The sequence below is a fragment of the Hakea prostrata genome, chromosome 7 (genome assembly GCF_041222555.1).
Source record: "Hakea prostrata isolate BN-2017 chromosome 7, UWA_Hpros_2, whole genome shotgun sequence".
In the NCBI taxonomy this organism is placed as follows: Eukaryota; Viridiplantae; Streptophyta; class Magnoliopsida; order Proteales; family Proteaceae; genus Hakea; species Hakea prostrata.
In genome coordinates, this window is record NC_142606.1 from 35304930 (window position 1) to 35449108 (window position 144179).

Genomic DNA, 144179 nt, shown 5'->3' on the forward strand with positions numbered 1-144179 from the left:
ATCAGAATTCGAATCAAAAGATGAACGAAGAAAAGATCATGATTTAGATCATGATTCCTTCAAAAGCTTGCAATGATCATGATTAAGATCATTGCATTAGCCATTAATCCTTAGGAAATCATGAGAGACGAGTAGAGGGATGCTTGCAACAAAGAATGCAGCATCTTCTCTCCTGTCTCAGCCCAAAAAAAAGGAAAGAAAATCAGAGATGGAGAAGAAGAAGAGAGTGTAGACATACCTTTGATGCAAGAGGAAGAAGATTACTTGAGTTATTCCAAGAAATCAACCAAGGATGCAAGGAAATTGATTGGAATGGAGCTCTGACTCGTTCTAGAGGTTTAGGAGGCAGAAAATACGAAGTAGACTCTAGATTAGGCTTAAATAGAGCAAGAAAAGACCTAAATCCACAAAACAGATCTCATTGGTCGATTGATTGGTCTACTGGCCCTAATCTACCAATCAGTCAACCAATGGAGACAGCAAGGTACAAAATGCACTGTTTTGGTCATAACTTCTTCGTTTGAAGTCCGATTGATCCGAAATTCGAAAGGGAACTTCACACAAACATACTAAGACTATCTAGCATGAATTTGACATCATCCATGGTCCAAAAATCAGTAATTTATAAATTGGGAACATGAGTTTCTAAATTGGAAACAACATGGTTCTCATAGCAACTCACCATGGATTCAAGGGAAGAATTAGAAAGAACAAGGCTTCACTCTAATGGAATATTAAGAACATATTAGAGGCAAGAATAACTAAATAGAAAATCAAAAGAATACTAATCCTAGAATGAGAGTAATCAAAAATAGAAACTTACTAGAATGCTTAAATGGTCAACATAGAAGGCTAAAATGGCTAGAAAGAAAAGGGAATTGATTCAAATAGATGAAATATATTAGAATAGCAGTAAAGGCTAAGATCAAACATGTTAAACATTAATTAAAAGAGAAGCTACAGTAGAATGGTCATGCTGTCCAAAATTCAATCAAATCAGTGAATAATTGAGGAGATTCACCATGTGGTTTCAAGGAATGCATAGAGTGATTGGGGGTTCACTCTGAGACATAAGGAGATTAGAAAATAGGTAGTTACAATAGTGTAACACCTTCTCCACAATCAAAACATCAAGATAGAACAGTAAGAAGAAGAAAAAAGAGAAGAAGGAGATAGAACACTGAAATCAATGTCCAACTTCAAGGTGTAACATTAAACTAACCTTTCTTTACCCAAAACAAATAGGGTGTCCTAGCTAGGTTTGGGTTGGATTTCACAATATCAAGAACCTAGAATGAAATGACATACTGGTATTTTCCAATACACATATGCATTAGCATCCGAATTCAAAATCCTCATATTCCTATGAAAAAATGAAATGAGAATGCAACTTATACTCAATCCCAATCATGGCAACGTGGGGCAAGTGAGTATGCCTACCCAACCTTCTAATCAGCTAAATCCAAATAAAGATTAAGCTAACCCACACCATTCAGCAATCATCTAGACTCAATTAACTTTCCAATTAACTAGAATCACAACATTCATTCATGGAAGACCAATCAATAAATGGAATTAATCAATAACTAACATGCTAAATTCATTGACAATAGATTGTACTGCAGTAGAACTAAAGAACACTGAATAATTACAACTCAAAATAGAAGTTCAGGTACTCTTATCATCCCAACACAGTAAGAACTTAGCCCATAGCAGAAATCAAAAGCACATAAATATATATAGTCATCAACATTATTTATCTAGAGTATAAGAAGATAGAATTATAAAATTGAATAGAAAACTAGGATATGCAATGCTTCCACACGAACTCCAGCCTTCCTCTCCAGCAGGTCTCTTTCTCCAGCAGCTCTATATCTTTCCCACGAGTTCAGCTTTTTCGGTTCTCTTTCTCTTTTGTTCTCCTCTATTCTATTCTCTACGTTCTTCTCTTGCTGTTCTATTCTTCTTTTTTCCCCAATTTTCCCCCAAAGTGATAGGTTAAAAGTGGCTTGTAGGATTAAAATATTTTCTTTTGATATCAACGGCTGACATCTTTCATGGAATGACAAGAAGAAAGTCCATTTAGTTAGCCATTTTCAATCATTTCACTTTATGATGCTACGTGTGTCAAATCTAGGAATATTTTGCTCGTGATGCTGCAACATCGTTACAGCAAAGTGAGAAGACATGTTCTTCTTCTATGTTCCATATTATGTCTTCATCCTTTATGGTTCTTCACCTAAAATGCCAAGAGAAAGAGGGCTAATCAAATTCATCCATTAATTGAAGAGAAATTCATGCAAGAATGACATAAAGGACCTTTACAAGATTTAAAATGTTAAGACTCACTAAAACAACATCTAATGATAACTAACACTAAAACAAAGATAAAATACTCTTAAATCAAGCTATCTCAAGTATAAAATTACCAAACTTAGAGTTATCACCTGTTCATCAAGATTCTTGATCTCTATGGTAGCCTTATTGAATCTCTGCAAATAATCCCGAATAGACTTGTTCTTTGCTTGTTTAACAGTGAATAATGTATCTTCGGTCTTCTCGGTCTAGATCCCACTATGGAACCGACTGATAAACTTTCGGACTAGTTCATCAAAATCAGCAATTCTTCCCGAATGCAAGTTTGAGAACCACTTCTGAGTTGCTCCCATGAGTGAAGACCCAAACAGTCGACATAGGATTTCATCATAGCTTCCAACAACAGCCATTGTCTGTTGGTAGTAATTCATATGGGCAATTGGATCTCTAGATCCATCAAATGGTGAGAAGGATGGGAGCCTGAAGTTATGGGCGAATTCGTTCTTGGCAATTGCCTCCATGAACGAGGTTTTTTCTAACGATTGAATAAATATAATTGGTCCTTTTGCCCCTCGTGAGTTGTCCTAGTTTTTTGTTGATGTCAGCCAATTCTCCACCGATTTGCACTGCCCGAGTGCTTGTCGTTCTAACGCTATCCCTGCCCAATCGTTGGGATGTCGCCATGTGAGTTCGTACTCCACGTTCGAGCCTGGTGAGAGTTCCAATTCAACTCCCTTGTGCTCAATGCCGAACATCCTGATCATCTCTCCTGGGCAACTCTCATGTCCTCCTTATTCTCGATTGCTCTTCCCGGACTTCTTGTGGACCTTGGTTCCTTTCTTGCTGGAAGTTCTAGCCCTTGATCTGTTGTCTGTTTCTTCGAGGAGAATGCCCTTTGACTAGAGAATTTATTCTCTCAACCCTTTGTGCTTGTCCTCGAGCTTCTTCCCAATTGTGAAGATAGGGGTGTCTTGGGGCTCCTAGGCATTTGGCCACCGTTTGAAGCATTTACTGCATCTCTAAAAATTGGATTTGCATTTGATTCATCTGTTTCTAAATGACCGAAACCATTTGAACTTCATCATTCAGGTCATTTAGATGAACTCCTTTGGCTATTTCTTATTCTTCATTGATTTCCCCTTCACAAACATGATTTCTCTCATGAGGGTTTTCTCCTAGAAGAGGTTGGCGATTTTGATTATGATGCCTCTGAATCATAGCTGGTGTCTACCATAGGTTTTTGAAGTGTTTCCCACAAACGGCACCAAATGATGCGTCCATAAACCATTGATCATTCGAATTCTTCAACGTTGGCTTGCAAAATAGAGTTAGACGTGGGTCGACCGCATGGTCGGGAAGCCACCTCTGAAGGTTAAGTTAGAAAGTAGAACTCCACAATGCTCTAGCTGATTGCAGAGCTTGATTAAATATGTTAATGGAGGGAAACGATTCAAATATCTTCATTGTGCTTGATCCCTCAGTTTATATAGATTTTACTTGGCATTCTCAACCGTCAGATATGTTTATGCTCTCTTCTAGTAACAATTCAATCATAGGGTTTTTATCCTTCTTTCGGAGTTAGTTGTAGTTACCTTTCGTGGTCCGATCGTGTATCCCGTATTCCATGGGATCATGTCTCTTGTAACTGTTAAGGTTTCTTCACCCTTACGTTAGCCAATTTCGACTAGGATTGAAACCTGACTAGAGTTACAAACCCAACTGTGATTGAGCCCGGTTCGGTAGTGTTATCCCTCATCACAGTTAAGCTGTGGCCTATAGAATCATTGCCCATTTTGAGTTTTTCATCTAACAATTTACTGCAAACTTGGAGAAAAATATCCTTTATCTATGATTAGGAGTTTATTGCTGTTCTATCTCTAATGCTTGTGACTAACTACTCAAACCGTTGGGTATCGTTTTAGTACCTTTTATTTTTTTTGCTCATAAAAAAATATTGGTATTATCTTTCAATTTACCAAAGATGTGTATGGATTCTACAAAAAAAAAATTAAAAAAAAATAATCTTTGCACACTTTTTTTATTTTATTTTTGATAAACCAAGATTAAAATGCATTAATATCCTTTAGAACACTTACAAATATTATCTATTGTTCTATTACAGTCATCCATTAGATTAGATGCTATTTCAACCGTTTTTTCAAGCCATAATTTAAGCATTGGGGATGGGATGTTATCATACTTCATTGTTTGTGTTGTCTTAGCGACATTAAGTAACATAGATATTTCACCCAGAGGCCATGTCCCTTTTGCTTTCTTTGGTAAGAGATTTGGTAACCCCTAATAGTTTGTCCAGATTTCCCTTATCTCCACCCTGTAGAAGCTACATGGTCGACTCCTGTTTGTATCCCAAAAAGTGTTGCTTCCAAAATTTCCTTCAATTTTCTTTTTCCAAAATTGATTAAGTGTAGATGTCCATCTATGTGCATCCCATGCTCCATCCTGTGTCCCTACCCGTTGGTTAAGGAAGTCTGCACATGTCAAAAACATTGTTGTCAGTATGTGGAATATTGCTACAACAATTTTCTTTGCACACTGCTGCTTGGGGGAGTGGTGGTGCTCAAGATTCAATGGTCCGGATTTGATTTTCCGCTCAAAATGCATGTGGGCCGTCAGCCGCTTAGAGCAGCGCCGCTCCGTAGCAAGGTCCCCTTTTAGGTAAAAATGACGTGTATGGGTTAATAGAGTTACTAAAAGAAAAAAACAAAACAGGAAAAAGGAAAACGCAAAAAGAGTGAATATTGGAACTTTTCTTAGCGGTTAGGCCCTAGCCCGTTCATCGACCATCGAGCGAACGCCCCGACCTTCTTCTGGTTCGTCTTCTCCAAGTGCGGCGGTAGAACCCCTAGCTACCAGTCCATAATTGCCGGCGGCCACTTTCGTGTGCTTCCGTCGGTGCAACTGCGGGTCCTTGCGATTCCACCTCACTGACATTGGTCGCAGTTCGAGTACGGTAAGCATTCAAACTCGAACTCGATTTCGTTTCTTTCCCATCCCCGGAATCCATTTTCAGAGCCTCATTGAAGCTTTCCCAGTTAAGCGCCGGCCATTTCTTCGGATTGAGCCACTCCAGGGCTCTCCTACTTGGTTTTGGGAGTGCCACTGCCAAACGTTGGTCGTCCTCGAATTGGTGTTTCCAACCGAACAGCATGACCTCATTAGCCATCCCCGTGCTTCTCCCCCTCCGGAAAACAGAGATAGTCTGGTGACCATCTCACGAGACCTTGGACCCTAACTAGTGATAATAACCCTAAGCTAGCCCTTCCCAAATGGCAAAACTTACCAGCTCCGGCAGCAACCTGTTGTTCAATCTGTACACCACGGCGCATCTCATTTTCTCCTCAATTCATTCACTGTCATTCACTTCACACACGCACACATAGCAATTGGAAGCATAAACTAGAAATATAACCGGAAGTTCTCTGACTAATTCATCATTAGATTGGCACAACTGATACAAGAACCTCTAACACAGCCCTAGCTAGCCTCTCCAGACTGCTCCTACCGAGGGTCTTGCCCTCACCAACGAGCTCTGCTCACCCATTCCTTTACAAAATTCATGTGAGCCAAATTTTATGGTTTAGTTGTTTGAATCTTCCCCTTTAATCAAGCTCACTCTAGGATCCTCTTCCCTGAGATTCAGCAGTCTTCTACGGCTGAAAGTAACTTCGGTGATGGGTATTGGATGGGTTTAGGGCTTGTAAGGACTAGGTTTGGTTTATAGAGGATTCGGCCTGGCTTATGATCTTTAGGGTTTTATGTTTAAAGCCTGAAACCTTGCTGTAATTGTTCGGTCTCGGATCTGAAATTGTAGCAAGGGTTTAGGTAAGTTAGGTTTCAAGGAATCCAGGGTTAACAGGAAGAATTGTAGGGTTCAGCTAGTCTCGCATTAATTCTGTAGTTAATATTTTGTAATTTCAGAATTATTTCCTAAGGGTTAGGGTTTAGAAAGCAGGTTTTCTAATTGGATTAGGATCATAGAGCTATTGGCTAGGGTTAGTATTTGGAGGGGAGATAGAGAAGGTATAGGAGAAGGTAATCCTATAAGGGTTTAGAGTTTGGTTAAAGGATTAGGGAGTTATAGGTGTTTTAGTGAAACTAGGGTTTAGGGTTCGTAGAGGTAGAAGATGAATTGCAGAAATTTTCCAATGAAGGAAGGTTCAATGATGAAACTAAAGTAGGAATAGGGTTTAGGGGAAGGTGCGATACAGGGGGGGGTTGAATGGGGTAGGGGATCTAGGGTCTCAAAGGGGAGGGGGTAGCTGCTATGGTAGGGAAGGAAGGGGGATGGTAGAGGACTGTGGGCTTAGGAAGGTAGGAAGGGGATAGGGGAGGGGCTTATTTGAACTTACTCGAATGGGGGAACTTGAAGCTGCTCCAATGCTTGAGTTTAGTTGCTGCCGCAGTCTTGAAGGAGGGCGAATTGGAGAAGAACATGCAGAATTTTGTCACACACACAGCTGTTGGATTCCTCTTAGGAACCCACAACTCCACTCTTCCTTTAATCTCAGATTTCAGTCAATAATTCAAGTCTGATATGTTACAACCTAGAGAGGCTTATTTATAGCCTACACGAAGGAAAACATAATAGGACTCAACTTTGGAAAAGAATACAAACTAGGAATCTAACTGGCAAACCAATTCTAATTAGACTCTTACTACTTTAACTCACACAAGGACCCTTCTCATCTTACTCTAGAGAGTTCCAAATTTGAATTCTTAGAGTAGATGTTCGTTCCTTGCTAGGAGGACTAGAATAACCCTAATGGACTCCTCCACATATTAGGAATCCTGCTCTAGTATGGACTTCTCAATAACTTGCAAAATAATGACTCAATTTAAAAAATAGAAGTAGTTTTAGGTTGGCCCCACTAACATGCTGGATTCAATGGCACCCTAACTTGGACTCCTTAAAATTTGGCTAAAATGACCAAAACACCTCTAGTGTGATCTAGGGCCTTGCAGTTTGGAGAAGTAACCCCACGCCCTGTGCTGCCCTTGGATGTGGTTTACATCTATTCTCCTTTCCTATCTCCCTGTTCACACTTATATAGCCCCAGAATTGCCCCAGTATCTCCAAAATATCCAAGCTAACTACTTTCCAATATGCCTATGTGTGAGTGGCTGCTCTCCAATAGGACATTGCCACTTGTCCTTGTCCTTGTCCTCCATGTGGTTATTTTGATTACCTTACGGCTCCCCTACCCTACACCTTCAACTGTAGGGTATTAACATTATCTGTTTTTAATTTTTTTTTCAGGTATTAAAAGGAAAATTTTATGACACCTGTGATTATCCTCTCAACACCTTAAGATTTCCATGCTTGGTGACAATAGTTACTCTATGTTATTGTTCCTGTAGTGATTTTTTGTCATTATTTTGCAGCTTCAGTTTAGTATTGGTGAAATTTTTGGCACACCGCTAAGGAAATCTTGTGGTGTCTTCTGGCATCCTTGAATTCTTGAAACAACAATCAATATACGATGGCATGTGACTTCGCATGGGGCAAAAAACGTGGGCGTGGAGGGAAGAAGAAAGAAGTGCAGTTTTATGAGTCATTTACATATGACGGTGTATATTACTCCCTCTACGACTGTGTTTATTTATGGCCAGATGAGGAGCCTGAACCATACATTGGTAAACTCATCAAAATCTGGGAGCAACCAAAAAACGGGAAAAATAAGCAGCCAAAAACAGAGAAGAAAGTAAAGATATTATGGTTTTTCCGGCCCATAGAGATCAATAACTTTCTTAGAAATGTGTTGCCACTTCAGAAAGAAATATTTTTGGCATCTGGTGAAGGTCAAGGACTCGCCAATGTTAATGATCTGGTAAGTTGGAAGCTGTTTTGAGCTAACCCCCTTCTAACGCCATAATCATTTTGCTCTTTTCTTTTTATGTTTTTTTAATAATATAAATAAGAAGGTTGTAATGTGAGAACAGATCTAGTGTTGCCTTACAGAGTATGTTCGCATAATGTTTGTATTCTTGGTCATTAAAAACCTTGCAACACTTTTTGTTGAGGTTAATGCATATAAAGTGGTCTTTACAAAAAATTTATTTGAAAGGAGCATGTACATGTTCATTGGTACACAGAGGAGGATCTTTAATCCTCTGTATAATTTTTTGGTTGTTGCCAAAGAATTTGGCTTTGACTTTGACTAAAGTTGAATAGTTTGATTAAAATGCTACTTGTTTCACCTGGCCATTAGGTGGTTAAAATTTTCCCGACACTTTGGAGGATCTCTAACTTATAATTTCTAAATATATTGAGAACCTTTATGTTGAGAGACACACACCCTAAATAGTTGCCTGGTTTCCTCTACATCACATCTTGCTGAGTACTGTCGGAAATATATCCCATCCTAAGTATACTTAAGTATTACAATACACAAGATTCAATTGAAGACAACTAAAAATATGGATTAATAATGAAGAAAGACCATCAGATTTTAAAAAAAAAAATGTTAAAATGTTGTAGATACAAGTGCACCACAGCCAATTATTGCTTCACCTCTAGACTTGCTGGAGGCCTTAAAAATTGCTTTAATGCTGCAAATCCACGTCCTAGATGTGTCGTGGTCCACAAGAATCCCCCCCTTTCAAAAAAATGGTAATTACATGTGTTTTTTTTTTTTTTTGGGGGGGGGGGGGGTTTGGGCAATTAATTGATATTTTGGAGTTTTTTACTCTCTGTAAATTTTAATAAAAGGAACCACGTGAAACTGAACTAAAACATTTCAAGCCAAAATGCTGAAATTTGAGGCAACTCCCTGTATTTTATTGAGTCACACCCAGTATTGTTTTGACCTTTGATAAAACCAAAGTTTTTTCTGAAACTTAGTTGTTTTGACTGAGATTTCAAATTATGTTGGTGCCTTATTGTGATGTAGTTATCTCTAGTGCTAACTTTCAACGTTTGCTACATTTGTTGTCTCTTTTATTAACCAAGAAACTCTATATTTTGCTCCCATACATGTGTGTGACACCCAAGATTAGTTTTTACTTTTAAGTCCTTATATTTGTTTGCACTTATTATGGATGATTTAATTAGAGACATTCAAGATGAGGTTCCTTGATGTATATTTTTTGTTGATAAATGTTGTTTTGATAGATGTGACAAATGTAGGGATTAATACTTCAACATCAAAGTAGAAGCATTTGGAATTGAAGGTTGTGAACTAAATAGAATGAAGAAGGAGTATCTTTTGTGTTACTTCTAAGTTCAACACCAAATTAGAGCTATTTGCAATTAAGGTTGTGAACTAAATAGAATGAAGAAAGAAAATCTGTTGTATAACTTTTGTTATACGAGGACATATAATTAGGTGGTAAGATTTGATGGGAGGGAGATAAAGTGACTACTTTATGTATCTCACCTCAATCATAAATGAAGAAGGTGATATAGAAAGCTCCTCCAAGAAAGTCATCTAAGATGGTTCGGCCATCTGCATTGGAGGCCTTTGAATGCTCTTGCATGGCGGAGTGATGTAATCCAGATTGAAGGAACTAAAAATGCTAGGGGCAAAAACCTAAATAAACCTCAGGAGAGGTGATGAGAAAAGACATGTATGGTTTAGAGTATGACTTTGAACATAGCTGATTGGAAGGTGAGGATTCATGTAGCCAGCCCCATTTAGTTGGAAAATCTTTGAGTTGTTGTTGGACGCAATTGTACTCAAATTGATTTTGTACACCACTTATTGGCACTTGAAAGAGTTTTTAAATTTTCGTAAGTTTTGGTTGATTTTGTGCCATATATGGAGAATTACGAGGTCCAAAGTAAAAAATGCTTTATAGAGGATGAAAGTATGTTAGGCATAAGGTGCAAATGAAATCCTATAGAAGTATGGAAGAGCTTTTCAACCCAAAGATAGCTTGGCTAACCAAGGTTTTTTAATTAGATTATGAACACATGGAAAATGCTGGGTGAATGGAGAGGCATCATGGTACCAATTTACAAAAATAGAGGGAATATTCAAAGTTGCAATAATTATAGAGGTATAAAATTGATGAATCATACTATTAAATAACTGGTGAGGGTAATTCAAACCCATTTGAGGCAAGAAACCACTATCACAAAGAACCATTTTGGTTTATATTAGGAATATCTACTTGAGGACATTGAGATGGATGAGTGGCAAAACTAGGAAGGAAAAAATATTAATCATCATATTAGAGCTGGTGTAGTAGTAGCTTTCATCAACGATGATCTTCAAGAAAGTCTTTTGAGGTGGCACAACCATTTTCAATGGAGGCCTTTAAATGCCCTTCTATGGAGGAGTGATTTAATCTAGATTGAAGGCTCTAAAGGATGTAGATCTGTGATAACCTTGGGAGAAATGGGGATAAAAGGTATGCATGGCTTAGGCCTTGTATTCAGTATGGCCTCTCATCTAATTGGAAGGCAAGTATCCATGTAGCCGACCTCATTTAGTTAGGATAAGACTTATATTGCTTTTGTTGTTGTTGCTGCATCTGGTTTGTGCTTTTTGGGTTATTGGTGGGAATTGAGGCACTCAAGAGAGCACTTGTCTTGTTGTTCTCGAGCAATACCTTCAATGAAGAAGCAACGGTAGGAGATATGGATCATTTTTCCCCTCTAGTCTACTCCACTTGGGAGAAAGTTGTTTCCTCCATTTAGCCCTGCTCTAGATTCTTCTTTGGGTTTGTTCGGGATTGGTTGTGGACCTTGGGATCTTTCTCAGGCTCATTGGTTTGCAAACTTGTTGGTAAGTTGGTGTTTGGAGTTGCTATCTCTCATTGATGGTGGAAACATAACCTTAGGAGATGGACCTCCAACTCTATGTCTTTGGACTTAAGTTGGAAAGCCTTCTGCTTTGATGTCTCCTCCGATTAGCTGCCTCCCTGTCCTCCGCCTAGGAACAATCTTATTGTTGTTACCTGGGGTCTAGGCTACTATGTGCAGTCCATAGTTGTCACGGCGACGAGGCGATGCGAGGTGGTTTTAGCTAGTTGGGGCAATGAGTCAACGAGGTGCCCTCCGAGGCGCTTTTGAGGTGGTCGAGGTGTTTTAAGTGAAATTTTTACTTTTTAGTGTACATCTCATACACTAATTCATTATAAACATATCTTATATATAATAAAAAAACTAATATTAGCCATTTAGCTTACCTCAAGTCATTCCACATACTACAAACCACACATAGTAGGTCCTAAATAAATTTCAAATATTATACTATCATTAACAAGAATCAAGATACGATAAAATGTAACTAAATAGTAAACACATAGATGCATGAGCAAAACAAATAAACACTAGACAACATACCTTCATTAAATGTCACCAACACTAGCACCACCTTCAACTCCACGGCTCCACCTCCACTAGCACCTACAACTCCACCTCTTCTACATTGTTGAGCTGTAGCCAAATATCCTCACAAGTAAAAGAAGAAAATGAAACAAAGCATATCATATCTAAATAGAAAGTTTTAAATATTTAAGCAAACAATCCCACTTATATCTAAAATCTAAAGTCCAAATCCCAAATATACCAACACACCCATATCTAAAATTCCTAATAAAAATCCACAATCCATATCCAAAATTCCCAATAGAAAAGTATAAGTCAGCTAGTCATAATCATCATCAAGCAAATTGGTAGCAAGTGGGAGATCTTCTCGAACTTGTTGCTCCAAAGAGGTAGACCTCAAACCAAAATCATTTGCAATGTTCTCATCATCATACAAATCTTCCTCTTCTTCCATGTTTCCATCGAGACTCAGAGTCATGTTCCTCAACCACCCTCTCCAAAGACCTGCGACGTGAGTAACATATATTAACTCCACCAGATGTTGATCCACTTGGTTGACATCTCCTCGGTCTATTTTGGGCCTCAAGTGATGAAGATGCCCTTATAGCTCTATCAACAGTGCTCCAAGTAAGATCACCCTCAGGATGGACTAAATCATCAGGCTGATTAACCATCCACTCACTGCTCCAATCAAGCTCATCAAGGAGTAGTGGATCATAATTTCTACTCTTTAATCGCCTTTCATCGAACCTTTCTTGAAGACGGCGATTGTACTGAACAAAAGCTAGATCATTCAACTTTTCATGTTCTAGCCTATTCCTCTTCTTGGTGTGAATTTGAATTCATAAGCAATTGAGAAGAATCCCAAGTCATTCTTCTAAATTTAAATTTAAAAGTGTTTTAAATACTTGAATCACTTAATACATACAAACTCAAATGTGCTCCAATTCCGTTCACAACTAGAGGAAGAACAACAAAGGCCTAGTATCCTCCGTGCATCTTTGTAAGCTCAAAAACAATTCCTCCATGTGTATCCCACCATGTAATTATAGTATTAAAAAAAAAGATTAACATAATAGGTAGAGTTACAAACCAAATAAGTATAACTAAAAATAAAATATACAAGTAAAAACTTACGAGGACTCATAGTTGTACCTCTAGCTTCCTTGTAGTCACTTACCCAAGACAATATCTTATCTTGTTGATGTGCATCAGGCACTAGTCTTCCAACAACTTCATTGAAAGAAGTTTGGAGAGAAGTGATCAACTCATAATCATCTACATCATCTAAGTTGTAGAATGATAGAACCTCGCTGTAACTTCATTAATCCATACCAAAAACTGAACCAAATACTCTTCAGTTGCTGAATGCAACTGTTGGATAGTTGATACACCGCGTGTTCCTTTGTATTCGTTGAATACTGGATACAGTTGTCTCTTCTCTCTTCGATATGATCGGTAAGATTCAACTCTCCGTACTCCCCGCGGCTCCCGGGCTTCCTTTCCCCGCCTCGTGTTCTTCTCCTTCCTCCCCTTCTTCCTCCTTGTTCCTCTCCTTCTCCCTTTGTTCTCACTCTTCTGCCTTCCCTCTCCCCGCCCGTGGCTTGTCTCTTCGCCGCGGTATGATTGTTATCCATGTGTCGGCTGTCCTTCTTGTTTTTGTCTTCTTCGCCACCGGGTGATAGTATTCTCTTCCCTTTATTTTTCGCTTGTACACCTTAGTTATGAGGGGTCTATCATAGAACTTCCCAGGATTCAAAAAAAAGCTTGCACCATATAGAGGTCTCTCCATCTGACACTCTCATCGCCTATCAATGATTTGTATGACTTCCAGGTCGTTCTTTGCCCCAAAATTGTCCTTATTCTCTCGCCTCGCGGCTCGCCTCGCCGGGTTTCATTAGCACCACAATCCTCATACATCATAGAGGTTGTGATGCTCTATCATCCTCCACCCTCCAATGCTGGGTTGTTTCGCTCTTTCTCCGCTCTGGACAAATTGGAATTTGTCCACTCCTTAGAAATGAATAAGTGCCTTAAATCATCCTCGTGTTTCAATAAGCTTTGCAATGTCAAGAATGAAGTGGCAAACCTAGTCACTGCAGCCCTCACAAGATCCCTGCCATTTGTCTTCTGACTCAAGGCCTCCAACAATCTTGTGTGCCTATAAATGAAAGTGGTAATTCTCTTCCCCTGAGTTATCACTTTCTTTTATTGTTCTCAAATTCCCAATGTCCTCTAGCATCAAATCAAGACAGTGGGCTGCACATGGAGTCCAATATAATCTAGTCCTCTTCTCCATTAATAATGCCCCTGCTACTTTGTAATTTGAGGCATTATCAATCACCACTTGAATTACATGCTCTTCCCTAATTTCTTCAACTTTGCTATCCAATAATTGAAAGAGCATGTTTGCATCTTGCACCTGGCTAGATGCATCCACAGAACCAAGGAAGAACGTTCCCTTTGGACAATTGACAAGAAAATTGATGAGATGCCTACCCTTTTTGTCAGTCCACCCATCAGACATGAGTGTGCATTCATACTTCCTCCAATATTTTTCATAATTCTTCCTCATCTCCATTGTTCTTTCTTTTGCACTCTTCAACAAAGGCACCCTGACTTCATGGTAACTTGGGGGCTTATACCTAGAACCATATTGTGCAATAGACTCGACCATCACCTCAAAGCTTTTAGCTTTAACTGCATTGAATGGAATGCCACATTGATACATCCAATCAGCAATGTGGTTATCCACTCGCCTCTTTTCTTCAGGAGATCTCATTCTATTCAAAATGGTTGTTTGAGTAGCACCCTTAGCCCTCCTTTCTTCAACAAGTTCTTCAGGAGTGCGTCTAACATGCATATCCATGGGACCCCTTACTGGTGCCTTATTAAGGGCACTTATCAATCTCTTCGATGCAGTCCCAGAGCTTGGTATCTTGGAGCACACCTCAACTTCAGACCCTACACTAGGTAATGTATCTCCTCCACTAATGGGCCTAGAGGTAGGAATAGGATGTTCTTCTCCAATTTGAATGTCATCATACTCCTCATTATCCAAATCAGTAACAACAGCCCTCTTTTTATTTTTCACCAACACTGCATTCATCTCTTGGGCAATTGCTGCAATGGTCTTGGTGCATTTCACAACATCCCCATATCCACCCACTAGATGTTGCTTCAATCTTTTAATTCCTCCTTTAAAGTTTTTGTTGCACAAACTGCATTTGACTGTATTCCTATTAGCAACATCTGGCCAATACCCATATTTCCACCCTGGGTCATTTGACTTGGCCTTTCTCTTTGGGTCTTTTAAGGGATCCTAGGCTTCACCCCCACTAGGAATAGGATGACTAGAAGCAGCCGCCTGATTCTCACTTGAGGGCCTTGAGGTCATTTTAAATAACTAGTAAATATCTACAATAAAAACATGAAACATAGTTACATACACATATAATTAGCCAAAATTAAAAACAATAATAAAGTTGATAATGATACCGTATAATTTGAATTTTGCACCATGCCACACGGTCCACACCACAATAAAAATCCTATGCATTCATCTAATCATCTCACTTCATCATAAATTGATAATCAAGCTTCTAAATTAGACTATCAGAGAGAATGAATCGAAAAATTACACTGAAGCTAATAAACAACAATAATCAGTAGGCTAATCACAATTATGGTTGAATGCCATTTTATGAGAATACAATCACTGCTGAAACCTCACCTAGTGGTCCATCACATGATTCACATCAACTGATCTTGAAAAATATATTTAAAAAATTGCAAAGGGACCATTTAAATCTAAGAGAAACCTACAAAAACCTCCCTGAAGCTTATGCAAGGTAAGAATTCATCAGCTGTACCAAGTTGCTGAACTATTAGAAAAAACCAAACAACAAAAGAAAAACAGAGACACATATACACCGGATAAGAAAAAAATCATTACAATGATACAATCAGGTAGATGAAACTGAGATGGAACAAATTCAACGAAGAAGAATCGTTACAAATAAAGAAAAGAAATGCAGATACACCAGATGGTAGCTCTGAACTATGCAATCAGGTGCAATTTGCAAGTCATAGACTCACAGAGATGGTGAACAAAGCTATGGACGACATATAACTACATAACTATATAACATAGCTACAATGCAGGAAAGAAAAAAAAGCATTCCGGCGACTTACCGTCGCCTAAGATGGTGACCAGAGTGACCGGAAGCTATTGCAACTTGGTCGCTGACTCGCTGCAAGCCTGCAAGGCTGCAACCGCAACAGTTGCAACAGTTGCAAAAATGGATTTAGGAAAAAAAATTAATGATCAATTGCAGAAGGAAAAAAAAAGAGCATTCCGGTGACTTATCGTTGCCTGAGATGGTGACTAGAGTGACCGGAAGCTGCTGCAACTTGGTCACTGACTCACTACAAGCTTGCAATCGCAACAATGGATTGCACGGTGAACAAAATGAATTTGGGAAAAAAAATAATGAGCAGTTGCAGAAGAAAGAAGAAGAAAGAGAGTCGCACGATGGCACGTTGCTGCTCTGGAGGTTGCTGCTGCCGGAGGTTGGCCGCTGCAAGCCTGCAACTGAGATACAATGGAGTTTTGGTTGATGAAAAACAAAAATTAGAGTCCAGAATCTCCAGATGGCTGTCGACAGTGACGTTGGCTGTCGCCGGTGATGACGCTGGCTGCCGGTGTCACTGGTGTCGCCGGTGTCACTAGTGGTTGGTGGTCGGAGTCGGAGACGAAGAGAGAGAGGGAGAGAAGAGAGCAGAGAGGTTAGGGGTTAGGGGTTAGGGCTCGATTCGATCGAGTATGCTCGAATGCTCGAATGCTCGAATGGGATTTCAATCTCGTTTTTTCATTTTTTTTTAATTAATTTAATGATACAGATGATAATATGTAACACCTATACAACAATTCACCCTTTAGATTCTTTCCGATTGGAATCTACTTTTCAAATTATTTTTTACCTTTGATTTGGAATAAAATAGATTACAATTTTTAAAACCCAATAAGTCGGTCGCCTAGTGTAATATTGCGTCCGAGTCGTTTGAGATGACGACTCGGAGACACCTCAGAGCCAAGTCGAATGCCTTATTGACTTTGCCTGAGGTGAGTGTTGCCACAGGCCCTTCATTTCCGCAAGGACGTCAAGGCATCGCCTTGACAACTATGGTCAGTCACTTCCTCCCTAATTGTGTCCAAGTCATATTTTCATAGAAGAGGTGCATAATTTTGCAAGAAAATCACCCCCAGAACTGGAAATCAGAGAATAGAAATTTTTAAAAGGGAACATTCCAGCTGGTTGATGTGGTTGTAATTTGTGGCTCTTCAGTCTTCATGTCAACTGTTTTCAAGAAATAAATTTGGTCAATGGCCCTCTACTGGTCACTCAAACCTTATCTCAAAATCATGTAAATAACTTGTGAAGAAAAGACTTTTTCACCAGGTTCCTCCACATCTGGGGTTCCCCTGAGGATTTTTGCATGAAGTTCAAAATAATCTTGGGATGCTCTCTTGTGTCTATGGTTCTGCCTGTGTTAAATGATTCCCTTTCACTTAGACCTTTACTTGTCAAAGTACTAGCCTAAGACTTACTTTTTAAACAAACTTGATAAATTTTCTACCGAGGGTTTGAAAATAAAAGTGAAAAATATTGGGCACGTCCTAGTAAGAAAATTTTGTAAGGATTAGTCATCCATCTCCAGGACAAAAATGATGCAATCGTTTTAGCAAGAATTCAGATTAAGAAATGCTTCTTGAATTACAATTTGTCTGAATAAATATGACCAAATGATTGCTACCTTTATCTTCCCATTTGGAACTATGCAGGTTAATTATGCTGCTGGCTGTATTTTAAGGACATGTAACATTGTCAGTTGACATCAACTGCTTGGGCATAGGGGCAGGGGCAGGGGCAGGAGGCAGGAGGCAGGAGGCATTGGGAGGGCAAGGTGGAGCTGGGAGGGAGTGGTGGTGGTGTATGTATTGGGAAGGAAGAAGATGGGTGAAGGGGGTATTCCTTCACCCACCTCTAATGTAAGGCTAAGATCAAGGATGACTTAACCCCAATTAAACTCATAAATCAGAGTATTAGAAAACAAAATAGAAACAGAAACGGGAATGGAAAGTGGGGATAGATGGATTTAGCTCTCGATGGTAGGCTTTTTGAGCCCTAGGCTTTTGGCTCTCAACGCAAGGTCCTCACCCCTTTCTTATCACAAACCAGAGCAAGAAAAATAAACTTATAGCGAAGCTTAAACTTAGGATGACTTAACCCCAATTAAACTCATAAATCAGAGTATTAGAAATAACAAAATAGAAACAGAAAACAAGAGAATGGAAAGTGGGGATAGATGGATTTAGCTCTCGATGGTAGGCTTTTTGAGCCCTAGGCTTTTAGCTCTCAACAGCAAGGTCCTCACCCTTTCTTATCACAAAACCAAGAGACAAGAAAAATAAACTCATAGCGAAGCTTAAACTTAGAAATTCTTTAAAGTCTGTGGGCTGATTACATATTTATAGAGTGCTATTACTTGCTCTCTAAGTTACATAAAATATAGAAACTATTGGCTGAGAATATTTTGATCTAGCTAATATTCTCAGCAACATAAATTGAAGCTTACTATAATTTAATATCAGAATCTAGGTTTGATAAATCATCCACATGCATGGATGTTAAAATACAAACTAACTCTTAGGCACTTTGGAACAACTAAAATAGAAAGTAAATAACATCTAATATAGTCTTCCATCTTCCACAGCTGTAGATGCAAGTGGGTCCCGTCAAATCTTCCATAACATTCTCATTAAGATCCAAACAAGGCTGTGACACTGTTCACGTGAACAATGTTTTGGCCTTTCTTGGATATTTACTAGACTGATTTGGGCCCAATTGTTCCAATTTAAACCGGTTTGATTCACCCTAGGTTCTACATCAACCTTTATAAGCTTAGTGTTGGAGGCATGGTGGGAGATCTCGCGAGATATCTCGTTTTTTCACCTTGGCAAGACGAGATGGAGGTCGAGAGCAGAGAGTTTGGATATCTCGCCATATCTCGCTATATCTTGCCATATCTCACTATATCTTGCCATATCTCACCATATCTCGCCCTGAATCTCTTTGGAACTCTCAATTTTTGCCTTTTTTGTGGATTTTGGCTGAATTTTCACTTGCAACTACTCTTAGCACATCTACAACAAGGAAGATCAATCATTCTCTACTTGTCTTATGAATTTATGATTTAATGACTTATATAGAACTTCTAATGGTTTGATAATTATTTTATTCTTGAAAATTGAGATTGTGATACTCATATGGATGGAATTTTGATAACATTTAAGTTAGTTGATGCATTTGATATACTTGCTTTTCATTTATATGCCTTAAAGGTTCTATATTACATGTTGTATAACATTGCATTCCCTAATCCTACTACATTTCAGTTTCACAATATGAATAGACTTAGAAATCATAAATAGGGTTGTTTTCGACAAATCCAAGGCCACCAACGTGTTCAAAAGGCCTTAAATAAGCTAAATACCAAGTTTCAACCCAATTGGGACCCTAAAACCCACCGAGATGGGCCACCGAGTTGACGCCAAAAAATTGTATATCTCGACCGAGATGATCGAGATCTCTCTTTTTCAAGGTGGCGAGATCTCTCTCGAGAGTGAGATCTTCTACCATGGTTGGAGGCATGTTGGTGGTTAAAAGAGGAAAGATTTGTCCATCGGGATGACTTAACATCGTAACTAACAAATTGGGCAATTGCAATGATTTCTAAGTAGCAGGGCAGGTAATATCGTCTTCTTGTTAAGAAGGGAGGTGTTTGTGATCACTCAATGTGAGACAAAAGGATACTGTCATTTTCCCTATCTTTCCTAATTGAATTTCTATTCAGAGTGCATGAGTTTCATGCTTATTGCCACCATATGAAACATGGGAATGGGAATAATTTTGCATGGAAGTAAACTTTATAGATTTATGCACTTGATTTAAGTGACTAAAGATGTTTGCTCAGGCTATTGAAGGAAAAGTTCAAAGGGGTAATATCTTTGTGAGGGTTTGTGTTGCCATTGGGAAAGTATATGAAGATTCATCTTATGGTTTTTTTTTTTTTTTTGGGGGGGGGGGTGGTTTAACTGATTTATTAAATATATTTACATTTTCAATGAGCTTGTATGATGGAATTCTAACTAGTTACGAGAAAAGCAGGGAAGAAGGAAGTTATTTTTTAACTATAGCAGGTTCTATGCATAAGAATTGAGAGAAGATCTCTTTTTGATGTACTGCAGCCTTGATAAGGGCAATCCTGGCAAGGTAGCATGCAACAATGATTCTGTAAAGCTGATTATTTTTGAACAGCACTGTAGGCCTCATTTGAGGGGTTGGAGGGCCTCTACTTAAGATGTGGCTTGGAGTTAGGACTGATATGGGTAGGAGGAGGACTGATTTAAATTTCAGCCTCAAAAGAAGACTCCTAATGAATAGGGATTAGCTGAGGGAATTAGGGGTCTGAGGTCAATGGCCTACTAGGGTTTGTATGGGCTTTAAACTTGAAGGGAATGGAGGCAAGATGTAGGGGCTGAGTTTCCCTGCAGGTGTTCTATACCTATCAGATGTAGGCCATGAAATTAGGTATCTGGCTTTGGTAAGGTCTAATGGCTTTTTTTAACTTTTATATTTTTTATTCTTCTTTGTTGGGGGTGGGGTGGTGAGGGACGTTGGAATGACATAATACTTCAAGCAAAAATAAAACTGACCAAGGGAATGGATGTCAATGACTTTCAGCTACTTTATTGAGGGGAAACTAAGGTTTCAAAGCATGACAGGTTGGGGAATGAATTGCAGGTTAATGGTGGATTTGGTTTTGATTTTAGAAGTAGTAAAGATTGAAGGGAGGGAAGAAGAAATGCCCTAGATCTAGAAGGTTGCCTGCCTAGGTGAGTCCTCCAAACACCTACTTGGCCAATTAGTTGATTCACAGCCCAGCAGTGTGGATAATGGAGTCCAACACCAAGTTGTGATCTTCTCAAGAGAATGTATCACAACTGCTAGCTACTTAACTACTCTTAATATAGACTTTATGATGTAACCCCAAGTCAGGGGCCAGTCTTCAGGATCCTCTTCTAGAGAAGCAGCAGTAATTTAGGGTTCTAAGCCTGCTGTTTAGGGCAAATTGCATGTGGCCAGCAGCTATATGCCCAAATAACCTTGCGGCTAAGGGAGCTTCGACTTCTAAACCGTTGGCTCTAGGGTTATTTTTTTTTTTGGGGGGGGGGGGGGGGTGGGTCTACGGCTAAGTGAGGAATGATTGGGGGAGGTGGTTAGGGTTCGTCCAGGCTGGGAAAATGAGGGAGAGTGAAGGAATTAAATCTGTTTTAACAGATCTGTATATTCAGAATAATCCTTAGGCTAGGGTTTAGGATATTTAAAGTTTATGAGTTTTAGGGTTTCTAGGGTAGGTTAGGGTTAGGGTCCAGTGTAGGTATGGGTGTTAGGATGTTGAATCGAAAAGGGGGTTGGATTTGGATAATTGGTTGAAGAGTTGTAGGGGTTTGAGTTTTATGGGTTTGTAGGTTGAAGATGAAGATGAAGTGCAAGGTTTTGAATTTTAATGATGGAATCTGGCTGAGGTTAAGGTTGAGGGTTAGAAAAAAGGGAGGGGAGATGTGTGATTCAAAGGGAGTGAAAATAGGGTGGATGGGATAGGGGAAATTAAGGTTTTGAGGTGGGGATGGGGCTGCTGTTGCCGCAAGGAAGAGAGGGGGAGGGGTGTTTGCGCAATGGCTGAGGGAGGTGGAAAGGGGTACGGAAGGGGATGGGGGTGTACTTGGGAGAATGGTTACTTGAAAAACTGCAGGAAATTTGAAGTGAGAGGGAAATCTGCAAATTTGCAGAAAACTAAAAACATCAATGCTGTGGAAGCACACCAATGCTGTGGGCTTCCTCCTAGGTGCTGACAACTCCGAAGTCTTCCTGCAATTCTCTGTTTATTCAATATTCATAATCTGATCTGTAACATGTGTAAAGGGCTATATTAATAGCCATTTTCAATGAAGGAATTATAATAGGACTCCAAAAAATAAAAAAGACTACTTGGAGAAGGACTCAATCAAGGAATTCTATTTGGACCGGAATTCCTTTTCATACTAGGACTCAATTCACAAAAAACTAGAAAAAGGAATTCTTTTAGGAACTCCTTAACAAATAGAACTTGCAAAATAAAGCTTCTTACACTAAGAAGGATTCCAACTGCAACTCCTAATTGGACAAGGACTCTTATCATAACCTGCTAATCGAAAGACTCAATCTCAAAACAAAAAGTAGATCTGGATTCCTCAGGAGATTCTGGATTTTATTAGGACTGTGGGGACTCAAAAGGGGCTGGTAAAATATTCCTTTTGCCCCTTATTGAGTTTGGCTCCCTTTGGGGCCGCAGGAAGGGGCTTATTTTGGGCTTCTTTTTGCATTCCCTTGGGGCCCTTCTTGCTACATCACTTTAACTTAAAACCACTAGTCTCAATTTCTCATGCATGGACTATGGAGGCTGTGATATATTTACACTTTTAAAATAAAATGACTCTAATACCCTAACTGTTATTGAACCTAAAATAAAACAAATTCATCCAATGGGCTTGGTCCAACCACATTAAAACAGAAGGCCTAAAATAAGACCATGTATGGGGATTTTTGTACTCAATCTATGTAGTTCTCTTTTGGGTCCATGAAGATGGCCGATTACTAGGTAAACCCAGCCAATGAATGCCCAATCCATCATAATGGCATTTTTGAATTTTATAGAAGTTCTAGAAAAGCAAATGCATTTTGTTTCTTTTCTGGCTCAAAATTAGGAATTATAGTTACCAAATGCCTTAATATATCTACAACAATAACAAGAAGCCTTACCCTAACTAAATGGGGTTGGTTACATCTTTCCTTGCCTTCCATTCAACTGTATTTGTAACCATACTAGATACAAGGCCTAAGCCATGCATATCCTTTCTCATCACTTCTCATAAGGTTATCTTACACCTGCCCCTAGCTCTTCTAGTTCATTTAATCTGAATTATATCACTTCTCAATTCATGGGCTTTTAAAGGTCTCTGTTGAACATGGCTGTGCTTGTCCCAATCAACAAAAAAATGTTGAGGGAATAGATTCTTCTCCTAGAAACAAAATGTTATCATGTAGGGCCAGGGCCATAGTTGCTTAGGGAGCTCAAACTTGTCTTTCTCGAATGTTTTTTAATAAGCTGTTTAACCTGTAAGGAAGATAAAAATGAAAATTTCAACAATACCTTGCATAAAATGAATAGAGCATCTTTTTCTAGTATCATTAGTTAAAATGTTGCCCCTTTTAAAAGGGTGAATATACTCTCAAAATTGCAGTTACAAGGGGAAATTCTTTGTAGGGAAAAAAAAAATAAAGAACCTTGAACAACTATATCCCACTCAAAACAAATAAACCCCTCAATGGCCCGGTTTCTATATGAGGTTTTTGAATCTCCGGTTGATTGTTTCTTTTCCCCAAAAAAGAATGAAAGGAAATGAAATTTCCTTTGTTAATTGTTGGGTGTCCAGTCATTTTCCTTAGTTGCTTGTGCTTTTAGTTGTCCTCTTCTATTTGTTTTGTTCATTATATTTTTAAATTCAATGTTTGAAATAACATTTTCAGCTGCCTAGAAGCTGGGAAGATGTCGTTGCAACTTGCAAGTTATTACTTTGATCTTTTATCCTACATTCGAACCATATGCGTCAGTTTCACTGCTGAAGTTCCTAGACTTCCTGTAACATATGGTGCTTCTACTAATAGTTTGATCTCTCTACATCACCTCAGGAAGCAATTGGAGGCAAATGCAATGTTGTTTGCATTTCTAAGGACCCACGGAACCCGCAGCCTTCAGAAGAAGAGCTGCATATAGCTGACTTTGTTTTCTATCGTACATTTGATGTTGGAAAACGCACAATATTAGACAAGATAGATGATAAAATTGCTGGAATAGAAGGTATGTGCGCTCTCTTTCTATAACCACCTTGTCAAATTGGTTTTTTGACTTCGTAATAAGGCCTAGGACAAGTTTGTTGTTGTTTGACACGACAAACATTTATTTTTCACACATGGGCATGTTGGTAAATATATTTAGCAATTATGTTATTGTTGTTGGTAAGCAGTAATACCTTTTCATTTTTTTTTGGGGGGAGTGTCTTCCTTGGCAGGAAATTTCAAAGAGGTGCTCAAATTTGCAATAGTTCATTCACATGGCATTTCCAATGGAGCTGAAATTTTATGGGCATATAGATCCCAAGGCTACCCGCTTGTCAAGTTTTTCTTTTTCAGAGTTGGCTAATTGGAAAACTGAAGCTTTAAAAATCCAAGACGTAGAGTATTGATAAAGCCCTGGGATCACAGTATTAGGCTACATTGAGGAGAGAGAGAGAGAGAGAGAAAGAATTAGGGTTGATTAGGGGTTATAAATAGAGGTAAGATGTTAAGAGGAGGAGGGGATTATTTAAGTGAGTATTTGGGCAGCCGTAGGCTGAGGGGCAGCTAGGTGCTGTGGGGGTGACTGGCACCAGTGTAACCAGTTTATCATTGTTCTTCAGTATTCTATCAATTAAATAATATTAGTTTTGCATCCGATTCGTGGGTTCTTATCAAATTGGTATCAGAGCAGTGATGATCTCTGGGAAATAGATGTACACCGGATTGCCCATGTTTTCCGGCGAAGGCAATGTGAAAGAATGGCTTTTTGAAGTGTTGTTATTCTGCTGGGAATACCAAATTGAGGAGGAGAGAAAGTTGAGTGTGGCTCTCCAACACCTAAACGGGAACGCCTTAGATTGGGTGTACCAAAAGAATTGGTTTGAATTCAATTGGTCTTGCATCAAAGAAGCTCTGAAAGTGGATTTCGGTGAAGGCAAGAAGATTGGAAGGGTTATTGAACTTATGAAATCAAAAGAGATTCACGCGCACGTAGATTTAACGATGCTTGCTGCTGGACCTTTGGAGTCCAATGAGAAAATTGAAGTCATAGCATCTGGCTACAGTCACTATGGCATGGTGGATAGTAGCAGGTCTTCTCGTAGTGTTCTGGGCAAGTTGTATTTTTGCAGCATAGTTCCGATGGGGTTGTTTGCAGGAGAAGAAAAAGAAGATGAAGGCCTCACGGACGGAGAGATGTGGAAGGCACATCGGCCTGATGTGATGGATGACGGGGAAGCGAGAGCTCCAGTGAAGCCTCCTTGGATTACGCTGGAGGAAGCGGTAGCAGTCGTGGATTGGTTTCAGTTCCGACAATGGCGGAAACCTTACAGTACAATAGTAATTCAGTTTCCCATTGAGATAGCTCTCCAAGATTTGGTTACCAAATTAGATTTGATGGTGAAATCATTTGCTGAATTTTTTGGATTGTTTACAATTCTGAAGAGGAAGGAGATATTACACTCGGCAACAGCAAATAAGGAAATTGGGGAATTGATTGGATTGTTTACAATTCTGAAGAGGAAGGAGATATTACAATTGACAACAGAAAATAAGGAAATTGGGGAATTGATCGCTGGAAATCTCATTGAGGAAGAGCTGAAATCAATTTTTCCAGATTCAGCAGCGACAATCTGGGCGATGGTTAGGGTAAGGATCGTAGGTGAGGTAAAGAGGAAGAAAGGGTTTGAACCAGTGGTTCAATTGTATTAGACCCTGGGCCGTTTGGGCTATTTATTTCTGTGTAATAAGCCCATGGAATGGGCCTTGAGAACCCACATAGACCTGACTACTCAAAGGCCCAAATCCATAGGCTGTGGACCAAAGGTTAAAAAAGAAGTACTAGGGCCTATTAGGCTGGGCCGAACTGAGCAACGTGCCCAAGATTTAAAGTCAGAAGTGTGGGCCTCAAGGAGCCAAATTAATTCAAAAGCCCAGTGGCCCACTCACTTATTTTATGGACTTAAGGGTCAAGATGCTAGACAACAGCCCATCAGGTGTTATATTTTCAGGCCCAGTCCAGTGGTTGCTTTAATGCCCAAGCAAATAAGGGTCCAAAAACCTAATGGCCCAGTTGCCAAACATCATAAACAGGGGTATTTTAGGAACTACAGTGTTCAACCTTCTTCTTCTTTAAAACCTGCACCTGATTCAGCGATCCAACACCGCCAACGGTTGCTCACAGTCAAGAGGAAGGTTGCGGTGGCTCGTGCGGCAGCGAGGCCACCTTCTAGGGATCGACGGCGACCCTGAGGAGTGTGTTGGCGCTTTCTATTTCGCGAAGGACTCCATTTTTGGTTGGCCATGTGTGTCGGAGACGAACTGTATTCCTTCTACAGCAGGCGTTGTGCTTTGTATGGGTCCATATGTTATTGCTGTTTAGCTGATTTCGGTTCCAATAGATATTCTTGGTGTACTCTTTAACTCAGTTGCAGTTTCCAAGGTTTTTCTTCATTTGGGTTGTTTGGAGTTATGTGGTTATTGCATCTATTCGATTCCACGGAGGTGTGTTGTGCAGAATGTCGAACTAGCATGGTTGCGTGGCAAACATGTAAAGACCAAGTTTATAATTTTCCATCACCTTGAGGACAAGGTGATTTTCGAGGGGCCAGTAATGATAGAGCCCTGGGATCACAGTATTAGGCTACATTGAGGAGAGAGAGAGAATTAGGGTTGATTAGGGGTTATAAATAAGGGTAAGATGTTAGGAGGAGGATGGGATTATTTATGTGAGTATTTGGGCAGCCGTAGGCTGAGGGGCAGCTAGGTGCTGTGGGGGTGACTGGCACCAGTGTAACCAGTTTATCATTGTTCTTCAGTATTCTATCAATTAAATAATATTAGTTTTGCATCCGATTCGTGGGTTCTTATCAAGTATGCTTGCTAGTGCTTGGATAGCCAAAAACCTCTATGGAAGTTGCCATTACAAGTACCTTAGTTTTCATAGATCCTCGTTGTCATTGCTTGTCACAACTATATCATCAACATAGACAATTAGAATGGTAACCTGGGGACTTCTCCTTCAAGTTACATAGTGCGAAATTTCAGCGAAACATGTCGTTTCACCACCCAGTGGAACTACCGAAATGACGAAATTTTGTTGAAATTTCAAAAAGTTATGGTGGAATTTCACCCCCCGAGTTTGGGGTGATATTTTTGGGGTCATTTGGGCTAGTTTTTGGAGTTTGAGACCAATTAACACACTAGGAGTGTTATTGTTGCCTAAAACCTAAACTAAAGTGGTGTTCTTCATCGGTACATGCTTGACTGTGTGCAGGTGAAATTGGAGTTTGGGACATCAATTTAAGCTAGCGTAAATATGCAAGTGATGCAACAAAATAGAGATCTTCATTAAATTGCAAGAGAAAAAAAGTACAATTGAAAACAAAAAGTTTTGGTGGAATTTCACCCCCCCAGTTTGGGTGATATTTGGGGTCATTTGGGCTAGTTTTTGGAGTTTGAGACCAATTAACACACTGGGAGTGTTATTGTTGCCTAAAACCTAAACTAAAGTGGTGTTCTTCATCGGCACATGCCTGACTGTGTGCAGGTGAAATTGGAGTTTGGGACATCAATTTAAGCTAGTGTAAATATGCAAATGATGCAACAAAATAGAGATCTTCATTAAATTGCAAGAGAAAAAAAGTACAATTGAAATTCATCTTAGTAATAAGTACATAGCAATCCCATCATCTCAATACTATGTACTATGCCTCGGTGGATTTGTCCCCATTTTTTTGTCCATTGTAGTATATATATCATGTTCTCCCCCAACATAAATACATATTGATCCCATAACATCCCTTGTTGATGGTTGTCAAGATAATCGCAAACTATAGCTTTGTATGCTGTGTCATTCATATGCTCGAGAACCAGTTTTAGGGAAATGAGAATAGGCCTGACGACATTTACCAGGTCAATCTCCTTCATCGATCCCTCGTCTTTTTCCGTCTCTCATTGGCCCTGCCTCTTTTTGGTTTGTCTTTTTCGTTCCTTATCTCTGTTTCTCTCGTGTACTCCCTTCCGTTTGTCTTCGCTGTGTTTTCTTTTCGTTCTTCCTTCGTCTTTCTTTCGCCTGGTCTCCCCTCTCCCCCCTCTGCTTCTCCTTTTTCCGCCCTGTTTTGGCTCCCCTCTGTGGCCTCTCCCTCTTTCCCTCGGTGGGTTGTTCTCGCGGTGGTGGTGGGCCTGTGGGTGGTGTGTGTCCTCTGCCCCCGGCTCTCGCGGGGGTGTCCTTCCTCCGTCCTGGGCCCTGCTCCTCCGCTCCTCCTGGCTCCGGTGCGCCCCCGCGGGGGCCCTTGGTCCTCCTGCCTCCTTCTTGTGCTCTCTCCCGCTTGGGCTCGCCTTGCCTCCGTCCTGGTGGGGTCTCGCTCTCTCTCTCGTCTCTGTCCCCCGCTCTCGCTCGGTGCGTCCCTTGTCTGTCCTCGTGCTCTGCCCGTCTCCCTTCCTCTTGTGGCTTTTTGCCTCGTGGCTCCGTGTTCTTGTGTCGCGTGGGTCCTCTCTCCGTCTGGTGGTGTCCTCCCCCGCTCTGTCCCGTGGTGGTGGTCTCTCCCGGTCCTCCCGTCCGTCCCCCCCTCCTCTCCCCTCTCTCCCTCCGTTCTCCCCGCGCGCGGCGGTCCCTCTTCTCGTGTGGCCGCTCCTCCTGGTGGTGCCGGTTGCGCCGGCCTCCTCCGGGCCGTCCCCCCTCGCCCCTCTCCTCCCGCTGGGCCTCCTCCTCTCCCCGCTCCCTTCCCTCCTCCCGTTTCTCTCTCCTCTCTTGTCGCCCTCGTTTGGTGCTCTCTCTTTCTCCCCTCTCTGTCCTCTCCCCCTTTTGTGTGGTGCCGTCCTCCCTTCCCCCTCGTTGCGCCTCTTGGTGGGTGGTGCTCCTTTCGCCCCCGCCTGTTTGGGGGCCTTTGCTTCTCCTCTCGTTGTGTGTCCGTCCTTGCTCCCCTCCCGCCTGCTCCGTCTTTTTCTTTCTTTGTGTTTTTTGTTCTGTTGTCTTCCCCGCGTTTCGTCCCGTCGGCCCCCCGCTCCTGTGGCTCCCTCCTTTTCTTTTGGTCTGTTCTGGTTGCTTCTATCCTCTTGTGTTCTGTTCTTTCTCCTTCTCCCTCTTGGTGTTGCTTGTTTGGTTCCTTCTTCTCCCTCGGTTGGCCTCCTCTCTTCCTCTCCCGTTGTCCTTGTTGGTCTTGGGTTTTGTTTGTGGTTGTCTGGGTCTTTGCTTTGTGTGCCCCTTGTTTTGTCTGCTTCCTCCCCCTTTGCGGTGTTGCCTACTCCCTCTCGTTGTGTTTGGGCTTTCTGTTGCCGTGGTGGCCGGCCTTGTGCTTCTCCTTCTCCGCGCTTGTGTGCTGGTGGTTTTCTTTCTGTCTCCTCCTCCTTCCCCCTCGTCTTCCCCTTCCTCTTGTGCCGCTCTCTCGGTGTCTTGGCTCTCCTTCCTCCCCGTGGCCTCCCGTTCACCTCCGTGCTCTCCGGCCCTTCCTCTCTCGCTCGCGGCTATCCTTGTGCCTGGTTTGCCGCCTCACTCTCCCCCGCCTTGTCCCTCTCTCCTTTGCTGGTGTGGTTTTTGGGTGCTCTGTCGCTTGGTCCTCGTTTCTTCCGCTTGCCTTTCCTCTCCTTCCTTGTCTGGGGGCCCGGGTCCGCCTTTCTGTCCTCCTCGGCTTGCCTCTCGTTTGTGTCTGTTTGTGTTGTTTTGTTTTACTGTTTACTTATGTTTGCTTTGTCCGGTTCTCTTGCTCTTCCCCTTCTTGTGTTGGAGCCTTTCCCTTTGCTCTTTTCCCTCCCCTCCTTCCCCTTGCTTCTTTGTTGTTTTTGCATCCTTCTTCTCACCGGTCTCTCTGCTTGGCCGTCCTCCCTCTTTACTGTTGTGTGGCTGTCTGTGGGCCCTTGGTGTCTCCTCTCCTACTTCTTTGGCTTTCTTGTACTATACTCTTTTTAACTTCTTTTGTTTTTTTTCGTTTGTGGGTCTTTTTGCACTCTTCATGTCTCCTCTGTACTTATTTTGGAGCTCTACTGTTTGGCTGCTCTGGGGTTGGTTCTCACCTTGCGTTTGGATGCACTGGGGAGCTCGTGTTTGGGTGGTCTGTTGGTGGGTGGGTTGTGCAGGTCCTTGCCGTCTTCCCGCGTTGGCTCGCCTCCGCGTCTGCGCGTGGTCGTTTGGGTTTTTTCCTGTGGGTGTCGTTCGCCCGTTGGTTCGGGCCGTTTCCTCGCCGTTTGTCTCCTGGTCTTTTCGTGCCTCTACTTATTTCGTTTCGGTTGGTTTTTGGCTTCCGTCTTTCCCTTTCGTCTTTTGTTCCATGGAATAGGCATACAGAATAGGCTCATTTGGGTGTGGTTGTGCTGGTGGATATGGTGGTGGCAGACCTCCGAAGATAGACTCCACAATTGACTCTAGCTATCGGTAAACCCATAATCGTTGTAACCCCACCAGAAGGGATACTTCTACAATAATGTCCATGACCCGGAGGGACACCATAAAGACCATAACCGTAAGCCCCATGAGTAGATGTGAAGCCTTTGGACTCATGCAAGCTCATGGATCCCATTGTGGTTGTTAAGAAAGAGCCATACGATTTGTACGATGAGGTGTCATCCTAATGGGAGCTATGTTTATGACCATATTTGTGCTGCTTCTCCTTCCCCTTCGGCTGGTAGGTCATAGGATGACCACGTTGTCCTTGTGCTCCATAGTCCTTATCCTGTGTGGCATGCTTGGAGCAATTCTCGCCACTGTATCTTAGGGGACAACTGTATCTTTGGTAATGGATCCGGTAAATGCTCTTGAAGTTCTCCTCCACCACCATGACTATCGTCGTCATCGTCACCATCATCATCCCCATCATGTGTTTGAGTCTGATTGGGAGCGAGGGTGTCATTTGGATCCTGTAGATTGAGCGTCGAAGGTACAAACTCATTGTCGTACTCTTGTGTGCTAGGGGCCATCATCCAATCCTTATCCATAATGCTGGCTGCTTCCTGTGCACGTGTTTGCCCATCTAAAGATGCCATGAATTATTGGCATCAATCCCCACAGCTCGAGCAATCCTTGGGTCAGCCCTCTCTCCAGGTTGGTTGAACACCGGCTCACCCCTGTCCATTGACCGATCAGCGAGGGGATCCTCACAATCTGACTCCACCTGAAAGATGTTGGCAAGGTCGATGATGTTCTGTTGTCCCTTCCCCTCAACCTTTTCCCTGGCATGCTTCAACTTCAACCACATGTTATGGTGGTAGGAGACTAGATCATTTATGCGCTGGCTACCCAATTTGTTCATCCTTTTGGAGTGGAACAGTCTGAATGTACTCCAGTTCCTTTTGCACCCATAGGTGAAGCATGTTTAGGAGAGGATCCTAGTCGCCAGTCTCTTGAGGTTTCCTGTAATGGACCATACAAAACCAACCACCTGGCTGCATTATGACAAAAACATTAAATTAATATTTTAACATAAAATAATCGACTTATGTGTAAAATGTAATAATAATAATAATGCATCTATCCTGAATCAGCGTCATCCTGTCCCCCTCAAAGAAGCATTTGAATTAAAGGACTCAAATGCATCCTTGGACAGTTTTATCGACAATCATTTGTAATGATGTTCTTTTAAAAAAATCAAATAGCAAGTCCTAAGTCCGAAATCCCTACTCTCTCACGTTGTTGTAAAAGAATGATTGGAGCACTGGGTTCGGCTCAACTTTGCAATCACCCATGACGGCCTCATGTAGGTTTGTGTCTAACCCCAAAGGTTCGGTGTACTGGTATTTGGGATTGATAATAGGCTGCACAATTCACAAAATCACAATTAGATTTAAGATCGAATGAATTCCCATCAAGGCAACAAGGCAACAAGGCAACAACCCACGATATTTTACTTATCAGCTTTATGCAGCGGATGCATAAGCTATTGGGTCCATTGTTTATCAACGATGTTTGGGAAACCTTGGCAGCCTTTAGGGTTTGCTTTTTGTATGGCAGTCTTCATATGCCGAATGGCTGCATACAAGTAGGGCATAGTGGGCCCCCTCAAGAAGGAGTCCACCATACGTAAGACTTTTATGATGGGCTCTATGGTTTGCAAGACAATTCCTCTCTAGAAATAATTAGTTGGGATGGTGTGCTGTGCATCATGCTTTGGGTCCTGAATTATGACAAACACATTAAATTAGTACTTAATAGATAGTGTAATAATTCGTGAAGTGAAATAATTGTATAAGATTTACTTATCTAAGCTGGATCCAGCCCAATCAAACCAAGCCTGGGATGCTACATCCATCTCAGGTCTGTTTTCTTCACTTGTATATTGTTGAGGTTTGTTGTGAATTTTGTTGCACTGGGTTGCACTAAGTCACCAACACATGATTGCCTCATGTCGAGAGTATAGACATGATTGTAACTGAAATTTGTCACATGTCTAGCCTTCTCCACTACGCCCTCGACAATTTTGATCTTCTTAATATCCTTCAACATGAGGTTGGTAAAGTGGGCCGCAAAGGGTGTCCATGAATGATGATACTCATGTAACCTCATCATCATCTCACCTGCCTTTTTGAAGTTGGAACCATTATCAGTGATGATCTGCACATTTTTGGCCCCCACCTCCACCATGTTTTATAGGAGACCAAAAATATTTCTGTGGTCTTTCACATTGCTAGTAGTATAAATAGATCTCAAGAATATAGTCCTCTTATCACAATACACTATGAAGTTGATGGCGAGTGTTTCCGTTAGACCGGTCCTTCCATCTGACATCATGATCCATACGTATCCGATAAACGTCTCATATTCTAGATGTATTTCTCCAACTCCTTCTGTGTAAAGAAGGTGGTACCTCTTTAGGGGTGGGGCCAACTCATCTAGGACTTGCCTTTGCAATAGTGTCTACATATTCTTGTAGTACGGTCCCTGTGCTGCGTTTATCGGAATGGTGTGGAAGAGCATCCACTTTGCAACTACTTGTTTAACCTTGCCCTTCACGTTCTTCCATGCATTTGAGATCTTGGGCTGCTTCGCTTCCCTCCTCCTGAAAACATTGGGATCTTGCCCTAGGATTAGGTCCTAATAGCGTGGATAATTAGCTGCTGATGGAGGAGAGGTCCTTTGACTCCGTGATTGTCTAAAGATGCCAAACATACCACCACTCTCCTTTAACCCATATGTTCCAGCCCTGAAGCCTTAAGGGAGTAGCTCTTGTAGCTCTAGCTCTGGCCCTCTCTTACTCCTATCGGTGTGATGCCCTGTTCTCTGCCATCGCACGCCTCATCTCCCTCTCCTCTCATGCCTACATCAATGGGGTCAACATCCTCCTGCCATCGCACACCTCATCTCCTCTCCTCTCATTCCTACATCAACGGGGTCAACGTTGTCCTCAAAATTAGAATCAACTCTGTATGTTGTAGGTCCACGCATTGTGTCATCAAGTGCTCTGTCCACACTCTTCTTCTCAACTTTCTTCTTCCCCTTCTTTCCCTAATTCCCCAATTGCCTTCAATACCTCCCCAGTAACCTCTGTGGATGTGCCCACATCTTTCGAACTCCCAGTGATGTGTGCCTTAAATCTGCTGATGCCACCTGACCCTAATTGTTTACCATATATATTAAACTGTCTTGTTTTTGCTTTTGTCAGTTGCCACACAATATTGCCATACAGGGTCAACCTTTCCTCCTATTGCTCTTTATGCTTGTCCTTGCTGTCCACCTTGTGAATCACCTCGCCTCTTACTCCCATTGGCAGGCATGACCATTGTTGCGTATAAAATGATTGCATATCTCACTGTACAACACCAAAATAATTTTCTACAGACAAAGAAACAATCATGTACATAGCTAGTATTTTTCCACTTGCCCATGTATTTTTTTTTTAAAATAAAATGATTAAAAATTTTTTTTGGCAAAAAAATAAGCTGTCCGCACCAAAACCGGCAATGAAATCACATGGACAACACTTCATTAACACATAGAGAGCTATTCCATAATTTTCATAACCTTTTTCCTTATTTTTCCATAATTATTTATATTTTTTATAAACATTTTAATAATTTATGAAAAATATAATAATTACTTATTGGGTGGAAATTTTTTTTGACTCTGTGAAATCGTAGATTGACCCATGAAGTTCAACATATATGAAATCCATACCAGTACAAGGCATATACCATGTATATCTGTTGCATTTTTGGTGTAGGAAAATAGATTTTTTGACGCCCAAGAATAAATAAATAAATTACTTTGTGAATGTTGTTTTTTGACTCCGTGAGTTCATGGATCGTCCTAGGGTGTTCAACATGTGCTAAATCCATACCAATCCAACAACATCATATCATGCATTTTGTGAAAATGAAGCTCGGAGAATTGTGGTTAACATCTGAGATGAAAATCTCCAAGATTTGAGCAAGTCGCCACTTGATCGACATGATGCACGCTTTTGTTGGCAAGAATCATGCATTGGAGATCCACGCAAAAAGAGCAAGAGTCAAACACTAGAAGAGAGAGAATATCTGGTAAACAAGGTAGAAATTTTGCTTGGATGAGGCGAAATGTTGACCTTGATTGCCTCTATTAATCGATTTCTTGGGGATATATTGCCAAGAAATTGATGCATTCGACTGTTGGGCAAAATATTTATATCATTAAGAACTTGACACATTTGACCATTGGATGGATTATTGCAATATTTTGGCAATTTTTTATACTTCCCGTTTTCATTTTGGATTTTATATCACCACTAACCAAAACACCTAGATGTCGCCAAGTTTCGCCGAAATTTCAGCGATTTTTCGTACTATGCTAATGAAGAGGGTGTGATCAATATTACTCTGCTTATGTCTTACTGATACCATCGACTTAGGGAATCAATCTACAAAGTCACGCCTGAGGTGATTGCTTTAGCCCTGATAGCCCGCCTACGAGGAGGAATTTCCATAGAGAGCTCTTCTTCTAGTTCTCCATGTAGATAGACATTGTCACATCTAACTATTCCCAAGTTAACAGCACATGCAAGTAATACTTTGATGGTGTTCAGTTTTGCAACATGTTTTGAAGTCTTTTGATGGTCAATTGCAGAAGTTGGGTGAATTCTTTGGCAACCCGTCTGTCTTTGTATGAGTCTGTAGATCTATCGCTATTTTGCTTGACAACAAACAGTAAGGAAAACTACAATTAAAAAAGTTTCTGAAGTGTCACTAATTGTTTTTTCCAGGTTGATACTGAGAGGGAGAGGGTGAATCAGGGTCACAATTTCTTCTATTCACAATTGTTTCCTTGCTCCCATAGATGGACCCCAATATGATGGGCACTCAACTACTTAGAGCTATCTCACACACAATGTTGTAGATTTTCAGTTCAAGTACACTGTTATATGGTACTTCTGTATTGCCGCTCAGTATTCCCTAAGGTTGTCTAGGCGGCAAGGCGACCAAAGTGGTTGGGGCTTTGTCTAGGCGAATAGGCGACAAAGTGGCGCCTAGGCGGCAATAAGGCGACCAAAGTAGTTGGGTTAAATTTTTCAATACGACTACTTTTAAGTTGATAAATTTCTATTATAAACTAAACAAACATTTAAGAATCATCTTAAAAAAAAAAAAGCATTCAAGAATCATATTATGAAAGATTATTCAGAAAAGAACACAAGCATAGGTTCATCTCGTCAAGCATTATACCATATGACTATAAACTATATCAAATTATATGTATGAAAATGAAAGTAGTAATTTTACATGTTTACATACCTCTATGATAATGTGATGCCAAATAAGTGCCTTATCCATTTAATGATTCATTGATTCCCGATTCCGAAATGACTAACTATTAAGTTTGTATATGCTTTGTAGAATAAAATTTGATTTTAAAAAAATCAGGAAAAAATATTATTTATTATGTACTAAATGTAAAAAAGGTGACCGTTTTGGAGTCTAGCGGCAATAAGGTGTAGAAGGCGACAAAGTGGTAGCAATTAGGTGAAAATGTGACAAAAAAACTGCATGTTAACAAAGCGGTTCAAAATAAGGCGGTTGAATAACTGCCTTACCACCTAGGCAGATGCTTTGACATCCATGGTATTCCCTTGCTTGGAATTGTATATGCCAGTTGCTTTTCAATATTTCATGATGCCTCATAAAGTCACATATAGCAATAGACATACACAGAGTCATACACACCCTAGCTAGACTAAATGGCTCTAGCAAGTGTGTACACCCATCCTGGAGACCACACACTTCAAATACAAAAGAGAGCAAACATTCAGAACACACAAGATATATGTGGTTCGGCAAGTTGCCTACATCCATACTCCATAGGGTATTGGTCACTCAAACCCTAGCATCTACTAATTGCTAGTTTCCACCCTTGGCAATACAAAGGCAAGTTCTTTACCCGTTTTCCTAAAATGTGTCTAGGAGGCCGCACCCATAGCACAAGATATTCCACAACCATGACTCATGACATCCAACCTGCTTCCGCCCCTGACAATAAAGGCGAGGGTGTTACCCACAATGGTTTCCTAGCACCTGCTAGTAACCAAATATACAAACTGGGCTTATGGCCTACAATGAAAGCACATCTAGCATAGGTTTATGGCAGTAATTCAACCTATCTAGCATACAAAGTGAATGCACATAATCATAATGACAAGCCAAAAGATAAGTAAAGCTCAAAACATGCATTGCCTCCGACAATTGGCATTCCGGAGACAGAATGACATTTTCTCTCTATTCTGTCTCCTTGTTAACACTTTGAGTGCACACAACACAAAGCACAACACACACACTCTCTCTCTCTCTCTTTTTGTTGGCAGATTTGCTTCCTCTTCTTCCTTGTTTAAAATTCTCTTTTTTCTTCCTTATTCTACGTGTTCCTTTTTTCTTCACCGAACCTTACTCAATGTGCATCACACAAACATTCAATGGAGCACACCCATCAATAGAGCACTTCAAGATGTATTCAAACACTCAAGAAGATGGATGGTGATGCCCTCAATACATTTCACGAGGGATTTTGAGGCTTTAACTCTTCATCAAATCAAATCAGGCCTTGAGGCTTATTCTCCACTAGTTTTTACTTGTCTCCACAAGCCTTTTACCCTGAAAACCCTATTCTTTTCGCTTAAGAACATGTTTTACAAGAGATAGGAGGTGAGTGTACATAAATCGTCTGATGAGGTTTTTTGGATGACTTCCAAATGGAACTTAACTATTGAAACCATTGGATTATCTCTTTAAAGTGGTGGGGAAATTTTGACCGTCAGATCTTCTAAGTCGTGTAAGAATGGAGTGCACTCCACATGATTATTTCAAATGGAATCTTCCCCGGTCATACTTTAAATCCATGGCACACCAAATCATTTTCCTCTTATACATCACAAAGCACCATATAACCATGTATTCGACCAACCAGAGGCCTCATGATAGAATTTCTCCACATCTAACACTTAAAACTTGAAGTCGATAATCTTAGCCTTTGAATCAGGATCTTTTAATTGGCTTTTTCATAACCCTTTGATTTGCATCATTCAAGTTTGGATTGACTAAAATACCTTTTAGAATTGCATACCACTCCATGAAACTTGATTCTTCTTTAAAAAGGACCCCTAAATTTTAAATTATATTTTAACCCCTATGCTAACCCATCCGGTGCATTTCTTTTATCTTCGTTCCTTTGTCCTTTCCCTGCTATAACTCCTTCTTTGTGTCATTCGTGTGTTGTTTTTGCTTCTTTTTGAGCTCGTTGACCTTGTTGTTTCCCCAAATCTCGTTCCTTCTCTTTTCCCCCCTTCCTTCCTTCCCCCTCTTGCTTCTCTGGCCTCACCTTGTTTCTTCCCTCCATCTTACCCCAAATCTTCTGCTATTCTTTCGCGCTCCTGCTACTATCTCTTGCTCTACATCCTGCATCACTCTTCTAGTCCTTGTTTATTAACATCATCATTATCATACCGATACCTTTGTGGGTTGTGTTTCATTACCCACTCTTCGTGCTTGCATTCTTCTTGTGCTTAGCCTGTTTGTTGTCACTTTGTGCTGGGACATTACCTTCCCTAGCGTGCCTACTCTTGATTGTTTTCCATACCATTTTAACCTGTGTCTCATTGGTGCCACCTCCGCCTCTTGTCCTGTTTCCTGTGGAGTCTCTTTTTTGGGCGAGCGAGTGATCGGTGTTGGGTTCTCGCTTGAGATCTTGCCATTCTCGCCATATCTCCCATTCTCGACTCTCTTTTTGCCCCTTTTTTGTGGATTCAGCTGGATTTTCACTTGCAACTACTCTTGGATCTACACATCGGAGTTGATCATTCCCTCTTGTCTTATGCTTATGTTTATGACTTATATGCTTCTATGATTTTATAATTTTATTATTCTATTCTTGAATTGAGATTGTGTACTCATTGGATGGTTTTTTCTTGTTATTTGATGCATTTGTCACTTGTTTTTCATTTATATATTGCCTTGGTTCTATATTACATATTATATAACCTTGTATTCCTTAATCCTATTATTTGTTTACACTTGGGTAGTTAATCATACTTGGTTGTTTTTGCATCCGGCCACATGTGTTCGGCCTTTAGGCTAAATATCAGCTTCAGCCCAATTGGCCCTCCCCCCGGTGGCCATCGAGTTGACTCCTTTGATATCTTGCGAGATCTCCCGTTGGTTGAGTCTCGGTTTTTGGTGGCGGTCTGCTCGGGCGAGTCTTCTACCATGTACATTGTGTTGTGCTCTCGGTACATTGTGTTGACACTGACCCATCACCTGCACTATGTGCCCTCGCCCTGCGGTTTGGGGGGGGTCTGCTTGCGGGCTACCCAAATCTGTGGGTTGGTCTCCCGAGAATATTTTTCTGAGGATAACTTCTGGTATGGGAGACAGATTCAGGATTTTGTTTGGTTTCATATTGTGTTGTAGGGGGGCAGTAGTTTGGTCTATTGAGTTTGTTATTTTATCATCAAAATGAGGTCGGCTGCATGCATAGCCTGTTATTATGGGGCCCAATTTGTTTGGGCCTTGTTTAATTGATGTGCCTCTATGGCCTAGCACAAATTAGCAATTACTGGGCTCACTTAACCCACATTCTAGGGAGATTCTGGTCTTCAACTAGTATCTTATCTCTAGAAAAGCTCCTAGAAATGTCTAGATTCACTAGGATGTTCCTAACCATTAGATTATAAACACTTGTACATAATCATAACCATTCATTGTATCCTACCTCACCTATATATAGGGAAAGGAATCATTTGTGCAAGTCATCAAACAAATGATCAATACAAGTTCTCTCAAGGTTCTTTTTGAAGCTCTAAGCTCTCTTCTACTCTCTCTAGTTGGGTTTTTGGCTGACTTAGTGCAAGTAAGTGCTAAGTGCCGGCGCGGTTGGCTTAGTCAAGAACTAAGCTGTGACATGCTGCTGGGTTTTAGGGTTTTTTAAATCAGAATATTTTTGCAGCTTACCTGATTTGCATTAGGGGTTCTAATCTTCAAGTAAAGAGCTGGGAAGTTCCAATTTTCTGTAGAAGTCTGATGCCACGTGGGGGGGTTACCATAACCAATTGCTGGTTGGTGGAAAGTGTGTGAGGAGAAGTTCCGGATATTTTGTGAGTCATTTTGGGCAGCCTTTGGCTGAGTGCAGCGTATGCTGTAGGGGTGACTGGCACTATTGTAACTAGGTTTATCTCTTTATTTCTTACCAAAGTGTTCATTCATTATAATTCCAGTAATTTGGTCGTAGTTCAGATAGGAGGTTCCTAGCAAAGACGGAAAAAATCGAAGGAATAAACACTGCAGTTTGAAGGAGTAAGCTGCGAAAGTTGAGGGGCTTGAGGAGAGTACTGGATCTCACATAGGGGTTTGCTAAGAGTGGTTTTAATCATCGAGCCTAAGCTCTGTCACCATGTTGTGAGATTGAGAGTTTCTTACTCAAAAGAATTGTGCTTTGTTTTTTTAGATAAATGAGATTTGTGCTTTATTCAGTGCCTCCACTAGGGTACTTATAGTATACAGTCAAAGGGTAACCTACTGATGTGAAAACAGGGACCTCCCTATTCGAAACCCTAAGTGGGTTCCCTAGGATGGGTCCAAGAAGCCTCCATAGGCTGTCTGAATCCTACAAGAGGTATGTTTTGGGCACTTTAGCCCTTAATTTACTCCTTTTTAATTTAGGATTTAATTCAGAACTTTGTTAAGTTAGTTTGAGTTTGTTTAGGACTTGTTTTGAGTCTTCTATTGTGAGTTGAAGTTGTATTTTGAAGTAGTCCATTTTGATGTTAAGTTGTTTACTTGAGTCCTAAGTTATCTAATTAAGCATGTGCTATTAATAATAACTTAAAGTGTGCGATCCCAATCCAAGGGCTGAGATCTGGTAGTAATTTGATTCCCTTTTAAGTTTAGATAAGAGTCTAGTTTGAGTTGTAATTGGATCTTATTAGTTAAGGAGATCCTAATAAGAGTCAGAGTCTATTTTCAGGCTATAAATAGCCTATTTTTGTAATTTTTTTTCTTCCATATTTGATGAATTAAGAATTTGAGTAAATTGCTTGAGTGTGCTAGGGTTTCTGAGAGAGGAACCTGTGGATGTCTCCGAAGCTTTCTAATTCAACTCTAGCTTTCAAGCATTTCATCTCCAAGTTCTGAAGCATCAAACAGCAAGTACAATGGCCATCTTCAAGTCTCCAAGCCAGTCCAAGTAAGTCACAGCTCCACCCCACCCATGCAAGCCTCCCCTCTAGTCCCCTACCTCACGCACTCTTCCCAGTCCCTTCCGCCTCTTGTCTGACCTAGAAATCATCCCTAATCCCTTTACATCTAGTCCCTGCCCCTTCCCCTTCAGGTCCCTGCAACCTCAGCCCCTTTCCCAAACCCTGGAGACCCTCCCCTTCCTTCTTGTTGCCCCAGGCTTCCCAGTCCAACCATGGTAGGATTCCCCCTTTCCTTGCTCAGTTTTACATCGTTCAACCGCTATTAGAATTGCAATATCCTATAGAACCAAGTCCTAACCCTATTTCCCCAAAGCAGCCCTAAATTCTGTTTTCAAAATTTCAGCAGTTCATCTTCTTCAAGTAGAATTTGCAGAGTTTTTAGAAAACCCTAAACCTTCATATCTCAGCCTTACCTTCTCTGAAACAGTTCTAAACTGCAGAATAGTGCATCACTAGCATCTGACTGTAGGAGAGCCTACCCCAGACCCAATCCAAACCCTAGCCGAAACCCAGTTGTTGTAGGACTTGGAATTTCAAATCTGAATTTCAACTTTCATTAAAGTTCCGAGCTGATATTCATATTCAGTAAACTCGGACTGTTGAAGAAACCCTAGAAAACCCTCTAAACCTTTGCTGGAAACTCCTGGGCAGCCATATTCTAGGGAAGTTTTCCCCTAGGCCCCAACTCTAGATCCGTGGTTTACATCCCTACTTTGAGTTGAAAAAGGATTACAAACTTGAGAATTAATAGAAAAGTAGTCTACCAAAAACTAGGGAATTTAAATTACGAAATCTGCTAACAAAGAATTCAGTTTTGATAGGAGAGGTGTACTAATCTACTACCTTTCAAGGTCAGTCGTCGTTTCCTTTTGTATGCCCTAAAGATTTCCGTGAGCCTCCTTACAAGGTAAATAACTTCTGTCCTTAATCTCCCTAGCGTAAAACCAAGTTGATTTATTGGTTTATTTGCTTCTCTTCTTAGGTGTGCTTTCATGATTTCTTCTCCGAGATTCTTGTTAATCAATAATAAGTTTAGGACTTGGAATTTAAAATGCCCTAAAGATTCTTTTATGTCTCTATAGTTATTGCAATTCTGGATATCGTCTTTATTCTTAGTAATCAAAATAGTAATTCCCCTTCAATCATTTGGTGTTCTCTTTTACCCAAAATCTTGTTTAAACAACTTTGTTTGCCAAGATAGCCCTGTGCTCTTTAGCTCTTCTCACTTCCTTGCGTCTCATCTGTCCCGTTTGCCTACCTTCATCCTTCGTGAGCATTTTCTTTCAAATCACTATCTCTTAGTGTCCTTGTGATGTATCTGGTTTGGCCCCCAAAATGGGTCCAAGCCCAACGTGAGCGGGAGGCCGATGCTTCCGGGGTAGATGGTCATTCGTTTTTGAGGGTCTAGGTTGTGCGGTGTTTCCTTTAGGTCCTACTTTAAGGATAACTTAATTGGCGTTATTTCCTTTGGGTCGTTTGTCTATTATGTAATTGTATTGGTACGTGTAATCTCGTCCAAGGGCTGGTTGCGTGTTTGTTCCTTTGTCATGTCTATTTGTTGTGTGGGGCCCTAGTGTCAACCCGGGAGTCCGGTCTTTTGTTTGGCTATTAGCCTTTCTGTGGTTTTTCTTGGAGTGTTGTGAGATTTTGGGTACAACTGTTGTCGTGGGGATCCTGGGGGGCCTGCGGCTGTTTGTGTTTGTTTCTTCCTTCGTTTTCATTTTTTGTTCCGTATTCCCTGGTTCCTGCGTCCAACCTAGTGAGTACAGCCCCTTTCCCAAACCCTGGAAGCCATCCCCCTTCTCCTATTTCTTCCCATGTTTTCAGCTCCCGCCCAAAATAGGATTCCCTCATTTCAGCCCCCTTCCCCTCTTGTTAAGACCTAGAGTTGCTCCTAATCCCGTTGCAAGTCATTCCCCACCCCTTTAGTTTCAGCGCTCTTTCCAAGCCTCCCCCTAGCCCTTTTTGTTTTCCCCATCATCTTCTTCTAACAGTGACATCAGGTTCTATTCCTTCTAGGAGATCATCATTCCCCAGCCCCTTAAGACTTCCAAACCTTTTTCTAGAATCACACCAAGCGTAGGATTACATTCCCCAAGCCCTCAGCTCCTTTAAACCATTAAACTATTCTGAAATTTTTCTGCAACTCATCTTCTTCATAGAAAAGTTGAATTTCCAAATTTTTCTAAAACTTACCTATTTCTGTTCCAACTTCCCGGACTTATCTTAACCCTTAATAAACCCTTATTAGTGTCCTTAAACTTCCAAATCAGCAACCCTTGACCAACTACTAGCCCTAGCCAAAACCCCAAACCTTCCAATTAGCTGCTGCAACTTGTATACAAGGTCCTGAACGTGAAACCTAATTCTGGGATTACATCACTGTGCTGTTTGTTCTTCTTCACTTCCACATCTATCCTATCAGTTGGGGTGGTTTCATTTGGTAGGTAGTAGAAATAGTCTCCTTATTTCTCCAAAATCTCCTTACCCAAATTAGAATTTTACCATTCTCTATCTTGATGCATCTAACATGGCCCACATCTCTGTTCTCCCTTTCTCTTGTCTTTGCTATATTGCATTTTCCCCTTCTTTTGTGTTATGATTTTCACAAGGGTCATCATATTTCTTTGCTCTTGCCGTCCCCGCTCTCCGTTGATCATTTTCTTTTTTTGGCTGCACAATATCTCCACTTATCCTCTACCTCATTAGTTATTCACCAGGTCTTAAAACAATCTTTTTCTCTGTCTTAATGGTTGCTTGGACCTCATTGCTCCCCCATCCAGTCTTAAAACAATCTGTTTTTCTTTGTCTTAATGGTTGCTTGGACCTCATTGTTCCACCATCCAGTCTTATAGGGGGTGATGTAAACCCAATTTTTAGGGGTAGGGTTCCTTGGATGGTTTCCTTAAAATTAAGGGATATCCTATGGGTTTCCTGGAATCTTCCAGCAAATAAATTGGAAATATATTATGGGATGCCTATGGGTATCCAATAAAGTTGCTGGAATATATTAGGAGTGATATGGGTTGATAGGAAAAGAAGTGGGTTGCCAAGGATCAGTCGAAATTGACAAGGTAAACTCAATTCAGTCAAACCTAAGTAGCTGGGACATTTTTTGGGAAAAGGGAAAATTTGGGTTTTGGTCAAATCCTTACGGACACTTTGGGATGTCTAGGATTACCCAAGGGTTGATAGGACATAGAGGGAATTGATCTGGGGAAGGTTTTGGGTAAATATGGGCTTGTTCTCTGAAGGTAAGTTAGGGTTTTGACAAACCCTAATGGGGGGAACTCTGGAGGGAAAACAATACAACTTGTTGGATGGGATGAAGATGCTGCTGATCTTTCAAGAAGACTTAATTCTTGACTCAACCATGCCCCCCTTAACAAGGCCATGATTCTTAACTCAATCAATTCTTTTCAATTAATCGAACTTAAAGAATTCAATGAAAGCTTAGGCTTATTTATAGCCTACTATAGACTCCAATGTAAATGGGATTCCTTTATAGTTTAGGATCTCCCTTACAATTAATCTCAGCCATCCAAATAAATACTTTAATTTAAACTAAAACACTGATGGAATCTCCTTGAAAATAGATACCTCCTAGGACACTAAGACTCCAACAAAAGGAAAGGAACTCTTCTTGTATTAAAAGACTACAAGAATCTAGAAAGACTCTTAAGGACTCAAGAACTCATCTTTAATTCAAACGAGACTTCTAAACCGAACAATACTCTTGCAAAATTAAGAAATAAAATTCTGAAAATTAATTCCAGCAAAATTTAGGGCTAGAATTGTCCAAAATACCCTTTTTAGGGTTCGGCCAGCCCTAGATGTGCCACCTAGGAGTGGCCTTGGGGCACTATAGGGTTTCAGCTGGGGAGGTGATCACATCAGGGGTAAGACTCGTACTTTTTGAAATCCTTAGGATTTCTTTAGCGACCTTCTCAGTGCATGTTGTCATCTTAGTCCACATGTTTACATTTTCCTTGAAGTTCAACATTCCTTGTAGAATCATTTTGTTGGTAAAAGATTGTTGGAAAACTTCTTGTAATAACCCCCATCTTATCTCAGGGCTAAGCTAGTCCTCCTTATGTTTCCTCTTACCGAGGTACATATCAAAGACTGGCATGCTAGATTGAGCAGTTCAGCTCTCTCTGGTATTACCTTACATCCTCATGTAAAAGCAGGCCTTCCAATTAGGAAGACGTTTATGTGGCTTGCATGCTGCCACTCTTTTAAGTAACTAGATGTTCAATCGTCTTTTTAAAAAGTACTGTCAGTGTACAGGTCAACTACTATCGTCATTTTCAACACTGAGGGTCTGCACTCCCTTATTCCTCTGCTCTGCATCCTCCCCGAACCTTCCTTGAATCCTGTATTTTCTGTACCCACATGTCTGTTAAGAACACCACCTATAATAATCCTCTCTCCTTGACCAAAACCTTGTGCTACACCCTCCATGTGTTCCCAGAATTGCAGTAATCGTTTCACACGGAAAGTTGAGTGTGCTTGTCTGGGGAACATCTCTTGACCTTCTCATCTAGGTATCCTTGAGCCCAGTAATTGTTTCACACGGAAATTTGAGTGTGCTTGTCTGGGGAACATCTCTTGACCTTCTCATCTAGGTATCCTTGAGCCCTCTTGGATTTCAAAATTAGTTCTTGTTGATAGTGGAAAATCTCATGTTTCATTGGTCGATTTCATTAATTTTGAGTCCAGTTCTGATAATTATTCTGGCCGTTAGTAGATTTGAAATTTTGAGTAGTTGATTGGTCATCGGTGAAAGGAGATCCATATCATTGATCCATTCAGTTGGGATAAGGTGAAGTTCAGTTTTTTTTTTTTGGGAACTTTTTTGATTTTTGTTATCTCTTCTGCTAATTTCTGCCTGAATCATTGAAAATACATTTGATTGTGGTATTGGTGAAAGGTAGAGGGGAAAAAAGAAAGTTGGATTAGGATTACCTTATTTCTGTTTGACAGGAATTTCTTCATCTAATGCTGTTCAAACTGTGCAGTAACTACAAAAAGAGTATATCTTATATATGTTTCTATGTTTCATGAATGCATTGCTCTGTTTCTAACAGTTTCGATGGTTGATGTAACTTAATTTGTCGCAGCTATGTTTATTTTCAACCAAAAAGTGTTGGAAGAGACAAACAGGATCCCTGAACCTCAATCAGTTGTCAAAGAAGAAAACATGAGAGATGAAGCCCAGAAGATGGAGACAAACAGGATCCCTGAACCTCAATCAGTTGTCAAAGAAGAAAACATGAGAGATGAAGCACCACAATCATCTTCTGGGCCAAACTTATTGTATGATAGACCTGCTAAAAAAGCAAAATTAGAAGGTGGCATGAGGGTCACCATGACAAATGGCAGGGATTCTGAAGATAAAAGAAAGTCTAAACTTGTTGAGGATTCACTTGAACACAAAAAGGTCGTTATTAAGAAGAGAAAACCTGATGAAAAGGAAACCAGGGTTTCCAATGGGACCCTTTTTAAGGCAGCCACTACTCATGCTCGAGAGGACACAAAAGCTGGTGGCCAAGAAGTGGAATCAATCAGAAAGCCAGATGCTGTAAGTTTAACCAGATCGGTTAGTGTTTTATTGTAGTGGGAGGTTCAGCAATTCAATTCTCATTTTTAACAGCCTAGCATGTTTATCAGTTGATCTTTAGGAATTATTTTAATGGTCTGAATGTTTTCTTTCGTTTGTGACTAATGGAAAGTTTTCATTATTATTTGACTGACATGCTTTATAGTTTTACTTTCTCGGGGCAAAATGCATTTCATTGAGTAGTTTCTGACTTACCTAATGTACAATTATCTTCACCATCGTTTCTTATGGGAACTTGAGTTTCATTTCTGACAGCAACTTATTATAAAATTATGTGATAATGGATTTTAAATTGTTGAAAGATCTTTTGTTTCATGAATGGGGAACCTGATTCTTGTTTTTGATGATTATAATCTCTGCATGGAACTTAATGTTGAACAAATCTGCTAATTGCTCCCCGTGCAGACATGCCTAGGAGATGTCAATTATTGCTGTAGCCAAGGTTTAAAGTATTGGTCCGTATCGTATCGTATCGGTGTTGCAAGACTGCGATACGATACAGGCCGATACGTATCTAAACTTTTGTTTTTCCAAATCGTCTCTCACGTTTCTCAATGTATTGGCTGATACGTGCTGATACAATGCGATACACACTGATACATAGTGATACACACCAATACATAGCGATACGATCCACAATGGTACATACCGATAAATATATACCCATCGATATATTGCCGATACACAATACTTTAAACCTTGGCTGTAGCTTCTTACTACAAAATAACAGTCAACTTCTATTTCCTTTATGCTCTCATAAAACATACGGTTTGATGCTATATGAATTACCAATTGGTTGTTAGACATTAGCAACCTAGGAAATTCACAACAAAACCAAGCTCTTTAAATAGTTGTTTAATACATAGTAGTTAACAAGTAACTTGTGCCATTATGTGATGCTCTGATTCTGCACTTGACCTAGTAACCACAGTTTGCTTCTTGCTTTTCCATCACACCTGATTTCCTCCATTACAAAGTACAATAACCCGTGATAGACCCCAAGTTTTCAAGGGGTTGCCTAGGCGTCCTGACCTTTTTTGGGTCAAGACTTCCTGGTGTCGCCTTGGAATTTGTTGCCTTCTATTGCCTTGAGAACTATGGTGAACCTTCTATCAACTGGAGAACATGCCCAATCGACATTTGAGAATCCTTCCACCTGCCTAGGACCATGATCTATGTATAGACATATAGTACCCAACATCTAGGATCACCTTTGAGATACCTCATGTTCCTCATAATTCATAACAACATCCCAGTGGGCTGTCCTAGGAGCAGACATGAACTGACCTATGACACTGACAAAAAGGCAAAGTCAGGCCTCATTACCGTCAACAATTACTGACCAACATCTAGGATCACCTTTGAGACAATTCAATTACTGACCAATCTTCAATACTGTTCAAGGTCATCAGTAATTTCCCCATCATCTGGTGTATGTTTCAAGTTTTGGTCCATGGGACTCCTTGGAGGTTTAGATCCGAACATCCCTGTTTTGGACAAGAGATCAATAACTTACTTTCTTTGTGATCGGAAAATTCTCTCCTTGGATTATGCTACTAGAATGTCCAACAATATTTGAGTTGACCCAAATCTTTGATCAGAAATTGTTGTTGTAGGTGAGTCGTTTACTTCTATATACCTGGTGAGTCATCTCCAATAATAATAATACATTAACATAAATTATAGGAAATAGCTGTCCATAATTGGAATGACGGGAAAACACAGAGTGATCACTTCCACTCCTAGTGAGACCAAAATCAGTTACTACATAAGTGAAGTGAACATACTATGCTGTAGATGGTTGTTTCAGCCCCTGTAAAGATTTCTTGAGTTTACATGCCAAAACCACTCTCCCCCTGAGTAACAAACCCAGAGGTTGTTCCATATAGACTTCCTCCTGGTGATCATTATGAAGGAAAGCATTCTTCACATCAAGTTGATGTAATGGTCAATGAATGGTAGCGGCCAGTGACACTAATATTTGAACCGAAGCGAGTTCAGCCGTCGAGGAGAAGCTTTCTAAATAATCTACACTGCAAACCTAAGTGTACACCTTTGCCATGAGCCAGGCTTTTTGACAAGCAAGGCTACGATCAGGATTGACTTTGATGGCAAATACCCAACGCCATCCAATAACGGTCTTCCTTGCTGGTAAAGGGACCAGATCTGAAGTTTGGTCAAGAGCTAGTGGCTTGTCATCCAAAACAGCAGACCACCTGGGACTGAATAAGGCCTCTGAAACTTACATGGTAAGGGGATAGAATAAGACAAAAAATAGAAGATCGGATTTTGAACACAACCTCAAGTACCCTTGCAAAGTATAATGGGGACATTAAGATTTGAAGAAGCGATAGCTGTTTTGCTTTAGAGCTGCTTTTGTTGGCTGAACTGCCACATCTGCTTAAGGGTTGGTGTGGCGTCTAGCTCGGAAATGTAGCCATTATTCCCTGCTTGAGAGGGTTAGGTTTCCCAGGCTGCTTTCAGTCAAACAACATATCCGATAACGATCGGATCTTCTGATGAAGGAGAAGCTGGCGGAGAGACCGGGGGTGGGAGATGTTAGTTGTCTTCGGATGCCTCCGATAAATGATGTTGACCTCAGATTGAGTGCGTGGAGGCGGCAAAGGAACCTGTGATACAGAAGGAGAAGAGATGCAAACACAAAAATCATCGTCAAGGTCAGATAGCTAGGGGGCTTGTAGAAAAAGGTGTATTTTCAAAAAATAGAAACGTGCACAGTGACAAAATATTTTCGTGACTCAAATGAATAACATTGGGGAGGGGGTTACTGAATATTCAACAAAAACACATTTAAGAAACCTAGGATTTAATTTCAATGATCTAAGAAGATGAGAGGAACATGAAGTAGGGAATACGGCCTTTCAAGGTAGAGGAAGGCATTCAGTTGATCAGGTAACATGTAGTTCATACTATGTCACTTCAAAAGGGTTTGGGTATTCACGTTTCAAATAACAAAGGGCCAGTAGCCTCTATTAAATGAAAATTCTTCCTTTTTGCCACACCATCTTGTTGAGGAGTGTCGGCATAAGAGAACTAGTGAAGAATCCATTAGAGGTCATAAAGACCTGAAAAGTGCAGAAAAATATTCTTTCACATTATTGCTGCAAAGAATTTTAACCATAATCCCTTGGGTATGTATCTTAGCAACAAATCCACAAACATATCAAATAACTCGGGAACAAGATTTCATTAAGTAAATCTAGGTAACTCTTGACTAATCATCTATAAAGGTAACAAATATGTAAAAGCTAAAGTGGATAAGGCAGGACATCGTCCCCAAACATTAGAATGGACTAGTGGAAAAGGGCTGGTGGGGGGGGGGGGGAGCTCCCACATTGGGGCTTCCCAAACTGAGAGGACTCACAAGGTAAATTTGAAAGAGAATGAAAACAAGCATTTAACAATTTTAAATTATCTACTGTGGGATGACCCAAACAACAATAAATTTGGTGATGATTGGAGATGCTCAAACAAGCCACAGAGGTGGAGTCTTCAAACAGATACAATCCCCTAGATTCATGGCTGCTGCAAATTGTTTGCTTTGTCGGAAGATCCTGGAATAGGCTATAGCCAGGGAAAAAGGTGAGAAAACACTGGTAAGTAGTCAATTTGTGGACAGTTCAAATTAAACAAGAAATCAGGTGAATATAAGACAGAGGATAATGACAAAGACTGGGTAAGACTAACGGTTCTTGTGCCCTTAATATTGGTTTGGGACACATTAGCTAGGGGACAGTAGATAAGGATGGTTGAACAAAGGAAAGGTTCATGAACTACCTGTCATATGGTCAGACACTACTGAATCAATGATTCAAGGGTGGAGTGTGGATGAAAGAGATGCCATGGCATTAGAATATCTGTGGGTGGCTGCGACTGAGCTGCCTGAAATTGTGTAAATCACAGATAGTCTGTGTCTAACATCTTCATTGTCTTCAACTTGGACTGGATGGGGGGTGGCAGGGCAGGCTCCAATGAAGTAGTGTTAGCAATGTGTCTATGATGGTTTCCTATGTTGCTTCCAACAGAAACGCTGGATATGTCCAAGTTTTCCATAGTGATGGCTTGTTTTGGTTTGCGTTAAACTATCAGAAGGAGCTTGAGAACCAACATCTTTACCAGGGATATTTCCACAATTTTTTCTTGTTCCTAGCCCTCCTGAGGGACCACGAGTAGGTTTAAAAGTTGCAAGTGCAGATTTATCCTCTGGTGCACTATCATGAGTATTCTCCTTTGCTACCCGGATAACCTGTGAGAAGGTGTGCTGCTAAAGAGAAATTTGATCTCCTCCAAGAATCTATGCCCGGATTGAGTCAAATTCCTTTCCTAGACCTTCCAAGAAGCCATTGAATTTACATCAGAAAAGGTGGATAATATATGGAGTACAATGTTACAATTATTCATACATCTTTCTGAAATCAGTGAAATACTGGGTTGGCCTATCGACCCTATGGAACTCTTGTGGGCACTCATATATCCTGGACAAATATTTAAATATACACAAATTTTTTATTGTTCTCAAGTGAGTTACAAGGTCCACAATATTATCACCCATGGAGTTAAACATCCATCCTATGATACGAGCATCAGTAATTTCATAATTTGCATCAACTTTAGTGGCAGGCACAGTCAAGTGGGCTCGATGCCTATGTCAAGTGAGAACAATGGTCTTCCATTGGTGAAAGTTAGAGGCTCCTCTTAACTTCTTCTTAGTCAAGCAGTATGAGAATGAGAATGATACCTCAGTCATGGTAGCCTTAGGTTCTGAGGATTCTCCCACAGTGTCAACAGTTTATACAGCTTCGACTCTTCATAAAGTGAAGAGATAAACAAGGATGGACAGCAACAAAGGGGAATGCAAACAGAGATGATAGCAGATAAACCAGCTACCTGGAACATAATAATATTCCCAATACCAGAACTGTGGAAACTAGAGAACAAACTTAATTCTTGAAACTGCAGAAAAACAGAGTTAAAAACACCCAAGAGTAGAGCTAGAACTGATCCAGAAAAAATTCTCGCATGACCAGAAAAAACACCTAGAGCGTCCACAACCAGAAAGCGGAACTTATAGAGCACCCAAGACCAGAAAACAGTAACTTTGAGCACCCAAGACCAGAAAAATGGAACTTATAGAGTATGCAAAACCAGAAACAGTTTTTATGTAGCAAAATTTGTCCAGAACCGAACACCCAAACAGAAACTTTCCAACAAAGCAGAACCTGAACCCCAGAATTTATTTTCCTTTTTTTTTTTTTTTTTTTTTTTTTTTTTTTTTAGAAAGAAAGCCTAACTATAAACAAGTACCTTCCGGTCTTTCCGAGAACAATTTGAACAGGAGTAGAACTATTAAATAGTCTATCCTCCTAAATCCATGATTTGAGATCTCAATCTCGACAAGGATCTTAGTCCCCCAGAAAACCAAGATCTTGCAGGTGAGATATGGTAAATTTTGCCAGCTTATCTCGACCCAGCTTGGTAACCTGCGTCGGTGGGTATTACGGCTCAGTTTGGGCTGGAGTTTGGTATTTAGCCTATTTTAAGCCTTCTAGACACAATGGGAGTCTTAAATTTTTGAGAAAATAAGTGTACATATGAGTTCTAACTCGACCCTAACTTTGAGACTGATATGTTGAAGGAGTAAAGATGCATACTTGTAAAACATGAAATAGACAACCATTACTTGATATAAATGAATACATAAAGGTGTAAAGTCAAATAATACATCTTAGTCATTCACAGCTTCACATGACAATGTCGGTGTAATTATAAGTAGCATTAGAGAGTATAGCAACAACAACAACAAGAAGAAGCCTTGTCCCAACTAAGTGGGGAAGTCAGCTCTAATTGAGGTTGTACTAGATACAAGGCCCAACCTATGCATATCCTTTCTCACCATATCTCTTAAGGTTACGTTCTTCTGCCCCTAGTTGTTCTAATTCTTTCAATCTGGATTTAAGTTTTTTCTCTGTATAGGGGCATTTAAGGCCTCCTTGAATGTGGCTGTGCCACCTCAATCAACTTTATTGTAGCTTATCGTTTTATAGGTGCTACTCCCTTGCTAGCTGTACTATGATCATTCTTGCTTTATCGTTCCTAGTTTTGCCACACATCCATCATAGCATTCTCATTCTACTCTTAGTTTACCTATATGATGACTGTTAATAGCCTGATACTCTGCATCTTACATCATAGCTGGTCGTAGTACAATTCTATAGAATTTTCTTCGAGCTTAAAAGGAATACGTCAATCACGCAAGATCCCGGATGTACTTCTTCACTTAATATTGTTTTCACATTTTAAGCAAACTCATTTTATCCTGTGAATGAATTTATATACTAAATTATATACTATCTGGTAGATGCTTTCCATATTTTTCTTTTGGGTATGCATCTAATTTCCTGATCTGTTTATATTCTGTGTTATGTTAACAGGACAGAAGCAAATGGTTCAAGGGAATTGTAAGTAATAATTCATTTATACATAGTATCTATGTTCCTCTTTTCATTTGTGTACACTTCTTTGTAGGTGCAGTGAACCTCGTTACTTTAGATTGATTATTGTTTATAGATGTTATCTGCTAAATGTCAGCCGTATCGTAACGTATTCTATTTAACATGGATAAGTCTTTGTTGAGTTGTATATGTTATCTCCTACAATGTTTTCAGCTGGTCATTCTCTCTGGTTTGGAGTTTTTGGTTTCTTTTCTGTTTTCTGATATGATTGATTAAAAGTTTCTATACCCAAAGCATATGTAACCTTATGACTTTGTGTTGGTAGTTTTCTCATGGATTATAGTTACTGTAGTTGAAAGTTTCTGTAATTTTCCCGACTATTATTGATGACCTGATTTAGTTAATTGAACTATGATGGGTTTGCTAAAAAATTGACAAGTTATAAGAATTTATATTAGCTTGGGCTGGAAGAGAAAATACTAGGATAGCATTTGTCTCTGCCCTTAAAACTAGTTTTCATTTCAAATTGGACGATTTGGAAGATTCTTTTAGACCATTGGTAGAGCTATGACTTCATAGACACTCAACCAAGAGATCTCTAAAATGTGTGTAATTGAGGGATCTTATTTTGGGAAATTTATCAGAGGGACCAATGGTTGGATGTTGGACAGAGCCTAGTAGCTGAATCTAAAGAATTGAGGAGGGAGTTGATTTTGCAGAAACTGGTTGTCTCTTTTCTATTCTTCTTCTTTTTTTTTTTTTTTATTTAAAAAAAAAAGGGTGGTTGGGTTTTCTTGAGGATCAAAATACTTTTGGTTGGTTCCCTCAATCAGGATCAGTTAGTCCTCCAAACTGGGGCATATGGAGGCCCTTGTTGCAAGTGGTCATTCCACCTCATACAACTCTCTTGATGTATTAGGGTCATCGGCAACCCAGATCCAATATGATTATTCCCTGCTTTATGCTTTTGTAGTTTTCCATCCGTGACCGAGGTATCTTCTTGTTCTTAAATGGTGGTTAAGTGATTTTTGTTGCTATGTTTCATTGTGATTGGTTTTCTACTTGTCTTTTCCAGATGGATAATTAATATGCAGTACTAGATTCTTTACTTATCTCTTTCTTCTCTTAAATTCTCTGTTATTCTGTCATTAGTTCTTTAATTTGTATTTTCATACCCTATTTGCTATTCATTGTTCCTGTTAGTGGCATGAACATATCATCTTTCCCTGTTTTGGTATGCTCTGACCTCCTTCAATTCTGATCTTTCTTAAATTTAAGTCACATTATATTCCAGCTAATGCAGTTTCCATTTTCTGTTAGTTATAGACTGATTGATGTAAACCTGGGTTTAGGGTTTGTTAACCCGGACCCTCTTTGATAAGAACCAGCACTCACTAGGGTTTATGGAGGCTTCGGCTAAGGGTTTTAAGGGTTATAAGGCTGCTGGGATTGTGATTTCAGGTCTTAAATTAAATAGGAATTCAACTTTGATTTGGAAATTCCAGTCCTCGGCCAACTGGGACTCAGTTAGGGTTAGGGTTTTGGGAATGGATTTTGGTTAGGGTTTAGGATGGGGCTAGGACTGCTGTTCAAACCTGCTGTGATTGAGTTACAGATCTGAAGCAAAGTGATGTTTGAGGTTCAGGTTCAAATTTGGAACCCTAATGTGACTGGGATTAGGTTAGGGCTTCAGGAGTTTTGGCCAGTGGCTTTTGGGCTGTGACTTAGTGTTTAATGAAGCTTCTAAAAATTCTGCAGTTCAAAGGAAGAAGAAGAATTGCAGGTTTTTGTTAAACTTTAGAAGTAAGGCTGAATCAGCGGAAATATGATTAGGAGTAGGTTCTATATGCTTAGGCAATCCTAATGAGGGTATAATGGGTGGTTTTGGGGCTGGGGTTGAGGGATTCCTAGTGGGGTTAGGACCGAAACTTGGGAAGAAGAAAAAGGGGGGAAAAGAACTGCTGTGGTTAGGGTTTGGGTTGGGGATGGCTCCAACTATAGGAGATGGTATGTGGTGTCTTAACTTACTTGAATTGAGGTAAGCTTGCTGGATTTCTGCAGATGAGCTTGAAAATGATGATGAATGAATCTCAAAACTGGAAACAAGAGCACTCTATTCCAGCCGCAGGGTTCCAAGGGGAATCCCATGACTTTCCCCAAGCCAAATTCTCAAACTCAAATCAATTGATTAATCCAGACCAAGGTAAAAAATTCGATCGAAATGAACATTTCGACCTTGAAAGGTCAAATTTACAACGATACTTTTTCCGATTCTTGAAAACTCAATTTTGAGCCTCAAATGCACTCAAATTGATTTGGATTTTTGCATACTAGCTATTTCAAGCATAATAAACACTATAATAACTACTGTTTACTAAAAACTCTGAAATGTACATCCAACATTCCAAGTATTGGTTGATGGAGGCTGTTTGTTATTCTTCGTTAGTTACGTTATTAACTTGCTTAAGTCTATTCTATTCAAGCCTCGGTCTCCCTCTTCCGTCTGCACCCCTCAATGACAATATAACTCCCTGATGTTTGCCCCGCCCCTATAGTTTTGGACATAGTCACGCCCTCTGTTGTGGCCTCATCCCTGCATGTTCCTAACGGTGGGGTTGTGAATCTCCAGGCTGGTGGTGGTGGGCCTTGTGGTTGTGGATGTGTGGTCTGCTCCTGCCACCCCCCGGCTCTCGGGGGGTGGATCTGGTCTGGTGCTTCGATTCGCTGGGAGGCCCATGCTCCATGGCCGCTCCTCCATGGTCCCGTGGGGGCCGACCCGTCTTGCGGGGGCACCATTGGTCCATAACCATGGACCATAACCATGTCGCTCGTGCCAATCTCTCCCGCGTTCTTGGGCTCTGCGGCCTTGCCATCCGGATCCTCCGGGGTGGAGGAGTCTCTGCATCATCATGCTCATCGATCTCATGATCCACCGCTCTCGGCATCGGATGGACGGTGGCCCTTGATGGCGTGTCCTCTGTGCTCGCCTCTGTCTCCCCTTCCCCTTCCTCGAATATGTGAGAACATTTTTGCCTCGAGATGGCTCTTGTCCTCTTGTGTCGGTGGTCCGCTCTCTCCCGTGATCTCGGTGGTCGTCCTCCCCCTGCTCTCCGTCGGGGTGGTGGTGGTCTCTCCTAGGATCCTGAATCCCGTCACGGGTCCCACACCCTCCTCTCCCTCATCATCCCTCCCGTTCATCCCCCTCGTCGTCTCGCCGGGGCTAGTCACCTCTTCTCGGTGTCGGCCGATCAATCCTCCTGGGTGGATGCCTGGGTGTGCGGCGGCTCTCTGTGCCTCCCCTCCGGCTGAGTCCCCCACATCCCCCATCTCCTTCTTTGCTATTGGGAAGACCTCCATCCTCATCCGATCCGTCTCCACTATCCCCGTCCGTCTCTGGTTATCATCATCATCCATCTCAAATATGTCGGCCACTCGATATTGGTGCTCTCTCTGTCCATCCCCGTCTAATATAATCCTCTCTCGGCTCTTTATGTGTGGTGCAGTCCTCTGGCTTCACCCCTCGGTTGGCCTCTTGGTGATGAGGCTGGGTGCTCCATTTCGCTCACCCGGTGGCGGACATGTTTGGGAGGCACTTTGCTTGCATCCTCTCGTTGTGTGATCCGTCCTTGCAACCACCACTCCTGCAACAAACATAGACTCCAAGTCATTTTAATACTTAATAACTAAATTAAAGATACAATATATAATTAAATGTATAATGTATATGAATAAATGATGACTTACCAGCGTTTCCGTCCCGTACCCCCCGCGCTCCCGTAAATTTACCTTTTCTAATATATAAGGACATAACTAGTTAGTCTTAGTAGTTCTAGTTACTACTTACTAGGTTAATGACTTAGTATAAAACTACGAATTGTGAATATCAAATGATTCTAATCACTATCTCACCTCCATAAGGATGACTGCTTGTTTAGCTGTATCCGGTTCGAACTTCTCCACTACAGTTTGGACAACATCCATCAAATCTTGCCTCATCCCAAGATTGTCCTTGTAATGGTACTTGGGATTTAAATAGTATGCTGTGTAAGAAAAAGTATGTCATAAAAGGGAATACTTAATGCTTAAGCCTTAATAGTGTGATAACATAATGAAAATTAAATTAAATACTAGACTTAAGTACTTAACAACTCACCAGCCTTATGCAGTGGATGCTGCAACATAGAATCCCATCTAATGTTGATGATTTGAAGGACTTTCTTGTTGCCGCGTGGGTGGACCTGAGCAACTTTCTGCTTCATCCTATCTACTGCAGCAAATATGTGTGCTAGAGTAGGTTTTCTTTGCTGATCTACCATCCTCAACACATTCACCACAGACTCAAGCATCTTCACTACTATCATCACATTGTGCCAGAAACTCTCATCAAGGATAGTCAATTGAGCTCTCCTTCCTCCCACTGATGAAGAACCCTCCCAGTTAAATCACTCCTCGATGCAAACATACTCCTAAGGCCGTCTTCCTACTCTCAAAGCTCTCGTGCTATCCAATTAGTAGCAAATCTGGTTATGCTTGGCCTCACTAACTCACCCTGACACTTGTCCCTCATCATCCTTAATGCATAGGTGTGGTTATATATGAAGGTGCTAACATGTCGAGCTTGGTCCACCGTATTCTTCACAAGCTTGACCTTTCCAATCTCCTTCAACATTAAGTCAATGCAGTGAGTAGCACAAGGAGTCCAAAAGAGCCTATATCTGTCCATCCATCAAGGCATTAAGCCATCAATACAAAGTTATAAAGTGTACATGTATATGTGTAATGTAAATATATGTATTTACAAATGAAAATTAATACTATATGTTTAGACTTTAGATACCGGAGTTCTCTTGCATCTTCAACCCCTTTCTTGTAGTTGGAGCCATTATCGATCACAATTTGAACTACATTTTCCCTCCAACCTCCTTCACCACTTGCTTCAGAATTTGTAAATGTATTTTGCATCCTTCTTCTCACCGAATGCATCTCTCGACTTGAGGAACACTGTCCTCCCATCACAATTCAACATGAAATTGATGATGGACTGTCTAGTGGGACCAATCCAACCATCAGCCATCAGAGTCACTCCATAATGATTCCACGTGGGCTTTAATCCCTTAATGTATTCATTTATGTCCTCTTTATGCTTAGGCAAATACACATTATATATCTCATATGGAGTGGGGCCCCGTACACCACTCCCACCCGCCTATCTTCTCAATCATATCTCCGTAGTAGGGCCCCGAGCTGTATGTGCTGGAACACTATGGTAATGCGCCCATTTGGAGAAAGCCATCCCCACTTTCTCCTTCACACTCCCCCATAAGTGCTTCAACTTTCTCTGTTTATGCTCAGGCCTCGCAAATAGGGCCGGATCATTGCGAAGAATCTCAAGATCCGGATCGGTAGGATGTGCTGAGGAAGCTCGACTCCTTGTAGGGGCCCGTGGGATAAGAGCCTCTGCTCGACACTCGAGACCTCCTCATGGGACTTGGGAGCCACCTATGCCTCCCATACCTCCGGCTCTTTAGAGGACCCACAACCCGCACCCCTCGTTGTCTCCCGATGTCATCAATCCTCTGTTGCTCCCTACTCATCATCATCGCCCTCTTCGTGATCGGCCTCGGATCAGGGTCACTGTCTCCTGGCTCATCCCTACCATAACCCTCAGGATCTGGAAGGTCATCTAAGCAGGCATCCTCGAACTCATCCCTCTATGTTCTCTTCTCTTTCCTCTTTTGCTTTCCACCACTAATATATGAGGCCATTGCCTTCTTGACCTCTACAGGCACCTTTGGGCACCCTGTTACATCCCCGTTGCCACCGCTAGATGCACCTTCAATCTAGTGGCCCCACCTCCTCCTATTTGTTTCTTGCGGTAATTACACTCACTCTTCTTCTTATCCTGTCGTGGCCTCCCATGATCCCAAGCTATGTCTGACATCTTTAAAATAGAGTGCCTGTCAGTGGCCTCCCATGATCCCAAGCTATGTCTGACATCTTTAAAATAGAGTGCCTGTCAGTGGCCTCCCATGCTTATATATGTATAACTATATAAGTATTTTTTAATATATAAATAATTATAAAATATATAAAATACACACTAACTATCTTAAAAATATCCACAACATGCTCAAAAAATTGCATACATGCTTCCACTAATACTCTCCTATTTTTAAATTTAAAACAGAAATTAATTATTTTTTAATATTTAAATATTTTTTAATTATTTAAATATATATTAAATACAGTAAAATTACATAATTAACAGAAAAAAAAATTAATTCAACACCATCACAGCAATATGGTGTCTCAACTCTCACATACATCCATTTGAAGCTTATACATGTACTATACATAAACATTTTTAACAATATACATAATTTAGTAAATAATTTTTAATAACAGAAAAATAAAAAATAGTAGGAAGAATCAAAAATAATTTTGACACTACAAATTCATAGATCATCACTCTAAAGTAAACATATATAAATTTGGAAGCAATCTAACATTATTTAAGGCTCAAATGAAACAAAAATAAAAAAATGAGGAAGTTGGTTACTCACCTTGCAAGATTTGAGAAAATGCACAAATGGAGGAGCAAATCAAGTGTTTGAAGGAAATGGAATACTAGAAATTAGGTGTAGAATGGGATGAAAGCAAGAGAAATGAGCAAAAATTGCAAAATCTCAATCTCCGGCAATATCGCCAAACATCTGCGGTGGTCAAATGAGCTCGATTTTGGGTATTTTAAAGCCTACGCGTGTCGTTTCGCCCGTTGGTTCGGGCCTTTGACTCAATTTCGCGTCCGTGGTACTTTTCGTGCCTCTACTCAATTTCGTTTGGTTGGATTTTGCGCTTTCGTCGAATTTCCCATTTCGTCTTTTCTTCCATGATTCAGACTGAAAATAAGTTACACTAGAAAGGCTATTTATAGTCCGAAATAAAGGACTTAGACTCAAATAAGGAAACTTGGCTGCTAAGCAACCCAAACTTACTAGGCTAACAAAAGCAACCCAAACTTACTAGACTAACACGTAAAAATTAGGACACCTTATTAGGAAATAACTCTTTTCTAATTTAACAACTCAAAGAGACTTAATAAAAGGAAACAACACTTGCTTAATCACTTAGTCTCCAATTTGGAAAATAAAACCAAAATTAAAAATCAGAAATTATTCTGAACTAACCCTACTAAATAGACTCGATTCTAGGGGAGAAAATGACCATTTTGCTCCTTGGTTAGATTCAGCCTCCCCTTGGGCTCTATTTTGGATGGGCTTGGGCCCCTTCTAGGCTCTTTTGGGTCTGCATGGGGCTGGATACATCACAGATCGCCCATGATTTGCGTCGATTTGATTAGGGAACCTGATCTTTCCTTTATTGTGTAAAATATCTATCTCATTTTCTCCTTGACAAAAATGATTCATCCATTCATGTTTAGGTTGTGAAGAAGAGTTATGTGATCGTGAATTTTATTCAAAGAGAAGAGGATGAGATTTAAAATTCAGTTTATGCTCTATGTTGAGAATGTTATGTTCTTCTTTTTCTATTTCAGCCATGGGAGGAACAAATGCAGACGGCTCATGAGCAAGGGTCTCTTGTCCTACTTGCAAATCTGTATCCAGGATACTCTTCAACTGATATAGAGGTATTAGATATCCCTGGGTTACTACTTAATATTGGTGGTGTAGAAAGACCCCCCCCCCCCCTTTTTTTTTCTTTCTTTCTTTTTTCTCTCTTTCCCTTTCTTCCTTTTTTTTTTTTTTTTCTTTGTTTTTGTTTTTGGATTATGTGGAAGTTATACTATTGTCTACATTATGTTTTTCTCTCCAGTTTTTTCTTTTTATTCTTTTGATTCACTTGTCATGTTTTATTTTTTGTTATTTTGTTACTTTATGCATTTTACATATGTTGTTATTGGGATGTCATATTACTTCTGAAAGAACTCTTGAACAGCATAATTAAACTATTTATCAGTCCATCAGTAAGGATCTAGTAACTGTTAATGGATCCTTACCCTTCAGTCAGTTTTATCAATGTTATATGTGATTTAAGGCCTAAACTATGACTGTCAACCTGGACGGGGGTGAATAGGTTGAGAGTAGTGACTTCAGGCTTATCTTTGCAGTTGATTATCAATTTAAAAATAGAAGCAAACAAATAATGCATAGACAAAGACACCGAGATTTTATAGTGGTTCAGTTCCAACAGATCTACATCCACTCCCTTCTAGATTTCTAAAGGATTTCAGTAGTATGCCCCCTTTTGGTACAGTGGGTGGGTCTCACAACACCTCTTACAATTCTCTTTGTCTGGGCAAGAGTACCTTTGCAAAGTCCTTGATTCGGGGCAAGAGTGCCCAATAACAAATAATGAAATTAAATAAATAAAAATTTCAAACACTTACAAATCCTTAGGGGTGGCACTCCCCTTTAAATGAAATGAAAGCAAGAACAACCTCAAGCTTCTCCAAGCTCTACTTAATACCTTCAAGAAGAGGAAACGGATCTCTAAAGGGCTTTGGATGTAAGGGAGGCTGGATGGCTAGAGTAATGGCACAATTTTGAGGGTTTTTTACACCTTGGATTTTGTGCCTAGTGCCATAATGACCCCTATTTACAGACAAAAGGCTTAGTTTAAATGGGTCCCTACGGATTGAAAATGGTCGTATTTTTGAATTCATGGTTGATCCTGAGTGTATCCCGGTTGATCGGCTCATTTTGGCCATTGGAATCTAGCCATTGTAAGTACAGCTGGCTTTACAGTCGACTGGAACTGTTGACCTAGTCAGGTCTGTTGGTCAACCAGAGGGCTTTGATGTGGCTCTTTGGAATGGTGTCTGTCTATTAGGCTTATTTAGTTTTTACTGACACTTAGACCGTGGGCTTTCTTACGACATCTTGAAAATGTTTTTGAAGTTCCATTTATACCCCTAAGGATCGACTCAATAGCCCCTTTATCATATGATTATTTTCTTAAAACTCTTAACTTGAAAGATCAATGCAATTACATGTGCCACTTTGCTAAACCATATGCATGGTTTTCAAGTGTGGTCTTTTCTTCATTCTTGAGTCTTTGACTTGTACTTGCGCATTGGGATGTCCATTTGTTGGTCTTCCATGCCGTGAGTCCTTAAAATTAGTCTCTTTATGTCAGTTGGACTGCTTCTGTGCGATCTACGCTCTCAGGTTGGGTGTTTTGCTTTATATAGTGATTTGTCTGTCGCATGGTGGGAGATCGCGGACCGGAGAACCTTTCACCGGCGGCGAGATGGAGGCAGACCGGGGGACCGCCCGCCCCGCCCCGCCCGTCTCGCCCCCTTTTGGTTTGGCTGTTCCCCCTCTCCTCTCACGGGATCTCTTCTCCTGTCTTGTTTGTTTGCTTAGACTTCTGGTTGTTTTTTTTCTGATTGGTTGGTCCTTGGTGTTTGTAACTTTGTTGTCCGCTTTCTTCTGCTTTGGCTTTCGTGTTCTTGCTTCCCTTCCTCTTTTTCGGTTCCCTTGGGTGTTTTTCTCTGGGTTGTTCTCCGCCCCCGGCGGCCTTGCCTTCCCCTTGGGCCCCCCCGGTGGGCCCCGTGGGCCTTGTTCTCCCGTCTCCCGGTGTCGGCTCCTTTCGGTGGCGGTTCTCCGGTGTCTTCCTGCGCCTACAAGTAGAATGATAGCTCTCAATTATATGCGTTTGTGATATCAAATCATTATGATGGTAGTTGGGTCATTAACCTAACAGTCCACACATGATTCAATAGATACAAAAGCATTGATTTTAAAGTTTGTCTGCTATATTTAATATATTAAAACCACAAATATGTAAGAATTGAATATATACAGTCCTAACTTCTAACCAATGCTCAAAATCTCGGCTGATCTCATTGTCTTGACAAGGTTGAGACAACCAAGATAGTGAGATTTCACCGAGATCTTGGCAAAACATGGTACAGTGACTTACAGTAAATTCTTGATGTATAATTAGCACTGGCGTGTCATGGTGTTGACACCATGTTGCATCAAGTCACATAAATGGCATTTGAACTCTGTATCCTAAGTTGGTTCTGGAGGTAGCTGGATTTGAGAATTCTCTTGAAAACCTGAATGAGGCCATGCTGACTTGTTTCACAACTTCAAACAGCATGGCTTCATGATGCAGGATCACTTGATTGGTTGGACCAGCATGCTAGACTTTGAAAGCTCAAAACCCAACAAGAATGGTCCATTCTTGGTCCAACAAGGGTTTGAATTAGTTCATTCAGTATTTTATTTTTGGGTTGCCTTCATAGGAATAAGTTGGAGGTAGACTTTGAGCAGCTTTGTTTTTGAAAATAGAGGTTTGAGTGTTTTATTTCAAGAATTGGACTGTGTGTTGTGTACCCCTTTCCTGCAATTTCCCCTTCTTCCTGTTATTCTAATTCTCCCTCTGTGACAGTCCACCATAGAAGACCCCTTTTCAAGTCTGCTCTACTTTAATAAGGCAGCCATTGGTCGATCCATATTCTTCTTTAGTTTTTCTGTTTCTTTGCTTTTGATTTACCTGAACTCAGAGTTGGCTATGGTTGATTTTTTCAAATGTCGTGAATTGACCAATCGCAGCTTTTGTGGATAGCTTTTGATCCAGAACCTAACTTCATACTGATATATGACACTTCAGGAAATAATTTTGCAAGGTTTTGGGGAAAAGTGCTCGGCAAAGATGCTACAGCGCACAGCAACGTCAAGCCCCCATTCTGGTATGGCTTCAATAGGAGATTATCTCTTTAGTCTGTCATTAATTTACTGGTGGTCCCGTTTGTTCCTTGAAAAATCAATGGTAAATTTGGTCGCTCTTTTATAATCTGGTCTTACTTGTCAAGGTGAATTCCCCTACTCAAGTTCTTACAGTAGCTTCTGAAAGTATGATGAACTTGTGTTCCTAGGTCAAGCTTTAGTTATTTTCAAAACAAGGGAAGCTGCAGAGAAGGCTATGCGAAAATTAGATGAAGGATGTCTGTTGCTACCAAATGGGAGGTACACCTATGATTTAATTATTACATATTTGACTAAGTGTAACTGTTGATTAAGTAACTTGGTAGACTTCTCTATTCATGGATTACTTTGAATTTGTGTAATATATGTTTTGTTTGTCCCTCTTTTAAGTTTATAAATCATTTGGCTATGGCTTAGTTTCAGCAACGAAGTTATTCTAGTAAAATATGGTTGAGGTGTAGAACCCTTCAATGCATAGAGTCAGGTAACATGTGAGATGGTTGATTCATACTGATAATGGATGACTCCTCATCTGCACATGCACACCCAGACTTTATTTTTGTTACATGGCTGACACAGGAGGAAAACGGAAGTAGAGGATATTTAAGGTAAATATAAAAAGCAGTGAAGGTGAGGAAACTTCTTAACTATAGGAAGGAGAAGACGCAAATTGTGCCTGATTACTGTAGGAGTAAGGAAACATCAAATAGACAAGACTAAACATAAGAAGCTGTCTGAGAGGAGTCAACTACATCTATACATAGGTACCTTGTTTAGTTTTGGATTCCAGCTTTTTGCAAGTTCTCTGTGACGTGAACACAAAGACCCCTGGCCGAAACCCTAAGTGGGGCACCCAGGATGGATCCAAGAAGCCTCCATAGGCTGGCCGAAACCTGTTTGAGGGGTATTTTTGGCAATTTAGCCCTTAATTTACATCTGAATTTAATTTAGGATTTATTTCAGAATTTCGTTGAGTCAGTCTGGGTCTGATTAGGATTTGCTTTGAGTATTTTTTGTTGAGTTAAAGGTGTTGTTCGAAGAGTCCTTAATTAGTTGAGATAAGATAAGATTCCTTATCTATTAAGAGTCTTGGATGAGTCCAGTTCTGTATGTAATGGGGCCCTATTAGTAAGGAGACCCCAGTTTGAGTCGGTCTCTTAATTTTCAGGCTATTAATAACCTTTTCATGCAAGTTATTTTCTGATTTTATGAATTAAGAATTTGTTTGAGAAATTGCCTGAGTGAGCGGCAGGGTTCCTTTGAGAGGGACCCTACGGTTGTTCATTGAGAGTTCTTAATTGATTCCAGCATTCAAGCAAGCCTGCATTTAAGTTCTGAAGCTTCAATCATTTAGTCCATTCCCCCCCCCCCCCTCCCCCCCCCCCCCCCCCCCCCCCCCCCCCCCCCCCCCCCCCCCCCCCCCCCCCCCCCCCCCCCCCCCCCCCCCCCCCCCCCCCCCCCCCCCCCCCCCCCCCCCCCCCCCCCCCCCCCCCCCCCCCCCCCCCCCCCCCCCCCCCCCCCCCCCCCCCCCCCCCCCCCCCCCCCCCCCAACCTAAGTCTTCCCCCTTCTATCCTGTTTCTGCGATTGCAGCAGCACCCTCCCTTGGTTAAACCACCTTCCCAGCCCCTCTTGATCCCTCTTCCCCTTTCCTATGATCGCACCAAATCCTAGAATACAATTGTTTGTGAAATTAAAAGTAACCGCAAGTGCATAGTATCATGTAGCTAACGGGTCGATCTCAGGGAGATATGCCACTTAGAATTCAACTTCTTAATAGTAATGCGAGAGTGGAATGATTCAATTTTTGTTAACTTATTAACTAAAACTAAACGATCCTAATCCATACATCTAATGCAATCGAATTGAAACGAAAAATAAAGTAAACACAATCAATGCATAAATAAAAGACAGGAAAAAAATACGAACAATAAAAATAAAAGGAAAAGGGAAGTGATCCGAGTGTCAGCTCTGGATTGAGGGAAGGGGAGTATAATAATAATGACTTTGACCGTGGACCCTTTGCCGTAGCTTACAGTCCATCAATCGGGGGAACGGATATTAAAGAAAAAAACAGTGCAGAAAGTAAATAACAAAGCAATAAACAAAGCAATAAAAGAAAAATGAAGCCTTAACCAAAGAGAGGCACAACTGTAGGCATCTTTGATCAAGGATCCAAGGGAAGGGAGAACAATAAATAAATGCTGAAAGTAAATTGCAGAAAGTAAATAACAGAAAGTAAATTGCAGAAAATAAAATGGAAACCTTAACCAAAGAGAGGCACGACTGTAGGCATCTCTGATCAAGGATCCAGGGGAAGAGAGAACAATAAATAAATGCTGAAAGTAAATCCTAAATTAAGAATATGGAGGGGTAGATAGAAGCGGGAACGGAGGGAGGAGAGAAGATTAATAAAGAAGGTTACTTACTTGCGAATTGAACAAACGATTCGAATCTCAACCAACCCTAACAACCAGATGTAGATCTAGAATGATCTAAATCTGCAATTGCTAGACCCAGAGAAAAACGAATCTAAAAACTTGAAACTTGAACTTGAATTGCATTACATAAAAAAAAATTAAACCTAAACATTCAATCTAGAAATTAAAATCTCACAAATGCAAGCAAAGAAAACTAAAGAAAGCCTAAATAAACCAAAGAGAAAAGAAAATGTGCTTCTCCTAAGCTCTAGAACACGTTCTCCCTTGATGGAGTATGCTCTCCTTTTATAGAGTTTACATGAGATATGAGGCATGGCTGAATTTGAATAAAACTCAAAGTTCTTATCTAACTCAACCAATTAGGGTTTTTGGCGTACCAATCGGACAGACTTGGAGATATCAAATCTATAATTCCACCATTGGATTTTAGGGTTAAGAAGTCGTAAAGCTCTCCTCCAAAAACCAGTTCGATCGGACACCGGATGACCGTTCGATGAAGGGCTTGATCAAAACTGGACAGAGACATTCAAAAACGGGATTTTTCCTCTTTTTCTTTCTGAATATAATTCTTTTTCCTCTTTTTCTATCTTTGATCAAGTCCCAAATAGGAAATAAGATATTGAGGTGTGCAAGGACTCTTTTTCTCCATTAGGACTCTCTCAATAATATCTCTGTAGATTTGATTAATAATTTCTAATCTCAGCCATAGATCAAAATTTGCTTCTTTATCTCTAAAATACTTTGGAGTTGGCCCATAATCACATCTCTGGCCCATCATGCTCCAGGTCAGGCCCATTTTCGCATTTGAGAATTTAAACGGACCTCTTGACGTGTAAAATCGCATGTTTAATACCCAAAACTCCAAATATTCGCTCAAGTCCTGAAAATTCATAAAATCTGCAAAAACAACATAAAAACCAAGGTAGCTCCACTCAAAGTGTATAAAATACATGATTTATGCCCTAAGATTTCACATATAAATGTGTTCATCAACAATCCTAAGTTGTTTGCCCCCATTCAACCTATTTTTCCTTAACCTGAATTTCTGCAATGGAATTTTGCAGAATTTTTTTAGAACTCCTGAAAGCCCTAATTTTGAGTTTGAATTCAAGATTCAAATCTGGATTTCAATCTTCAAAGAATTCAGATATGATTTTCATATTCAGCAGGCTTGGATTGTAGGAGAAACCCTAAAATCCCTTCAACCCTTTGCTGGAATTACCTGGGCAGCCACATTCTAGGGAAATTACAGCTTTGCCCTTAAACCTAGATCTGTGATATCATCACTCTGGGATATATTTTGTGTCATTTATTCTGAGCTCTTTTTGGTACACATGACAAGTGCTTCCCTAATAATTTTAAACATTGAAGTCCTGTGGCTGCTGTCTTGTTAACTTAGTGCCAGGATTTTATACACAGTTGTGAAGCTGTCATCTAGGTACCGTTAGTTGCCAAGTGGAATTGTGAGGCTCAATTGCCCAAGGCAACCGGTGAACACACTTTTTAGCACCCAGACCTATGACTAAGAGAACCCAGTCTTGTGTTACAGACAGCATATCGGAACACATATTCCTGGAATGTATAATACAGCACTTTCCTTGACTCCACCTTTACATCACCGAGGCACTTAAGACTCCCCATTACGGTGTCAGTTGAAGCCTAAATATTTGGTGAAAATTCAAGCTATTTTTATGAATTTTGGTTCATTTTGACAAATTCAGTAGTCATTGTGAACCATCTTATGGTGGCTGATCATTACCTGGGATGGGCAGCTTTGGTTGCTTCTGTAACTAGGATGTTAGAATGGTATTTTGTGTTCTAGTCCATTATCACACTTTGCATCTGTTGTCATCTGCTTTATTTATTTGTTATGACATTAAGTCCCTGATGATTGGAACCTTCCATGGATAGAACTCGATGCCTTCCTTTGGAAAGTCAACATCTGAAGCCACCTGTTAGTCTTTCATACCTTCTGGTGCTTACATTTACTTATACAGTTCAAGTTCCCAATCAGGCGATCTACAATTTTTTTTTTTGGTCTTTGCTTGTCAGATTAGAAGCTCCAATGGGAAAAGAATATCTGTAGACTTCTCAGATAAGAAATTGAATACAGTATTCTCAGCCCTAATGGGATATTTCTAGTTTTACAGTTGAAGGAAAACCAAATCAGAAAAGGAAAGGAAAACTGGAAAAGCAAACTAGAATAGGAAATAGAAAAGGACGAAGTCCCAGTAGGAGGAGGAAAGCGGGGGAGTCTTTCTCAGGATTAGCGTTAGTGCTAGATAGTGACAATAATTAGAAGGGAATTCTCCCTTCAATTCTGCCTTGTCAGCAGTCCCCTTCAAGTTCATGCATAGATATCATGTATGCCCTACTTGGTTAGAGTAGGATGAAACAATCATCTAGGCAATTGTTTAGTGAATATATCAGCTAGGTGGTCTCCAGACTTCTCGAAGGTATACTTATTACTCCTCTTCCTATCTTTCATTGATGAAGTGCCTGTCGATCTCCACATATTTTGTGCGACAATGTTGTCCTAGGTTGTGAGCAGTTCTTATAGCTGCTTTGATATCACAATAGAACATCATAAGAAGAAAAACTGGACTACCAAGGTCTTCAAGTAGACCACATGGCCATAACCAGTCACAAATCCCTTGAGCTATAATCCGAAACTCTGCTTTGGTCTTGGATCTTCCAACAACATTGTGTTTTTGCTATGCCAAGTGACTGAATACCCACCAACAAAAATACAATATCCTGAGGTAGACTTTCAAACATGTGATCCTCCACATTCTACATCATTGTAGGCCTCACATGAGAATGATCATGTGGAGACAAAAGTAATCCCTTACTTGGGGCATTTCTGTAATACCTGGGGCTTACTTCATGTAATGGGGAATGCAAAGAATAGCAGCCATGTGAATAGTGTATGGATCGTGCATAGACTGAATGAGCGAGAGAGACACTAATTTCCCCACAAGTCTCTAATAAGAGCTTTCATCAACAGTTCCCGTCTCCTGATAGTCTGATACAGTCTCAGACTGTTCCAGTTGGTTCTGATCCAACCCCAAAAAGTACCAGTTCAATGGGGGGTTTGGTGCAACAAGAGTTCAACTTAATTAAGTATTCTATTGCAGTTTCAATCTTAGTCCCTTCCTTGTTTCTGTATTCCTATGTAAGAGTGACTTAGACTTGGTTAGGATTTTGTTTTGGGTTTTGATTTCAATTATAATTTGCATTTTATTTTCCTTTAACTAGCTTGTATTAGGATACAATTTTCAGATTGAATTGATTGAAAAATATTTGATATTTAAACATCTCCTTCCCCCTATTCACTTCCCCTCCCTTTTCCTCTAAATTTTCCGCCATTACAGCCTGTCATTGCAGCTCTATTTCTAGGCCTGCGTAACTTCCTCCTTGGAGTCGAGACATACTGTCTCTGAAACAGAAATATACCTTTTGCAGATTGTGCAACTTCAATCCCAGAAAGTACTGTGCTTTCAAATCCACAACCCAGGAACTTCTTTAGTTTTATTATCTCATCACCGTCATTGCCTGTAACAATTATTTCATCAACATAGACAATTAAGATGGTTATTTGGCCCGTGTCCTTTGATGAAGAGTATATGATCAGCAGTGCCATGTTTGTTTCCCATTGATACCATCGTTTTCTAGAATCTCCTAGACCACACATGAGGATACTGCTTCACCCCTTGTAATGCATGTTTAAGTTTGCACATCTTCCCTTGAGTTTTGTTGTCAGAAAAACTTGGGGGAATTTCCATTAGGACTTCTTCCAATTCCCCATGTGAAAAAGCATTTTTTTACATGTATAGTTGTTGTAGGTCCCATCCTAGGTTCATAGCATATGAGAGTAAAACTCGGATTTTGTTTAATTTGGCCAGAGGAGCAAACTTTTCCTGATAATCAACTCCAACGTTGAGTGAATTCTTTGGCCGCTAGTTGGGTTTTGTACCTGTTTATAGATCCACTCATATTCTGTTTCACCACAAATACCCACTTGCAACCAACATGTCTCTTGCCTGGTGAAAGAACAAGAAGCTGCCTATTTTCCATTTTTATCTAATGATTTCATCTATTCAAACATCCGTTCCTTCAACTTGGGTTCTGCATAAGCTTCCTGCCACTTCTATGGGATAGATATAGAAGAAACCAGAGACACAAAACTACATGGGATTTAGGGTATGTGCATCCTAACACTAACACCCTTCTGGAGGGCTATAGGTAGTTCAAGGGAAGGATTCTTACCAGATAGAGAGGCAAGTGGAGACATGGTCTAGTTTTGAAGAGGATTCTTGTAGTGGTAAGGTTGCTGTTGTAGTAGTGATCTCCTGTAGCAAATTCCGAGGTATATGAACATACGGCTTTAAGGGACCTTTCATATGAGTTGCTATTTGTATCTCGGTTAGTGGACTCTCCCTCTCACTTGGATGTTCCAGACCTATCTCTATCAGTAGATCCGCCTCCTCACTTGTAGTCATTGGAACAATGTTGAAGTCAGAAAAAACATCTTCACTTCCAAAGCAAGGTTTGAAATCTCTGTTTTGAGGTCGCTGTTGGCTAGCCTCGAAACGAATATGGTGTTGAAATTTTGGCCATCTTGGCCAAAACCAGGTATTTTCTGCAGTAAATTTCAACTAGTTTCAATGCTATTAGCCTAAGTTCTGGTTGGTCTGGTCAATCTACCTACCCTCTTTTGGGTTGGTTTTGATTTTTGAGAGTGAGTCTTCTTTGTAAAAGACTACCCTTCCATCCTGTGTAAAAAACCCTCTCTCTCTCTCCCCTTTTGAATCCCCCATGATAATGTTTGTCATCCAAGAAGAAAAGCACCTGCAATTTAAAAACCCACTAGCCTTCTTTCTGATTTCCTTGGGAGAAGTGCCTATGAGTGAAGATTCACCCAGAAAAATATGTCGAAAGTAGGTCGAGAATAATCAAGGCTTGTAAACCAGTGTCAAACCATTGAACCTTGGGGGTGAACTAAGGAAAGACCCCTAAATCTCCATGCCGATTGCTTTGTGTAGATGCCATGGGTGGGAACCGGTGTCGAAACCATTGAGGTTTTGGCAGTTCTCGTCGAAATAAAGGAATAAACCCTAAAGGTTGTCTTGTTTTGACTAACTCAGGTCAATACCAAGATATGGTATTAACATTTCGGTCAGCATTTTTCATCCCGTTTCTCCCAAAAGTGCTCTCCCTTGGGAGGTGACAATTTGAAGTATGGTAGGGCATGAAAAATGACATCCATTGTAACTAGTATTCCTGCGATGGTGGAGATAGCAGCTGTATTCTTTCCATGTAGGGGAATATAGCCCAAAATAGACACTGATGAATCCGTGGATCCAGCTTGCATGAGTGTGATGATTTTGAAATTGAAAACACAACAAAGTGCCTTTTTTTTTTTTTGGTTTTTTTTTTTTGGAGGGGGGGCGCAAAAAGGTGTTCTTACCCTAAACAACAGCCCTTGGTGCTTTAAAGTTGAGTATGCAAGAAGGCATATGATTGATTAGATATGTGATGGTGAGAACATCATCCAATATTGTGATGGAACATGCCGGGCAAACGTGAGCCACTCGCAACTTCCAGTAGATCACGATTCTTCCACTCAGCCTCTCTATTTTGTGGAAGGGTATCCTCAAAACTACTTGGATTAAAGATGTCATTGTCTGCCAAGTATGCTTGAAAAGGTGCTCCATATACTGTATCATTGTCAATTCGTAAGGCTTTGTATTTGCCATCAGATTGGGTTTGTGTGGAATAACTGGGAGTATTGGAGGACTTTATTCTTGTGGCACATTACCCATGGAACACGGTTATGAAGGATGCAAAAGTTACTAACCGCTAATGACCAGAACTAGGGGTATAGTTGGTGGTACTCCATATATCATAATGAACTAGAAGGGAAAATTAGTCTTTTTTATGGGAAGGAAAATAACTCGAACAAGTTTGTTCTGCAAAAATATAGGCTTCATATAACAACTCATCTCTATTACATTTCTGAAATGAGCATGGTTATCAAAGCGGCTGCCTAGGCGGCAAAGCGGTTTTTGAACCGCTTAAATTGTGACTGCTTAATTAATGGGCTGATTTCTTGCTGCTTTTTTGCTTAGGCACTACCACTTTGCTGCCTTTTGCGCCATATTGCCGTCTAGATGCTAAAGCAGCCGTTTTTTTACATTTTGTAATTTGTGCATATTATTTTTTCTTTTTTTTAATCATAATTTATTCTACAATGCCGTATATAAATTTAAATATGTGAGCCATTTCGGAATCGAGGCTCAATTTGCAAATGAACTACGAGGCCCAAAGTGCCTGTCGGCAATAGAATGTGAAGCATGAGCCATATTCAACATTGATAATCAATGAATCATTAAATAAACAATGACTTGGAAATCGGAATAATGAGATCTATTAATTTATCATGTCAGCACTGTTTGGTTAAAAAAAGGGAAAAATGGATACATCAATTCTGATTCCAATTCGAATATTATTCATGTATATTTAACAAAAAAGTCACATTAAAAATAATTTGAAAATAATTTGACTAAACTATATATGAATAATATTGTTATTCATAATTGTGATTCTTGAATTTTATTTTATTTTATTTTTATGAATGTGATTGTTGAATGTTTGTTTAGTACTTTAGTTTATTATAAAAAAGTATTTGTATTAAAAAGTAGTTTGAAAGTAGTTATATTAAAAATATTGACTAAACCGCTTTGGTCGCTTTATTGCCGTCCAAGTGCCGCTTAGTCTCCTAATCGCCAAGACGGAGCCCCAATCGGTTTGGTTGCTTTATTGCCGCCTAAGTGCCGCTTAATCGCCAAGATGGAGCCCCAATCGCTTTTTGGTCGCTTTGCCGCTTTAATAACCATGGAAATGAGTGCGAAAATAGAGAAGCTAATGTCTAGATAGGAAGGTGACCAAGGCATTGATGGAGAAGCTGAATATCAGAGGTAGCTCTAGATGATTTTTTTTTTTTTTTTTGGGTGGGGCCAAAAGTAGCTGGATGAATTTGAGGAGCTAGAGTAGGTAATGACTTTGATGCAGGTGAGGACAGCATGTTGTCATGATCCAATCCTCCTCTCTGTCACTAGTCCTATGTAGCACATTTGGAGGAAATAAAAGGTAACTTTGGAGTTCAGATCTCTAGTGAGGCTACTAGTGGAATTAGGTTAGTAGAAAAAGAGGGAGCATGCAAAACTGAAGAATAATGCAAGGGCTTAAAAGCAGAAATGGACCGTTTTCTAGAAATGGAAGAGGATCATTTGGCTACACCAACTTTATGTTTCACAGAAAGGGGTATATTCATGAAACTGATTAGAGGAACCTATAATGTGATCTGTAGCCCAAGTCTGTAGTCCATGAATTGGGTATAGCATAGCAACATAAGCTTGGGGCAGACAACATTAATGAGCTTGATGATGATTAGAAGTAGCAGATTAGATGCAGATTGGTTGGAAGTAATATGCTGGTGTAGTTTCAGCTTGATTGGCGTGAGTTTTTCCTCCTTTCCACAACTAGCTTTCCTTTTGGCCTAAAAGTCTGCAGGCTATCCCTGTAATTTTTGACATGTAGCTTGGTTATGCAAAGGCTTTCTTTTTCTGATCCATCAGGCACAGAAGATGCAAGCATAACTGTATGGCGGCACTCCTCAGTATGGACCAAGGCATATGATTCCTCAGGTGCTGGAATAGGGTGTCAGCTGGGAACTTGAACTCTAATAAGATCATATTCAATATTAAGGCAAGCCAAGAAGTCATATACAAATTTCATCTTTGTGCTTCTAATAGACTGCAATATCAACAGCGGTTGGTTGAAAAGTATTTTGGTGAATAATTTTCTGCCATAGTGCACCGAGTGTGTTATAGTATTGGCAGATTGATAAACATTTTTCATTTAGTTTCATCAACCTGTTTGCGGAGTTAATCAATCTGGGGTCTATTTCCAACTTTCTGTAAGTTTGTTTAGCAGCAGTCCAGAAACTGGCAGCAGTGTCTAATAAACAAAAGTCTGATGTAATTCAGGTTTCTTAGAACAAATAAAAAAGGCTATCACTAGAGGGTCGTGTGCAAGCCATTGATCCAGTAGTGGACCAGGTGCAGTTGGGTTTGTTGTTTTGCTTGTAATGTAATAAAAATCCATGGTGAATTATGGTAATGTAGGCTGATCTTGACCACATTAGATAAGATTGTTCCACCCAAGATTGTAGGAGGAGCAAGGGGCTGGTATTTGTTCTTATTAGATCTGTCAGTCATCACAGAGGTAGCGTCTAATGCATAGTTGTCAAGGTGACAAGGTGAGGTGAGGCGATAAAGGGCAATGAAAAGCAAGGCAACATCAGGTTGCCTTGATCCATAAAAGGGCCAGGACACCTAGGTGACGCCTTGACAAAAGGGTTTTGATGACTGTCTCATAAGGTGTCTTTGCCATAAAAGAAATCTGATTAAATAAAATCTCAAAGAAGGAAAGAAAATAAATAAATAAATAAATAAGCATTTATCTGTGACAAAAGGAAAAATTCAGATCTGCCGGTATGTGGCTCCCAAAGTTGAGGTCTATTCTTTGAGGTATTGGTCAATCCTTCTATTAAGTGGAGATCGCAAAGAACTTGGCAGCATCTGAAAGAGTTCTGCAATAATACATGAATGAGGTGAAGAAGAGCAGCATCCATTCTTTAGAATAGATCACCTCATGGAGCTGCCCTCAAGTCTGAGAAGGATCCAAGAAGAAAGGAGGTGAAATTCTCCAGCAAGGGTGGAGAGAAGCTTGCAATGGAGACTTGAATATTCTCTGGATCAGATACGAGATGGCTCTGATGCCAAGTAGACTTCCCAGAACAGAAAATTGAGAACACTATTCTCAGCCCCAGTGGGTATTTATAGTTTTACAATTGAAGAAAAACCAAATTAGAGAAGGAAAGGAAAACAAATTAGAATAGGAAATAGAAAAGGAAAAAAGTCCTAGTAGGAGGGAAGACGGGAAGGATTCCCTCTTGGGATTAGTGCTAGTGCTAGCTAGTGTCAATCCCGTGAAGGGAATTCTCCCTTCCGAATCTGCCCTTGTCAATAATATCATTTCAGTACATGGTTGGCAAGGCGGCAGGCGATCGAAGTGGTTGGGGCTCCGCCCAAGCGATTAGACAACAAAGCAGCGCCTAGACAACAATAAGGTGACCAAAGCGGTTAGATCAAATTCTTTCGATAGAACTACTTTTAAACTGATAAATTTCTATTATAAACTAAACAAACATTTAAGAATCACATTCGTCCAAAAAGACGAGCATTCAATATAATTATGAAATATTATCCAAAAAAAGAACACAGTATCAAATTATAAGTAAGAAAATGAAAGTAGTAATTTTACATTTTTACTTACCTTTATGATAATGTGATGCCAAATAAGTGCCTTGTCCATCTAATGATTTGTTGGTTTCCGATTCCAAAATGAAAATTCGTATTTGGCTTTGAAGAATAAAATTTGATTAAAAAAAAACTAAATATATATTATTATAGAGAAAATGTTGAAAAGTGACCACTTTGGTGTTTAGGCGGCATAAGGTGCACAAGGCAACAAAGCGGTGGCAAATAAGACGGTTGAAAAACCACCTTACTGCCTAGGCCAACGCTTTGAAAACCATGTTTCAGTTAGTCAATTTTCTTCAGTTCAAAACAGTGATATAATATGGTTCCAATTGAGCTCCAGTGATACATTATAGTTCTAGTCAAGCTTTTGGTATTGTCTACATTATGGAAACTGGGAAAAAAATACTGTTTCAGCGTAAATTTCTTTTGCTTTGGTCCAAATTGACTAACCAGAACTTACGGGCAAAAAAATCACTATTTTTCTGAAATTTTGATCATTTTAGTAAAATTTCATCATTTTTATGTCAGAACAATAATTGAAACCCATGTTTTCAAGCTATGGTATTGATAACTATTGTAGAGGGTGGATGGTGGACCTCTACAAAACAGTAATGTTGCTTCCTTGTGACTAAGTGATCGCATGTTCGAGTTGGAACGGTTGTTGTGAGGGGGGGGGGGGGTAAGGTTGCATAAGTTATAACCCTTCGCCATTCAGTGGTGGGGCCTTACACATGCCCATGGTAGAAGATCTCGCTCTCGAGAGAGATCTCGCCACCTTGAAAAAGAGAGATCTCGATCATCTCGGTGAGATTTCGGTCGAGATATACAATTTTTTGGCGTCAATTCGGTGGCCCATCTCGGTGGGTTTTAGGGTCCCAATTGGGTTGAAACTTGGTATTTAACTTATTTAAGGCCTTTTGAACACGTTGGTGGTCTTGGATTTGTCAGAAACAACCCTATGTATGATTTCTAAGTCTATTCATAGTATGAAACCGAAATGTAGTAGGATTAGGGAATGCAATGTTATACAAAATGTAATATAGAACCTTTAAAGCATATAAATGAAAAGCAAGTATATCAAATTCATCAATTAACTTAAATGTTATCAAAATTTCATCCATATGAGTATCACAATCTCAATTTTCAAGAATAAAATATTTATTTAACCATTAGAAGTTCTATATAAGTCATTAAATCATAAATTCATAAGACAAGTAGAGAATGATTGATCTTCCTTGTTGTAGATGTGCTAAGAGTAGTTGCAAGTGAAAAATTCAGCTAAAATCCACAAAAAAAAAAGGCAAAAATTGAGAGTTCCAGCTGAGATTTAGGGCGAGATATGGCGAGATCTCGAGCGAGATATCCCAACTCTCTGCTCTCGACCTCCATCTCATCTTGCCAAGGTGAAAAAACGAGATATCTCGCGAGATCTCGGCGAGATCTCCCACCATGCACATGCCCCTTTTTTGATTAAAAAAATCATTGTGTAATGGTCAATTTTTCATTGATCTTGGTATGAATTTCTTCGTATTATTCCTTTCTGTTTTATATTGTATCTTACTTCATATTATTCCATTCTGTTTTATATTTTGTATCTTTCTTCATATTATTCCTTTCTGTTTTATATTGTATCTTTCTTTTTTGGGTAGAAGTTCTATATTGTATTTAATTTAAGAAAAGTTTCATATTGGGATTGTGTGGCATCTATTAATATATTCATCATAGTCATCATGATCACATTGTCTACTTCGAGCCTTTCTCAACCAATAGGGTTTCAGCTGTTATTAGGTTCTGTTATGCCACTAAGCAGGTTTTCTTCCATCATGTAGAGAGTTGGGAGTGTCAACCAACATTCATTGCATGCCTCAGGATTTACAGTGCAATGGCACTGAAGCCCTTATTTTTCATCACTGGCCTGCCCTTACCATGTTTTTAGCAATTACATCTGCCCCTAATTTGTTTTGTATAATTTTAGTTTTGAGTTGCATATTTTGTTTTTGTCCTGGCTCAACAGCATTGGGTTTGCTGTATGAATGTATTTGCACCCAGTTCCTTAATACTGCTATTGCATGGTTGGTCTTGCTGCTCCTTTAAAGATTCTATTTTTAATTGTGTCCTGCCTCTGATGCTTGCCATGTGACCCTACCCTCCCTGTGTTCATGAAACTTCTTGGAGGTGTAGAGGCTAATATCTTTATTAATTTCATTGGGCTAACTACATGCGATAATATTTGCCTAGTTGAAGGCTGTTATCCAAAGTGCGATTTGTGTTCCCATGGTCCAAATGTCATGTATTGGACAGTCAAATACATGGAAATATCTAGATATTTTATGGATTATGGTTACTTAAATTTATGCTTGAATCACATCTCTGCATGTGTTTACTCCCACTAGTTATTTATCATTATGATTATGGTGCTTATCTTACATACAGAAGCAAAACTCTATACACATCAACCTCTAATATTGAATTTATTGTTATTCATGTATATTCTTGTTATCTTTCTCCTTGTCTTCTCTAATAATTTTTGGCGATTTTATTTTCTAGGCCTCTAGTTGCCATTAAAGCAAGTCCTCTTATGCCGAAGGAACCATCTAAATTTTATGGTCATATCATTATTGAAAAACTAAGACACCAAATGCAGAGGGAGGAAATGGTGTGTTTGTGCTACTTTCATATCAGCTCATTTTATCAGAGTATTAGATGTCTTCTTGTGTTTAACCATTCCTGTTTTACCAGAAACGAGCAGTATCCACGTCACACTATTCTCAGCCTAACACCATTGAATATGATATGGCTATGGAATGGAGACTCCTACAAGCAAGATCTGAAATCTGGTGGAAGGGTTTGTACAAGGTCCTTAAGATATAATCACTACTAATGTTTTGGATTCATGTCAATTTTTTGCATTGCTGATTTGCTTCAGCACCTTATTTCTTCTTCTTCTTCGTTTATTTATTTATTTATTTTTTTTTTCTGGGTTGTTGAATGGTTATTCTTTGATAGCGGCATGGGGATGAATTGAAGAAACTTCGGGTCCAATCCAAGTCAAAGTGAAAGACTGCAGTCGGAAATTTTTTGGTTATCTTCAACCCAACTTACAGCTTCCCCAATATGGAGGGTCCACTGCAAGCTTCAAGCAAAGGTACTGTTTCTGATGAGGGGTGACCACACCAGATTTTTGTGGACCATATAAGGTCTCTATGGCAGATTTTTGTGCTCTGAAACTGCAACATGTTTGCTGCCAGTGGGGAATTTTACACTCCAAGCATTCTTCAAGCAAAGATATGGAAAAAAAAATGAAGGCCACACCGTCTTTTATCAAGAGATAAGTGGATGGAGTGTACTTATTTTGTCTTTTCTCCTCTCGTAAGGATGCTCTGTATGGGAAGCAAACTTGGCCTGTATATTCAATACTATCAACATGTGCAGCTTGCCATTTCAAGTGGCTTATGTTTACTATTATCTTGTCAATAGTTGGATACAGATTGCTATGTTGTGGCTACTCCTTCAACGGTATATTAATGAAAGAAAAATTGTTACTGATCTAATGGGTTTATGAGGATACGGTTGTTGAGTTACAGACGAAATTTTCCAGTGTATTTCTGGGACACAAAGAAATACTTTTGTCAACAAAATTTGTTTTTGCCATTTACCTGTTGTTGGAGGGGTAAATTTGTAACATGAAACGTAAGAACAACTTTCTAAATTTTATTCTCAATTGATTTTTGGTTTTCTATCAAGAAAAATCAAACATAAAACCCCATACCTCCCGACCTTAAGTATTTGAGTACCCTAAAAGAATATGAATGGCTTACCTAATAGGAGAAAAAGAGCTTGATAAAGATGGTTCTATTTTCGTATTAGACTTCTTCAATTATAGGTTGCCAATGCATGGTCTACTCCAGAGAAATAGCTGATGTTTTTGCAACGTCTATGAAAAACCTTTATTGCTCGGTTGGTTCTCTTGATCTACTCTTTTTCGAAAGCATCTTCCCACCCTTGCCACCCTCCTCTTGCACTCCTGGTTTGTCTGGTCCCCCCTCTTTATTAGAAATCAGAATTGTGCTGTTCTTCATGGACCCCAACAAAGCCATGGGCATTGATAGTTTTCAGTGTTCTTTTATACCAAACAAATTGGAACCTTATCAATGGTGAACTCTTAAAATTTTGTGACAAACTTCTTCACTTTCCTCTATCTTTTGGTGTAAAAATCACATGTTGCTCTGTTTCATCCCCAAGAAAGATTAATCTCGGGTTGTATCTGATTTTTGCCCCCATCAACCTTTGTAATGTTAGTTATAAGATTTTGGCCAAAATCCCGGCCGATCTTCCTAAACCCCTGTTAATTTGCCTAATCTTCATCCTGTCAAGGAGCATTTGTATCCAATAGGTAAATTACGGATAATATAATGATGGCTCAAGAAATTTTTCATTTCATGAGCAAGACAAAGGGAAAGATTGGATATGTTGCTCTAAAGCTTGATATGTCAAAGGCTTATGACAGTGTTGAATGGGGAATTATCATCAAGCTTTTCAAACTTTGGGGCTTTGATGCACATTAGTGTAACATGATTCATGTTATCATTTCTTCTGCATCCTTTTCGATAAAGCTTGAAGTCCCTATCTGTGGTTTTATAGCTCAAGAGGACTGAGACAAGGATGTTCACTCAACACTTATCTTTTCCTCTTGCTTATGGAAGTATTATAATACAGAAGATTGAATCTATTCCAAGATATTAAAATAGCTAGACAAGCCTCGAAAATATCCCATCTTTTCTTTGCTAATGATACTTTCCTTTTTTGCTGAGCTGGAAAAAAAGATGTGCTGGCAATAAAAGTGGATCAAGGGAACAAGAATGCTATCCTGTCCATTCTAGGTATAGCGGAAATGAATAAAAGTGCAACCTGCCTTGGAACCAGCTTATTTCCATGGAAGAAATAAAACAAAAAAAATGTAGTTTAATCCTTACTAAAAAATGACCAAAAGATTGGCTTCATGGAAAGCAACATCCTTGTCTTATACAGGAAGAACAATGTTGATGAAAGCCATAGTCCAACCGAAGTCTCTGTATCATATGTAATGTTTACGATTCCCAAAAACTTTTCTGCAGGAAATTGGATTCCACTTGTCAACGTTTTTGGATTGGTAAACCCACAAAAGCTAATCCGGTCACCCTCATTTCATGGGACAAGTGCTGCAAACCAAGAAGGGTTAGGCTTCAAAAGAATGGAGCATATAAACTGTGCTTTATTACTAAAACAAGGCTAAAGAATGGTTAACAACCCCGACATATGTATGGGTGCAGCTTTTAAAAGCAAGATACTTTCCTAAATCCACACTTTTCAACCCTAAAGTAAAGGAGAAGTGTGGATCCTAGACTTGGAACAGTATATGTAGTATACTTCCTACACTTCAAACTATGATCATAAGAAAAATCGAAAATGGCAGAACCACATCTTTTTGGTTTGACCTTGGGTTAGAACTATTGCGGATCATTCAATGGGGGAACATAATCCTCAACTTGTTCCTACTAACACAACAGTGGAAGAGGTTATCAATTCCGTAAGATCACAAAACATGGACTATCTTCTCAACTCTAATACTTTTGATCCTATTCTTGAATCTAGTTTTCTCAATTCAATCACAAGAATTGTTCAACTTTCTCCAGCCCTAGATGCTTGGCTATCTTTAATATCAACTAATGGTGACTTTTGTTAAAAGAGTAGGAAAAGCCTTGGCAAAATTAAAGAACAACACCATGCAAAATATTTACTTAAGATGGGGGAAATTCTTTTGAAAATTACCACTTCATCCTAAGTTTAAAGATTTCTTTTGTCATCTATTGAATGCAGGGGCTTATTGTTAAGACAATTCTTTCAAAATGGGTGGCAATCGATCCAATATGTGAACTTTGTGATGCTTCTAATGAATCAGAATGGCATCTCTTCTTTTCTTATGAATGGACAAAGAGGATCTAGGCGGCCGGACCGTTAGGACTTCGGACGGAGTTCAATAACTATAATTCCATCCAACTTTGCAATTGCTTTCTTTAAAACTCAAACTTGAATACACAATCCAAGAAATGGTTTCTTTCTGTTTTCATTATAACTTATTATTTCCTATGGCTTGAAAGAAATTTCCAAGGTTTGTAACAATAAGGAACCTAACCCTACAAGAGTACTTCATATAATGTGAACAAGTGGATAACTGACTTACATCTATACCATAAGTTTACTACACATAGCACAAACCCTGAATCAAATCATATAAATGGCACTAATCAATGCATATGTCATGATGTAAAATCCTTTTGCTCACCAACTTATTTGTGTGCTGAACTATTTAATGTAACTTCTAAACAAAATAACGTGGAAGGTGACCCTTTTGGAATAGGAAAATACTTTTTGTTTGTAAGCGCAGGGAAAACTGAGGCGGGACCAATGAAGGAAGTAATTGTGAGAGGCATCGTAAAAGGATTGAGCAAGGCAAACTTCCTGGGCATAAATATCAAAAAGATCTGGTGTTACAAAGAAGAATTCCAAGCCATGTTCAAAAACAACAATGGCATATGGCCCTTGAATTTGATCCCCCAATGATCGAACTTTTTGAAAGTACAAAGAACATCTTAATATGTGATATCCGATCCCACCCCATAGAAAAGTGGTTGTTAGAACTAAGTCCATCCCATTTTGAAGAGAGTGATACAGATCTCTCAAACCTAAAATGTAACTGAACAATCCCCCGTTGAATGCATATTTTTCTTTTATTTAAAAATAAATAAATAAAAGCATGGTCTACTCTGATCCTGATATTGTCACCTTTTTCTAGTTTGTTAAACCATTTGAAGGGGAATCCATTAAAGCCCAAATCAATGACTTGATCATGTCTATGAGGAAGGGCTATCTTATCTTGAGGGGTAGAATAAGACCCTTCCATTGAGGTGAGAATAGGTCTCTCCGATGGACAACCACTGGTCTTGCCAATTACCACCTTCATAATTGAGCTCTATTATTCCAGGCAGGATCTCCATATCCCATTGAAAGGTAAAAAAAATCTATTTGAAAGTACCTAAGCCTTTTGTCAATTATGCTGTCACATGTTATTAATATTGGGAGCTGGAAATGGGATCACCAGAACATTGGTAAACCACCTCGAGTGCCACTGGGGATTTATATGGAAAGAAACAGACGCACAGTTTGTGGCCAAATTTCTCCATTCTTCCTCTACAGTTTTGAGTGCTCACTCTTGACCAGCTTCAACAGTGCTCTGAATGTCAAGGGCCGGCAAATACCTTGTACATTCCAACTGACCAACCTAAGTGCTACCTGTGGAACATGCTCTCCTTCGTTACCACGGTAGCTTCCATTAAAAAAATGTCGAGGGGTCACAATCCAATGGGGAGGAGGGAAGAGGGAAGGGGGGGCAGGGTGTGTGTTGTCCAATGATATGTCTCTTCCATTTAGGTGGTTTAGATGGTAGGATTCGGGGTAGAAAGGTATTGATATGGAACTTCAAAATCTCATCCTCACCTTGTTTTAGTAACAGACTCTGGTGATGTTAACTTAAAAAGTTCAACCCAGTACCACAACTCCCCAACCTCTCCATTAAAGAATTTACCCAACCTATTGACTTGCAGCAGCTGATAAAAATTTCCCAAGTCATCCTACATATGCAGCTAAGGATTTCAAATTGGTACGCGGAAATGATCGTCACCATCTCCACCCCTTTCTATTTTTTTACCATAGAACAAGCAACACTGCCACGAGACCATACCTGACTCCAACCCAGCATTGACTGACTGACTGAAGGGGGTGAATGAGGGGGGGCTACCAATCCCACTGGTATCAGCTCCAGTGTTGAAATCATTCAAACAGAAATCTAAACATTAAACTCCAGAAGATCCAACTGTGGTTTGCTTTTGGTTTTCTGTAGTATTCCAACTTCTCTTCCCATTAGCAAACAGCATAGTAAGCAGTTAGGAGACAAGAAGATAAAAAAGCCACTCCGTACACCATAATACACAGATATTTTGGATGCGAATCAATGTTGAAAAATCATTTCCAAATTCCCAGTCAGGAATGCAGGTACAAATCCAAGTCTACGAACTTATTAAGAGGCTTTATTAAAAGCTGTACTCAGAACAAACCACATACGGCAACATGGAAGGCACAAGCTACAAATTTCACCATCTTGCCAAGCATTCATCTGCAGCAGAGCACTTCAAATTCAGCACCCTAAAACAAATATAGCAAAATTTAGAAGTGATTTAAAGAGAAGAGAAACAAAATTATTAAAGAATTTGTCCTCCTTTTTTCTTTGGGGTGGGGGTGGGGATGCAGGGGGATTCAACTGGACGCACGCTGGCAGAAATCAGCATATCTTCAGAAGAGGCAACCAATCTAAATTCCATACCACTCAAACAAGAAAGCTGATAACAGTGAGTTCATGCAATAACCACAATATTCAAACTAGAGAACTTAAAATAATATAAAAAAAATGTAAGAAAGGAAAATTATTACACAATTATGCGTAGACTTTGTGAAATTCACAATTTGCATGAGCAAGTCAAGGATAGACATTGGTGGATCCATGTTGTATAGTACACCTCGCCCCCCCTCATCAAATAGCAGTCAAGGATGAGTACATATTAAGAGTCAACAATGTCCAAAGTTGCATCAAATTACAAAACGGCATCTCCTTTATTTTTCTATTACTGAGACACTTTTCATTTTCTGCTAGTGACTTTGGCAGACTTTTCAAGTATGAACATACTTATTCTTTAAAATTTGATCAACAAGATAGGTAAGGGTCTTCTGTAAGTTAGAAGCACAAAATATGAAATTTGAAAAACTTCAAACTCTGGAATAAGTACTTCGTGCGCCAAATCAACAGATATCATCCATATAACTTCTTTTCTTGTATTTACTTATTTTTTTCCCCGCAAATAAAAAATCCACACGAAGAGTATGAGAATGCATTCAAAGTAAGTTATCTCTGGAAAAGCTTATCTAGCTTTGCTCTTAGCTTTGTACATCAGTAACTCTCAGATAGGGTTCTCCACCCATATAAATGAAAGTTTTGAGCTTATCAGGTAAAAGTAATCATTCTCTTGTGTCTTCTATTGCAGGACCTGAGAAAAGATAACACAACTGTATGCTTGACACTGTAAACATGCTTAATGTTTTTAATTTCTCCATAAATGTCTATACAGTAAAATAACTCATTTTGTACAATTCCACTGCATAAACACCCCCCACCCCTTTCCATGGGTTTGTTTGCCAGGAAAGAAACAGTTTTGAAACTAAAGGGGGAAAAGTTTTATCATGATCACTCACCAAGTGATGTTTCACTTTATCTTCTTTAGACACAAACTTACCATTATTGATACAAATAATATTTGTTGTCACCACTACTTTTGTCTTATCATGTTTTTCTTTTCTTGCCTTCAAAACCAAGGTTTAAGGAAAAGAGGGGGTTTAAGGAAAAGAGGGAGAAAAACACAAGTACAGCTGTACGTGGAGGTGTTCCAACCTCTGGACACTGGATACGGGTTGAAATTCAAAAAGAGGCATGCCACTACTTCAGAGTTTCTCAAGGGGAGAGCCATCATGCCCACTCATGTGTCCATGAGAGGATGAAATTACAGGGAACAGCTTAGAACAGAAACATTCTGAGGACTTACGGGAAAAATCAATTTGTTTTAATGGACACTCACATTCTGGTGGAGAAGCAAACTCAACCTAACATCATAATGATGGGAATAATGTTGCAGAACCATAAAACACATGTCACATGCTACCAACTCATCAATTGCTACAAGTGGCATGGGCTCCACAGGATCTGTTCTTCTTATACAAGCCACCAAAGGGGTCTATCAAGAAGAGAAAGAGCTTCAAAATCTAGTAATTTTCATCATGAGTTTTTGTGAGATAGGCCTGTCACGTATCATATGTGAATATACTAAAAGAAATAGAGAGGGTTACTGATAATGCCAGTGATAGAAGGAATTTGCACACTGCACCAATGAAGGTCTGCCGAATGTCATCATCTAAATAGGGTATGCTTGAGGACAACATGCCCAGGATAGGAGAGAAAATACCAGTGGGGGGCCCAAGATCATTACTTGAGAGGGCACACCCTGCGGTTTATGCTTCTTTTTCCTTCAATAGAAAATATGCACTTCTCCAAGTGAAACCGAACTGGTTTAAAACCCTATAGAGTCCAAGATTTAGACACCAGAACATACAATTAAATTTAGATTCAGCTACATAGAAGTCAAAAGTCTAAGGTACATACAGACAAAATAGAAACCAAGGGCTGTTTTTGTATGATCCATGTTCCAATTTCTTGGGGGTCATAAATTAAAATTGAGGGGACCGGTTCAATCTCACTTGTTCGAAAGTTAAATCAATTGAAACTTAGATTGTGAAATAGCTGAAGACTTGATTCAATTTTAAAATTGAAAATTGCTTCCTAAAAATTCCCACTATTCTAATTACCACGTGGTGAATAATCGCTGAAAACATGGGTATACCCATCATTTTACCTTAGTAGTAATAATTATTAAAAAAAAATAATAAAAAAAAAAAAAAAAAAAAAAGACAGAAGAAGAGAAAAAATATGCAAGGATCACGGGTAAGGCTACCATTTAAGACTGTATTTCCTTTTTTTTTTCTTTTTTCTTTCTTCTGTGATCCTTGCTGTCTTTTTTTCTGGTTACCGCCAGAACATAAACCACTGTTGTTTCCAGTACGCCACCTAACTTTCTTCGTTTTTCTTTTTCTTTTTCTCCTTTTTGGATTTTTCAATTTACAAACACAAACCCACTATTCTTCATTAATTATTTTTTTATGCCCATTGAGATTTGTATTCAGGTTTTCTTTCTTTGAACGGATATACCTGTCCCCCTTTCACCCTTTCTTTAGTTCCAATAAAATCCTCAGCTTTTTATTTTAATCAAAAATGGAATCTAAGATTGGACAAGAGGAGGAAGAAGATGGGTGAAGCCTGTACCTCTCTTTACTCATGTCTATGTTTATGTTCACAACGATTCAAATTACCAAATGCATTTCTAGTTCTTGAGACATTTCAGATTAATGCAACCTAAACCATTTTAATTTCTTGACCACAAATCTATTTGTACACTATTTCTTGAATCAATCCAAAATTGAAACACAAATCATAGCAAATCAGCCCCAAGTACAGCTTAAACATGGAAATTTGGAATCAGAATAAATCAGCCTTAAACATAGCAGAAACAAGGTTTCTCTAAATGCATTAAATATTGGCACACCTGAGAAGTAAATTCACACCTTGTGCTTTTTTCAATCAATGAGAATGAGAACTGGAGGAGCTCTGGGAATTGTGGGGAGTGTACATCTTGTTGTAGGCAGCTTCACCAATGACATAAATGCTAAAGGCAACAATGGCAATGCCAAGTCCAGGGGTAGCATGCCTGAACTGGTTGGTCAACATTGGATGCTTTCTCCACTCATCCCTTCTCCTGAAAAACTCTCCAGTTGGTCCCAATGGCTTTGCCATCCTTCTTTTTCTTTTCTTTTTTAGTTTCCTCTTTGGACACTTGTCACCTGCAGTGAGCTGCAAATTTGGAGTTAGACATCCCTGGGTTTATTTTACAAGTAAATTCTCAGGTCAAAAACTGTCAATGACACATGAAGAACCACTTCCATGACAAATGGAGTTACAGCAGAGATCTCGTTTAAACCAAGCAGACTGCCCCAGTAATGTGCAAAGCATTTATTCTGCAGGCTGTCATCTTAATGGTAGTTGAAAAAAGTGTATATCTATATAAATATGAGGCTATCCCAGGTAAAACACAGCAACAACCTGTAGTGTGTTTAAATTTCCTGGAAGAATGTTTTTGATTCTTCACCCTTTGACATGGTTTGGAGCTTCTACAATAGTTACAATAAGTAGCAGGATGAGACCCAGAGGATATAACAGACATGCATTAAGTAGAAAACATCTAAATGAGGCTTCCACTTCATCATCAAAGAAATAATGTTTCAATTCTAGGATGGGGGTCTAACCCAACAGGGTACTTAACAAAAGTGCCATTAAAAACTACGGTCTGTGCACAACTAAATGTGATAAATGGTCCGTCACAACTAAATCTGATAAATTTATGTCTACAATTATCCTGGATTGCATCCTGCAATGCCTCTTGCAAAACAGTAAAATTGATGCAGGTCACCAAACCTACCCCAAGAAGACTCCCAAATTACTCTGTTAATCATCTAAGGATCTTGGTTTATTGGTCCTCATCCCATTGAGCCTACATAAAAAATTGTGTCCAAAAGCAAAACAAAGAGAGGCAGAATAGAGTAGAGATGCAAGAGCAATTTCTTGACCAGTCCAAACCTGTTGGAGGGGGGCTAGGGCCTCGATTGGGATGAGCACCAATCGATTTTTGGGTTTAGTAGGATGTTTTAGTTTATTTATTTCTTCAGTTTTTTATTAGAAAAACTTATCGTGTAGTTTTCAAATTTTGGTTTTATTAGGTCATGTAGTGAATAATTTATTTAGGATTCTCCAAGCCCCATTTAGAGTTAAGTTTAATTTCAGTTTTACATTAGTATTCAGTTGCTTCAGTCTTAGAGTTAAACAATTATTTCTTTCTAAATACCAGTGTAATCAAACAATACCAAGACCTGGAATGAATTTTAATTTTTGAGTTGTGCCGGCAGCCGGATTACGAATCAGGTCATGTAACGGTCTACTCTCTTGCATATATGATATATGCACCATTATTTTTCTCTTCTTCAAATCCTGATTTTCCTCTCCTCTCTGTGACCCCACTCTTCTTCTTCTTCTTCTTCTTTATTTCATTGTTCTTTTCTTCAAACCCTGTACAGTTAACATTATTGGGCTGATAAGAATCAATAAATCTCCTTCACAGAAAAGTCTTTCAGCTTCTAACTCTGAGGTCTGAAACTGACATTGGTGTGACCCAGAATACTGTCCCAAAGTACTTCCTCTATTGTGATTCAGGCAAACTAAAGTCTGCAACAAGGCTGGCTTCATACCCATTGCCTTTCAGACTCAGTTAATCACTTGTAAAATATCACTGGGCTTTTTAAGTGATGTAGGTTCGCAACGCATAGGACTATTTTCCATTGAAATCAACCTAGGGTTGATAGGTATAGGTGTTGCGCCATTGCCTCACAGGTTCAAATGGTCATTGGCCTCTTCTATGAGCCTTAAGGTTGAATACCTAGGCTAAGTACAAAAATAGCTTATTAATTGGTTCAATTTTATCTTGGAGGTTCCACGACCACATAAAAGTCACATGTTTGATTAGAATATGTCATTCCAATTTAAATCCCCCCACCCTGCCCTGCCCGCCACTATGCTTTTGTGGAGGCACTGGGTTTGTTCTTTTATGTCTACAATTTAAGGGTAGATAAGTCTATTTCACATCTTCATAAGCTATTAGGCTCCATTTTCCTTTTTGAGTTAGAATTAGTCCATCCCAAATGTGTGTAAGACTCTAGTTTGTAAGGCCCATTAGCCCTATTTATATCCCACTTGATGGGAGGAGTAGAACACAAATTAATGCAATTTATGACTTGCAACCTTCTGCTGTTTCCTCTCTTTAGAGATGAGATCTGGTGCTTCAAGTCCAGGTTGAGGCTCGTGGTTTTTGAAGTCCAAGACCTGGGTTTCCTTGGTGCTACATCCTAGGTGGTATTACACATTTGGTGTTAAGTCTGAACTAACTGATCCATAAGAATCCATAATCTTCCTCATTTAAGATCCATAATCCTCATCAAGCTACTGATCAAGGATTCACCTGAAACTCCTGACCAGAAACGTAAATTCCCCTAGAATTTCCCCAACACCCTAAGCCTAGTCTTCTCTTCTGTCACCATTTGATCCACTACATCCCCAGCCCCTTTCATCCATTAGAAGAGAGTTCCCCAAACCCAGCAATTGCAGACCTAATTCCAGCAAATCTAAGCATCAACTTCAGTCACAAATATAGCCCTAAAATCCAAACCCCCCCCCCTTCCACCAAAAAAAAAAAAAGAAAAGAAAAGAAGAAAAAAAGAAAGAAAGAAAGAAACAACGGAAAAAAGTATGCCACCCTCAATCTGCTTTGCTGCCTGGTTACTCAACCAAACCCTGGAAAAACCCTAAACTCCATTAGAACACTAAAATCCTGCAACTTCTATTTTTCTTTCATTTTGTCAACTAGAATATAACCTCTTTTGGTGGACAGCTGCATCACCTCACCCCCTAGACTTGATCCAAAGCCCTAGCAAAATTTCCCCCCCAAACCCACCGGACAGCCCTCAAGTCCTATATTCTCTCAACATTTATAGAATTAGGATTTTGAATCCCACCATCAGAATTCCCTAAAATTGGGATCGAACCATCCTCCTAACCTGCACATCACCACTACAAATGAATGTAGCCACACTAGAGGTGTAAGCCAATAACATGATCTTTTTGATTGCAACAACTCAAATGGGATATAAACAAGGGATCTTTAGAGTCAGGGATCTTTTATTTATTTAGTTTTATCAACATCTGCTTTGGGTTACCTACGTAGGAATAAGTTAGAGTTGCAGTTTATTTTCAGTTGGATATCTGTTATTTTTCTTTAAATACATGCTTGTAACCCTGCAATTGACAAAATGAATTGAGGCAGAAGTTTCGAGTGGTGCATTTTGAGAACTCTGATTGTACAATCTCTTCCCCCTATCCCTATGATTTTCCCTTTCCCCCCAAAGGATCCTTTCCTTCCCCCACTCAGTTTTCTACTTCCCTATCCTTCTCTTCCTCTCATTCTCTACAGGTTTTCCAAATCACTACCCTTCTCTTTTCTTTCCTGCTGAAGAGGGGGGAAAAAAACCATCTCTTCCCAGCAGCGACCTGTAACCTCTACCATCTGCTACCGAAACATAACATTTTCCCTTCCCCTACGCTTCTGAGAAGTGAAACAGACAACTTAAAAAACAGAAAAACTCTCCAATTCAAAACCCTCTTCGTTCTTCTCTGTGAATCCCAGCCCTTCCTTCATATCCAGCATAATAGCATTCCAGAAATTCAGCGATTTACACCCGTCCCCCATCCAAAAAAACAAAATAATAATTATAACTATTTCCCTCTGCAACTCCGTCCCCAGTCTACCTTTGCGTTCCGACAAAAATGGAGAGGCAGAATTTAAGAACAGAAAGATCGAGATCGAGACACAACCAGGTCAGAAAACAAAAAGAAAATGATAGCAGAAGAGAAACAGAGAGGAGATCTCGTACCGGTGTTGGTCGGAGTCGAGCTCTTCAGCAAAACGGTAAATTCTGATGTATTTTCTTTAGTGGTCGGCCTTAAAGTTTCCATTTTCCTGATTTACAAACGACCCCATCATTTTCCAACATTTTTTTTCAAGTCAGCTGAAAAATGAATATTGTTATCAACACCTAGGGTCCATCAGATGGTATGGTTTGGATGGCACCTGGGTTTTTCTTATTGTACTTCCAAAAAGCATGAGATTAATAAAACTCATACTTCTTAGTATAAAGATTTTATGGGCGCATCCTTGTAGACGGCATATGTAATACTTTCATCTCTTATATATAAACTCTCTTCTTCTAAAAAAAAATATAAGTTAAGCTACAGACTTAGAAAGAAGGTAGTGAATGTAATGATCATATCCTCGTAGATAGTAGAAGGATTTGATCCCAAAAAGAGTAGTCTATGACAATAGACTGGATGATCAGTTTCATAACTATAGGATACTGCAAGTTGCCGAGCAACCAAGGGATTTTACAAAAGCTTGGGTTTTGGTTTTGATGAAACTTTTAATCTCATTGTGAAATCAACTATAATTCGATTTATTCTCTCACTTGTCATCATGTAGACTTTGTCAATTTGTCAAATAGGTATTTCAAATGGCCTTATTGAAAATGTTTTTATGGTTTAACCTCCTGACTCTTTGGACTCTGATTCTTGCTCATGCATGTCATTCACTAAGTCTATTTGTGGCTTACTTCAAACTCTCTATCCTATCCCCATTACATTTCCCTTTTTTGGTCAAACAAGGAATTTATTAAACTCTCCAGACACAGTCTTAGAAAAAATAAATACAAAACAAAGGTGGTACATACCACCATACCTTGCACAAACCAAAAATCCTAGCACCACGAGCTAAATAGTCAATAAAAACATTTGAAGATCTAGAAATATGACAAAATTAAACACAATCAAAAGAGGAAGACAATGTTAAGGAAAGTGTAACCGATTGAAATGAATTCTCTTGATCTTATTTACTTGTGGTTACATATTTATAGAACTAAATACATGAAAATGTCAAGTGTCATAATAACAAAAAGGAGATTTACATATTACTCCCTAACACCCTCCCGCAAAGTCAAGGGTCCTTCGTGAACCTTGAGTTTGGAGCGAAGACAACGAAAACATGGAGTAGAAAGTCCCTTTGTGAGAATATCAGCAAGTTGCTCAGCAATGGAAACATACCGAACCACCAAATCACCTTTAGTAACCTTATAGCGGACAAAATGAAAATCGACCTCAATATGTTTCGTGCGAGCATGAAAGACCAGATTGGCCGATAAGTAAGTTGCCCCTATGTTATTACACCATAGAATAGGAGAGCTCGAAAAAGAAAGACCCAACTCAGTAAGAAAATATTGAATCCAAGTTAACTCCATAGTGGCAAGAGCAAGTGCACGATACTCACTTTCCGTATTGGAGCGCGCAACAGTGGATTGTTTGCGAGATTGCCAGGAAACAAGACTACCACCTAGGTATACAAGATAACCACCCTATGATTTGCGATCCATGGGACACCTAGCCCAATCGGCATTCGAGTATGCCTCAAGAACAAAAGTAGCGGATGGTGTGAGATGTAAACCAAAGAGAATTGTACCCTTTAAATAACGCAATAAGCATTTTAAAGCAGTCCAATGGGCCTCAGTGGGTTGAGCCATGAATTGACACAACTTATTCACAGAATAAGAGAGGTCGGGCCTAGTAAGCATCACATACTAAAGAGTCCCAACAAGACTCCTATAAAGAGCTAGATCAGGAAAATGTGGCCCATCAAAAGATATATGAGTAGAGGTGGCCATAGGAGTTGCAATAGGTTTGGCTATAGACAAATCAGTCTGTGCCAAAAAACCACTAATGTAATGCTGTTGGGAAAGAAGAAGACCAGCACCCATCGGAATAAGCTCAATACTAAGGAAAACCGAGCAAGACTTGAGTCTTTGAGTGCAAATTCTGAGGATAAAGTAGACATTAGCATGATTTTTTTTTGATAGTAAATAAAAACCTTCATATTAAGAAAGAGATCTATATTGGTTACACTAAGTACTGTCTGTGTTAGCCAACATAGCTAATTTGCTACAAAAGTCCAGTAGTGTTGGGGATTTAAATTTGCCAAAGCCTGTTGTAGGGGCATTCATTAGGGTATTAGCAAAAAGTGGCGTTATGTATAGTGGCCAAGCAGAATATGGTGTTGTCAAATGGCATAGCGCTGCCTCTTGGCTACACCAAATTTCCTGTATAGTAATTTGGTGTTTCTTAGCATGATCCTGTCCGTTCTTGATCGCCATGAGAAGTGCTTCCATCTCTCCACCATTTGAAATTTGTCCTGTGTCCAGATAGTAGAGCCTCCCTTTCAAAATTATCCCCACGCACCATCCTGCTGTCTTTAATAATTCATGATGTACCCCTGCACAAAACATAATTGTTAATTGTGTTGTTTTAATAACATCAAAAATACCATTAAAAGCACAATAACTTTCAAGTTTTCTGTTTTGCATATTTTCTGATGTGATTTGGGTTTGGCAGCCCCCTTCCGCGTGCTCCATAGGGTCCAATTGAGAATAATTGGCCCATTGTGATATGTTATGCAGAACCCTGTGTGGATTAGGTTGAACATTTGAAAAGCAGACTTTGTTCCTTTCTATCCACAGGAAATAGCATGTAATAATGAAGTAGGAGAGAGTCCACCGCTTCCTCCTTATTGGCATAGGAAAATTTAAGAACGTATTCCTACACCATCCTATGATTGACTCATGAGTAATAAACTCAATTCGTAGTCCGAGCGATCCGGCCGCCCAAATTCGCTTGGTCCAATCACAAGAGAAGAACAGGTGCCAGATCGTTTCTTCTTCCTTTTGACAGAGTACACACACCCTGTTGCTTTTTACCCATTGTCCCACTATTCCTTTGACTGGTAGACCTGCATTCAACAAACGCCAAAAGAAAGTTTTAAATATTGGGTGTATGGGAATTTTCCAAAAGAAGTTCCACCACCTCTTCACACTCATATCCTCATGTTGGTGTTGTCGTTTCCTCAAAAATTCTCCTGCTAGCTTGGATGAAAATTCTCAAGAATTTGAAAGCAATGAAACCCATCTATCATCTTCCTGTGTTAGTGAAATCTGGGACAGTTGTGATAGAACCAAGTTTGGATTTTTAAGGCCTTGAAGACATTCCTTGTTATGGCTAGCAATATTGATCATATCAGCTACAATTGCTTTTGAAAGCCAACAATCCATTTTCGGGTTCTCTTTTGCTATTGTTGGATGATTTTTCCACCATGGGTCACTCCAGAACGAGGTTTGACAGCCATTCCCAACTTCTCTTTTTACCATCTCCTCTAGTAGATGAAAAATGCTACACAGACTTTTCCAGGTCCAAGATCCACCTTTTCGTTTAACCTTTGCATCAAAGATCGATGAGTGCGGGAAGTACTTGTCTCGTAAAACCTTGACCCATAATGCATCAGGTTCACTGAAGAGTCTCCAACCTTGCCTTAAAAGAAGAGCCGTATTGATATCTTCCATACAACGGAAGCCAAGCTATCACACCCCACCCGCCGATCTCGGTTATCCACCCGACAACCCATGGGAGTGATCCTTCACAGGATCCACGATTTTAGTCTATCAACAATATTAAATACAAATAAAGATAATCAAGAGCAATAAATGTTTAATAAATAAATTAAAGAATTACAGGAGTCCAAATACTCCAATAACAATAATAAATGAGAGAATAATGAATAAAATGAATACGAGTTCAGCGGAAGCAATCAAAAGAATTATATCAATTTCTTTCCAGTTTCCTTTTCTAAGGCTATAAATTTAGACTCAAGTTTATTGAGATGAGGAGTCCTCCAGTTCTTCTCCATTCACTGAACGAACTGTTTAACCACTTTTCGTCTCTGACCATCAATAGGTGCGATAAGCGCACTCCATGCACCCGCAGGAGCTCCCGCACATGCTATTTCCATTTCCCACTGACGGTGCCACATCCTCATCATACGGGATGGTTCCTTCATAGGAAACCAGTCCATCTTCCTGTACAATTCCTTCTTCTGTGCAGGCTAATAAACATATCCAAAATAAAGGAGTGAGTTCTAGAGAATTCAGTAAGAAACAATCACAAATCCCATCAATTATCCAACAAAGCATAAATGCATAAATGATATGAATGAGTGCAAGGTATGAATGATACTATGATTTCTAACTATGCAAGTCTCTAACAGCTGACATGCTTTAAGATATACACCAGCTCTCCTCTGGGGAAGTCTAGTCAAACTGATCTGGCAAGGACTGGTTACCTCTGTAGGGATCCTGGGCAAAAAGGGAAAGTCCACACCTGGCTCACAAACCATGGCTGGGGTTAAGTCAACACTCTCTTACCACGACCATTGGTAATGAGTACTGGCGCATGTCGAGGTTTCTAATCCAATGCAAGGTCATACTGGTAACATGTCTACATGAAGTCCAGATACATCCCCTATGGCACCAACCAACTCGGTTAGTATCCTTTGCAACCTAGGAATGAGAATCCTCACGGACTGGCTACCGCTGTTGGACTCCACTCCTTAACCTTATGGTCATCCACATATTATTGGGGCGGAAGCTCTCATGACTCCTCACGACACCCGGTCCGTTCCTTGGACGTCCATGAGCCCAACCCTAACATATGCAATCCTACCATTTATATGACTAACAGTGGACCAATGTCACATCACTGTCATCACGGGTCACTCCGTTTCAATCCCCCTACCGAAAGGGTAGTAGCATATGGGGTACCTAGCCATGCAATTCTAGACTCTACCTAATAATGTCATCAAACAGTCATGACAGTGTTGGAGACATCAGCAGGCATGTGTCCCATTCCACAGCCTTCTGATATCCCAAGCTAAGATATCCCAAAGGAATACCTCATCCATCAGAACCATATACTAACCATCATTAGTACATAACATTCGTAATCAACAAAGTATATATGTAAACAAGACAAACAACAGTGATATAACAAGATTAATATATAAGACATGACTACAACAGCATATACAAAGAAATACTAATTCTAACAGACACTAGCCTAGCATCTTCAAGTCTATTCAAAAGATAGAATTGAATGTCCTTACCTACATATAAGTAAACTGTTCGTAAAAAGAGATCCGTTAACTATTACAAGACTTTCTTTTCAAACAGAGTATACCTAAACACAGGGTTACAATAATATATAAGTTAATTGAATCAAGGTGGATCAAAACCAAAAGTCAATTGGTCACTGTTTACCAGCCGGTCGCTTGAGCTAGTCACTTAGGTTGAGCGACCGCCACTAGTGACTGCCCCAAAAACAGAGAGTTTCAATCCAAAACTCAGGCTTCAGTCACCCGTTTCTAATCTGGATTTCAAGTGATCATGACCTAAATCTCGAATCTAACACTCCTATAGCCAAAGGGTGAAGGAATCCTAACAATTACCATCATTGGGTTACCCAGAACTCTCCCCTTGATTGGATTATCCTTTTCACGAAAGCAGGGTTTCGTTTTCGGATGAATCACCTCAAGTAGATTGGAAAGAGAGTCACAATTAAATCAAAAGGGTAACCACAATGATGAGGGGATGGGTTAACACGAAATTGAAAGACAAAGGAGATAAAGAATGAAGGGTGATTTCATTACCTCACTTCAGAACACCAGAAAAAGGGAAAGATTGATCTCCAGATCACTGCCAGCACTTCAGATCCACTTTCGGCACTTCTCCGCAGCCGTCCAACCTCCAAAATCAGTAACCACGAATAAAATATTCGTTACTTGGACGAGGGTTACCTTTTATAGAGGTCAGGGGGCAAAATAGGGCAAAACCCCGAAAACAGACCGGGCGGTCGCTCCAGGCGGTCGCTTGGTTTGATCGACCCACTAGCAACCACCCCCATGTAATTTGTCATACAAGGGTGCTTTTGCTAGGGGGTTGATATCCAAGTACAACCTAGCCCTAAAGAAGAGATGGGGGAGATCTTACCTTCATTCCGGACATCTCCGAACAACACTTGTCTTCCAGAAGATCAACTACCAAGCAAGGCAGACTCTTCAGACAGATGATCCAGATCCATGGGTTCAGGGTATGGATCATGGACTTCTATTTGGACACTCCACAACTTTACCCGACTAGACCTTCGGGTTCTCAGACCTGCAATACGGATCTCGGGTTAGAAATACAGGGGTTGTTACACAAGCCCCCCTTGATTCTTAGATTTACAACATATTCTCCAAGGGATCAAAGTTAATTGTTTTGCCTTCTCTGGATGTCCGAGCCAAAATCTCTGACAAAGGGAGTCCATTGGTTACAGATTGCTTTAGGAAACCGGAAGCATTGCATTTTGTATTGCGCGATCGGTTGGAGAACCGATTTGATCAGAACTTCCCTTCCTGCAAAAGAAAGGTTGGCCGCTTTCCAATTTGCGAGTCGAGCTCTTACCTTAGAAATTAAGCCTTGTAAGTTTTTTGATCTTGTTTTTCTGCACAACAGGTCTATACCAAGATAGGTTGTACTATCCTTCACTTCCTTAATCCCTAAAATTTGTACCAGTTGTGCCCTCAGTTGCTTGTTGACATTTCTACTGAAGAAGACCCCGCTTTTCTCTAGATTGATTTCTTGTCCTGTAAGGTCAGAGAAAATCTCCAAGATAGCTTTTATAGAAGTAAATCTTCTTTAACTACACGACAAAAGAGAAATGTGTCGTCAGCGAAGAAAAGATGTGACACTTCCGGAGTATTCCGAGAGATTTTGATTCCTCTGAACTGGTCCAACTCCCGATATTCATTTAGGAGACGGGACAACACCTCCATAATGAGGAGAAAAAGGTAAGGACTCAGCGGGCAGCCTTGCCTAATACCCCTAGTCCCTTGGAACCACAAGTGCGGCTTACCATTAATCTTAATCGAAAAGGAGGAAGTGGAGATAAGTTTTTGAATCAGAAGACACCAATGCTGGTCAAAGCCTAACTTAGAGAACAGATGATAGATAATGTTCCACTCAACTCTATCGTAGGCTTTGGACATGTCTAGTTTAAGAGCAACAAAGCCCATCTTACTTCGAGTAGTTTTCAAGAAGTGAAGGATTTCATCGGCAAGGAAAACATTGTCAGTGATTTGTCGTCCTGGTACAAATGCACCCCTGAAGGGGGAAATTAACTTGTTGAGAAGAGGTTTGAGCCTACCAGCCAAGATCTTAGCAAGTATTTTGTAAGTAACATTGCACAAACTAATGGGCTTGTAATCCGATACCACCTTGGGATGGTCTTTTTATGGAATGAAACAAATTAAGGTATGATTGACTTCCGATGGCAAAACTAGATAGGTGAAAAAAGATGTCACGAAATCCAAGAGGTCCAAGTGAATTAGGTCCCAATGCTTTTGGTAAAAGAAGGCGTTGAAGCCATCCATCCCCGGCGCCTTGTACGGTCCCATAGAAAAAAGCACATACCTGATCTCTTCCAAGGAGGGAGGGAGGAGAGCTGATATGATCCAGTCCCGGCAAATTGTCAAGACGAGGGAAGAGAGGATCAATAAAGGAGGGATCTAAGGTGTTGGACGAAGCAAAAAGCTTTTTCATAAAAGAGGTGAAAACGTCCGCAATACCATGGGGTTCGAGAACCAACTTACCCTCATCCTCAACAAACTCAATGTTCCTCCTGTGATGATTGATTTTGGTGGTTAAATGGTAGAACTTAGTATTACGATCACCTTTAACGACAAAATCACTTCTAGATTTTTGAAACCAAAAAACCTCTTCAGCATTGAGGGCCCAAGCGAGGATTTCTTTTTTTTCATTGATAAGATCCCAATCCGGATTAACACCCGCTTCTAGTATCTCAATTTCCGCCGAAATATTATCAAATAGCCGATTAACGTTTCCAAAGACAGACTTATTCCAGCTAACGAGGAAACGTGACAAATTGGCCAATTTCCCAACCAATCCATTAGAATAAGAGTTCCAAGCCTCAAAAACGGTGCAAAAGAACTTAGGGTGGAGATGCCAAGCCAGTTGGTAGTGAAATAATTTTTTCCCTGTAGGTGGATTAGAAAAGAGATTCACAAGAATTGGATTGTGATCGGAACAAACGGCCGGCAATTTTTTAACCTTGACGGAAGGGAAGAGGGAGAGCCAAATTGGGCAAGCAAAGACATGGTCCAGCTTTTCCTTGATTAGGTTCGGGGGTTTCTGCTTGTTAGTCCAGGTGAAATAATTCCCGGGCCCGAGATCTCACAGAGGGAAAAATTCGAGACCAAAGACAAAAAGGATTGGGTAGACGGTGACAATTTGTAACGTGCCCCAAACTTGTCATCCGGGTTAAGTACTTCATTAAAGTCACCAACCAGAATGAAGGGGTCAAAATTTTTATTAAGAAGCGAAGAAAGAGCAAACCAACAATCACCATAGATGAATACAATAACCCAAGGGTTTCTATCATTGTAGGACAGGGCAATAAAGAACTGGCTCACAAATAAAATAGACACTGAAGAAGAAAGAGAGTTCAACACCAACAGTCCTCCTTTCAACCCTTTAGACCCCAAACTGTTGAAGTGGGCAGCCAGATTAAAGCCTTTAAACAGATGCTTCTTCTTATTGAAAAAATTAAGATGGTCCGAACATTTGGTTTCACAAAGGAACAAGAGATTTTGCTTATGTATTTCCACCAGCTTATTTAAACAATGAAGAGAAAAATTCCCATTCATCCCTCTAATATTCCAAGAGAGGATCTTCATGGCCTTCAATTAAATCCTATCACAGGATAATATAAGGCAGCACTAAGAAAGCGAAGCACACTATGAAACAGGAACTTAAAGCATTAAACACAATTTAAATAGAAAACAATAAGCGCACTAGGAACAACACATTAGAAACAACAATTGATTATACCAATCAATTGCAGTTGAGAAGATTTAATTACCACAAAAGAAATTATAACTCCAATTGGAAAAAACCGCAGCTTAATAGAAGAAAAACTAGAGAAATTAAGCTAAGTTATTCAAAGAGCACTCATCAAAACAGCTCAAAAGAAAGTATGGCAGCTGAATGATCAATCTAATAAGCTACCATCAGCAATCACTCAAATGAACAGCAAGTAAACTACAGCTGTACCTGTGCACATAAGAGAATAAACCAAGACAAGATATAGTACACGAGTATTACCCAGACTAAGAGATAAACTAAAAATTACACAAGCCAATTTATGTACACCCAAGAATTCTAAAGTAGAAAATGATTATACCAATCAAGCAGCAGGTTTAACAGGAAAATTCAGAAATTCAGATATAGCACACAGGCCAATTTATGTACAATCAAGAGTTCTAAAGCCAAAATTGATTATACCAATCAATAAAAGGATTAAACTGAAAGATCAATCTGAGCCAAAAAAAAAAAAATACTCGAGATAGAGCAAGGGAGCTGCCCCTGAGCCTGAACAGAGATAATATACCAGGTTGAAACAGGAAAGTTCAGAAAGAAATGGGCCAGGCAGCAGGCTTTTCGATTAGCCTCAACTAAAATTCAAACCAATGTCAATTGGTACACCCGACAGGTCCTATGTCCGGCCAAAAAAATCAAACAAGCCAAAGGAAAGCCAGAGAAAAGCCAAATATTAATAGGTAAGGGAATTTGATAAAGACAGCAACTGTTAAGAGTCTACAGAAAGAGAATCAAAACTAACTCCATACATGTCCGAAATGACAATGAAAAGACAAAGGACACCTAGTTTCTACTCAAGCACCGAAGCGGTTTCGAGGTTTGGGGCAGATATTGACAAACCAAAGAAAGATAATAGCAAAGAGAACAATAAAGTATGCAATGCACTGGTCAAAGAAAACGTTGTAGCGATGATAAGGGAAAACCTGAGGGGCATTGGTAGCCATCTGCGCTTCCTCCATGTTAGGCATAGGAGACAGGCCCGGCTCCACCTCTGTGTGGCCGAAGAAGAATCGATACTTGAGCTTCATATCCTCCCAGAAGATGCGGAATTGGGCCTCCGGTTGGGGTGATGAGTTGACAAGAGAGTTCACCATATATTGGAAGGTGTCAAGTGGTGTAGGCAGGTCATCTGGCAGTGTCATTCTCTGTCGCTTACGGCTCGGGTACCTCCCATCCTCCTATCCCATAGCTCCAACCACATTAGGCACATTAGAGTTGTTACTACCATGTTGAGTGTTGGTCCCGTTGAAGTGCAGATTTTCACCACCAGCTTTGTCAGCATTTACCTCCTTGATCTCACCATAGTTATTATGGACATGAATAGACTGAATATTAAAGATCTGAGTAATTCTTTTATCATCCTCCCCAGTTTCCAGCTTCCCTTTTTCTTTGAGAGCTTCAATAAGTTTCATAACCGAAGGGTTCAGCAAAACAGCTTCAGGGACACCCTGAATAAGAAGTTTCGCTTTTTCATCCAAGAGGTTGAGAGTAGCCTTCCCCTTCGACAGATCTCCTCCCTGTTGAGCCGACGAATCTCCCAACTCATTACTAGTATATTTGTGTGCGTTGCTGTCATCAGCACATGACCCAACCACCTTCACACTGCTCTCGCCAGCCTGAAAAACATGCTCACCAACATTATCCAGAGCCACATTCTTCCCTTCAGGCTGCCCATCTTCCCACTAATGATTTTGTTCTTTGTTTCCAGCAGCATCCTCACTAACATTCGATAAATTCTGCTGTAAAACATTCTGACTTTGAAAATGATCAACTTTTGAAAATCCAGCGATAGCCTCCTCACCCTCATGAGTTGAAGACATTGAAAATCCAGCGACTGTTTTATCACCACCACACGCCTCCGGCTGTCCTTCATGAGTTGAAGACACTAGAAAAACCTCCGAGAAGATCCCTTTATTTAAAAAAGCATTCACACATTTCACATCAGAGATAACTATTGGCTTTTGGAAACAAGCAGCATCGCTTTGAATACAATTTCTATTAACTCCAGGGAACGGGAGTGGATTCCTTTGCATGAGCACTCCTCCCTGATTACAAACCACTGCTCTTCTAATTGGAAGCTTGGTAATGTAATCAAACAAGCCAACTGCGTGAGCACCCGACCGCAGTGCCTCCTCTCCTTCATGTAAAACACAAAAATTCGCTTCATGAGTTATCTTGCCACAGTTGGTGCACAAAACAATGACTTCATAGAGAATTTTGACGTCAAACCATTCTCCTTTAATATTGTGAATCGCCACAATTGTCTTCACAAGATGATTGAAATTGAAAAGAATCTATACTCTTGCACAATTGATAGGTAACCCCATATCCACATAGTTCAATTGGACATCAAGGACCTTACCCAGATTTGAAGCAGCATTGAAGACCTGTTCGAAAGCAAAACAGTCGGGCCTGACTTCCCTTAGCTGAACCCATATAGCAATGGGAGGGAGTTCAGCCTTCTTCCTATTTTTAGGGAAGTCATTCATAGCAAGGTGGATCAAATGATTTCCCACCCACCACGGAGACAAAGAGAGAACTTTGCTTCTCATATCAGGAGTCACGAAGGCAGTTTTAAAAATATCCCTACCACAACAGGCGATAGATTGTAAGCCCAGGTCCCTCCAGAACTCCGACAAGCTAGCAGTCACCAACGCCATGGCCAAAGGCGGAAAACCAAGAGCATATCCAAAAACCACCTTGTCCGACGAGAGATCAGAGCCAACCTCTTTTTTCCAAGCTTCCGGGGAACGACGCGAGACCTTCCAAACAGATGCTTGTCCCCTTTCCAAGATTTTGGGAGAAATGCCAACAGCAGATCTGGATGGGGAGCCAGACACCGATCGTGCCCTTTGTGGGGACCTAGGAGAGGAGGCAAGTCGGCCCTGCATACTCGCAAACAGAAGATAGCACCACCAACCAGCAAAAAGCAGCAAAACAAAAAGCACAACAAAAAAAGAAGCAGACCAACTGAGTTGCGAATGGTCAAAATGGCAAATAACAATAGAAAAGGTAGTAAGAACGTAAGAAAAGTACTTCGCATAAACAAATGCGAGGCACAAGAGCAGAGTATGTTTGGCTGTAAAAAGAGGGGCATTCATACCATTAATGGAAACTAATGGTGAACTCAGTGGGTTGGTAGAGAGTAAATACCAAAGAGGACAACCTGAGCCCAAAGGAGGCTCCACGTAGAAAATCTTGGCCATGACAGAGTGAAATCAAGTCCTGCTCCACCGCCCTACATGGAGTTAGCGCATCGAGCCACCTAGCCCATCAGGTAAACCTACACACAAAGCATTAAAGAAACTAGAACAACCCAAGGTGAGTAAATAAGGTTAGTAGCCATCAAGGATTCAGATTCGATAGCATTCAATTTTCAAGAGACGAAATCTTTAATATGTGAACACGAAGATACTAGTTGTTGCCTGCAGCAAGATCAATGCAAGTATGCTGAGAAGAAAGAGAATTAGTGGAATGAGATCGAAGCGAGAACCTGAGAAGCCCTCCCAAGAAAGAAAGAAAGAAAAGAAAAGAAGTAACCACATACTGTAAGGAATTTGCATTAGACATTAGCATGTTGATATCCGAAGATGAGGACCAATGATGAGGATGTCATCAACATAGACAAGAATAAACAACGGTCCACTTGAGCAATGACAATAAAAGAAGGACGAACCTGTCTTGGATCCCATAAAGCTGAGACGAAGAAGGCATGTACTAAGGTGTTGAAACCAAGCACGAGGGGCCTGTTTCAATCCATATAAAGAACAATGAAGCTTGCACACAAAATCAGGGCATTGAGAATCAGTGTACCCAGGAGGTTGATAAATATAAACATCCTCTGAAAGATGGCCATGCAAAAACGCGTTATTGACATCAAGTTGGCGAATGAACCATTTCCTAGAAACCACAAGGCTGCGTTTGTTTGCTGGAATAAAGGTGGGGTGGGAAAAAAGGGGAGGGAAAATTCTTGAAAAAAGTGTAAATTTCTTACTTTTCCCTTAAATCCCAAAATGGTAGATTGTTTAGTTACTTGGGGTGGGAAAGTGAGAGACAAGTTTCCTTGAATCAAGGAAACTTGTATGGTGACGTGACAGCCCAACTTTCCAACCCCAAGCCATTTTAAAAGGATTTTTATCCGCTCCTATTCTGATAGGGTGCAATTTCCTCCTATGGATCGTTGGATTATCGACACATGTAATATTCTAATCCTAAGATAGTATTTCAACAAAACTAACTCACCTTTAACCATGGTTGTCTCTCTAATTGACCTCTCTCCTCACTCAGACTCTCCTTTTCTTCATCCTCTCCAACAACGTCCACGTCGGCGTCGCTGTCACCACCGCCTGTCCGACCTTATTCCTCTTCACCTCTAGTAGCAATCGAATCCATCACCACCATCACCTGTTATCTCATCTCCCAGCTCTCTAGCCATAGATTCATCCCTTCATCTATCTCTCTTTTTTTCTCTCTCTCTCTGTTCGTAACTATAAACTCTTTCATCATCCATTTTTATGTACTCTAATCACCTGAAAATTCTAGATATCCTTTCCCATTCTATTTTCCTATTTCAAAAATGACATAACCAAAGTTGCAATCTTCATCTTCTTTACTTTGTTTCTCATTTATTTATTTATTTTAATCTTTGTTCTCAGTTGCTTTTATACATTCTCAGAAAAAAAACACATAGTTTGATCCCCAAAATCTTATCGTTGCAATAATATTAAAATAACAAAAAGAAAACTTTTCATTGCAATCTTCATCTTCTCTCTGAATATGGAAGAAATGGAAGGTGAAAATCTGGTTTGTAAATGGAAAAAATAGAAGATGAAATCAGGGGGCCGTCTACAATATTTGCAACTTGTGATTGCAAATTTCCTGCAAAAGCTTAATACAGACTAGAGCTTGCAGGTAGCTTTTTTTTATCTTTTTCCTTCTGGTGTTTTGCTTTCTTCGATTTTTGTGGTGGTGGTGAAGTAGGCGCTGTCCGAACCGAACCGACAATGGAGAAGACGAAGGGAAGCAGAGCGTCGGTTAGAGAGATGAACCTTGGTTAAAATGTGTTATCTTAAGATTAGAATATTACACGTGTCGATAATCCAACGATCTACAGGAGGAAACTGCACCATGTCAGAACAGGAGCGGATAAAAATCCATTTTAAAACCCCACATATTTGGTGGGACTTTGTGGAAAAGTTGGGAAAAGTAAAAAGTGGGACCACACTATCACTTTTCCACCCTTTCCTTTCCTTTCCTTCTCCCTCACCCCACTACACATGGGACCCACATTTTTTTTTTCCACCCCACCTTTGCAAACAAACGCAACCCAAGGGAAAGCAAAATGCGGATAGTGGTAGGCTTGACAACCAAACTAAAACTCTCATCATAATCAATACCATATTCTTGAGTATTGCCTTTTGCAACAAGACGAGCCTTGTAACATTCTATCATGCCATCGGAACGACGTTTAATACGATAAAGCCATTTACAACCAATAATATGACAATCAGGTGGGGGAGATGTAAGAACCCATGTGTGATTAGTCAATAAGGCATTAAACTCAACATCCATAGCTTGACGCCACACATGATGTTTGGATGCCTGGGAAAAACAGTTAGGCTCACTCTCTAGAGGGCCAGTAGTAAGTAAGGTAGTTGGTGATACCGAGTAGCAAGAAGACTCTTAGGTGTCCATGGGATCCGACTCCATTCTTGAGACCGTGTTGTCATGGAATGAGTACGAGAGGGTCCAACAATAGATGAATTATTTTTAATCACAGCCCATTAGTAGTGTCCAAAACAGATGTAGAAGGCCTAGTATTAAGTAAAACTGCTGAAGTAAATCCATTAGTTGGTAAAAACGTGATGAGGGTCCATTATCAATTAAATTTGTTGGGATAAGCCTATTAGTCATTAAATCTATTGTTTCATGCACATTATCCATTAAAATTGTTGTATGAGGCCCATTATCCATTAAATCTGTTGTGATGGGCATATTATCCATTAAATCTGCTGGTTTAGGCCCTTTCTCTAGTAAAACTGCTATAGGAGACCCATTATCAGCCAAAAAATCAGAATTCTCATCAACCAAAATATTAGAGAGCCCATTAGCATGCAAACATGGTGCAGAAAAATCATGTTAAACCAAATGATCAGTAAGATTTGAAGAACCTTCAAAAACCGGTGCAAGAGGAAAGAGTTGGACCAGCAGGTGCATTACGTTCAAGAGCCGTATCAGAGGGTGCTATATGTGCTGTATCAGACGAGGTAGAAACACAAGCTATACCAAAACCATTAGCAGAACTCTCTAACAAAGGGTTAGAGCAAAGGATTCCAAAACTCAAAGGGCAATGAGCAGGGGATAGAGAAGAAGACATGGAGGATGGAATGGACGCAGAAGAAAGAGAAGAAAGAAAAGGAGAAGAAGAAGAACGAAAAGGAAATAATTGTTCATCAAAGACAACATGACGAGAAATAATGGTCTTACCAGTGGTAGGATTATAACATTTGTAACCCATGATGATAAACACTATACCCAATAAAAACACAAGGAACAGAATGAAACTCAAGTTTATGACGATTGAAAGGTCTCATGTTAGGAAAACAACAACCAAAGGTGTGTAACATTGGCTGAAATTGTGAACGCCAAATCAAATAATTGGAAGGATTAAGCTTCACACTGAGATAATGATGCGTATTTGAGAAAGAAAGCGAAGGAACTATTTTAGAGAAAGAAATTGCAGAAGCAGAGGATGTATCCAATGCCATGAAAGGAAAGAAAGATAACAGAGAAAGTTCAAGAAAATGGGGAAAGTTCCAAGGAAGTAACTCAAGAAACTGTTTCCAAAAACTAACGCACAGGAAACAAGAAAAGTGGAAAGAAAAACTAAACTCGTAGGATCAGCTAACATATGATACCATGTTAAGGAAAGTGTAACTGATTGAAATGAATTCTCTTGATCTTATTTATGGTTGTGGTTACATATTTATAGAAATAAATACATGAAAATGTCAAGTGACATAATAACAAAAAGGAGATTTACATATTACTCCCTAACAAACAAGAGTTTGATCTCCTGGACTAAAGAATAAGAAGCACAATCAAGAAAATGGGGTTGCCCCATAAGGTCAAAATAGCCGATTGGCAATCTGAAAACACAATAAGCTTGGATACTTGAACTAGCAACATCCCATCCCGAATAGCCTCCATCTCTGTAATAGCTGCTAATTTTCCTATGCTCGCCTTCAATTGCGCTACCATAAATCAACCAACAAGATCCCAAAGAAGAGTGCCTCAGCTAGCTATCTTGCTTCCTTTCTCCTGAGAGCCATCAGTATAGACTTGACATGCATAATCCTGATTCCTCCAAAGTCGAGTGTGAAGAATTCCAGGTTGGCGTGTCTCAATAGACCTATGACACCAATGTTGAATTTCAGCATTGAGGCAATCAAAAGTATACAATATAGATCTAACAAAGGGGGAATATACATGAAAAAGGGCGGTATTTCTAGCTCTCCAAATATCCCAACAAAGTGTACTCCATATTACATTGAAAGTATCCAAGTCCCCAAAAGATTTGAATTTGAAATGTACAAAATTCATCCAATCAAAAATAGCATCACCTACAAATTCTTATATATCTAATCTAAGAGAAGAAAGTTTTCAGCAATCTCAGTACATTAATGTAAGCTCCTTTATCTCTTGGATTTGTGGTCTATCACGCATATACATCTCATCTCTATTCATTCAGAAATCCTTTGTGGTGTAACTTTACATTCTCGTTTACGTCAATGACATTTTAGTGGCTGACAATGACCCTCCAACCATCTCTACCTACCTTAAGGCTTTTGCAGCAGCTTTTATGCTTAAGGATCTGGTGAATTTAATTCAATTTTTCTTAGAATTGATGGATTTTTGTTTGTGCCTAGACAGATATCGTCCATGCAAACATACAATGCTTCGAACATGCCATGTGTTCTTTTACAATCCAATGGCTAGAGTTGAAAGAGCGGGGTATGAATGTAAATATGATTTTTATTTTACACTTCAGGTATTAAATTTTCTAAATTTACAATCGAAACCCATTATCAAAGTCAACCAATCATTCCTTGCGTGAGAAAAAACCCTATGTCATGTATCCCTTGTTGATCTTCAAGTTACCCTCATGTGATTCTCTTTTGTTTCAATGGATCAAATCAGCAACTTTATTGTCATTGTTCCCTCTTTTGGATAGTGGTGAAATAGAGTTCTTCAAGAATGTACAAAAAATATTTTGGAAAAATTGTTGAATGCCCTAGCCTTTTATAAACTGCCTTCTTCTCTGGCGATGGCAAGTAAATCTGCTTTGATTGGCTTTTCTTGCTTTCCATCCACAGGACAATAATTTCATTGCCATAGAAACGTAAGTTTCTTTTTGAGCTGGTGCCTACACTTGGTGACTTCAATACTTGATGAATTATTGCAAATTGAAAGTGTTGTTATCCTGCTTTCATAATTTCCACAGGTTAAAAGCAAGCTTAGTGGTCATTAGAAGATAATAACTACCCTTGTCTTCTCCCACCATCTAAATGTGCTTGTATCATCAAGAGCTAATTCTCATGTTGGCTAATAATGATGTATTGAAGCTGCTGGAAACTTGTTTCTTCTACTAATACTATGACAAGACAACACGGAGATAATGCAAGAGCTTTGTTGCATAATTGAAGAGTCTACCAGAAGCACAACATTCATTCCTTCAACATTAACCTAAGCTACAACATCATCTCGAATTTGAGATGGGCATTTCTTGGTTGAAACATGACTAGTTGTAGTGAGAAGTGTAAAATGTATTTCAATATATTGAGAAGTATAGTACAGAGAGTATTTATAGAAGTTCAGACAATGTAATGAAGTAATTGTATGTCTAAGTATAAAACTAACTATAGTAAACAATACACTAATTGTATGCTGACGGTGTATCCTTAACACACCCTCTCAAGCGCAACGGATCCATGATCGTAAGCTTGTCTTGAATCTATAAAAACGTGGATGAGACAAACCTTTGGTAAGTAAGTCTGCCAACTAATCAATAGAAGAAACAAAGCGTACAGAAAATTGTCTTGTGGCCACAAGATCCCGGACAAAATGAAAGTCAATCACGACATGCTTCGTATGAGCATGCAAAATGAGATTCGCAGTCATGTAAGTAGCTCCAATATTGTCACACCAAATAATGGGAGCCGTAGGAAGAAAGATATCAAGTTTGTGAAATAGAGAGCGAATCCAAAGCATCTCAGCAACAACAACACAAGAGCACGCTACTCAACCTCAGTAGAAGAGTGAGAAACAGTATGTTGCTTAGGAGAACCCCAAGAAATAAGATGATGACCAAGAAAAACACAAAAAACCAGTTGCAGAGCGGCGATCATCAGGACAACCTACCTAGTCTGCATCAAAATACCCGACCATAGTCATAGAAGAGGTCGAGGAAAAACATAAACCCTGGGTAGAAGTTCCTAGAAGATTGCGAAGGATCCGCTTGATAGCTCCCCAGTGTAGATCAGTGGGTAAGTGCATGAACTGGGAAACATGACTCGCAACAACAGCTATATCAAGTCTAGTATTAACCAAATAATGCAAAGCTCCAACAGTATGATGATACTCAGTACCATCCTCTAAAATATTGCCATCCGTGATAGATAACAAAGGTCCATAAGCAATTGGAGTTGCAACTAGTTTAGCTTCATTCATCTTAGTATGTACTAAAAGATCAATAACATACTTGTGTTGAGAAAGTAACAAGTTCTCAGGTGTACGATGTGCTTCAATACCAAGAAAATAATGCAAATTGCCAAGATCCTTAATAGCAAAGACAATGGCCAAGGATTTGAGATGAAATAGCTAGGAGACTATTACCGGTCACCAAAATATCATCAACATAGATGAGAAAATAAAGGGTCACATTCGTAGACTTGTAAAAGTATAAGGAGGTATCGGTACGTGACCCAACAAATCCTTGAGAAATAATAAATTTAGTAAGTTGGTATACCAAGCACGAGGAGCTTGTTTAGGGCCGTATAAAGATTTTTTTAAACTGACATACATGTGTAGGACAAGCTGTATCAACAAATCCAGTCGACTTCTCCATAAAAATAGTCTCATTAAGACCCCCATGTAGAAAAGCATTCGAAATGTCAAGTTGTCGAATAGGCCAATGATTGGAGATAGCAAGTGAAAGAATAATCCGAATGGTAGTATGCTTTACAACAGGACTATAAGTATCACCAAAATCATAGCCTGGCCGTTGATAAAAACCTTTCGCAACCAATTGAGCTTTATAATAGTCTTATGGAGCCATTGGGTTTTTCTTTTAACACGAAAAACCCATTTACATCCAATAACATTTTGAGTAGGTAAGGAAGGAGTTAAATCCCATGTACCATTTTGAACCAAAGCATTAAACTCCTCATGCATTGTGTGATGCCAATGTGCAGATTTTGCTGCTTGAAGATAAGGAGTGGGAACGTCATCCTCTACTTTAGAAACCCAAAAATTAAATCGTGATTTGGGTTTTGAAGTCCTTATTTTAGACCGAATAGTCATTTTTTTTTTGGTAGAGAATAGTCATTTGATGTGAGGATAATATGGCATCCGATTTGGAGTTTGGATCAGATATTGGTATAAGTTGGGTCATAGTGACATTGGACGGTGTATCTTCAAAGCTAGGAAAACAAGTGGAAGGCCTATCAATAGAAGTACCCACTTCTTTAGAAAAACAATTGGGAGGCCCATCATCTAAGGTACCCACTGCTTTAGAAAAACAATTTTGAGATCCATCGGCAGGGGTACCCACTTCTTTAGGCCCACTAGTACCCATCTCACCCAAATGCCCAACATACAAGAAGATGGGGATATTGTCATTAAAATTGATAGCAGCCTGGTTACTAATAGAATTTGTAGAAGCACTCTTGACAGTAGGTAGGTTAACAGAACCAGTAGCACCACCATGAACTAAGAAAGAAATACCATAAAGCCCATTAAAAATTTGGCCTCGCAACACAACCTGATGACTCTGCTAATCCTTAACAACAAAACAGTGTGAATAAAAGACAAAGTAAACACCATTTCTTGAGAAAACTTAGAAATTGACAATAGATTGTATTTGATATTGGGTACTAAAAGAACCTCAAATATCTTGAACATAGAAGCACCATGATGAACATACAACAAGCCAATGTGAGAAATAGCCAAGGCATTGTCATTACCTACTACCACATTCTGAGACCCTGTATACGGCTCTTGAAAAGCAAAATGGGCTAAGTCTACAATAACATGGCAATTAGAGCCAGAGTCCAAGATTCAAAATGTTGGTAATACATCAAAAGTAATTCAATTCAATTAATTGATGGGGAAAAAATTCCTTACGTGGATTCGCTTTCCCTTACTTGAAGTATTCGCAGCGGAAGTCTAGATCCACGTTCTCGTTCCACCACTAAAGATTTACCGGCGAGATTCCACAATCACAGGGAAAGGGAATAATATCCACAACCCAAATGCCGTGGATTAATGGAATGAAGATCAATAACTAGGAAAGAAAAATTTCTAAGCCTGCGATTCTAAGAGAGAGGGAGAGAGAGATGGAGCCGCCGTTTCTGAGAGATTCGCTCGTGCGAATGAATTACTCAGTTACTTACTCACTATGCGGTGGTTACCAAAATATATAACCCTATTTTGTAACCGCCCTATAGTGAGTTTCAATTTGCCTTGGGCATTTAATTTATTAATCAAATTAATAAATTCTGGCTCCCACTTGCACAAGGGCAAGTGTTATCTTTCAATGTGTCCAAGACACACTTGTATATCCCGATATACACATTCAATCTCTATGCTATGTATCCCGGATACATAGACCTCTTGTGTCCGCACACATGCATATCCCGATATACATATATATTGATTTCTTCACTATGCATCCCGGATACATAGACCACCCGTGTCCCGGACACTAATATCCACAAGTCATGCGGCAAAATGGGTTGTGCGGCCGGTGATATACTTCGACACGTGAGCCCCAAACTAGAAACCTTCCCGAAGGCCGAATGGCACATCACTCATAGAAACAAATCAAATAAGCATTAGTATAACACGGTGTCTAGGTTTATTCAAACTCACCGGACTAAAGGTATCTCGATCCCTCCGAGAGATCACCTTCTTGTCCTTAAATGTTCACTCTTGTAACACATACGGTTGGCGCCAGCAAACACTTTTAGGGTGCGGTTGAATCAAACCTTTCCTTTCGTTGACCATCACTACACTTAGGATTGACTCCTTTCCGGTAGTGCCCCTTTAGGTCGAATCAATCATGACCATAGGTAACACCCAAAGTAGCCACATCAACCCTTCGTTTCATGATGTCGTCGAAAGTCACTAAGAACACTAATGGACCATAATGTCCAGGACTCACACAATGAGAGGAGCAGGATCCATCCTCTTATTTCCAATGATCGCTAAGCACACATAGTATGATATATGTGTTATGGTGGAGCATTCTATATACAATAGAACGTATGTCCATCTCAACACCATACGGGTCTTAGTCTAGTCGCAACCTCTTGCGCCTAACCGAGTTTCTTTATTGTCGCCACCCTAGCGCACATAAGTACTGACTGCTCTATAGGCAACATGAATAGTGGGAACATTCATGTCGATTCTCTTCACAATAGAGAAACTCATCTTGATTCCAAATCAAGGCGACATCATGATTATGAATTGACCTACACAAGGTCATTCACAATTTGTCTCATCTCTGCTCACCTCCAAGGCGCCAGAGGCGAATGCTCGTGTGAGTGAGCCATTCTCTTGCCTATTGACATATCTTGTTTTATGCTATCAAAACACAATCACACGTAAAGTGAATAAAAAATGCTGGAATGAACTCATATTACTCATTAATAAGAAAGTCTCGACAAAAATAAGTCACAATCTCATGAGCCCAAGGATTTTACATGAGAAATAAAAACATCCTTGGCTATAGGTTTGGTAAGAGGGTCAGCTACCATCAAACTAGTAGATATGTGCTTAAGTATAACTTTCTTTCTTGATGTAATGTCTCTAACAAAGTGATATCTCAACTGTATATGTTTGGTCTTCCCATGATACTTGGGGTCCTTGACATAGCTAAGAGCTGCCGTACTATCACAGTAGACAAGGGCAGCCTCTTTGGATGTCATCACAATCCCGGTTGTCGAAGGAATCTCCTCAACCAAACAGCCTCTTGAACCGCAGCTGAGTATGCCACATACTCTGTTCCATGGTCGAGGGGATATACAAGCTCGCTTTTTGCTACACCACGAAATGGCCCGCCATTCGGCAAGAAGCATATCCGAGGTTGATTTGCGCTCATCGATGTCTCCGCCCCATCGGCATCACTATAGCCAACTAACCGCAAATCCGATCCTTGGTAACACAACATGTAGTTACTCGTTCCTCTGAGATATCTCAATATCCTCTTGACTGCTTTCTAGTGCTCTATGCCTGGGTTTGATTGGTATCGACTAACCAAACCCACTGCATAACAAATATCCGGCCTAGTACACATCATAGCGTACATTAGGCTACCCTGTCTTTCCTCTTCCAGGCATTGTAAAGCTCAAGGTTCCGCTATGGTGGTACCTTCCTCGGTGGGGACATGGTCTAGTTTACGGTTTCGGCATGTTCTATTCTTCTGGAGATCTTTGCTCTTTCGGTGCCAAAAGTCATAATACCTCTCATTCTGTTTAATCTCCTTTCGCGAGTTAGCAACAATGCTCTTGGTAGCAGCCATTTATTCTAGAGACATTACATACAAGAATGAGTTCAATAAATCTAGCATAAAACACAACTCATGCATCAAAAAATCACACTAGCATAGTCAACCTATGGGATAAGCACTTAAACCAAAAGAGATGCTAAAAAAACATTCAATCAAATACTCATGCAAACCCACATAGACTTATACACTAGCTTCATTCTGCAAGAAACATGATTGATAGACCCATAAATAAAAAATAGTTTTATTAAAATAAAACATGCAATCATGTTAAAGCTATGAGGTGGTTCATACGTAACACTTCTACCTCATTAGCTCCCACTAGGCCCCAATAGGCCCTCAATGCCCAAACATCACACGATTGTCGGGCCATTGGTGTCCGGTAGTTAGAACACATTCTGAATCGGAGACCAATATCCAAAAATCCATCTCCCGGCGGTTTTGCCCGGGAATTCCGTCTCCTTTTTATGCCCAGGCGGAAATTCCGTCGCGTTCTGCTGCGACGGATGGCCGTCTCCCAGGCGAAAATTCCGTCTCGGTCACGGGACTCCGATAATAGACCGACTGGTCAGCCTGATGACCAAAAACGGCGATTTTTCAATTTTTCTTGAACGAAATTTTTTCAAAAAAAAAACGGTAAAACACGTTTTTTTCACTCAAAAATCATCCAAAAACACATGAAAAAAAAAATCCAACAATAAATTATTAACAAAAATTATCATCATGGATTATCAATTCATGCAAATCTTCATTAGGAAAATTCACAGGGATCCTCCCACTCGGATCCGAATCAAAATTAAAGGTTTCCAAAAACCCTATCAATTCTCCCATGGGTTTCGTATTAAACCCTTGATCCTCCCATTGGATCCATACAATAAAATTTAACAATGGGGAGGAACAATAAACGTGGGAACCAATTGCTCTGATGCCAATGTTAGTAATACATCAAAAGTAATTCAATTCAATTAATTGATGGGGAAAAAATTCCTTACCTGGATTCGCTTTCCCTTACTTGAAGTATTCGCAGCGGAAGTCTAGATCCACGTTCTCGTTCCACCACCAAAGATTTACCGGCGAGATTCCACAATCACAGGGAAAGGGAATAATATCCACAACCCAAATGCCGTGGATTAATGGAATGAAGATCAATAACTATGAAAGAAAAATTTCTAAGCCTGCGATTCTAAGAGAGAGGGAGAGAGAGATGGAGCCGCCGTTTCTCAGAGATTCGCTCGTGCGAATGAATTACTCAGTTACTCACTAATGCGGTGGTTACCAAAATATATAACCCTATTTTGTAACCGCCCTAATAGTGAGTTTCCAATATTGCCCTTGGGCATTTAATTTATTAATCAAATTAATAAATTCCAACACAAAAAGAATTAGAAGAAGACTTAGAAGAAGATAGGATAGACGAGCACACAAGCTTACCCACATATGCATGATTAAACCTTTGAGGGCATTGAGCACACAAATGTCCCTCAATGCGACACAATTGACAAATTACCCTTGGCTCATTCATAAAGGAAGGAGTATGAGAAAACTGACCAGAAATACGCAGTACCATAATTTGCAGCACCATTACTCATAGGATTCATTGAATTAACAACAAGGTTTCGGTTTCAAGAACCATTACCAGAATTATAGCCACCTCTACCACCAAGATAACTTCGACTCCATGGCCTTCAATTACCAAAATGACCTCGAGAAGAATCTTGCGGTGCTCGAGATGAACCATTTGTATTCTGAACAACAACGTTAGCAATGAGAATGGGATTTATAGAAGTAGAAGCAGAAGTTCTCATTTGAACTTCTTGAGCAAGAAGCAACCCCTAAAGATCATCAAAAGAGACTAGTTCAGCACGGAGCAAACAAGAAGTCCCAAAATCTTGATACTGATCTCCAAGCCCTCGCAGAGTAACCAACACAAGATCTTCATATGAAATTGGCGCATGAGCAGCATCAAGAGTATCGAAAATTCCAAGAATCTCAACAATATAATCACTAATAGATAGGGAAGTGGGAACCCCTCTATATTTGAAACAACTGATTCTTAAGCTCCAAAATTCGAGTTCTTGAGCCAAATCGCAAACTCTCGATGGAGTTTCGTCCAAGCTTCGTGAGATGTGGTCACTGCAACAATATGAGGAAGTATTCTTTTAGAAACCAAGGCCACAAGCCAGCTCACGATTAGCTAAACCTAGCAATCCCAAAGAACAGCGTAGACGAAACAAGGGAAGCTCCATCTTTAGAAATAGGGGAAGAATCAAACGATGGTCTCGGTAGAGATCCATCCAAATAACCGTAGAGATCATATCCATGAAGTAATGGAGTGAATTGCGCCTTCCAAAGCAAGAAATTAGAAGAAGAAAGCTTGAGAGGTAAGGCTACTGCAACGTTAATGGAGACGAGTGAAGAAGAAAAAGAAGAAGACATCGCAGCCCTAGAAGCGAAAGCTATTGCAGGAAACATTAGGGCAAATGCCCGAAACAGAACCTGATACCATGTAGTGACAAGTGTAAAATGTATTTCAATATATTGAGAAGTATAGTACAAAGAGTATTTATAGAAGTTTATACAATGTAATGAAGTAACTATATGTCTAAATATAAAACTAACTATAGTAAACAACACACTAACTGTATGCTAACGGTCTATCCTTAACACTGGTAAATGAAGTTCTCATCCCTAAGCCCTCATATTGCAAATCACCAGTTAGTTTGGCATGTAACTACTTTTGTTGAAAAGGTTTTCCCACCCTTCTTCCTGATTTCATAGTTTAAGGTTTGGGTGAAGAATCATGAGATCTTTCTATGGATTGAGCCTAATTTGATGCTCAACATGAAGCTTCTGAAGAAACATATGGATGGCCATTATTTCCTATCTTGTAACTGGATGTTAGTTTAATTTGGGCCTAGTAACAATGGTTTTTATACTTTGACTACATGTAAGTCATTTGTCTATGTGAGTGACTTGAAAAATTAGGTTTTAGATTTTGCTATTGTGATTAAATGTTCAGAGAGTATGAGATGAGGGTACAGAAGAAGGAACATTCACACTGGCATAAGGTCGAAAAGGGCCAAGATGGGAAGGATCATTAGCATTGACTTCTGAGAATTTATTTTTTTCTTTTTCCTTGAGATTGATTGGGTGTTCTACACTAATGTTGCATATTAATCATCATAACATTTCTATTTTTAGTTAAGGAGACAGATTGTATTGTCACATTAGCCTTTCCGCTTCTCCAAGAGGTAGAAGAGTTCATAGCAATCAAACCCTTGAAAGCCAGAGACCGACTCAGAATAAATAAATAGACTAATGTGTATTTCTTATGTTGCATCAAGACTTTCATAATTGGGATTAAAACCCTTTTTTTTTTGTTTTTTTTTTTCCTGTATTGAATCCTTGCTCAAAATGGAAAATGTCTTGGAGATTAACTAGGATATGGATGATTTGACTACATGAGGATTCATACATTATTATTATTATTATTATAATTGGTTTTCTTTTTTTGGTGAAAGTATAGTTATGCAAAACATAAAAGTAAAAGCTCTTCTCTCTTAATTATTGTTTGGAAAACCATTGTCCATTTGCAGATGAAAACTAAAGTATAACTTTTCAAATCATTCTGATTGTTCATGTGTGTATCTTAAATACACTTCAAACTAAATTTTGGATAACAAATTCTTCAAAAAATTGGGTAGCATATTCCTTAAAAATGATGACATTTACAACATGTGATCATCGATTAATTTTTCTTCATCAAAAGCCTTTCCACAATATTACATCAATTGTTTTTCTACAATAATACGTCAAATGTCTTTCAGTAGTAACGTATCAAAAATTTCACACAATCATAATACCATCCACAGTAACATATACTATGGAATAATACATTCATTTTTACCACACAAAAAAAAAAAAAGAATAATATATACATTCGAGAACACATCTAATGTTCGAATATTAAAAATTTATCTAATACAAAATTCTCTTATGCCACTTACAATTCTAGCCAAAAATTAAAATTTCTTAAGTCCTTAATATATTTGAGGCCTAGTATATTCGTACTACCATATCCTAATTATTTTTTAGGTGCTCTACCATTTTGAGTTGAGGACTCTAACTTACTAAACAAAAATCCATTAGAAAAAGTAATCAATTATAGTCATAATGGCTACAGACTTCAAATGCATATTCATTTCATATATCTATTTTCACAAAGTATCGACTATGTTGAATAGCCTATGATAAACAATTCTATATTCCATAATAGCAGCAAAAGCATCACTCAATGGTTATCTACACATAAATAACAAATTCTCAAAATACTAAGTATTACTTCATTTATAGAATAATAATAAATAAGTTAGATATGTAAAATACACAACTACTTTACTTGCAACAAAGAAGTATTATCCCTTACTCTCATGATCAATAGGCTAGGAGGAAATAATACCCACCTACAAAAGTTGGGTGTTTTGAATGAAAAATTAATGATATCACTTGATACAAGAACATTAAAAATCGATAATATACTATAATTAAATACTTGAGTGATTGAAATTTGGGATAAATGTATAGCTGAAACAGAGAATTAGGTGTCCCTTATACCTTATAAGATGACGAGATATTAATTAATGAGAAAAAAATCATAACATTAGCAGGTTCATCTAGACCAGCTGCACGCACCACGATTTACTTCCTCGGGGGGGGAGCTTTATAATAATGCCACCGAGTTGGTGCAAACCCAAGACCTCCCCTAGGGAAGTTGGGTCTTTAACCGCTTAAACATACCACCTTTGACAACTCTTAGAAATTATCATAAGAACATCATTTGGATGCGGTTGATCACAAATGAGGGAGCATATTGCCCTTTTCTACCTTAGTTATTTTTGTTTTTCTTTTTCAAAGCACTTTTAGTTCTTCTAGTGATGGGGTTACTGTAGTCCTCTGTCTTCTTCATTTTTTTCTTTCAAGTCTTTTACTTGGTTCATCTTCAGGAAGATTAATGGTAGGCATCACGAATAGTATTTAAATGTCTTCACATATCAAAAGCAACATTCGTCACATATTCAAACCCCTTTATAAATTTAAATGATTGTATTGCATTATTTACCAAGGTACAACAAAGAAAACTATATTGCTTTGGCTCATCCATATCTATATCTTCTTCAACATGCTTGCGCTTGTTATACTCTGTTGATATACTTCTAGTTGCATTTGTCCATTAATACAAGATATATGCATCAGGTATATTCTTGATGTCAAAAATGCCCGATACATTCAAAACATGACAACATAGAATACCAAATTACTCAAACTTCTTATAGCATTCAATAGCAAAATTACCTGGATCACATTAACTTGATATTCCTTTTTTTATTTTTATATACCAACTACGTATTTACGCATTTTATATTCTCATTCCAATGCTTTATATGGCACATAGGTGTCCAATCATACTTAGATTGAAAGAGGTCAAAGAATTTGAGAGTGTAGACTAGTGCTACTTGGCACACAATAGATGAGTGCATATGGTTGTTCTTTGAACTCTTATTCCATCCATCAAATTGAGCTTTTAATTCATTTTCACGTTTGATTGAACAATTATTGCAAAATGATTCAACAAAAAGTCCAATATCCATATTATGCTAGTGTGTTCTTTCATGTCAACATTTAAACTTTCACTCATCATTGTATTTTCATTCCTCTTGCGAATATATACTTTATGTAACATTTCACTCATTTGTGCTTCAGTTTATAAATATGACCCAACCATGAACCATCTTTAACCACATGTTCCGTTCTATAGAAGTTTGTCCATGCAATCTCAAAGTTTATTTCATCATCATATTCATATATACACAGTTGCACATTTAATATCAATAAGTTCCTTAAATGCTTCATTGCATTTTGCATTATACATGATGCCATGTACACAAACCATGATCTGATCTAGTAAAAACTTTAGAGATCGCCTTTGACATGGTGGCATCATAAGCTGTTAAAATTGTTTTGAGTTCTTTACTTTTGTGACTTTCCAAGAAAGTATTGAATAATTGTTTGAATGAATTTGTCATCTCATAATATAAAAAAAAATGTTATTCCAAATATAATTGTTCATTTATGATAGTTAATCATAGAGAAAACACCAAAATGTCTGTTTTCATGTTATGTCAAATGTAGCAACATCACTAAAGATTGCATAATTGAATATCATGTTTGCATCAACCCAAAATATCTTTGTAATTAGCTCATCTATGTCTAAGTGAACCATATAGGTAAATGAGGGAATAAGCGTAACTTGATTTTCAAAATATTAAAGCATACACCCTATTTCACCATAACGTGATTACCCTTTACATTGTTTGATGGTTAAATAATTATAATAATCTACAATTGTATAACCAAAGTTATGACTTCCATCAGCTTGTGCGCCCATATATTGAATCGTTTTCTTAGCTTTAATTTGAGATTCATCAGCCAACTCAATTTTAAGGGTCTCATGTCTGAGATTTTTCGTGGTGACCTCATTATGTGAGTGATGTCTGAGGTGTGCAATTCGTGATTATGAGCTTCAACAAAATCACAACATTTATATTTCCCATTTCTCAAAAGCTTGATTCCCATGCAAGCTTCACATTTGGTTTTGTCTTTGCTGTAGGTTTTTTTTATTTATTATGGGTCTATCTTGCTTATCTTTTACTCTGCAACCACTTTTGGAACAAGTAAACCTCCTAGCTATTATCTTCAAGCTATCTTGTCTACTCTTGTGTGCATATAGTCTCCAAGTGTCAAACTCCACTTTACAATCATACATATTGTAGAAATGATATCATCTTCATCATAATCAAATTGCATGCCAGTCTTAGGCTTACTTTCATCAACTCTATCCATTTAGTGATCAATTTGTACACAATTATTATGGGCTCTAAAAAGGAACTATGCATCACAACATATATTATGCAATTCAATGAAAATCCATACAACGCCAATGAATCCATGTCATAGATTCACAGAAAAAATGTTCCACTTCATATTCATTATCAAGGTTTTCTATAGTTCTATCATCTTCTTTTCGTAAGGGTAAGAATATCAATGATAACCCGATTTAATCACACAAATTCACAATTATCATACAAAAAAGAATGTCTCACAACTCATCAAGGATCAATACCATGTGTTCGCTTTTAAGTTCTAGTATATAAAGAAGAAATAGAATCAAATAAATTCTCAAATCTATTGAAACAATTTAATGCCAAACCATTATTGAAAATTTCCAGTTAGGAACTAAATGACACAATCCATCTATAACTTGACAAGTAGAGATTCTTGCATTTTAATAAAGGTTGCACTAGGTTCTTTGTATGTTGAGATGGAACAACTAAAGGCTGCACTAGGTTCTTTGAATGTTGAGATGGAACAACTAAAGGGTGCACTAGAAACAATAGAGGCTAAGTACCAAAGAAAACCAAGGGTGATATTGAGAATTGAAGAAGATTTGATCGACAAGGAAATTGAGGTGCAGAGTATATTAGAGGAAAATGAGGGACTAAATATGAGATAAAACAAAATAAGCCAAGTGGAGGATGAACCAGAAATGAAGTTATAGAAGTTAAATGCAGTCGTTTCTGATATAAGATCGGATTTGGTGGACAATTAAACAATATTTCAAGAGGAGAATGCGTTACTTAAGTTTGAAACCAACAAAAGGGAAACAAAAAAGGAGAAAAATGACTAATGAAGTTGTTGCTGAGGTGGAGACAACAAAGTCATTTACCAGAAAACCAAAAGGAAAAAGAAGAAGAAGAAGAGCACAAGCGTTGTTGAGTGAGGAGCTCTAATGAATATTATTGACACAAGAATAGGGATGTAAACGGATCAAATTCGATTTGAATATGTTAATATCTGAATCCGAGTTCGATTATTAAATACATTATCTGAATTCGAATTCAGTATATGTCAGACATGCATATTTATAACTGAATTCAAACTTGTTTGGCTAATCAGATTTCAAGGTAATATATGATTCAAATTCAAAGTAATCGGATGGATAAAAATATCTAGATGTAGTTCGAATATCTGATATCCGATTAAAAAAACCATTGGTAGTTTAATGTAATTAGTCACCATTAATGAATATTAATGAAATGATAATGATGTATTCCCCAAAATTAAACTTTAATTGAATACGATTATTAGATATCTAATAGTATCTATTAGATATCTAATAAAATTTGCATATCTGAATCTGAATCCGATTATTAATCGGATCATCTGAATCCGATTATTAATCGGATCATCTGAATTCGAAGGATGCTCTTAAACAGATACGAATACAAATCGAATTCGGATTCGAATTTTCAACTATCAATTTACATCCCTACACAAAAGCAAAGTTCACAACCTCCTTCATCTAGTTTTGATGTTGATTTGTTAAATCAAAGCATATTTGCTCACAACTACTGGAGAAGAAGGTTGTTTATCACATGCTAGGGCATTCAACAACTTTTCCAAATGATTTTCTATATGTTTTTTTAGTACTCTATTTCACCACTCTTCAAAAGAGGAAATAGTGATGATAAAATTGATGATTCAATCCACTACAATGAAAGAGAATCGTAGAAGGGTAAGTCAAAGAACAACAAGGGATACACAACATAGGGTTTTTCCTCATTCGAGGAATGATTGATCGACTTTGATAATGGGTTTTGATTGTAAAGTTAGAAAATTTAAAACCCGAAGAGTAAAATAAAACTTATATTTAAGTTCATACCCCCACATTTTCAATTATGGCCATCAAATAGTAAAAGAACACGTCAAACGTTCGTAGCTCTTTCACGACAATATCCATGCAGTCACTAACAAAAATCCACTTATTGATTGAAGTTCAACAATCTTCTCATTACTTGCTTCCTACCTAACATAAATATATTAAAGATTTATTGACCCATAGTGATACGGTTTCTGTTGAGCTTGTTGCTACTCTTTGTGGTACAAAACTACTGTCACTTACTAATGATATGGGTGATGGGGAAGAAACGGACAAATCAAACCACAATGTTGACAATAACAATGGAAACAAATAAATTGTTCCCCTTCTTGATTGAACATGTTAAGAAACAAACAAATAGAAATTTTTGCAAGCAATTTATCCAATACAATGTAAACAATATCTTTTACATGCAACTTGATTGCAAATTGTATCACACACACATCCATAAACATGTCCACAAATTAACAAGTACATAACACAACATTTTTCATGTGAAAAACTTTTGCGAGGTGAAGAAGAAAAACCTCAGGACTATAGTCCACCCAACAATCCACTAATCACCAAAATTGGAAATACAAGGATCTTTTGAAGATAGAGGTATACATCAACAATCATCAAGAACAATAGTTTTTAGCGTACGCCATCAAATATTTAAACTGCAAAAATAAATAAATCAAGAAGTTTTAGATAAATCTCAACAAAATAGCATCACAAGACGTATATATTGCACTGATTTCCAGAGCTTAGATGCACGATCCAACGATTGAGGATTCAAAGTTCAAGAAGTTAAGAACCTCCAGTCGAAATTTCAACTCGATTGAACACCGAATGACCATTCGATGGACTTGATCAAAACTAGACAAAGCACACTCAAAAATTGATATTCCCTCTTTCTTCTCTAGTTTAGAATTTCTTCCTTAACAAACAAGCAATTAGTCCCTTCTTTTGACTTTTAAAGAAAAAGACTAGATTGCCCTTCGTTAAACCTTATGGCCATCCTCCCTATAGGGGAAACCCAACCCCATAATGGAATGCTCTGTTAGACTATTAGTACCCTCTAATATTAATATGCTACTACATCTAATATAAAAGTGTAGACTAATCGTCTTAAACCCATTTTAGGGTCCATCATTAGTCAAACTCAAAGCGCCTTTGTATCGGGCCGCACAATCTCCAATAACATATACCTAGCTCATGAATACCTTCATTTCACTAAGAAATCTCAATCAAGATCGGGGTATATAGCTATCAAGTTAGATTTATGCAAAGCCTATGATAAGCATGAATTGTCATTTATTAAGCATACCATGGAAAATTTTGGATTTGCTGATCAATGGATACAATGGATCATGCAATGCATAACCACAGTGGAATACCAAATCAAAGTTAATGGAGATCTGACTCAATGTATCACCCCCCCCCCCCCCCACAACGGGGAATTTGTTAGGGATGCCCTCTTAACCCATATATTTTCATTCTCTGCCAGGAAACCTTCACCCAAAGACTTATATCTAATCAAGGAATTCCTCGTCTTCTAGACATTAAGTTAGCTCCCCAGGCTCCAATGATCAATCATCTCTTCTTTGCTGATGATAGCATGTTGTTCTCCCTAGTCTCAATTGAAAATGCATCCTTAATCAATGTGCTTCTTCAGGATTACGAACTAGTATCTAGCCTACACATCAATCCTTCAAAATCAACTGTAGTTTTCAGTCATAGAACCCCGCGGATCTTCGCACTTAAATCATCTCCACCATGGATATTTGTGAAGCTCCATCCCATCGCATTTACCTTGGCTTACCCTCTTCAGTTTGGAGATTAAAAACACAAAATTTTGCTTTTATCACTGATAGGTTAAGAAGAAAGCTTTCGGGCTGGCATGAAAAACTCCTTTCCTCGGCCAGAAAAGAGATTCTTATCAAAGCAGTGGCATATGCTCTTCCAATCTATGTTATGTCATGCTTTTTTCTTCCAAATGAGATATGCAAAAAAATTGAGCAATTGATCCGCACCTTTTGGTGGAAAAATAACAATGGCCAAGGTATTCATTGGGTTAAATGGAAAACCTTATCCATGAGGAAACTTGAAAGGGGTTTGGAATTCCATGATGTTCAATGTTTTAACAAAGTCTTATTAGCAAAACAGAGTTGACGCTTACTAACTAATCCTGAATGTTTATGGGCACAAGCAATTTATGCTAAATACCTTCGTCATAAATCCATCCTTGAAGTCGAGTGCCCTGGAACTGTTCATGGGGATGGCAAAGCATTTTAGTAGGTAGAGAAATTCTAATTCGTGGTATTCTTAAGCAAGTGGGCAATGGCTTCGATGCACTTATTTATCAGGATCCATGGTTACCCATATTTCTTATCCATAAAATTATTTCCACTCCATGTGCCAATGGTCCAACAAAAAGTCAATAAATTAATTGATTGGCACTCTTTGCAATGGAACATTCATCTTCTTTTCTCCCTCTTTTCCAACACTGAAGTGGACCAAATAAAAACATTACCTATCCTCTCCTCAAACACACCTGACAAGTAGATTTGGAGTAAATCTTTAAATAGGACATTTAGTATTAAGTCTGTTTACTTCTTATATTTCTCTTTGACTGATTATCATGGCAACATTGCATCATCATCCTCAATAACTTCTCATTGGAAACAAATTTGGAACATCCCCACTTTTCCAAAAATAAAACATTTCATATGGAAAGCATCTCATGAAGCTTTGTCGGTGTGTGGTACTTTATTTCATAAAAATTGCTCTCCATCCACAATGTGCCTTGTATGTACTTCTAATAAAAAACTATATGACATGCTTTATTTTCATGTCCTTATGCAAAAGAATGCTGGCATCTATCCCCCCTTAGAATTGATACTAATGATTTTCATGGCTCTTTTATGATTGATTGGATCAATTTTATCCATACCAAGTTTCATGTTTACAAGGAGATACATATCATAGATGTTCTTTGGACACTTTGTCTTGATGTATTTGGAGTACTATGAACAAAATTATTTTTGATAGTAAAGGCATTCAATTCCACATATTATGAATTGATTATCTTCTCAGATTAATGAAATTGGTGGATGTCAACACAATAGTGTCTCTTTTGCACCGAAAAATTTCTATTTTCAAAACAACAATTAGCCTCATATTTTATTCTCTTGATATACATCAGGTTTATACAAATGGAGCATGGAACAAAACTACTTTGCAAGGAGGTCGTGGAGCTCTCTTATGGGATTCAGCTGGATGCTTTATCGCGACCCAGGCTAAGACTTACTTTAGCTCATCAGTCACTACTGTGGAGGCTGAAGCTATTAGAAATGGACTTCATTTAACTTTCAACTCTTATGTTAATAGAGTTATTTTATTCTCAGATTGTCAATCTATTATTTCTGTTTTAAATTGTAGTAATCAGCAGCACATTGACTGGGTGAGTGTGAATATTATTAGAGAAATTCAGCAGCTTGCTACAAATTTCTCTTTTGTTGAATTTAAGTTTATTAACAAATCTTCAAACTCAGCTGCTGATATTATTGCTTGTGGAGCAAATCTATTTGCTCTTTCTAGGTTTTTGTGGTTAGTCCCACCTCGCTTTATTTGTTTAAACAATATTTCTTCCAAGTTTATTACCTGGCAAATGTTAATATAACATTAGTAGTTGTTGGGCAAAAAAAAAAAAAAAAAATACTACACCTAATGTTGGTTTTTCGGTGAATTGTGCGGTCAAAAAATAATGTGCTCAGACAAATTTGTAATGGTTTACCGTCAAGCAGATTCTTTTCTTTTTTTTTAATAGAAATAAAGTATATATTACTCAGCTAATTCACCCAAACAAAGAATGTTCAGAACGTAATGCCCCCCTATTAACATTTATTTATTATTCTTTTGGTAGAAAGATAAACCACTATTATAAGAGTCCCCTTCTTAACATATGTATGTAACTAGGCTTTTTAGTTTTTTACTATGCTTTCCACTAAGAAACTTAACATTTGTGCTCATTGTCCTATCAAAAACATCCAAGCTAATATTTCAAATCTACCAACTAGAGCGACAGCGGCAAACAAACTGCAGGTACCAACAATCAGAAATGAAAACATAATTTCCCTAACCCAAAAACTAGAATAATTAGTTTCATTCGACTCCCCATATACAAGTCTTTCGGCTTGGTTTTATCACAAATGAATAATAAATCATAGATAATCTGAATCTGTAGCAGTTCTTTCCCCTCTATTAGATAATTTATAACATGAAGGGCTTCAAGATAAGCCGTTGGTTTGCAAATCTTTAATCTGCTCGAGATTGGCCGGCACGGGAGGAGAGAATGATACCCACAATAAGACCATAGAGGGCAAGTGCTTCTGCAAAAATGAGGATGAGGATCATACCAACGAAAAGCTTTGGCTGTTGAGCATTGGCCCTGAAGATTACAAGAACTAGGAGCATCAAGGTAGTGCATACTGTGCTAAATGGTGAAAAGAAGCATATAGTCCACAACAAATTTAAAAAATACGGTTTAACTGAAAGGGGCATCTAAAGATTAATCTTTAAAGCACAACAATCCAGTAATTCCCTACAATAGAATAAAATTAAAGCAAAGACGATTACTGTAGGAACTTATAATGCAAACAATAGTCCCATCTGGCAATCTGCAAAACAGAGTATAAAGCTGTACTGTAATACGAAACAGCATCCCAAAGCTAGTAGTATAGAAAAGGAAAAAATATCAATAACAAGCATGAAGCAGCAGTTCATTTGACCAAACTTATCAGAGAGACCAACTTATCAGAGAAAACCCATCTCATGTACCAGCTCAATGATTTTCGCAATAGACCAATTCACCTTGGGCCAACCCAAAAGCCTGCCGGAACCTTTGCTTTCAAGCTCACAGTTAAGGTATACACCCTGGCAGATCCATCCAATGCTAAGTCTAATAAGATACTACCAGTGATTCAGCACAGCTATTCCCATATTGGCCCCAACAACCTTGAACTAAACTTTGGTCCAAAAGGCCCATGCCCAAACTTCCTAGCAACAGCCTTCCACCCTAGAGGCACACCAACATTTATATTATCTTTCAAGGTCTACAGTACCTTCTACCAGGGGCTTCTGACCGTAATAGTATTTTGAGGATTTGGAATGCAGACCATAGAAATAGGCTGCTATGGTGGGCTGGCGTAGAAAGGAAAAGTAGAGGATGAGGAAAGAACTCAAAATCTGATTCTCAATAACAACAACAACAACAACAACAATAAGCCTTGTCCCAACTAAATGGGGTCGGCTACATGGATTCTTGCCCTCCAATCAATTCTGTTCGAGGCCATGCTAGATACAAGGCCTAAGCTATACATAACCTTTCTCACCACTTCTCCTAAGGTTATCTTAGGTCTACCCCTAGTTCTTCTAGTTCCTTCAATATGGATTATATCACTTCTCCGAACAGGAGCATTTATAGGTCTCCGTTGAATGTGTCTGTGCCACCTCAAACGACTTTCTCTAAGCTTATCACTTATGGGAGCAACTCCCAGACCAACTCTAATATGATCGTTTCTTATCTTATCCATCCTAGTTTTGCCACTCATCCATCTTAGTATCCTCATTTCTGCTACACTAAGTTTATCTATATGATTCTTTTTAACAGCCCAACACTCTACACCGTACATCACAGCTGGTCGAACAACGGTCCTATAAAATTTTCCTTTAAGCTTTAATGGAATACGCCGATCACATAAGACCCCGAATGCACCTCTCCACTTCATCCACCCTATTTTAATTCTTTGGGAAACCTCATCCTCTAAATCACCTTTTTTACTTATGATTGAACCTAGGTACCTAAAACAATCACTCTGTGGAATCTCTTTATCGTCAAGTATCACCACTTCATCATCTGCCCGATCATGACTAAAGTTACAAACTAGATATTCAGTCTTCGATCTACTAAGTTTAAAGCCTTTTGATTCCAAAGCTACTCTCCATGATTCTAATTTGGTATTAATTCCCACTTGGGTTTCATCAACCAACACAATATCATCCGCAAAAAGCATACACCAGGGGACCTCATCTTGAATGTCTTTGGTTAATTCATCCATTACCAATGTAAATAGATATGGGCTTAATAACACTTGGTTAATTCATCCATTACCTCATCTGATTCTCAATAACACTTGATTTATTTCTCAATTCATTCTATTCAATCTGAAATTACATCCCAATACCAGCTATTAAAGGGGAAAAAACACAAATCCTAGTTGGAATATGAAACTCAAAAAACAAAACACAAACCAAAGTCTCACTCACTCCTACTTAGGAAAACTAAAACAATTATTAAATGACTAAATTTAAAATGAACTAATTTACTTAATTACGTCCAACTCTTGTTGGGCCAAACCCATTGGACCAGTCCTTCTTGGGTTGGAGCAAAACCGATTGAACCAGTCTATTGATACTGCATCAACTTGTTCTTAGTAATTTCCCACAATAAACATAGACAATTACTGTAGGACCCTATAATGCAAAAAACCATCCCATGTGCCCATCTCTATAACAGAGTATAAAGCAGTACTGAAGTATCAAACAGCTTTCCAAAGCAAGTAGTATGAGAAGATAAAAAGATAAATAAGATGCATGAAGAGGCAGTTCATACAGAAAGAGATGCGAACAACATTATCATGATGTATGATCAAACTTATCTCATGCAATCTCAGTTTTCTGAGGGACCAAGATCCTAGTCGAGACCAAGATCTCAAACCATGGTCCCAAGCTGGGTAATCTACACTTCCCAACTAAACAGAATTTAAGCGACTCAACCAGCGCCAATCATAATACCTAGTTTTTCTCTGACTGTGTTTAGCTCCTCTTTTCTTACAGATATTGACTCCTGAAGCATTGCAGCTAATTTTTATGTAACCCTCTCGGTGGACAACAGTCAGCAGGACTTCTAGAACACTCCACTAGAAAACTCCAGCAGTTAATTCAAATAGGATTGCTCTTCTTCAGTATATAACAACTCCAAACCCGTTGAACTCATTTCCAGTTCTCAACACCATAAGATCCGCAACAGAATAAGATACATAGAATGTAATCAGATAATAAGACATCTAATACATAACCTCCATGAGGCATATGAGTTATGACCACTACACCTATCAATTTGGTTTTAAAAAAAAAAATTATAGCTGGGCCAATAGACGCTCTACTAATACGGAACATACAAAAACCATAATATAAGAAAAGATAAAAGCAAAACAAAATTTCTAAATAAGGAAAAGTACTATTGTCACAATGGTCTATTATTTTCCCAAATATCACATAATATCTATCCTGCCATGTGGCAGATGATGTGGCATTCCAACTGTTGGATAAAAAAAAAACATGGTCAAGATTAGTCACTTATCAAATTTTAAAATCTAATTTGCTTTGTTCTTTGTATGTCCATGCATGTCTACCTGCAACAACAGCATCAGAGTATGCACGTTTCCAACTCTACACAAGAAGAGATGGTTAACATATCATTAATATCTGTCAAGTGTCAAGCGATTTCTGGATATGCTGTATTCCACGCTTTTTTTGGAAAAATATCATTCAAATAATATGGGACTAAACAACAATTTTGTACACAAATGCATAAGCCTGCAAATTTAAGTCATATAACTGTTAGTCACCACAGGATTCCATCCTTATTCAACGCCGAACCATCTCAGTGCAGTTGCATAGACTTCGATAAATAAATTGAAGCGGTCAAAATAACTGTAACATCAATGACACAAGCTTACTGTTGATGAAGTCTCAACAGTACCTACCTAAACCTACCCTATTTTGGCCTTGGGTGCTGGTTCTGATCAATATCTTGGTTTTATTACCCCTATCCCTACTTAGGCTACATCACTCTAAGGCCAAGTCAAAACGGAGGAAAGATGTATAGACGAGGCAGAAAAGGAATTAAAAAAGATATGTAGATGAGGAAGAAAAGGAATTAAGCAGTTCTTGGAGGTTCACTACCATCGAAGTGATATTTTTGCTTCACAATTTAAATTTCTAAAGTTCAGCTCAAATTTGTTTCCATTGAAATTGCATATTTGTTTCATCAGAACTTCAAATATAATTTACCTGGATATAGGTAATGCTAAAGTCAACCTTGAACCAGACACAAGCTGGAGACCAGTTGCACCCCAGGACCAATACAACTAGGATGACATAAACTGAGTATGACTGAAGCATGTATTGCTCCACTTCATTCTTCCCCCCCCCCCCCCATATAAAAAGAAAATGTGCTAGACCATCACAGTGTTTGGAATCTAAACCAAAGCCATCTCAACTGTTGAAACAAGTTTCTCAGAACAAATGATTGCAAGCATATGATTGAAACTCCATTAATCAAGTACTTATTTTAGTACAACTATCATTGCCTAATCTTTACCAAATAAAAGGCCTCAAAAAATAGAAACCAAACAAAAATCAAAACTGAATTCAACTAAAAGAAAGAAAAACTGAAATAGAAACTACAAAAGCTAAGCTTACTTTCTAAGTCTAAAACTAGAAACACAATAACTTGCTAAAACTGAAAACTAAAACTAAACTAATAGCAACTCATATTAGAATATTCCACTAAAATCCAGCAGCTGATCTTCACACCAACTACCTACGACAGCACCCAAATCACTGTTTGCATGTACAGTATAGAAGGTTACATTTACGTACGTTTAAGATGTCAAATTTCTGCCCAGTCCCACCTCTTCTTCAAGCTGGGACTCCCTTATGAGAATGCTACCTTAAACCAAAAATAATTGCCACCAGGCTTCCTCTCACAGCAGCCGCATCCTGCAGCCATGCTGGGTCTACATCAATAGTCTCACTTCAAACAAAATTGCTCTACCAAAATGATACATATCATGAAAAAAGAAAAATGTCTCTGAGTTGGCTAACCATGTCCTAAAAATGATCAGACAGCATGTTCCTCAAGTTCATTCTAATCATTTGCCTGTTTCTTACTCATTTGACAATTAAGATTTCACACTGGCCTCTAAACCACATTCAGGAAAATATTTTTCCAGGAGCAGAAAAGAAGAAAAGGACCATACTAATGATTTATGTTTCTTCAGTCAAAAAAATTAGGCCATCTCAGTGAGAATTTTAGTATGAACAAATAACTAAAACACAACGACAAATCAGCAAAAGAGAATCAAGAATTGGAATTTGGAATCAGCCATAATAAAAATGACAGGTCCATTCTTTCTCCTAAAGGAAAAACTACCACTAAAAATAAATAAGAAATTTTAACCAGTGCACGTTCATCAACCCTAGAACCAAAGGAATGGACACAGCAAACCAACTTGGCAATTTCAGTTTTCACATCATCTTCCAGTCAGAATAAGGCAATCACCATTCCCAGACTGCTAAGAGCTAATTTAGTAGTGCTTCATTCACCCAAGGTTCCCACTTTTTAACAAAAACATACATCAGATAAAAATACAGCCCACAGGCAGCAGACAAAGCATATAGACAAGTTAATTATGTAATCACTCCGCGAAATTAGGCAATAACTACCAATTTACACAGATCGCATATCAATCAATGACACACATAAAACAACATCCAAAGATTGTACCATAACTAATCAACCTATTAGAGCAAAAGGAATAACCTGACTCCAGCGTCACCAACAATCCCGATTGCCATCCCAGCAGAAAGTCCAGCAAGACCACAAGCCAGACCAGAAGACAAGTGAGCATACCCATCAAACAGATAGTAGGACTTCGCCTTGGGGTTAATTCCTGTACTGATAATAACAGCAATAATCAAACCATAAATTCCCAAAACTCCAGCCATAACAACTGGAACGATCGACTTCATAACGAGCTCAGGCCTCATGACACCCATAGATGCAACACCGACACCACTCTTCGCAGTACCATATGCAGCACCCATGCCTGAAACGAAAGTGATCAAAATTAAAACCCAAAATCCCAAAATGGACAGAGGAAAAACCCCAAACCCCATATACCGAAGGATCATGAAAAGTTGAAGAAAGACAATTACAAGAGAAGACAAGAGCTGCAGCGGCTCCGAGGAAGCCGAAGAAGGGAGCAGTTTCATCTCCGCTGAAAGTTGAAGACATTTTTGCAGAGATCTAACGAAACCGCAAAACAAATTCCGGAAATCGAATTTTGCTTCACCTCTTCCCCTCTGGTTTTGGATTTTGGTGTCCTGATTTATGAAGAAAAGGGAAAAGAAATATAGATCGGAACGATGGAGACTGATAGGGCCAACAAGAAGATTCGCATATGGAGAAAAATTGGTCTCGAATTTACAACATTACCCTTCCCTTTAATTATAAACTTGGTGGTTCCGTACTTCCGTGTAACCCTCAAATTTCTGATTTCTGTTCCCTGTCAAGTGCTAGATAATCTACATAAACATTGCTAAGCCCTTGGCAAACAAAAAAAATCATTGATAAGCTTATTTACATAATCAAAAATCATAGATTCAAAATTACACATTGATGCGTCCAAAATCTGCTCAACCCTTAGATCTCCTTAGAATGACCTACAAAACAAAAGCGTTAGATGTGGCCCGACCGCTGGGGTCGGGAGTCCACCTCTGAAGGCTAAGTCAGTCGATGAACTTAATCACAAACGGCTCTGCTAGAAGCATAGAGCTAAGGAATGAATAACTGGAATACGATCTAGATCGTAAGCATATGAGTGTTTATGTCCAAATGTGTGTGTATGGATCTGGGTCCTCTTCTACCTTGCAGGTAGGTGAGGTTTATATATAGTGTACATTTGAATCTTCTTCGTTGGATGTATTTGAGCCTTTTTCGGATAGTCGTTGGATCCTAACAATTAGATCCGTTGAGCGATAGACTTCTACTAGTTTGAACTAGTAGAGGACTCCTAGGATCATCTCATGGTTATTTGATGATTATCCCTTCAATAGCGATAAGTGACAGCTGCCAAGTTGTGTATGCCATTATTAAGGTAATTAACCTAATCCATAAGTCGGATTAGGGCGTGCTTGTGGCTGATTTAGTTTTCTTCCTCAACAAGCTATCTCCTGGACCCGGCTCGCTCGGAAGCGAGTCGATTCCTTTCGTCCCGACAGGAGTCGAAGGTCAAACCAAGTATGAACCAAGTTCGATCATATTTTCTCCACATCATGAGCCCCCAAAACCAAGCGTTCGGTCGATCCCAAGGGCTTGGTTTTTAACTGGGTTCTTCGTCAAGCAATAGTCTTTGCATATTCCATTAAATGTCATGTCACATTTAATGCGGTGGTCACTTTTTTCCTCGAGCGTTGTGAGGGCAATGCCACGCATCCTTTTGCAGTCGAACTATCGTTGCTCACGTAACCCAAGTGACGGTTTCTGAACGTCTGTTTTGGATTTGTGAGTTCAAACTTTCAAACCTTCTTCAAATCTCGATCGTCGATGCTGAATAAATCTTGATCGTTCACGTCCTCGAACACTCGTGCGGGTGCTTAAAAGCGGTTCGTTGTCTTCGTAGGTTTCATTCTTCTTGTCTGGAATTTTGAAACCTCGTCGTCTCCTTCGCACCTTCTCGTTCTCGAGCTTTTTGCCTCATTGAATCAGTAAGTTTACTGATCCCTTTGCAAAGTTTAACTTTCTGTCTCCAGGTTTTTCTTTTCATACCGTAATGAGACTTTAGTAATGGAGGACAATAGGGTTTCTTCTAAAGCTTCCCTTGTGCCCAGCGCCAATAAAAGTGATAGTGATAACAAGGCCTTTGTTTCCCTTCCTTCTGAGCAGTCGGATAGTGATAATAAAACCCTAACTGCTCTCTGGCGTGACTTCACAGAAGTTAACCATAAGAGATTAGAAGGAAAAGCTGAGACTTCTTCTACCCTTCCTGAGTCTGGACCATCCATGACTCCTAGGGTGACCGCCGAGTCTTTTGAGCAGTCAAAACAAACTTCCGTCTAGTAGTGGACCTGATTCTGTTGCCTCCTCGTATAAGGAGGAGACTCTTCTTTTGGCCATCCAGGGTTTTGATTTTCCTCCTTCTTACCATCTTAGGGCTCCCAACCTTGATGAGAGGGTTGATTCGACCCTTCCAGGCGAATTCCCTATATATAGATGCATTGGAAAGCGGGGTTCGCTTTCCTTTATTCAATCCTCTATGTGCAGCCATCCTGAATCACTGGGACATTTGCCCTGGAATGTTCCTTCCCAATAGCTGGCGTCTCATCGTCGGCTTCTTGGGTTTATGTTTTGAACTTGGCATTACGCCTTCTTTTTGTGCATTTTCATCTTCTTTCTATCTCCCATCCTCCTGGTTGGGTTGTGCTTTCCAAGCACAATAAGACTGAGCTTGGCTGGAGGGGCAACATTCTTGCTAAAAGAACTTGCCCTTCCAATCACAAAGGATGGCGCAAGCGATATTTTTTATGTCGAGCGCCTCAATCAGATCTCAACTTCCCGACCGTCTAGAAACAGTATACTTCATATTCTAAGGGTAACCGGGTCCTTCCCTTATCCAAAGAAGACAAGACGACAATCAGGAAAATCAAATCAATTCCATGGTATCAAGAGATACATGGATATGAGGTGGAATACAACTTCATCCTTCAGTACTGGGGACTGGCTCATCGTGAGCTTCTTAACCACCATCTCTCAATTTTTTGAGAATGATATGCCTTTTTGCAATCCTGATTTTTGTCCTTCTTTGCAGTGCCACCAAGAATGAACCTTGAAAATCTTCGGGCCAAGGCTGCCAGGGCCGTTGTAACAACTGAGCAACAGTCGCCTTGAGCCTTGATTGTTGAACAAGTAGCCTCTGTTCCCTCTCCCGACCCTTCCTATAAGGGTATTAGGAACTTGAAGCCAGTGGTTGAGGCTTCGGGAAGAGGGAAGAAACCAATGGTGGAAGAGCCAGATATCCCTTCCGCCGCCCGAACTAAAAGGAAGCATAATTCAGTTGATGCTTCCTCCCAGAAAAAATCCAAAAAGGATAAAGATTGCGAGGAGATCTTCATGCCTCAGTGGACACTGATGCAGATTGATAGGGCAACACAAGACCCTGAGAAAGCTGCAGAATGGAGTTCTCTTGGTCTTATGCCTGCTGATCGTCAGGCCTATGAAGCCCTGGACGATGATGCTCTTGTTGGTCAGTCCACAAGGTACCGTCCTCCCTGATCTTTCATCAATTGCTTTTCATAATCTCTTATGAGTTCTTCTGATAATCTCCTTGTCCCCAGGAATGTTGTGTTGAGCTTTTATCAACACATGGAGGCATTGAGCCGAGTTGGTCGCAATGGCTCCTTGCTACAGACCTGTAAAGAGAATTTGGCGAAGGCCAATTCTGAAATAGATCAGCTGAAGACAGCAGCCGAAGAGCTGAAGGTGAAGCATGATGAGGAGGTGAATTCCTTGAAAAAGGATCTCGACTCTTCAAATGCCCGTGTTGTTGCTGCCGAACGCAAGGCTAGGAAACAGAAGAAAGCTGCTACGTTGTTCGGTGACAGTCTTGAGCTTAAATCCATAGAGAACAAACGTATATTGAAGATGGCAGTTCCTAGCAAGCCCGAACATGTCAAACCCGAGCTTCGAAGGGATTGCGTTCGGAAATACCTGAACAGCGTTCCTTTCTCTAACCTGCTGGGTGCCTTCAACCTTCAAGCTTACCGCGTGGGGTAGAATGATGTTTGGGAAAAGATCCTCGAATCTAACCCTTCCTTCGACACAACTCCCTTTCGTGAGGTGTGTCACAAAGAGATCTCCGGGAAGCTTAAGTTGGCCTTTCTTGACTGGGCTTTGGGAGAGGATGATCCTATTCCAGCTGACCCAAATATTGAGGAATATCTTGCTGATTCACCACCCCTTCAAGAAGAAACTTCACAATCTGCCGCTGAAAAGGACCCTGAGGAAGATGATCCTGAGAAAGACTCCTCGATCGATAATGAGGAAGAGTCCTAGGGAGTCTTTTTTTTTTTTTTTGTAAAGCTTGATCCTCCATAATCAATGAAAAGAGAACTTTTCCAATGATTACCTTAATATTTCCTCATCTTATATCCAAAAGCTTGTCTTGGAAATAAAATATAAATGATATAAATTATCACTTAACTTCTTGTACCTTGACGTGGGATGACCTTTGGGATATCATGAAGAGGCGTTCGGGAGAGATGTTTCAGCTTCTATCTATTCCCAACTGCTCCTTCATTTATTACGAAGTCCCAACGTTTTCCCTGCCTTTGTATACCACTCACTTTTCCCAATGAGTTGGAAATACAAATATTATTTAAGTGGTGGCGTGACGGTTGGAGGTATTCTCGTATCAGGTGCATATTTCCACATGGCTTTCCTCTGACCGTTGATCTTGCTTTTTGAAGAATTCGAAGCGTTTCTTGGATCCGATCCCTTGGTTGCCTTTGGCTCTCAACCATCGCCTCACTACTTGAGGCTATTAAGTCCCTCAAGAGTACTCTTCATTTACCCTGCTATCTGCAAGTTAGATTTGCAAAACGACATTCTGTCTTCCTATGTTGCATTCGTACTTCTCGTACTCCAACAATATTTTAGATCAGCATCTGAACAAGAAAGTAAGCTTTTTGCTTTGTCCATGTCACGAATCTCCTCTTCTTCCCCCTGAGTGAACTCTACAGTAGTAATACTTGGGGTTCACTTAATGGGTATTCTGAGTAGTTCATATTTGACAGAGAACTAGGGTTTTCCCTTTTTTTGTATGTTGTTGGACTTTCTTACTGACACTTCCTTTTCTTTACTTACAATGCCTCCCAGAATCAATCTGAGCTTCATTAGGGCGAAGTCCTGCAAGAAGAAAGTCCCAGAAACCGACGCAGGTTGCTGCCAGTGAGGTGATTGCATCTGGTGAATCTTCTAAGCGTAAGGAGACTACTGCTGGTGAATCTTCAAATCAGATTCCCACAGTTTTTACTGATGCTTCTCCTACGCTCCCTCTGCCTGAAGAGATCGTTCGATCTTCCCAGGAAGATCTTGATCCTTCCGCCGCTGACTATGCTGCTGATGCCCCTGCTGGAGAAACCATTCGAGATTCTCCGAAGGAGACCCTTCAGACATCTGAGGCAACTATGTTGGCATCTGATGAAGGCACGGTCCCAGCAGGTGCTGCTTCTATTTCCAACTCTAATGCTTGTTTGGCATCCTCTTCCTCTCCTTCTTTGGAGCTGGAGGATTTTGCCACTAGGAAGCGTCGTCGGTTGGCGGATGATGTAGCTCATCCTTCTCATCCTTCCTGTTCACTGAGGAAGTCTGAATTAGTGTCAAACGAGTTTGACAAGGCGCTGGAGTGGTGCACTGCTGCTCGAATGACTTCTGAGAGTAGAACTCTTTCCACACTTCCAAATGATGACTTTATGAAGTCATTGGTGATGTAAGTCTTTCTTCATTACCTTTTGATTCTGAAGATTATTCGTTTGCTCCTGACTAACTCGGAAGTTGTTACAGGAGTCTTACTGGTAACTTCCACAACCAAGTGGAAGCAGCCTCTAGACTCAGTAAACTGAGGAATGAAGTTTCCAGGCTTCGGGAAGACTCCAAAGCCAAGGAAGCTGAAATTGCTCTCCTTAGGAAATTAGCTTGGGAGGTTGCAGGAGAGAAGAACTCTGTGATTGAGCATCTCCGTTCAGATTTGGATGATGCCAGGGAGAAGATCCGGCGGCTGGAGCGAGAAGTAGGAAAGTCAGCAGCGAAAGGATCTGAAGCGTTACCCCAAAGGCAAGCTAACATTCCCTTGCCCGAATCCCTTCCAACTGACGTTAGCAGAGCTTGCATCTTCAAGTATTTGCACAGTAAGCCCTTTGTTGACATGCTGAATGCTTATAACTTGCAGGCATACCGGGATGGCGAAAACGAAGTATGGGAATCGATATTAAGGAAAGATCCTCATTTTGACACGACTCCCTACCGCGCTGATTGTCATCCTGAAGTGTTTGCAAAGCTGGGTCTTCCTTTTCCTAACTGGACCAAGGATAAGATCGACCCTCCGCCTTCGGATCCGGATATTATGCACCATCTCGAGGATTCTCCTGCTTATTCTCCTCTGAAAGGATTCAGTTATGAAGAACTTGCCCTGAATGCAAGTTTGATCAAAGATCAGACTTCTTCTGGTCAAGCTGGATAAAGAGTATGGAATTGCGGAGGATTTTGTACATGCAGGAATGCTTTTGTAATCCTCGTTCTTCCTCTTCTTCTTCTTCTTGAATCCGTGTTGCTTCTTGACTCTTGTATTTGTTCTGGCAAAGCTACTCCGATCTTGTTTGATTTCTTAATGATCACCGATGATGACTTTCTTTTTTGACCGAACAAAGATTGTATCCCAACTCTTGTAATCTCATGTGTATGTTTGATGTAAAGGTTGGCCCCTTCTGGTCGTTTGAAGAAATAAGGAATTAACTTCATCTTGAACTTTGTCAGTCACTTGAGTCACTGTTGCACTAGGTCTTAGTTGTTCAGAACAATGCCTTTACTTAAAGATTTCCTAAGAAATTCAATAAGTCTGAGAAGAAACTCACTCGGTTGTTAAACCGATGCCTTTACTTAAGGATTTCCGAAGAAATTCAATAAGTCTGAGAAGGAACTCACTCGGTTGTTAAACCGATGCCTTTACTTAAGGATTTCCAGAGAAATTCAATAAGTCTGAGAAGGAACTCACTCGGTTGTTAAATCGATGCCTTGTGGAAGGAACTCACTCGGGTTTTAAACCCATGCCTTTACTTAGAGACATTTCGGAAATTCAATAAGTCTAAGAAGAACTCACTCGGTTGTTAAACCGATGCCTTGTGGAAGGAACTCACTCGGACTTTCATCCGATGCCTTGACTTAAGAAATTTCGAAAAAATACAATAAGTATGAAAAGGAACTCACTCGGATTTTCATCCAATGCCTTGACTTAAAGAAATTTTGAAGAAATTCAATAAGTATGAGAAGGAACTCACTCGGATTTTCATCTGATGCCTTGTGGCTGGATCTCTTGAGTGTGGTGTATGATGCCCCCCAATCAAAAGATAGTCGTTGAAAACCAATAATTGCATTGATTGAGTTGAAATTTGTTACATCACGAACAAAATTGAAATCATCAAGGATAAGAAAATTTTCAGATGCCTGGCATTCCACGAACGATCCAACTCTTTCTGGGTTGTCATGTTCTTCAGCTTGTAAGCTCCCGAACCAACTGGTTTTATAGCCATATATGGTCCTTCCCAAGAAGGGTCCAATTTTCTTTGATGGCGTGGATTTGAAGCCAAGGTATTTCTCAACACCAAATCTCCTGCAAAGTACCGACGATTCTTTACTCGGGTATTGTAATGTGACGCTATTCTTCGTTGATAATGTTGAGTTTGTGCTATTGCTTTTGCACGAACTTCATCCAATAAATCAAGACTATCAAGCAGTCCTTGCTCGTTCACTTTTTCTTCGAACTCTCTGTCCCGCAATGTTCCCGCCATTACTTCCACAGGTGCCAATGCTTCGGATCCATAAGCCAACTTGAAAGGAGTTTCTCCTATGGGTGTTCGAACCGTAGTTCGGTAAGCCCACAGTACATTATGGAGCTCTTCGACCCATAAAGCTTTATCGGCCTCAAGTCTTCTCTTTATTCCCTCAAGCAGCGTTCGGTTAGTAACCTCTACTTGTCCATTGCTCTGGGGGTATGCCACTGATGACATACGATGCTCGATCATGTAAGTTCCACAAAATTGCTCAAATTGTGGACAGTCGAATTGAGTGCCATGGTTAGTGACGATTATCTTCGGCATCCCAAAGCGATATATGATCGACTCAAGCACAAACTTCTCCACCTTTCTTTCAATGATTGTTGCTTGGGCGCTAGCCTCAACCCACTTAGTGAAGTAGTCAATTGCTACTATCAAATATTCTCGTCCGCCTGATGCCTTGGTGAATTTGCCCATAATATCAATTCCCCACATCGCAAAAGGGATGGGATCTAGAATTGAAGTCATGGTTTCCACTGGGCGCTTGGATACTGTAGCATGGATTTGACAATTGCTACACCGGCGAACATATTCCATAGCAGCTTGTTGGATCTTAGGCCAATATAACCCAAGTCTCAGAATTTTGTATGCCAAGGCTCAACCACCCATGTGAGCACCACAAATTCCTTCATGTACTTTGGCCAGAGCCGACTCCGCTCCTTTGGGACCTAGACATCTCAGAAGGGGTCCAGAATAAGATCTTCTGTACAATCTTCCGTTTTGCATAATGAATCTCGCTGATCGTACTTTGATCAATCTCGCCTCTTTTGGATCCTCAGGTAGTTTATCATCTCTCAGATATTCAACTATTGGATCCATCCAGCAACGCTCTGCTTCAATATAGGAAATTTCTTTCTCATGATAACTTGGAAATGTTATCTCTTCAATGTAGACCGAAGGGTCTAAATTTTTCTCTTTGGCATTGGCTAATCGGGATAACTCATCTGCCATTGTATTTTCTGGTCCTTGGAATCGACATACCTTCAAATTTCTGAATTCTTTTTGAAATGCTTGCACAATCTCTTGATATTTCTGCAAGCGAGGTTCTTTTATACCATACTCCCCCTAAACTTGGTTGACAATAAGCTGAGTCACTATAAATAGTTACATCTGCTATTGCTAATGCTTTTGACAACCTAAGTCCAGCTATCACGGCTTCGTATTTTGCTTCATTATTGCTAGCTTCGAATGCAAATCTCAATGCATATCGAATGATAAATCCCGCTGGACTCTTCAGGAGAATTCCAGCCCCTACTCCGTCTTTATTACTTGAACCATCCACATATACTTCCCAAATGGTTGGTATTGTGGGTTCTTCAACAATGTTCTCCATTGGTGCAGTAGTTTCTACTACAAAATCGACTAGTGCTTGAGCTTTGATTGCCGTTCTAGGCTTAAATCTTACTTGGAACTCACTGAGTTCAATCGATCAGGCCACCAACCTTCCAGACAAATCAGGTTTACGAATAACTTTACTAAGAGGGAAAGTTGTAAATACCTCTATTGAGTGAGCCTGAAAGTATGGCCGTAGATTCTTGGCTGCTGTCATGAGAGCTAGAGCCAGCTTCTCGATCTGAGAATACCGTGTCTCCACATCAAGTAACACGTGGCTGACATAATAAATTGGCCATTGCTTCTTATCCTTCTCCCAAATGAGTACCGCACTGACTGCTGAAAGGGATGGTGCTAAATATAGTTGTAAGACTTCTCCCTTCTCTGGTCGGGATAAAAGCGGTGGTCTTCCCAGTGTTTCCTTTAATCCTTCGAAAGCTTTTTGGCACTCCTCCGTCCAATTCGCTTCCTTGCTGCCCCTCAAATCTTTGAGTGCTTTGAAAAATGGTAGACACTTTTCTCCAGATTTTGAGATGAAACGGTTCAGAGCGGCTATTCTCCCCGTCAAGCACTGCACATCCCGAACAGTTTTTGGGGCTTCCATATCAATTAAAGCTTGTATTTTGGCTGGATTAGCCTCAATACCCCTTTGTGATACCATGAAGCCCAAGAATTTGCCTAAAGATACTCCAAAGGCACACTTTTCCGGATTTAGCTTCATTTTATACTTTCGCAGCACTGAGAATACTTCAGTTAAATCTGCGATATGCTTTGCCCTTGTAATGCTTTTTACCAGCATATCGTCAGCATAAGCTTCGACATTTTTCCCGATTAGGTCCTTGAATATCTTGTTGACGGCCCTTTGATATGTAGCTCCTGCATTTTTCAGGCCAAATGGCATGACTTTGTAGTAAAAGCTTTCACGATAGGTCATGAAAGCTGTAAACTTTTCATCCTCCTTATTCATGAGGATCTGATTATACCCTGAGTAGGCATCCATGAAACTCAAAGTTTCATATCCTGCAGTTGCATCTATTAAGAGGTCAATCCTGGGTAACGGATAGCAATCTTTAGGGCAAGCCTTGTTGAGGTCTGTGTAATTTGTACACATCCTCCACTTCCCATTCGCATGTTTGACCATCACTACATTGGCCAACCAAATTGGGCATTCAATTGGTTCAATGAAACCAGAACTCTTCAGTTTTTCAACTTCGCCCCGAACGGCTTCGTACTTTTCTATGGAGAAATTTCTCCTTTTCTGGATAACTGGTTTCACCTTTGGATCTATCCAGAGTTTATGCTCTGCGACACTCCGATCGATTCCTGGCATGTCTTCGGCAGACCATGCGAATACGTCACTATTTTGTTGAAGAAAAGACTTCAACTCTCCTTTGAACTCCTCCAGCTGCTCAGATCCGATATAAGTAATCCTTTCTTTATTATCAGTAAACAACTGGATTTGCTCCAGCCTTTCTACCGGCTCGGGCCTTTGCATTTCTGCTTCTTCTCGATCGTCTCGTACTTCAATTGGTAGGGCAATCACCTTTCTGGGGCCCTCCTTGTCCTTCAAATAGGCAACATAGCATTGCCGGGAAATCCTCTGGTTAGATGAAACTTGACCAATTCCCATCTTTGTTGGGAATTTTATCTTCAGGTGTTTCGTAGAAACAATAGCACCTAACTTGGACAAAGATGGACGCCCGAGGATAACGTTGTAGGCTGGAAGTTCCCGAACCACCAAGAAGTTAATTCGGACGGTAGCTTCATTGGAAAAACTCCCAATCGATAAGTCGAATTGGACAGATCCCTCTGCTATTGCAGACGATCCTGCAAAGCCATATAAATGTGTGGATGATGGCTCCATCAAGTCTTCATCCACCTTAAGCTTTTGATACACCTCATAAGATATTAGGTCTGCAGCAAACCCTGCATCAACCAAAATTCTATGTACTTCTCTGCGCGCGATCTCTACTTTGATGACTATGGCATCATCATGAGGTAGACAAACGCCTCTTTCATCTTCTTCGCCAAAGGTGATAGAATCTTCACCATTTGGCCTCTTACGCTTCTGCGTCTCTCCGGTTCCTACAAATTTAGATTTTGCCTTCAACCTCCGGAGTGATTCGGGTTCGGGGCCTCCAAATATTGTAAGGATTGGTGACCGAGTAGCATCAATCACCTCCTTACCTTTTTTAGACTTCGGAGCCTCCTTCGGTTGTTCTGGACTAACCGAACGATCCCTCTTGGGGCCAGCCTCACGTGGCTCCTCTCTTCTCTTATTAACAAAACTAGACAAGTGTCCCTGAGATATCAATCTCTCAATATCTGCTTTCAAATGACGACAATCATTGGTATAATGACCGTAATCCTTGTGGAAACGACAGTATCTTTCTCGATCCTGTTGTTTTCCAGGTTTTGAAGGAAGCTTTGGGGGCCACTTCAAAATATTTCGCTTCTTAATGATATTTAAAATATCAGCCCGAGGAGTATTTAATGGAGTATACTCACTTTTATCGGGAGATCTCTGCCGCCAGGCCTGAGGCTTTCCAACTTGATCACGAACATTCTGTTTTGACTCCTGCTTGTTCTCAGGAGCCTTTTGTTCTTTGGTGGAGGCTTTTATTGTCCCCCTGGTGTGCATCTAAGATCTCCGTGACTTCCGCCTGCTTTTGACATCTCTGTACCAACTCAGCATAAGTTGTAGGCATATCTTGAAGTAATAACTCCAAGAGTCTTCGGTTAGTGAGTCCAGTGAACAAAGCAGTTTTAGCTACTTGCTCATCTAGATTCTCTATCTCCATTGTAACTCTATTGAATCTTTTCAGATATTCTCGGATCGATTCGCTCTTCCCTTGTCTAATAGTAAACAAGTTTCCTCTGTCTTCTTAATCTGGATTCCACTCTGGAATCGCCCTATGAATTTGCGCGCCAACTCATCAAAAATCACGATCCTTCCTGATGGAAGGTTTGAAAACCATTTCTGCACTGCTCCGGTTAAAGATGAACCAAAAACCCTGCAGAGAATTTCATCAGAATTACCTACAACTGCCATAGTCTACTGATAATAACTGATGTGGGCCGTAGGATCTCCGGAGCCATCGAATGTGGAAAAAGTTGGCAAACGGAAATTGTGAGGAAATTGGTATCCCGCAATTGGCTCGGCAAATGGAGTCTTTCGAATAACTGAATAGATATCATCAGTTAAACTTCCTCTAGCCAATTGTCCCAGCTTTTGATTAATATTGGCCAATTCCTGACCAATATGTGTTGTATGATCTTCTGCAACACGATCGCGACCTCGAACAAAAGGATCATCATTAACTATTTGTTCATCACGAACAGCCCGATCATCACGAAAAGCTCGATCATCACGAATAGCTCGTCTAACAGTTGGTGAGTGAGTTCTCACTCCTGTACCCAACCTCGTATTTGAGTAGGTCGTACTTCTTTGCGGTCTGTCAAACCGATCGTCCCGCCTAGGTAGATCGTCGATTCTCGTAGGCACTCGGTCACCTTCACGAAAGTTCTGACCGATATTCTGATCTTCAAACAATCTCTGATCCCGTGGTAATACACGTCTCCCTGCATCGCGATGATCAGGTTCTTGTGGTA

The 144179-nt window shown here is 39.6% G+C and overlaps 3 protein-coding genes across 3 annotated transcripts; 2 read left to right on the plus strand and 1 right to left on the minus strand.

The window, feature by feature from the left end:
• Positions 1-5051: 5051 nt before the first annotated feature.
• On the plus strand, positions 5052-78454 carry LOC149010970 (bromo-adjacent homology (BAH) domain-containing protein). The gene is made up of 11 exons (XM_089160635.1): positions 5052-5287; positions 7720-8165; positions 23467-23635; positions 45371-45831; positions 52323-52349; positions 59899-59991; positions 62985-63063; positions 63250-63340; positions 77455-77563; positions 77647-77763; positions 77914-78454. The coding sequence occupies exons 2-11, from the start codon at positions 7818-7820 to the stop codon at positions 77962-77964; spliced, it is 1545 nt and encodes a 514-aa protein (XP_089016761.1). The 5' UTR covers positions 5052-5287; positions 7720-7817; the 3' UTR covers positions 77965-78454.
• On the plus strand, positions 23646-31182 carry LOC149010971 (uncharacterized). Its single transcript, XM_089160637.1, has 2 exons — positions 23646-27506; positions 29886-31182. The coding sequence occupies exon 1, from the start codon at positions 24325-24327 to the stop codon at positions 25321-25323; it is 999 nt and encodes a 332-aa protein (XP_089016763.1). The 5' UTR covers positions 23646-24324; the 3' UTR covers positions 25324-27506; positions 29886-31182.
• A 47485-nt stretch (positions 78455-125939) lies between the features above and the next one.
• On the minus strand, positions 125940-132005 carry LOC149010972 (V-type proton ATPase 16 kDa proteolipid subunit). Its single transcript, XM_089162214.1, has 3 exons — positions 131787-132005; positions 131392-131677; positions 125940-126171 (listed from the first exon to the last, which is right to left on the minus strand). The coding sequence occupies exons 1-3, from the start codon at positions 131863-131865 to the stop codon at positions 126039-126041; spliced, it is 498 nt and encodes a 165-aa protein (XP_089018340.1). The 5' UTR covers positions 131866-132005; the 3' UTR covers positions 125940-126038.
• Positions 132006-144179: the final 12174 nt, after the last annotated feature.

Excerpts from the sequence above, each read along its gene's own strand:
- LOC149010972 (XM_089162214.1), bottom strand. The coding sequence starts at position 131,865 with ATGTCTTCAACTTTCAGCGGAGATGAAACTGCTCCCTTCTTCGGCTTC. Across the intron at positions 131,678-131,786 it reads TGCAGCTCTTGTCTTCTCTT|GCATGGGTGCTGCATATGGT; the intron begins GTAATTGTCTTT and ends CTTTCGTTTCAG. Across the intron at positions 126,172-131,391 it reads GTTGGTGACGCTGGAGTCAG|GGCCAATGCTCAACAGCCAA; the intron begins GTTATTCCTTTT and ends TGTAATCTTCAG.
- LOC149010970 (XM_089160635.1), top strand. The coding sequence starts at position 7,818 with ATGGCATGTGACTTCGCATGGGGCAAAAAACGTGGGCGTGGAGGGAAG. Across the intron at positions 23,636-45,370 it reads TAAAATTGCTGGAATAGAAG|CTATGTTTATTTTCAACCAA; the intron begins GTATGTGCGCTC and ends AATTTGTCGCAG. Across the intron at positions 59,992-62,984 it reads ACTCTTCAACTGATATAGAG|GAAATAATTTTGCAAGGTTT; the intron begins GTATTAGATATC and ends ATGACACTTCAG.
- LOC149010971 (XM_089160637.1), top strand. The coding sequence starts at position 24,325 with ATGTACACCGGATTGCCCATGTTTTCCGGCGAAGGCAATGTGAAAGAA.